The 108,969-nt window shown below is 42.7% G+C and overlaps 8 protein-coding genes across 9 annotated transcripts in view; 5 read left to right on the top strand and 3 right to left on the bottom strand.

Annotated features, from left to right (window-relative positions):
• The first annotated feature begins 889 nt into the window (after positions 1–889).
• ankrd26 (ankyrin repeat domain containing 26) lies at positions 890–27,659 on the top strand. 2 transcript variants are annotated; one of them, XM_076732795.1, is made up of 45 exons: positions 956–1,756; positions 2,060–2,348; positions 3,315–3,429; positions 3,536–3,709; positions 4,096–4,202; positions 4,310–4,447; positions 4,752–4,912; positions 5,039–5,065; positions 5,366–5,402; positions 5,485–5,554; positions 5,634–5,685; positions 6,061–8,396; positions 8,563–8,767; positions 9,951–10,012; positions 10,096–10,195; positions 10,464–10,568; positions 11,041–11,108; positions 11,194–11,263; positions 11,368–11,412; positions 11,955–12,218; positions 12,313–12,414; positions 12,496–12,566; positions 13,024–13,896; positions 15,196–15,371; positions 15,777–15,992; positions 16,628–16,658; positions 16,747–16,888; positions 17,002–17,215; positions 17,379–17,562; positions 17,719–17,865; positions 18,205–18,667; positions 19,009–19,514; positions 19,657–19,809; positions 20,012–20,187; positions 20,389–20,482; positions 20,666–20,692; positions 21,059–21,136; positions 21,735–21,869; positions 22,001–22,113; positions 22,582–22,729; positions 22,906–23,196; positions 23,292–23,527; positions 23,689–23,932; positions 25,910–25,955; positions 26,082–27,659. In XM_076732795.1, exons 2-45 carry the CDS (start codon positions 2,149–2,151, stop codon positions 26,210–26,212), a joined length of 9,333 nt encoding a protein of 3,110 aa, XP_076588910.1. In that variant the 5' UTR covers positions 956–1,756; positions 2,060–2,148; the 3' UTR covers positions 26,213–27,659. The 2 variants fall into 2 exon arrangements, with proteins under 2 accessions (XP_076588911.1, XP_076588910.1); XM_076732796.1 differs by lacking the exons at positions 5,039–5,065; positions 6,061–8,396; positions 13,024–13,896 and adding an exon at positions 5,779–5,975 and having other exon boundaries at positions 890–966.
• A 5,405-nt stretch (positions 27,660–33,064) lies between these two features.
• On the bottom strand, positions 33,065–37,272 carry LOC143322624 (myoD family inhibitor domain-containing protein-like). Its single transcript, XM_076733935.1, has 4 exons — positions 37,108–37,272; positions 36,532–36,617; positions 36,050–36,292; positions 33,065–33,437 (listed from the first exon to the last, which is right to left on the bottom strand). The coding sequence occupies exons 1-4, from the start codon at positions 37,170–37,172 to the stop codon at positions 33,166–33,168; spliced, it is 666 nt and encodes a 221-aa protein (XP_076590050.1). The 5' UTR covers positions 37,173–37,272; the 3' UTR covers positions 33,065–33,165.
• A 3,921-nt stretch (positions 37,273–41,193) lies between these two features.
• LOC143322711 (forkhead box protein P2-like) lies at positions 41,194–51,981 on the bottom strand. Its single transcript, XM_076734085.1, has 15 exons — positions 51,826–51,981; positions 49,208–49,312; positions 48,515–48,601; positions 47,888–47,996; positions 46,974–47,151; positions 46,411–46,515; positions 45,543–45,630; positions 44,733–44,870; positions 43,826–44,012; positions 43,662–43,732; positions 42,925–43,026; positions 42,695–42,816; positions 41,695–41,764; positions 41,472–41,608; positions 41,194–41,375 (listed from the first exon to the last, which is right to left on the bottom strand). Exons 1-15 carry the CDS (start codon positions 51,979–51,981, stop codon positions 41,246–41,248), a joined length of 1,785 nt encoding a protein of 594 aa, XP_076590200.1. The 3' UTR covers positions 41,194–41,245.
• A 4,241-nt stretch (positions 51,982–56,222) lies between these two features.
• Positions 56,223–61,818, top strand: ppp1r3ab (protein phosphatase 1, regulatory subunit 3Ab). Its single transcript, XM_076733861.1, has 4 exons — positions 56,223–57,124; positions 57,775–57,842; positions 57,945–58,042; positions 58,687–61,818. The coding sequence occupies exons 1-4, from the start codon at positions 56,223–56,225 to the stop codon at positions 61,816–61,818; spliced, it is 4,200 nt and encodes a 1,399-aa protein (XP_076589976.1).
• Positions 61,819–65,944: 4,126 nt separating this feature from the next.
• samtor (S-adenosylmethionine sensor upstream of mTORC1) lies at positions 65,945–73,670 on the top strand. Its single transcript, XM_076733293.1, has 5 exons — positions 65,945–66,159; positions 69,165–69,306; positions 69,397–69,525; positions 70,747–70,861; positions 71,159–73,670. The coding sequence occupies exons 1-5, from the start codon at positions 66,000–66,002 to the stop codon at positions 71,789–71,791; spliced, it is 1,179 nt and encodes a 392-aa protein (XP_076589408.1). The 5' UTR covers positions 65,945–65,999; the 3' UTR covers positions 71,792–73,670.
• Positions 73,642–79,254, top strand: tmem168b (transmembrane protein 168b). Its single transcript, XM_076733292.1, has 4 exons — positions 73,642–76,353; positions 76,772–76,914; positions 77,110–77,384; positions 77,855–79,254. Exons 1-4 carry the CDS (start codon positions 75,217–75,219, stop codon positions 78,400–78,402), a joined length of 2,103 nt encoding a protein of 700 aa, XP_076589407.1. The 5' UTR covers positions 73,642–75,216; the 3' UTR covers positions 78,403–79,254.
• A 1,353-nt stretch (positions 79,255–80,607) lies between these two features.
• Positions 80,608–101,194, bottom strand: ptdss2 (phosphatidylserine synthase 2). Its single transcript, XM_076733061.1, has 13 exons — positions 100,951–101,194; positions 100,083–100,429; positions 95,258–95,359; positions 91,897–91,979; positions 90,069–90,136; positions 89,107–89,241; positions 87,700–87,750; positions 87,085–87,198; positions 86,257–86,375; positions 85,966–86,080; positions 85,683–85,828; positions 84,642–84,827; positions 80,608–83,079 (listed from the first exon to the last, which is right to left on the bottom strand). Exons 2-13 carry the CDS (start codon positions 100,313–100,315, stop codon positions 82,926–82,928), a joined length of 1,506 nt encoding a protein of 501 aa, XP_076589176.1. The 5' UTR covers positions 100,316–100,429; positions 100,951–101,194; the 3' UTR covers positions 80,608–82,925.
• A 7,484-nt stretch (positions 101,195–108,678) lies between these two features.
• The window catches only part of LOC143321596 (cyclin-dependent kinase inhibitor 1B-like), a 2,436-nt gene continuing 2,145 nt past the window's right edge, over positions 108,679–108,969 (top strand). Inside the window, exon 1 of the mRNA XM_076732023.1 lies at positions 108,679–108,969. This exon is cut by the window's right edge and continues 671 nt beyond it. The gene's annotated coding sequence lies outside the window, so the exon portion shown is untranslated.

Genomic DNA, 108,969 nt, shown 5'->3' with positions numbered 1-108,969 from the left:
ATTAACCTCCACTTAAGTACAATTAGCACTCTCCTCTGCTTTTCATGTTGTGGTACTTCAGTATGCACAGTGCAACTATACTCCATATAGTCTAAATGAGGAGCACATTATCAGCACTACAACTTCATAGCACTCTCCACTGCTTTTAAAGTTGCTCATGTGTCACTTCAGCATGCACAATGTGACTACTCCAGATGGAGTCTAGATGAGGAGCACATTATCAGCACCACAACTTCAATTAGTGTTACATTCGTATGTTATGTGGTTGAAAACATGGAAAATTATGTGTCTAAATTGCTTTTATCATAGTATATGCGGCAGGTCTAAGTAATCTCCTTTGGATTTAGAAAGAGCTTACTTTGATTGCTTGTTATCACTTTCAAATAATTATTATCCCCTCATACTCCATCTCAAATCATGCTTCACAGATTTAACAATAAATACGTCACAGGTCTAATCTCTGCCACAGTCACTGTTTGTATTTTTTGGAGCTATTTATTTATTTATTTTTACATAAGCGAGCTATTCTACAATAAGGTGGTGCATTGGATTTAATGCCTGAATCAAAAAATCTAATCATCTACTAGTTTTGTTCAGTGTTCTTTTTCTTTCTGAAGTAACTGCTCTGATTTATATTCAGAATGACTTTACTGGGTTGACCATAACAAAATGCATGGAACTAGTGTTTTCTTTGTGACAGGCAAAGATATGATTTCAAGACAGATGTTACCATCAAGTGGTAAAGTTTTGCTATTACACAGCGAGGCTTCATCGCCTCCGAACAACCCTCCGTGTCTTGTAAACCAACCTTTTACACACACTGAAGCCGGCTATTGGCCAATGAAAGCCGTCGTTGCCTCGAACTCGTTTCTGATTGGTTTCTTGAAAAACCAACAACCAGCACGCTTTTCCGAACCTTCCTTACCTTTAGCTCCTTGATTATAGTCTGACTCCGACAATCAACAGGTTAGTCTTTGAGTTAACATATTGTAGTTAGTATTAATTACGCACACGCTCACGTGAATTCGAGTATTCAGATACCCTCTTTGTATCTGTCTTACAGTTATCGTTAGTAACCTCGCTTTAGTTGATACCGATCTCGGCTTTGATTTCTAGCGTTCGCTAATTAGCATTGAGTTAGCATGGTTAAATTTGTTTCATCCAGATTAGCGTTAGCTAACGACAAGTATTTTTGAACCGAAACGACTCTCGCACATTAGCTTCGCCGTTTCAGCGCCGCTGTGACAATCCCCACTGTGCTCAGCTCTGCTACAAATCCAGTTTAAATGTGGCGGTTTGCATCATTTGTAAAGTGACGACGTGGGAGGCGCAGCACGGAGCCAACTGAAGCTAATGTTGCTAGGCAACAAATGCTAATCCTGAATATAAGTATAGGTTTTACACGGTTAATACTTAGCTAAATTCTTAATTCTGAAATAATTCTTTAAACACAGTAATGGTAGCTGTGTTAGTGCGTATCGTATAATAACACAAAATAAAACGGCGACTTCTCGATTATTGTCAAATTGGGTAGCCTCTAGTCGTTACGTTAGCAAACCATTTGTACGGTGAGTTACCATGGTAACAAGCTACACGATATAACGCTTCGTTCATATCAACAGCGCTGAGTGACGTCAGCCAATTAGGATTTCTTCGATTTTGTGCGTCGTCGGTCTAATCGGTGTACTCAGGAAAAGCTAGCATACTTTGACAACCCAGGTGCTGAATAACGTTTTAGAGGACATTCTGGTGTAAGGTATGGTCAAGAAAATTAGCCTGTATGTAGCTTAGCCTTTACTGAAACGCTTGTGACTAACTACTGTGTTTTTACCGTCCACCTAACGCTACGTTAAAGTAGTTAAGTACTAAACGATATACGTATTGCCTCCCTATATGTGCTGTTTATTATCATGCGTGTATGCACCAAAGGTACCTCGCTTGATCTTGCCATGAGGAGCACTACTTGTGTTGCTCTTTAAAATCTTATATCAAGCAACACCGCAGTGTTCCCGGCGCGGTTTTATACGCTTCTAATCCGCTTTGTACGTCTTATTTTTAGGGATGGGGGAGCTGCCCGTGGTGATCCTCCAGCACCAGATGAGTGGCAGGTAGTGACGGTGCAAAAGCAATGTCTTGCTGCCCTGTACAATGAAGAAGATATTCAGCTTTACTAAGAAAAAGAAACACCCGTCCGGTACTCCTGACAATGGGAGTGTGCTTTCTGTTGGCTATGAACTGAAAGACAAGGACCTCGGGAAGGTTCACAAGGCTGCCTCAGTGGGTGATTTGGCAAAGTTGAAGCAGCTTGCTAAAAAGAATGATATCAATCAACTTGACAAGGAGAACAGGTAATTGGGATTGAAGTTATGGCCATGAAAGCCATGTTTGTCTTTGCTGGATTAATTGCTGTCTACATTATACCGTAGTAATACAGTATATTTGATAGTTTAATGTCATGATCTGTTGATGTGATCTCTTACACTCTTGTCTGTTTCGTCAGTGTGTATATTTATGTGTGTTATATATATATGTGTGTTATATATGTGTGTGTGTGTGTGTGTGTATACACACACACATACATATATATAAGTATTCATCAAATGGTAAATGGTAAAATGAGTAATAACAGGATTCATTTGTTTAATGAAATTGTCCCCTGACAGATTAAGGCAGCCATGCAGATGGATATGATCTATGTGCTGACACACACATATATATATGTGGCAGCTTTAGAGATATATTGAGTACAGAATGCAGTTTGGAATACTTTCTGTATAGTAGACCTGGGTTGTGGTAAAACGATGTCCATTATTTGAACAGCAGACTGCCAGCTGTTTAAAGAACCACCTAAAATGTACATGACACCCCATTGTGTCTTTTCTACTTACGTTTCAAAGTAGGATCTAGTTACCATTTACAATTAGTGTGTCAGAAGGAACTGAGTGGTGTCCATGGAGTGTGTGGGGCAATTTAAGAAATTGCTTGTAATAGGGAAAAAATACCAGGAGTGGAACTTGTCAATTATTGTAAGCCACTTAAGTCAAAGGTGTCTGTCAAATTAAGGTAATGTAGTAATGACGATCTTGATTAAAGAAGAAACCTTTCATGAAAGACCTGTGCTCCAGGCATCATTGATACAAAGTATGTCAGGCTCTGCAGTGAAGCAATGTAACTTTGAAACAAGTTGTTTGGAGGGAGGAACTAATGAAGTTCAATAGCTGTAAAAGTCCCTGTAAAGGTCACATGAAAATGGATGTGTTTTAGTAAGAACAAGAATGCTTGCATATGACAAACTATCTCCTTTATTGTTGCAGAACTGCACTTCATATCGCCTGCGCCAATGGACATGTTGAGGTTGTGCAGTTCCTTCTTGAGGGCAAAGCCAAGCTTAACCTATGTGACAATCAAAATAGATCCGCCTTAATGAAGGTAATCCTGAATGAGATCGATTGATTCTTCATTTAATGTTAAATATACTGAGAGGATCATAGTTGGTACAGATCTCCACATTCATGTCCGTTCTCCACTCTGTCAGGCAGTGCAGTGCCAGCATGAGAGATGTGTGAGCATACTGCTGGAGAACCATGCTGACCCTAACCTGGTGGACATCAATGGTAATACAGCCTTACATTTAGCAGCAAACATCCCATCCATTTCAACTGCTGTCTTGCTGCTGGAGCATGAGGCTGACATCAATGCACAAAATAAGGTAAAACTGTCTTTTTTTTCTACCTCAGGTTGATTTCTCAGCCTTAGGCCAAACATCAGGATACTCATCGGTTAATACAGACAAAGTATCATGTTGCCAGATGTATTTGAATTGTGAGTAGATCCAGCCAAGATGCTAGCAGTTGGACAATATTTATCAAACTGCTGTATCTTAATTGTAAATATTAACAGCCACCATTTATCACAATTCATACTATCAGAATAACAGCCAAAAATGGCCATTAAGGGAGGCCTTCTAACGTCTGCTGTTTTGTTTTAATGGTATGGTGCACAGCACGTCAAAGTAGATATTTAATAGTTGGTGTACAAGGGGATGTTGCTGTGCTGATGAGTGAATGAGGTTGTTGATTGTCATCTTACTTCTAGGAAGCATTCACACCCTTGACTGTGGCAGTCCGTGAAGACCACATCGAGATGGCTGAGTTTCTCCTCAAGGAGGGTGCTGATGTGAATTTTATGGACCAAGATCAGAGGTCAGTACTAAGCAATGCCACATTTGTAAGCCACATCTAATATTCTTAATGTTGCTGGATTCATTGTTAACATTTAGTCATGTTGCTGTCATTGATTTTACCTGCAGGTCCCCACTAATGATAGCGGCTGGCAATGGGCAGATTGGTATGTTGCGGCTGCTGTTGCGGTTTAATGCAGATATCAGCCTGAAAGATCGCAACGGATGGTCAGCAGATGACCACGCAGTGATGAACGGGCATCATCCGTAAGATGTGCTTCTTTTCTTAGCACTTATGTTCCCAGGGTGGTAGTTCTTCTGTAATTTATGCATTTGTGGTGTGTAAATCACATAATTGAAATAAACTGAACAACCAAAATCCACAAATGGGTCATTTAATTTGTTTTCGATGTTTATTTCATTCACTATGAATCCATTTTGTTTTTAGTCTTCTTCCTCTGTTTTTTTCCTTTAGTTCCCCCTTACATTCTCAGGGCACATTTGCACACCTGAAAGCGCAGAAGCAAGCCTTTGACAATTTGACATTTTCAGTGTCTTGTCTCTTTTGTAGTTGTTCCCTCCTGATCATTGAGCACAGCACTCAGAGGAATGATGGGCAATCCCTATCACATCAAGGTCCGAGCAAAAAGAAGAAAAGAATGCTTTTGGGCAGTCCTTCCCAAGATGTAGAAGCAAGCTTCTCTTTGGGAGGACCAGCTGCTGACAAAGATGGTAGGGATGTCGGTTTTTATCACGCAACAGTGATTGAAAGTGGTTCGAGTATGTTATTGTGTCAGTTCGTTATTGACTTTGATTATTTCATTTATTCCTCATGCTTTACCTCTTGACTGGATCTAGAGCATGGAGCAAATGAAGCAGGGGGAGGTATTACTTTGCAAAGATGAGCTTTGTCAGCAAAATTATTCAAATGCTGTCCATTTCTTGCCAGTAAAGATTAACAGTTAATAAGGATGGATACTCAACCTACTCCTACTGTTTCCAGGAGATTTGAAGTGCTTTTTGCACCACATTTTCTTCTGCTTTTTATCATTTAGATACTCTTAGGATCTTGCAATTTGACTGTTTTAATAATAAGAAGAGATAAAATGTAACATATCTGTCTGGAACTGATTCAAATGAGGCTAAGTGTTGATCGACTGAAAACAAGTTCCTGCTTTGTTGCAGATTTTGAAGACAATTCACAGTCGGAGTCACTAAGTCGGTGAGCACAATTTTTTCTTGTGATTTGCAACTTACAATAACAGTTGACTTCCAGAGACAAACCATTCATTTTCCCTCTTCAGGGTTTCAAAAAGTGCTGGGGATGAATGGCCTTCGTCAGAAGACGATGATGAATCAGGTTTAATTGAAAAGGTTGGTGTGACTTTATGTTCTTGTGAGGTGTGTTTCTCCTAAATGTGTTCTGGCCTTCATTAGAAATGCTTTCTTTCAGAAACCACAGAAGGTAAACCTGAGGAAAATGATTGCATCTAAAAGGGGAGAAGGTACTGAGATTCTTTTAACCTTATTCACTTGTTACTGTCCCCTCCATAGTTTGTGGTTTTTGGTCGTAATTGTTTATCCTTGCCTGCCTTTAGCTTCTGCACTGCCTGACAGATCCTTGAGTGGTACAGAATCTGAGCCAGAGAGTGAAAATAGAGTCCAGAGAATCCCATCGATCCCAAAGGCTTTACCATCCAGCAGAACTCCACAGCACCCAGTAGATCCCTCTCCCATTTCCTTCCTATCCAAAGCACCCCAGATGACTTCTACCCCTAATCCACTCTACAGAAAGGTAAAATGTTTGTGTTGAGGCTTTGCCACTTGCATTGTGTTGACATCTCTCTCCTATTTTTCTCCCAAATGTTTAAAACAAGCAGACAGTGCAGCTGAGCAGCCTTCAAGTAGTAAAGCAAGATCAGACTCGCAAGAGGGAAGCTCGGAAGCTGAAGACTCTGAGGAGGAAGTTGGAGAAGAAGAAGAAGAGGAGGAGGAGGAGGAAGAGGAAGAAGAAGAAGATGATGACGATGATGATGAGGATGAGGAGGATGACGATGAAGAGGAAGAAGAGGATGACGAGGATGATGAAGATGAAAGTGAAGAGGAGGGTGGGGAAGAAGATGAAGAAGAGAATGAATGTGAGGAGGAGAATGGTGATAACTGTGTGGCTTCTGTCGAGGCCAACGCTACTGAATTTGAAGATCTTCAGAAACCCTCTGTTACTGGTACCCCGACGGTTATCAACAGTGCTCCTGCTGAAAACTTACCTGACACTGACATCTCTCACAAAGGTGAAGCTAGTTCTGGTATTGTAGGTGAGAATGTAGGTACCTCAGAGAAAGATACTCCAAAAAATGACTTTGATTACCCACCTGGAACGACAAGTTATGCAATACCAGTGACATTAGATGTAGAGGATGATTGTGTCGTGTCAGCCGTTAGGGTAGAATCAAAATTTTCTGATGAAGATGACAGCCTTGGGAAGGAAAGCATGTGGTCATCTGACCAAAACAGGATTTCAGACATGGGTTCAGCAGGAGGCCCCACACCATCCAGACATAACGCAGAGACTCATCCACCTGCTGAGATTAAAGAGGAAGAGTTTGAAAAAGAAATGGAAGAGGATGATGATGATTCCTGGAGCAGTAAACAGAACAGTGGTGATACAGTGTGGAATGACAGTGATGATGAAGAAGATAGTCAAACAGGGCGACTTGGTCGCAGCACAGTCCTTGCTAATCGAAGAAATGTGGTGCCTGAGGATGGAGAAGAACATAAAGACTCTGATGCTGAAGATGATGCTGAATCAAACAAAGAAGCTTTGAAAGAAGAGAAACGTAGATCCTCATGGGGCTCCTCATTAGAGGACAGTGATACAGACCTACCCGAAAAAAATGAGGTCAGCAAGGAGAAGCTCGATCAGAAAAGTGATGTTCGGGCATCAGATTCACAACCAGAAGCAGCAACACTGCGTTCAAAAAACACATCACCCCAACCAAATGAAGACCACCAGGATGCCTCATGGGATTCTTCATCACCAGTGGCACCATCTCCAAAATGTGTCTCACCTCAGCCAATGATAGAGGAACCTGTGTCCTCTTTGGGATTAAGAAGCACTCCTCAGTCCAAAAACACACCAGCAAAAGCAACAGTAGATGAATCCGAGTGGGATTCTTCCTCTGAAAATAACGACCAAAATGATAACGGATCCATGACTAAAGGTGAAGCGCTGCCGTCAGTTCCTACAACAAATATTGTAACAGCAAACCAGTATGGAGAGCAGCAGTGTTCTGATGGCTCATGCAAAGAGCAACATGAACAGAGTATTGAGAAAGAGTCAAATGACCCCTCCCCTGTAGTGTCACCAGTACCTGAGGATGAAACAATATCTAGAAAGAAATTATCCGATAACAATGATATTGAATCAGTTGGTCAGTCATCACCAATGGCAGGAAAATTAGGCTCAGAGAATGACAGAAGTGATGATAGTAGTTGGGATGACGAAGATGAGAGTGATGAGTCAGAAAAGCAGAGGACAACAGCAAAAGAAGGTAATGTCTCAAAGACCCATCCTACCCCAACCAAGTCACTGTCACCAAAGTCAAGGACCGGAAGTGCAATAGACAAGGAGTTAGAGGAAGAGCCTCAAGTGGATGATACTGTGGGAGATGGAGAGAAAGACAAACAATCTGCTATTGATGGAAACGATGAGTCTCCAGAGGAGATCAGGCTGGAGGAGGGAAAATTGGTTGGTGGAAAGAAACACAGTCCCAGCAAAGACGAGGATACAAGTGAGGACTCTGACAGCAAGGACCAAAAGCTGCAGTACGATTTTTACAGCGCCACAGTCAAAGTGTCTGATGTGGGCGATGATTCTGATAACATTCCTGATGGATGCCTGTGTGGATCCAACACGATGGACAGTGATCATGAGGCCAGATTAACCGCATATGTTCCACTAGAAAACAGAGCTGCCGTCGTTCCCCAAACAAAAGTGCTATCAGGTGAAGAACCAATAAGGGAAAATCTTTTTTCAAGCCCTCCCACTAAAGACGATGTCGCTGCTGGGCAGCACCATGACTCGGACGGGAGCGTGTCTGATGAAGTGTTACCTCAGACTGACATTGATGATGTTGATCTAGACTCACCTGACGAGGCAGAGAGCATATGCACAAGAAATCAAGAGCTCAGAAACGTTGAAGTGCCTGTTTTTCAGGTAAAAGACGAGTACAACAGGTAGATTTTAGTTGTAGTGTAGCTGTTTCTGAAATACAGAGTTGCTCGCGGTTTGATTAGTGTTTTTCTATTCATTGGAGATGCACTGTGGACACATGCACCAGTTGAAATGGGTTAAAGTACATGATTATGATTTTTTTACACAGAAAGAAGATTCCACCGAGGATGAGGATGATGATGATGATGATGATGACAAAGAGGAGGAGAGAGATGATGATGATGATGAGGAGGAGGAGGAAGAGGAGGAAGGAGACATCTCAGATGAAAATGATCAGCCTGAAGAGAGTGCAGAGTCCCACGATGCCACCTTACCTGCTCCTCAGACCGAAGTCTCCAAAGATAGGAAAAGAGGTAAGGAGCAAATCATTTATAATAGACGTTCTAAACATGTTATCAGTACCTGCATGTGGACCACAGACATGATTATCCACCAAATATTTCAACCTCAACATGTCGTATCTAAGGCCAGTCCTTTCCCGTATTTAGATCAAAGCACAGTCCTGCCCATGCCATTAGTTACTGTGGCCAACTTTAACACCTTACTGACAACAAACATGGTGGCTCCGATTTCGTTCAGTCAAATGCAATGCTATGTCTTTTGACTTGATTCTGGTTTTCTAATCATTTTTACACTTAAAAACAGTACAGTTATGAGCCATGGAGATGTAATTAGTTTGCAGTAACGTCACATTGGACAGATAACGAAGAGAGGAAAATTAACTGTCCAATGACAGAAAAAGTGACAGATGTCAGAAATACATTATCTGGTGATTCAGTAAGGTCGTTGTACATGTCAGGTTTGTCCATTCTGATGGAAGCAGACTGAAAGGACACTCGTCAACCCCTTTGTCTTTATTTTTTTTCTATATAATGACGCAGATCATTTATAGGCAACGCTGTCACATAATTGTTTGCTCTACTGGCCATAGGATTTGTGCCATAGCAAAATAGCAATATATTCTTATTTTATGCTATTTAACTGGCAAAGCCCTCAGAATTTGCATTTACTGCCAATCAAATGAGGGCAGGGGCATGACTCAAGGGCAAAGTACCTGGAGATGCTGCTCGCATCTGTGCCTCTGTCCGTCCAGCTACCTGTACACTTAACACTGATACTAATACTTGTATACTAATACATTCTGCGGGAATAGCGGGCAGTTTAACAAGATAAGGGGGTTTGTGACTCAGCCTTTTTAACAAGATATAAACCAGCAGGCCACTTTGCTCCTTGATGTTGATTTAATAACGTGCTGGTGACATTCTGGCTGAGTGGGGAGATGATACCATAATAACTGTGTTGTTGTTTTGTAAATGTGGTCATACACTAAGGAAAAGCAGGGAAATCAAATTTTAAATACAAACGATACATCATGAATTGTTTTCACTTCAATTGTTGCATCATGAATTGAAAACAAATCACATTGTAAGATTTCTTCTGCATCTTCTGCCCCTGTCCAAGACATCTTGATTCATTAAGAAACTAGCGTTGATTTTCAGTTATATCAGTGTAATTAATCTCCATCTGTTGAAATAGACTTCCTTTCTGAGCTGGGTCTGGAGAAGGGAGAGGAAGAGTCGGATTCTTTGGACTCAGAGGTAGAGTGAAGGCACATTTTGGAATACTTTATAGGATTAGAGGTTTGCCATCCAGGTCTTACAGATTCATTTTTCTCTTTCAGTCCCACTCTGAAAACCCCAATATGCCACATGAAGAGAAACAAAGCTTGCATACTCAGGATCAAGAAGAGGTATCTCCTGTTCAAGAAGAGATTAAAGAAAGTAGGTCTATTCTATGTATTATTTTATGTTATAATTTTTTTTTTTTAAAGCAAATCATTTCAGGCACCATTTCATGCTGCAGGACCAATGTGACCTTATTTAATTACAATCATTGAAAACTGTGCTTTAGTGTATTAATGAATGCAATGATGTTGTGTATGAATAATGCTTCAAACTTCCAGTTTTCAGTCTAAATATGGTGTAGAATGTGTAGTGCAATATAATTTCAAAACAGCCTTTCCAACAGTATGTTGCATTTCTTTTGTAGACTTGTTTTATATTCCCTCTTTTTTAAGAGGGGAAGGAAGCAATAGGATGGCAGCGCTAGAGCCTCGAAGGAGTGTAGGCAGGCCGAGAGGCTGCCAGGGAGAGGGTATGAATGTCTTGACTCTTAGGTCTGAGGAACAGCATGTTACCCATACCAGAGGCCTGATCATCACCTCATGATCACCACAAGAGAATGCATGCAGCATACACCACTCCGTCCTGTTGCTACCTTTGAACCTCTTTTCCCCAAATTTTGGACTTTAAGGGCCACAGGTTCTTCTTAGCTTGCTTGGTGTCAGCAGATTTTAGCTCAGATAATAATTGGTAAGTGAGTGCGGCACTTATCTCGGCTTATGCTGAACTTGTGTCCCAATAAAACCAGAACGGGGAATCTAAATGCTTGTCTGAGGTCTAACCATGCATCTTCATGCTAATTAACCACAAGCTCATTTACATGGGAATGCTTTTTACACTGTTCTGACAAACTCATCCCGCTTCACCGGAATATTGTTTTGTTTTTGACAGAAGAAGTTAATTGTGTTGTCTCAAATATGACAGACGTGTCTTGTCTCTTGCAGCTGGAAACAACAATAATGGTCATAATGGAGGCGAACATGTTGATAAAGATGATACTGTACAAAAGGAGGTATGTTCAGCAACTAAATCCCGTAAAAGGTCAAATACGTTCTGAGCTGTTGGAATCCAGTAACAGTGTCTTTCCTTTCTACTAGACTGAGAGGGCAAAATGGGAACCACTTAGTGTTTTGAGCAAACTTGAAGGAGATAAAGACCAGAAGACAGGTAAATAGAATAATCTGGAGAATCATGGTTTCTGTTGTTCTAGAATTTAAGAATTTAATTAAAGAACTGTTTGTGTTTAACTTGGTGCGTTGTTTCTTTGACAGACTTGATGGAAGAGCTTGGATTGGGTGATGTTGATGATCTCGAAGGTAAGATGAAATAATAAATTCTCCACTTTGTTTTAATATTTTTGAGTCTGTTTTGTTATTCTCCTCCTTAACTTCATGTGATCACCAGACAGTTGTTGGTGATCATCTAGTGTCTCAGTCTGCCCCTAAACTCAATGCACATGCATCCTTTTCAGGTTTGCTGCTGATAAATTGTCTGATATTTACAGAAAAGCACCCAGTAAATTAGTTTTTAAAGCTTTCGATTAAAGTGATGTCTATGCATGCAACACTGACTTTACTACCCTTTGTATATTTCTGTCATCATACTTCATGAAGCTCAAAAACCAGGTCAGTACACATAGCTGTATATTTGAGGTGAACTTTGTAAACTGGTAGCTGTAGTTCCTCGTATGAGACGTCAGTATGAGAGAGTGCAATAGCAGCAGTCTGTCCCTGATCCTTTGCATTGTCTTGCAGGTATAGTGGTGGAGTAGTTATGGCAATGTAAACTGACATCCTACTCTCAGCCATGTCAATGTCATATTTGTTCATTGACCTACAGCTTCTTGTGTTAATAACAGATGCGTCAGACTGGGACTCGGCCAGTACTACCAGTAAGAGAACCCTACCTGGCCGCAGAATGGCCTCCCCTGGCCTTGAAGAGTTTCCAGAATGCTCCAATCCATCTGTTAAAGAGCAGGATGAAGACACTGCTCCAGCAGCACCCCTGACGCCTCAGAGGAGCATCCTATCCAACAAGAGACTCGGCACGTCCCCTCCGTCCGTGCCCCATCCCCAACCTCGAGCAAGGAAGATGGTGCTTCAGAAGCCAGAGAGTGAAGAAGGTAAGGCATTTTCAGCCCTTCGGTAATGTTGTTTAACACATGCATATACCATTGAATCAAAGAGTACAATCACGTTTTGCTTTCTCTCATTCAGAATCAGATTGGGAACCAGACAATTTGATGTCTTCTTCCAGTACAGCCAAAATTGACACTGAGCTGCAGAACATAGCTGAGCCTCAGGCAGTTTGTAGACCAGGTGAGAGTCACGCATCTTTTAAATATTCCATCAAACATTTGTTTGTCCTATGCTCTGAATGAGAACTCTCTGTCTCCTTAGGTTCTCCTGACCTCCCCCTGATGGCGAGTGAGAATAAAAGTAATATAGAATCTGACAATCAGCAACAGAAGGTGAGAAATACTTACATTATACTATGTCTACACATTTCTAATTTCCCTGTGTATTTCATTTCACTGTTTTTGTTTTTTTTTCCCAGACACCTCATCATCACTCATGCTTTAATATGTGCTTATTTCAAAGTACAGTTATATTGAAAAAAGCTATCCAAATTTAATTAAACGATCTACCCCAAGATCAAAGATTTATGTTTGGTTTGTTTTGGCTAGTTGTAAGTGCCAAGGTTGGTCCATCCCAAATAACATTATTGTAAATTCAAATATAATATAATTTCAAATATTTTCTATAATTCAAATGTTGTTTGCTAATATTTTAAGAAGGGATATGGAAATGTCATGTTGAAATGACTCCATGTTTATTTGATTATTGTGTATTTTAAGTCCAAACTTGGTTTTTGCATTTTTGTCTTGTCTGTTTTGTGTTTTTCCTTGTCCACCCATGCCATCAAAGGAGAAAGATTATGCAGTAGATGCATGTGAGTTAGCTCTCAATAGCCCATGCCCATCTGGCCCTGTGGGCTCTGACACTGGAGAACAGGATAATGACTTTAGAGATCCGCACAGTCCTGAAGAAAGAGGTGAAGCAGGTGATGACGTCCCATGGGAGAAACGTTATGAGAAGCTCTGGGTAGAGGTGGAGAAAAGGGAGGTAAAATCCACCTTCAAGAACGTTGCTGGAGAATTAAAAGAGAAATTTGGTGAACTGCTTAGATCAAGGCGCCCTGCAGAAGATGTCACAGAAAAAGAGCATGCCATGGCTGAATATACGTCTGCAGAAGAAGAATCAAGTGATGAAGAAGAAGGGGAAGTCATTGTGCGCCCCACGGCCAGAGCGAGGAGTACGGTCCTTCTCACCATACCTGAGCAGAGGGAGTCTGGACTGGAAGACTCTGTGACAGAATCAACTGACAAGTCAGTTTATGAGGACAGGATGCAGGTCTGTGAGCATCCAGCCAGTGAGAGCAGCATGTGTCGAGAGCCAGAGCTGCTCACTGATGAGGAGTGCAGATCTCCTTCGCCACGACTCACCACAGCTCAGAGAGACCACAGCATGGATCGTGTTACCACAGCTTTTACTAATGGTCATACCGTACCCGTGTCTGATAAGGCCAAACTTGGGCCGTTCCAGAAACCACATCTGGACCTTATCTTGAAGGACAACACCGCTAATCTAGATGAGGCTGAGAAGAACCGTGCGAGTTCAGAAGAGGTTCCTGAGGAATTCACCAAGTCTCGCCCCCCGTCACTAAGCAGATGTTCAGCATCTGTCCCAGGTGTTTCTGACGAGGAGCTGGAAGAGGACATGGAAAGGTTTAAACTTGAGGTAGGGATGCTGAAGGTTGTCTTCCTGGATTTGGAGAAAGAAAAGGCCCAACTCCAGAAAGAGGTAGAGGATGGCCGCCCCTCCCATAGTCGCCTAGATCGCCTCTCTTTCTCTTCATTTCATCCATGTTCTTCATTTCTTTTAATCAGCTGTTTAAGAGGACCCAAACTGACCATCATCGTATTCTTTGTTAGATGTTCGTTTGCCATGTCTTCATGTTTTTTTTCTTTTGGTTTGATTTCAAGTACAAAAGTTAATCTTGCATGTTTCTCCTTACATTTTTGTGTCTTTTTAACTAACCGTTAAGACATGTAGAAGTGAATTTGTTGAAGGTCATTTGCACTGCAACCAAGGAACGTTCGGTGCTGACTAGCAGTTAAAAAATATTGGTCATTTCGTCAGGAGTGCAGTCAAGAATACCAGACAAAGCTTAGTCTTGTGTGTTCTTCAGTAATAACTTGTCCTTCATCGTGCATGGACTTCGCATGTATCTTTGTGTTGAATGGCTTCTGTTGGATAAAGTCTTTCTTTTTAGGTGATGTGGTGTGAAGATTGTTCAAATAATAGCCTTCTTTGCCCGCAAAAGAAGTGCCGTTGTCATGATGTGACGATTGCTGGATGTTTTTTTTTGTTTTTTTTTTCCTTTTGATGCATGGTGTGTGTAAGTTATTCTTTATGCATACATGTGTTTCTCAAGCAGGCATATCTCCATGGAATGAATAGGTTTTGTTTTTTGACCAGCCTTTGGAGCATTTGGAACAAAGCATAGAAGAAAATATTCATTTTGCACATGTCTTTGCAACACAGTTTGGCTGTTTAATTCATGGAGAGAACAACTAATGTCAGTGAGATGGTGATGTAAATAACATTCAGTATATACTACTGTATTGAGCTCACATGGAATTAGTGAAGAGTCCTTTGTATTCTACTGTCTTCAGATTCTAGTTGAATTTTTGGGAAAATCTCTTGCAGACCACTGTCTCTCCTAGTTTTTGGACGTTCACCATTCATATCAGACTGGCCAAAATTGATGAGATTTCTCTCAATTCATGTATTTAGAATACCACAGCAAGCATTGCGATGCATGGAATCGTGCTTGTAATTAACTGAAAATGCAATGTCAAATAGAGTAACCACAGTAAGGTGTTAGGTCTCCAAAGGGAGGGGTGACACTAAATTATGTATGACAAAGTGTACAAGTCCCTGCTCCAAAACGCATCTTAAAAGGCTGGTCCCAACCCGTTTCATTCAAGAATAGTCTCTGAAGTGCAGTTATCATATTTACCCTTGTCTTTTCAGGTTGGTAAAGAGGCGACAAAGACTGCAATGGAGGTGCACAAGTCCAGTACTTCCTGGGATACTGGCGGAACGGCATTGGAAGAAGTGGGTGCTGTGAAACTTGAGAGCAGGTTAGGATGCCTGTCAAGTCAAGTTGGAGCAACTCAGCAGAAACAGCAGCCTCTGGCCACCAAGAGGTATGACTTAATTTGGTTTTGTACATTTTTTAGGCCCTGACACTTAGCATTAGCAAACATTAACTATTGCTTTTATGATTTCATAACATCACATTCACAATTCTCCAAATTGAAAAGTTAGATATGCAAGAAAAGATTTTATTTTTGCTTGTGTGTGTGCATGTGTGTATGCATGGTGTGTGTGTGTAGTTGTCTTGAATTGAATTTATAACAAACTTTTCACTCAGTACTTTTTTGCTAAATTTGTTTTTCAATGACATATTCAACAGAAAGAGTCTGGTCTAGACTTTTGAACTCTCTGTGGTTTCATTTAAAGAGGGCTTTCTTCAGCAGTACCTCTAAGGGCCCCAACATGTACAGTAGATGTCACAACTCATTGACTGTCAGGTTTGTTGCTCTCCATAGCACCAACGAGGTACCAGTGCAATTGCATCTCCCACTCCAGCAGACCTACAATAGCAACAAACACGAGGGGCAAGCTGTAGAGGAGAACTTGCAGCTGGAGCTGGTCAGAGGGGCCCGGCGCAGCAGAGCCCCTCAGACCAACCCCCATGTTAATGGAGATCCTCTGTCAGTGTTTGACGATAGCACTTTAAGTGAAGTGTCGGACGATGAAGGAAGGTATATATGCAGTATGCCGCTTTTTTCACCTCTCTGTTACTAACCCATGAGGCGTGTTCAGTCTGAATGCAAAGTGAATTACAGGCAGCCCAATTGTGTTCAAAGTCAATTTACAGATTCACTCTGAGAGCTAAAGAAGGTGTCTGTGCAAGTGAAAAAAATGAGTCAAATTGGAAAAAAAATCATGCTTTTCTGAAACCTGCAGCATTTTACATCATGAGAATATAGAGAGAAAAGAAATAAAAGAAACAGGAGGAACATAAGAGAACCTACTGGAGTTGTTGGTAAGTTAGAAGATCATGTTTGTGCATTAGTAGTTTGTGATGGATAAACACAGACTTCTAAAACTTTCTAAAAGTCACTACATTTGTCTGAATAAGCCAAGATGGCAATTCACTTTGCATTCAGTCTACACAAACCTTCATAATATTGGTGGTGGGCGGTGATTTGGGTGCAGTTTTTCTTGATTTTAATTCTTCTGCTCCATCCATAGTTGCATGACTGACCACAGATTTTCCAAAAATGAAATAGTATACTGCATTATACCATAACACTTCCAACAAATCTGCAATGTAGCTCATAGTCTGAGAACACACAAATAACCTGTTTTCCTTCCCTTTGTTTGTTGGCCTCAGGTTGTCAACCAATGGACAGCAGAAAAACGAGGTAAAACGCCAATTCTGACAGTAACTAAATGTTAATACAGAACGAGAAACTGAATGATATTAAGACCATATTTTGTGTCCATATTCAGAACCCTGAAGAAATGGAGATGGCAGAAGACTTTGATGAACTCACTCAGTCATCGGACACAGCTACAGATGACATCGACTCTCCCACTTCAGGCTATCGCCACGCATCCCTCCTCATTCAGAAGCTGGACTCGGCCACTTTGGGTAGTTGCTTCATTGAATTTTCAAAATACATGTATATGATCTCACCATTGAAAGCAATATCCTATACAGACTCTGCTATATTATAACTATCCGTCTATCTATCTCTCTCCCAGACTCGAGAAGCATGGTGAAGCTGCAGAACATTTTTCATGAATATGAACGCTCCATTCAGAAGGCAAGAAGCCGCCATGGTTACCTGACAGACAAGGTGAGCCAGCTGGAAATGGAGAGGGCGGAGTTGAAGAGCTCTCTGGAGGAAGTTAAAGATGTTAAATCGGGCTTGGAACGCAACCAGCTGGAATTGCAGACTGAAGTCACAAACCTCAAGTGAGAACTACTTCCTACTACAAGAGTACTCTGTATTTGTTTCTGTACATAGTCTCAGTCTCTCTTCTCTTATTCCTGTGCAACATATCTTATGTGACTGCCTGTTTTGTGGGTATCTTTTTTTATTTTGTAAGTTGAAATTTCTGTCTGATATTTGGCATAGATTTCAGCTCAAACAGGAGCAGGAAAATCGCCGCAACGCCACCATGATGTACAACACCACCAGAGAAAAGCTGAGGAGGACAGAGGAGCAGCAACAGTTAGAGGTTCAGGAGAGACAGAAGGTGGAGCTCACCCTCAGGAATATGGAGCTGGAGATGAGAACACTGGTCAACAACATGAAACAGGTACACCCTCTTAAACATCTGGTGTCCAAAGTGTGCAGTGACTTTGTTAAGCTGTTTTTGTTGCATTGATGTTTTGTTGTATTGATTTTATCAGTCACTCGCTTGTCCAGTCGTCATATGATTGTTACATTAGTGGGTTATATATCAACCCCCCAGCTTGAAGAGGACCACAGTGAGACCCAGAGACTGCTGGCTCAGGAGCGCAGTGCTCGGACACTGCAGGAGAATCTGCTCAACAGAAATCTCCGTAAGCAGCAAGAGATTGAGGATGAGAGCAAGAGAAACATAAGCAGAAGCAATGAGGTAATCCTCAGAGTGATATCCATCAGCCTAGAGTGTATTAGTTTGGTTTTGGTTTAGATATCATTCTCACTGTCGGCACCCATTGATGCTGTGTTTCTTCCTACGTGGCTGCTAATTAACAGAAAAATGTTAAGTTAATGTTAAAATCAGGAATTGTAAAGTAAGAATGGTACAGTGTGGTGTTACTTATAGATTACTGTTAGTATTACCATGCTATACTAGATTACTATTTGTACATACACATTTTTGGGAATAAATAGTACATTTTCAAATCAAATCTGTACAGAAAACCTGTCCTCTTGAGGCAGTCTTAATATTTATTTTTTCTGTTATTCATAGGCCTTGTCTCAGCTCACTGAGGCCAGTGACAGGGAGAGGGAGTTGCTCCAGCAGAGTGCTAACTTACAGGAGCAGGTGACCATCCTGAAAGCAGACCTCGAGCGTTTGCAGGCCAACAGCAGTCTCAAGGAGAGCCACCTTTTGGAAGAGAACGAGGCCCTCAAGGAACAGCTCGAAGATGCTCGGCGAGATCTCAAACTCAACGGTGAAGCCCTGACCCAAACTGTCTTCAACTGCAATAACCAGGTGACCACCCTGAAGTCTGAGTTGTCTATAACAACAACCCGTCTGGAAAATGAGCGGCAGACTCGTGAAACACTGGAGGCAGAGGTCGAGTCCACTCGTACCCGCCTGGCTGGAGCCGTCAAGGAGACAGAGCTTTGCTTGGCAGCTCAAACAGAAACAGAGAAAGCTCTGCTCCGCGAGAAAGAGGAACACCAGCGTCTTAAAGACAGACTCACAGGTTAGTAGTGGTAGGAATGAATGAGCAGCCCCAAGCACAGACTTGGCTTGACTGTAGCAGCTGCCACTGATAGCTAGATTTGATTTGCCATTTCAGTTGATTCAGTTGCCTCTGGTGGCATGAATTTTCCCTAATTCCAGATGTAACTGCTCAGAACCAGTGTCACTGTTTACCCTGAGAGACCCTGATTGGCTGATGTACAGGTTACTCTGTCTGTGCCGCTGCTGTGGTCTACACTGGCTGCCATAGATTGTATTGAATTTTTTAAGCAGCATTTTGTTTTGTGCATCTTTTTTTTACTGCTTTCTGTCTTGCTTAACTCGGAACTTGTTTTGTAACAGGTGAGACCGCGAGTCAGCGTGAGGCGGTCAGCAGCCTGTCCCAGAAGCTGTCCAAGGCAGAGGCTCGCGCAAACAGCATGGAGAACGAGGTTCATCGGGTCACACTGCAGCTGACGGAGAAAGCTTTACTGCTGGAGGTCCTACAGCGGGAGAAGGACCAGGCAGCTGTACGTGTCAAGGAGCTGGAAGCTACTCTGCAGACCGAGAGGGAGCTGGTCAGCCGTGCCGGAGCACGCCAAGAGGCCACACAGGAGCGGTTAGCCCAAGCCCAGAGTGAGGGCATGTTATTACGGCAACAGCTAGAGGAAGCCCAGAACAAAGGTGTTGCAAAGGAGCGTGCTGTGACAGACGCCCAAGAGCGCTTCAGTGACATCTTGTCCAAGCTGCGCTCTGACTGCGAAGAAAGAGTACAACTAGTGGAGGAGAGAAATAAGGAGCTCGCCAGTAAGGCTGCTGATCTCCGAGATCAGATCTACAAGCTAGAGGAAGAGAAGAACGAAAGAGAGGTAAGACAAGGACTCTGCAGGGTAAGAGGATTACCTCTCTGCTTCCTCCAGACCCACTTTGAGCCTTTCTTCCACATGCTGGTTCAGATCTCCCTTTATATCTCTTCAAAGTCTGCTTTCTTCGTCTTCCGTCTGTGCACAGACTAGTGTAAGGCAGCTGCAGCAGGAGCTAGCTGACTCACTCAAGAAGCTGTCAATGAGTGAGGCTTCTCTGGAGGTCAACACACGCTATCGCAATGACCTGGAGGACGAGAAGGGCCGGCTCCTCAAAGACTTGGACAGGCTCAAAGGAAAGGTAACGGCAGGGAACAGTGCCGCCTTGTGGCAGTATATTCTCATCACATCACAGATACCAGCTGTATTAATGAGTATGAAGCAAGCACTGCACTGAAATTAGATGGTTCATTGTCACTGTTTTCAGGTGGTAGAGCAGGACTGACAGGTGAGTTCACTGTTAACATTGCTGATGAGGTGGATGCTTTGTCTCCGTCATGTAGCTGGAGGAAAGCGAGGACCAGTATGTGCAGGCTGAGAGACGTTTTAACAGCCTAAAGAGCGTGCTGGATGAAAGGGAAAAGGAACTCACCACGGCTGCTCAGAAACTCCAGGAGGCGCTGTCCGCCTCAGCAGCATCTGATACCACCATCAAACAGCTGGAGGAAGCTGTGCAGCGGTACGTCCAAACACGCAGACCTGGGACTGAACCATCGATCAGTTTATTTTATTTTATTAGATACCACACACAAAAGCTAACTCTGTAACACAGATGTAATTACAGATTCAACAGCATGTATTAAATGCATTGTCTAGATGTGTTTCAGTATACACAGTGTGAATGTCTGTGATGCAGAGTGTCAATGTGTCGTCACATTAGGCTCGAGATAGAGAATGCCAGGCTGGAAGCTGCTGCAAAGCAACAGTCCAACAAAATTGATGCACTTCAGAAAGGAGCTCAGGAAGCTGCCATGGTGAGTGATGATGTAAACAAAATACAAGTGCCTGCACAAGCACGTTCTCGATGCACTTTAAAATACAAAATACTACAAAATACTATCTATATGTCAGTATTTTGATTCGTCCGTTCTGATATCAAATAGCTGATTTACATTATGAAGCTGTTATTATATTTTAAGTATCCAATCTTTTTCCAGCTATCTGACTGCTCACCTGGAGGAGGGGTTGGTATTGTGGATGTAGGCGTAGTTTCTCTGTGTGGATTTACCTCTATTTCCTCAAAAATGATATTAATTTATAAAATGATAACATCGTACGGTGTATTTACAAAATGATATGCTCTTGGGCTTTGTGGGGTTTTTACATGCAGAGGAAGTAGTAGCTTTCGGTCGGTTTGGGTTTTTCTTGGTGACATCAACATGTGTTTTCCCCTTAAGCCTGATCTTGGTATGTGGGGTCTTTTTACTCCTTTTTTCTCTTAAGCTGCATGATGCATGTCACTTCATTCAGGCTAAGTGTTGTTTCACAGCAGCAACACCAACAAAAAACTGTTTCATTTTAGTTTCACACTGCGTTTCTTATTTCTGTAGGTCAGAGGTCATTTGGAGGACTTGGTTACAAACCTCCAAAGCAGTAAGATGACTTTGGAGGACCAGCTCAGTAGAGAGGTCGGTGGCACATTTTGTTTCCTGGCTATGAAAACCTGCAGCTTGGATTTTCATTTCTTACTCTCATCTTCTTCTCTAGGATTTGTGTATGTAACTCACCTGAGACCAGTGCGAGCAGGGACTTTCTAAATTTTGGGGTAGCCAGCAACATGAGAAAAGCAGCAGAAGTAGCCTAAATTTCCCCTTCTTATTATTACCCAGAGAATCAAAGTTTTAACGATTTTTTTATGAAATCAAGGCAGTTGAAATATCAGATAATTTAGAATTCAACAAACTATTTTAATTGTGTTTCTTGGAGTAGTGCAGTGAACAGGAATATCAGTAAGTAGAGGCTTTAGAAGCAAATAGTTCCTCTTTCTGGAAAATAACAACCTACCACAGGTTTTATTCACCTCAGTCTTTCTCTTTCTGAGACGTTCAGTCATACACACATTTTCTATAAATTAGCCTCTCACAGATAAGATGAACAGCTGGCAGAATGTCTAGTGTGTGATCAGTGTAACAAAGCTGACAGTAGCTTCTTTTTTTTTTTTTTTTAATAAATTATCACTTCTTTATGCAAAATGTTAACTAAATGTCTTGTCTGTGTCTTTCTTAGGTCCAGAAGCAAAGCATGCTGTCTCACACAGCCCAGGACTCTCAGGCCTTGTGGGAGGAGGAGCTGAAGAGCCGCTCTAAGTTAGGACTGCGCCTGGCAGAGCTGGAAAAGGAAAAAGGAGAACTGAACACCCAGGTGATCACAGCGAAGCATTCATGCACTGGCTGGTGTTATGTACAGTACATGATGAATTAAGTAGCCAATCCCTCCCGTAAAGAGACCGTGGTTTGAGTCTGGAGGGTTATTGGCCTGTTTTTGTGTTCCAGATGGAAATAGAAAAGAAGAAAGCCAAGAAAGTAGCGGAGCAGAAGAAGGCTGTAGACACCCGGCTGGATCAAGAGATGAAGAGAAACACAGAGCTTCAAAAAGAAATGTACAGGTGACTCCTTAACCTCCTCCTCGCGTCCTCCTCACCTACGGCAGCACCTCCTCCCACTATTTAGGCACAACTAGGATCCAGTAGAGCGCAGCCTTTCCTGGCTTTCGTGGCTGTGGTGCATCGATGTGTGTATCTGGTGTATTTATTCAGTTTTTTTAACTCGACTCCTCTTCGTGTGTAAAAACTCCCTGCAGGTCTTGTGTTTGTCTCGTGGTTTTGTGTTTGGTATTCTTTGATGTACCTTATTCTGGTGATGATTTACAGTCGTTTTGAGTTTGCCTTTAGTGAGAGGTTGTTTGTGTGTGTTGATGTGGTTTGAATTTGTTACACTTACAAGTTAAGTTAAGTTAAATACAAGTGCACAGGTTACATGTGGTCAAAACTGGTGGTACCTTTGTGCAGGATATGTATAAATAACAGCACTTTCCTTATTTTTTAATATGTGCATTTTGTGCATATGTGTTTAAGGTTGCGCACTTTATTAAAGACTGCAAAGAAGAAATTGCGGGATCAGGACACAGCTGGAGCTGAATTTAGCTCTCCTATGAGCAGTCTGCGGATGGACCAGGGCAGACACAGCCAGGCCGAGGGTGCCTTTGGACGAATGAAAGATAAGGTTTGCCTGATACAGCGCTGCGATTTTGACGTTACCCCCTAAATGATATACTACTACTGCTAGTAAAGTTTGGAACTTTGCCTTTAGCGACCCCTTGACTCCCTTAGATGTGGTGTTACACCTCAGCTGTTAGAACTTGGCCTCAGACGTTTCCTCCGTCTGTCCTGCGTTAACAGTTGGACGATCTGCAGGTGCAGCTGGAGAAGGAAGTGTCCCGTCGCAGCCAGCTAGAAAAGGTGAACGGGGATCTTAAGGATCAGCTGGCCTCCCTGAAGAGCTTGAACCGCAGTAATGACCAGCTGGAGAGGAGTAAGAGGCAGTTGGAGGAGGAGGTGCTGGACCTGAGACGCAGAATGGAGGTTTCTCAGGTGGAGCAGAGCCAAGTGGAGCAATACCGCCGTGACACAGAAGAGAGGGCCCGTCAGGAGATACAACAGAAACTGGAGCAGGTCAACCTCTTCCTGCAGGTAAAACATCTGGCGGGAGAGCTGTTGGTGTACATAGTTGCTGTTAAAACATCACTAAGCCTGATTTCATATGATTGTGTTCGTCTGTCTCTCAGACTCAGGCAGCATCCCAAGAAGCACTGGATCAGATTAAAGCGGCCAACGAGGCCAACCTGCGCTCCCAGCTGGAGCAAAAGATCCGGGAGATGGAGGGGGAACTGGGCCGGGCCCGCACCACCCAGCAGGACAGCCTCAACCAAAGAGAGTCCGTACGCACGGAGCTAGAACGATACCGCCAACTCTACACAGAGGAGCTGCGTCTCCGCAAGTCTCTGGCTGCCAAACTGGAGAGGTGAGACCAGCTCATTCTTCACAGTTTAGAGCTGGGTTTTGTGGAGCAGATCAGTCTTTTAATACCTGGTTTCTAGGGTGGAACCAGACACCACGCAGCGCTGATGGTGACAAACCTCTTATCATATCAACGATTAACCCTTTGCTGTGTTTTCCCCTCAGGGCCAACAGTCGGCTCGCAGAAGCCAATTCCAAGTTGCTCAACGAGCGCAGCAGATCTCTGATCACCAGCAGCATCCCAAACGGAAGCCTTGGAGGGCCCTCGCTGGACGTGGGCTCTTTGGGTTCCCCGGCACACTATGGGGCCACACTGGGGCCCCTGAACAGGAGCCTAGGCCTGGGATTCTCCCTCCTCAGCCCTGTGACTGAGGGACAGAACAGCAGGGTTGAGGACTACCTCGCCAAGGTCTGTACACTCATTCCCTCGCGCTCATTACAGAGGAGTATTCCTCATGTGAGTTTATTTACTTTGGGCCATTTTCATTTCCACGACATCATGGTTGTCAGCGTTGTTATTGTGTAACTGGTGTTTTGGTCAAAGATGTTGCTTTTTATTCACAGGGTAGTGTGTTTTTACATTGTCATTACAGTAAGATTTTTCAGATTGTGGTCAAACATTCTCAAAAGAAAGACTTATAAATATTGATCGTATGGCTTTCTAAATTCACCTGTCTTCCCTCTACAAGAACACCTTCGAAACTGAACTTACTGCTTCTCCCTTTTTATTTATTTTTTTTCTTCCTCCTGCACGCTGTCTCTTTGCCTTTGCTTCTTCTCTGTCTCTATCCTTTACGGTAGTGGGACTTAACTTGTAACCTGTCTTCTATTTCTCACTCTTTTAGCTTCTAGCTCAAAAGTCTGTCTCTCATCTCTCTTCTCTTCAGCCAGACTCATAACCAGGTGTGTAGATGTGCTTAGCTTAGTGTCTGATTGGCTGTTGCTCCCTTCACCCTGCTGGTGGGCCTACATCTTTGGCTCTGTTCACACACAAACTATGATGTTTCGGGGTCCACACAGTGAAAACAAAAACAGACTGCAGATGTTATAGAATGTGAAAGTTTTATACACAGCAAAATATATATATATATATATATATCTACTGAGCGTTCCCAATACTGCAATCAGAAGAATGTAATTGTTTTTCAAACTGTGAAGTATGAGACGAAAATTATAACTCTGTTATCAAGCCAGTTGTCTTGAATTGGAAATTAAAAAAAAAAAAAAAAAAACTGCAAATGTGTTTGTAATTTCTATTACGGCGGTCGACTTCGCTGCAGAGCTTTTTCCTGGTTCATCTTTCAGCAATTACATCCTTAAGGGACTCAAATGGTTGGCATTGTAACTGAAATAACAAATAGTCAAATCAGACGTTACAAATGTGGCAAAACCCACAAAAATAAGACACTCCTGCAAAAAATGTAAATGATAAATTCAAGAGGTTAACAGAATTTCACTGATGTGCAGGAGCCCTGTGTTTTGCACTGTGTTTTTAGTTACCTGACAGACTAAATGAACCCTCGTCCTTGATTCTCTGCTTTGAGTTGATTTTCTTCATGCTCTGATGCTGACTGGTGGAGTCACATGATGTGGCTCTTCTTGAATTTTGATCTATCCTAAAGCTGATGTGGCAGAGAGGTGAAACATCAATACTGTATTGGAGAGGCGTGAGAAGCCTGCAGCCACAGCTTACGTACATATGACCAACACGCCAACCATGCACGACACTTTTACAAAGTGCACCTGAGCCCATGCAGTAACATCCTTTATATAGTCATGTGTTCAAAAAGTGGTGAACCTCGCTCCATCCTTGCTTGGGAATGACTGAGCCTTTCTGGAGCATTCCACTACTTTCCCAGTCTTTAGTTATTCCTCTCCCAATTTGTTTAATTCTGGAGAAATTGCAGAGAAATACAGTTTTCTCCGTTATGTTGTGTGTGTTGCACACAGACGTTAAAGGTTTAAAGGCAAGATTCATTTAGATATTCACCAAAGCAACATCTTATGCAAAGTATTTGCATCATTTGGGCAGAAATCTGACATCCGTCGACCATATTGTGTCAGCTTTTGCTACTGGACTTAAAAGGCAACATCAAACAGCCTGCAGAAACTCTACGCTAAAGCAGAGCTTGCATGCTTGGCATGTCCTGCCGTGTTTCACTAAGTGCTCCGGATTTTCTTGCAGTGTTTCTTTCCATTATTCAAGTATTTGTGACTAACATGCCTTGCCATTCACCATAGTCTTGTGTTTGGTGGTGACGTATCATCCCTGTATCTTTGTAATATATATTTCTAAGGCCGTGTTTTTTCAGTTTATGTTAGCTGATATTTGCCATCAAAACATTAGAACTCAAATCCAACTGAAACTTTCCCTTTTTTTTTGCAGATGCAGAGTGAGCTGGATAGAAACATATCAAAGGAATTAAACAATGGTGAGTGCTCTGACACTGGAAACATGGCATGAATCTTACTGTGCTGTAACGTATTTGCTGAAGGAGATGGTAGCAGTGTCTGACTCTGCTCAGTGATGGTAACTGTGGCGTCTCTCTGGTCCTCAGCCTCAGCAGAGCTGGACGTGTCTTCAGCCCGTATGTCACCCGTAGGCTCTGCCTCGAGGATGGAGCTGGACCCCGTCAGCAGGGCTACGCAGCAGTACTTAGAGGTACTAAAGAAGAACAACATGATCTGAACACACGTCCCAGCTGCTCGCAGTCAAACATATTGCGGCCATTAAAACACTTGAAAGCAAGATTATGCAAGAGTTGGTATTCTTTGCGATTTGCCGTGGTGGAGCTCGCCTCTACACAACTGTCGGAACTATGGACAGCCGTACACGTGCATTTGTTCTGATTTCAATTCTTATGATCAAGAACTAGCAAGTCGACAACTTTAGAGCCAAACATCAAGCAAATGCAACGACACGGCGTAACGTAGCAAGCCAGATAATATTACTTACTTACCAACAGCAAGAGGACAGCTCGGCGTCTGTCGAGCAGCCTTTTATTTTGCATACAAGACAAGATTTCCTCTTGTCTGGCCTCTTGGCTGCTGAGCCCGGTTTGTTGCCCTCTCGGCCAGCACCGCCCCCACCAGCATTCCTGCTGGGTTTAGCAGCAGCTACAGCTAGCAGCAGTTAGCACCTACTTTAGCAGCAAGTGAAGCTATCTGTCCAGCAAGAAACTCCGTACAGAGAATTGAGGCAGAGCCGCCAGGGGACATCTGAGGGAAAACCACCCAACACTTTGATCAGACCTGGCGATAGTCAGGTAGTGCCGTAAAGCACTGCACACTTCTCACAAGAGATGGTACCTGCTCAGGCCCAGTTAGCGCAGAGTGGGGATGACAGAATGGATTTGAAGCTGTTGTTTTAAGGTGAAACAGTTGCATAATGTTGTTTTAAAGACTGACCAACAATAAACCACCGCCCAGTCATACATGTAACACCAAAAATCTAACATTGTATGTATTTACTCTCCCTTCTTTTATGAAAGAAGGTGAATATAATGCACATTGCACTTAACCACTCAGGAGCAAAGGGCATGAGTCATATATATATTGCACCATTGATGGGTACAGTTAGAGAGAACCTCGAAAGTATTTGTTCCTCCTTATTAATTCTGTTCTGTTTTGTTCCTATTAGCACAACATATATATATATATATATACAGGATTGTGGTTTGGATTTTTATTTGTGAATATTGGTGTTGCTAAATTTGAATTTCTAAGTATTTGATGTACAGTATGCATCACTGATCATTTTGCCAAGATGTTACATTTGGTACGTGCCATCAAATGGTGCAATATCTGTCTTGGTCTTACTCTATTCGACTCATTGGAGTATTGTGTTTGTGATTATTTTATTTATTCTTTTTTTTATTATTATTATTAATGAACATGATATACTTGAACAAGACGAGCTGGAATACTCTCTGGCTATTGAAACAGGGTGACCACATTTGTATAACTGTCTTTTCACCTTTTGGTTGGCTCGGTTTTAGAGCCACCAAAAGTGAAACACACTTTTTTTTTTTTTTCCATTATTGGTAAATAACAGAATCCATATAGGAAAACATTTATGACGCCTGTACATTACAGAAGACTCTAAAGTTGTCAATAAAACGCTAGAAAACCCTGAACTGGAGTCAGTTATTGATGTCTGGATACTGAATGGACATGAGAAGCAGACTCGATACGGTGCTCTTGTACCAGCTTTAGGTTAATCCATAATTCGTTTTGTGGCTAAATTCCACTAACCTCTAGCTAGTTTAAAACAGGTGACTGGAAAGACTTCAGCGATGTCCAAATCTCTATCACCGTCCACTCAAAAGCAGTGAACTGTGTAAAAATCCACTGTAGCATCTCAAGCTGTCATATAACTGCTATAAATAATAGTTCTAGGAGACAAAACGATAAATGAAACTTATGTCAGTCATTTTATTGAAGGTATGACTCAAAAAGAAAAAACTAACTAATTAATAAGTATAAGAGGAAATGAAGTCGTAGTCTGACTTCAGTTTTGTTTTTGAGAAATGAATTTAAAGCCTTAAATCTTTTTCCCCTTTCATTCATTTCATGCCATGTTGAGCATATTTCTGATTTTCTCCTTAACTCCTCACTGAAAACAGGTCAGCTCAGGACATCTGTGGTGCAGCCTGTTTTCATGTAGTGATGTGAATTACACCGAGGTGAACTCTGAGCCTATGAACAGCCGGTGAAACTTTCTCGAGATGACTTCTGTGGTCTGGTTGTGAAAATGTTGCTTTAAATGAGTCTGTAAATGTGACTGATATGACTTTAATCTGTCCTTATCTCGACAAAACAAGATGAAGCAGAAAACCAAAAGGAAAAACCTGATGAAATCCCACATGGGACGTGGACTTAATAAAAGAAAAAATCTAAACTAAACTGTAAATAACATGTAAAACAAACATGTATAACACTGAAGCATGACCTGAAATAGGAAGTTAATACACCTTAATGTCACAGTGCACTGCAGATAATTACTGCTTATGTACAAATGTGCATTTATTAAGATATTAAGTACGTTTACTGTAACAAAAGATTTGTCCACCTTCAAATCTCCATCAGAATCTCTGTCAGAAAGCTGGAGCAGGTGACGAACAGCACACAGTTTTCACTTATTAAATCCAGCCGAGCTGCTGACAGCTTCCTGCTTGAGGAGTGTATATTTAGTGCTGACCTCTTCCGCTCGAGTCGCTCCTCGTTCTGCGGTTATTCAGTGCAGAGCTCGCTTTAGATTGCAGGTATCTTACATTCAAAATATAAATGCAGCTCGCCATCAATATTTCATGCACAGCCATTTTTAACGCAGCCCTCATTAGCCGTGTTTTGATGTACCTCACTGTACTCCCCCTCCTCTCGCGCTCCCAAACACATGAAACCTGATGGTATGCGCTGGTTTAGAAACCATTCCCCTCACTTATTAAAATGAGACAATGTGTTTATGATTGCCCCCCTCTGCTGTGTCTCTCTTCCCTTTGATCCGTCCTCCCTGCGTCAGCCTCAAATGTTAGATATTCAAATCTGGTTACATTTATTTTTGTTTCCTTTACAGCAGATGGGCACATCTGACAGACTGACTATTAGGTGTTATTATTTCCCCTTTTTTCAACAGACGGCACATCATACACTACACGTAAACCTTGTTTTGATTGAGGAGGTTACAACCATTGTCATAAAGCTTTGGAGGCGGGCGAGAATACAAATAGACAGATTCTGAATAAAAAAAAAGTGTTGAAAGGGTTGTTTTTGAAAAAGCGAGTGAGGTTTGAAACAACCCGCTCCTCGCTGGGTCATCCTCCATCTGTGATGCCCAGTCTTGTTATCTCGGGCTGCCAGTCCTGCAACTGTTAAGAGAAAACAAGGTGTCGGTTTTCAACCTCGAGCCTCCGACGCGTGACGAGGTTGTCGACTGAGCGGTCCATTTTATTAATAAATCTCATTCAAATGTGCGAATGCGTCCCTCAAACTTTGGCTGTCGCCCAAATGAAAGATGACACAAAATAACAACATGAGTCGAACATTTTTGCAGTGATATCAGTGAGCAAAGTTCTTCTTATGTGTTCATTTGCCTGTTTATACTTCATGTATAGCATGAAGGTGTTTGTCGGGGGTCTCAACCTACAGGTCCATGAAACAAGTCAGATTTCCCCTCACTCTCTTTTACCTGCAAGGCTTTGAAAACCAGAGCATAGAAACTGTCTCTTCAGTTTACAGCGACAAGGCACACATCCAGAAGACGAGAGCCAAGGTCTCCACCAGGAGCAGCCTTCTACGACAACTAACAAACTCAGAGTGGGGGGCTCACCCAAGAACACCGGCCATAGCACCGCTGAATATGCATCCCAGCATGGAGCAGATCATGCCATGCACGTAATCTAGACCCTCTCCTAAATGAGACCTGCAGGATAGTGACCGAGCGCATCAAAACAACCCCTGTACTCTGCCTTTATGCCAACCGGCTCCCACTCCATGAACACTGCTGGCCAGAAACGGCTCAGCTCCAGAAGCAGTTTCCTGGACACCACCGTACAACTGGAGACCTCACCAACCGCTGCCAGGAGCACTGAACAGCAGCCAGACGACCCAATGGATGGACAGAGGCATCACCCCGGACCAACGCCACCACCCTTCGGCCGTCACTGAATCACCTACAGGTCGGCAAAGGACGCTGCAAGGTGTCCATGAAGAAATGGAAAATAAGCTCAGATGTGTGTGTGTTTGGAGAATCCCAAACCATGAACACATCATGAGATGAAACCAAGCTCCGCAGTGTAGCAGAGTTACTTCGTTTTATAGTGACGGAAGTGGACCCCGTAGGTTAGGTTAAAGTTTGTGTAAATGACCTTTTTAGGACTTTTTTTGTTATTTTGTTGGCATAAAATTAGCCAAATGTAAACACATTGAGTCAAAAATTAAAAAACAGTTAATTAAAAAACAAAACAAACAGAAAAAGAGGACGTGATCGTCCTCAACAGCCACAGCCCTGCTGGAGGTGTACGTGAGCGCACAGATGAAATGTTTTTGTGTAAAGTGATAAATAATAAAATAATGAGGCCTATAATTTATCCCAAATAGAGTCCTAATGGAGCCAAAAATGTCTAATTTATTAGAGTGTGAAATAATTGTAATTAGTTTTCAGTTTTCATTACGCCGTCTTTGTGTGTTTGCTTTTCTGTGATTCATGTTTTATTGTATTTTACCACATAAACAAACACAGAGGTTTAGAGTTAATGATGCATTATTGATGATCTGCGAGGTATTTCCTACATTTATCAATTAGATGTCTATAAAATATGAGAGAAATGCCCAAGGCAATTTCCCGAAGCCCGGTGTGATGTCTGGAAATTGCTTGTTTTGTCCCACATTTCATCAAATACAGCTTCAATCCTCACGACTGAGAAGCCGACAACGTGACGATGTTTGGCTTGAAAAGTGCTGAAAAGTTCCAAAAAAGGTGCAGATCAATTGTCTTATGACTTATCGATTCATAGAAAGCGAATCACAAAGCAGAACTTCCCCTTCCCTGCATCTGATGATACCAAAAGCTGTTGGTTGTGTTTGTTTGTGCCTCCATAAAGTGCACGCGATGGCGCCGTCACCCACGTTTATTTAAGTGCTGATTTCAAACCGAAGGTGAACATACACATCTGTCTGAACCCAATTCACCACCGTGCGGCTGCGGCACGTGGCGGTTCTGAATTCCCTCTGACAGCGTCGCCTGCTTGTGATTTGTGGAGGTAGACGTCAGCTGCGGGTAAAGGGTACAACAAATTGAGGGGGACAAGTGGAACAAACCTGAGTGTTTATTTGTCGCCGTCTGCTCGCCATGCTCTAAATTAGACGTCACCGCTGTTTCTTGTCACCGGCAGAATCCAAATGTGTTGTGGGCAAAAGAGATACTTAAATTCAATTTACTCGCTCTAACGTGATTTAAATGAGCCTCTCGGCTCGCGCGGACAGATTGACAGCGTTGTCTTTATCGCCGCTTTGTTTTATTTTTGGCTGTTTACTCTGCCTCTCCGCTGTCATCTCACACGACGCCTCTAAAGGAGCCGGCTTCGATCTTTTGAGATCTGGAGAGAATAAGCTTCCTTTTATGTTCTAAGTGCTTTATGTGACAAATATGAAAAGGGATTCAAGAGAGAGCTGACAAGTTTTTTGTCGCCCTGTTCCTCAGCTGCAAAGAGCTGCGCGGGGAGAAGTCAAACCTGCAATCTTATAACATGAGAGCCGAGCCGAGCCGAGCAAAGAGGTGGACCCCTCTGCTCGGGGTCAAAGTCATGAAATGCAACTTAATGTACAAACAAAAGGCATCCCTCCCTGTGAATGAAGGCAGTGCAGCGACTTTCTCTGCTTGTTTATCACACAAATGACCGTTTGGTTGTGCAGCAGTGTGATCAAGAACAACAACACTGGCATTAATGAGTCCCGCACTGGCTTCAGGTTTATTCGCCCAGGCTATCCACTGAGATTTAACAAGCACAACAAAGGACCTTGACGATTTTCTTTTAATATTTCAAAAGGTCCTTGAATCTGTTTTCCCAAAAAAAAAAAAAAAAAATCAACCAAGAGATAAATAATGTATGTCTTCCTTCCTCTTGTCAGCGCGGTTGCAATGAGCTGCGAACGCACAGCCGCTAAAGGAAGACTTTGACATTTTGGGAAATAAACCTGCTTTGTTGCAGAGAGTGAATCCACACGTCTCTCTTATCTGGGCGTTAGGTAGCCGACGGAGCTGGAGCCAGGAGACAATTAGCTTAGCTTAGCATGAAGGCTAGAAAAGGGGGCCAGCCCGGCGACCTCATGGTGATGACCAGATCCAGGAAGTCAGTATCCACTGAATAACCACAGCCTGTTTTTACTCTTTGACTCTTGTACTGTGAAGTCTTTATGCTAAGCTAAGCTAATTGTCTCTTGACTCTAGCTTCATATTTACTAGTACTACTAATAATAATAACTTTATTTGTATAGCACCTGCACCAAGTGAGTGCTTCACATAGAAAAGACTCAGAATGGACATGAAAACAGGGATAAACAGTGCTATCGACCTTCTCATCTGCCAAAATGTCTATTCCTGCGAGTGTGAAGCTGAGCTCAGCATGAAGAGTGGAAGTGCGAGGAAACAGAGATCCTGGAGCACACGACTCCAGGCTGGGCCGATCGATGGGCTGTTGTTTGTCATATATTTACTGTATGTTAGTCCCTTTGAAAACACATTTCTATTTCTGTTGGTGTATGGGTGAAACAAACAAGGGACGATGTGTTCACTGTGAGCGTTATGTTAAGTTTAACTGATCACCTCCTGCCTCCAGCTCTGTATCACAGTCATGAGAGGGATACCTTTGACTCATGGATAAAAAACAAATATGGAAATCTCTCAAAAATTTCAATTATTTAATTAAAAGTGCTTCAGCTCATAATGAGATCCCCTTTACTGAAGAAGAGCGAGAAGCACTGAAGTCAAACTTTTACTGCCAACTAACTAATTGATTAATCAGTGAATCGTTGCAGCTCTGCTGTTCACAACTCTAACGCTCAAAACAGGAAATGTCACTGTAGCACTCGTCTGTAGCTTCAGTCTCGTCACATGTCCGTTAGGTCTCGTGGTCCAGCTGCCTCCTAGCTGCGATGGCAGATCTCGCAGCACTCCAGGCATAACTCGAGGCACTCGGTTGGCTCGCAGCAAGACTCGAACAGCACCGAGTGGCAGTGGGCGTGGCAGTTGAGCTCCTCCACGGGCGCCTCCTGGATGGCCGAGCAGCAGCGGGCGCAGGCTTGGCAGCAGGAGGAGCAGAGGGCGTGCAGGCAGGAGGAACAGGCCTCCAACAGGCCCAGGAGCAGCACGGAGCCCTGGCACGACAGGCACGCCAGCAGCAGCTGTAAACAGCAGTCTGTGGGTGTCACAGCGAGGAAAAATGAAGTGATTTTAGCAACAAATATCACATCTGAGGTCAAAGAAAAGCTGCCGTGTGTTCTAAAAGCCTGTCAGACACCGTCAGCAACGGGGATTAACAACTCTATTAACCCCAAATTAATCTCTCGCATGTTTGTTTGTTATTCTAAGCGCAACTTAAAAGAGTCTGCTGCGGTGATCAAGTGTGTGATTGTGTTTACTTAATCACACAGCTTCGTTCAGTCCTCGGGGGAAAATAAAAAGGGCCGCAGAGGCTGCCGGTGATGAACAACAACCAGGAAGAAGCTGTCACAACATAATTGCTCTCCTACTCAAATTAGGCGCAGATGAAATTGCATACATTAACCCCGGTGGTGCGTTATGGTGCCTCTCTCACGATCCTAACCGCGGTGCTGCAACTCAGCTACCGTTTTTCATCCTCACAAGGACCAGATAGTGAGTGAGCTCATGCAAATCGAGCTGTTTTATCCTGTTTACTCAAGGAAGTAAATGAAAAGGAGGCGGCAGAATTCCCTGGGGAGTGGGGTTCAGCGTTTTCCTGCTTAGCTGCTCCAATTATACACCCCCTGCACATAACTTATGCTAATGTCTATATATGCGCATGGATGAAAAAGGAGCTTTATGTGTGGCCACTGTATTGATTTAATACTTCATAGAGATAACAACATGAACACAAGGATAAACAAGGAGCGGCCCTCTGCACGCTTTGATACGACTGGAAGCAAGTGCAGCAGTTTGAAAGTCTTCAAGGGAAACTTTTTAGAGCTGGTGACGGATTCTCTTTGGTGGTGGCAGAAAAATCATTTGAATGTGCATGTTTCCGACTTTTTTCAATATAACTAATGTTCCCGTGAGGGTGGACGATGACCAAATGTATTCAGTTACCGAGATTGTGAATCACAGACTCTTACTGACCTGAATTTACTCATTGATCAGTTTAAGTCATTAAGTAAGTAAGTTTTAAGTCATTTGAAGATGAAACCCAACAGTAAAACTGTTTTGATCTTTCTCTGCAGGTTTGCGTAGGGAGCGTTCTGTAACTGTATTTGTAATAAAGTACGACAAAGATGAATATTTTAACCAACTGTTGAGTCTTCGTGAATCCTTTTTTGTGACACTTAAAGAGTTTTAAAAATACTTCAGGAAAAGCATAAATCTCCCTTTTGTGTGACTTGTTGTGGTTTGTTTTCAGGTGCATCAGGAATCGTTGCCCCTTGTGGCTGACGAGCGGAAAACACCCACTGAAACTGGTTCGGTGCCATTTTCACCAGCTATGAGGTTTCTGGCCAAAAGGGGCCGTAAACATATTCATGTTTGATCACCAGAAAGGCAAAGAAGACACTCCACGCAAAAAAAAAAAAAAAAAAATACATGGACAAGCCACACAAATTTGACCTTCGTGTTTTATCCAAAGTGTTTTCAGGCAGTGTGTTTTGGTTTCACAAGAGAAAAGGCTTCAAGGGTGAAAATTACATTTGGAAAATTGGGTTAACTTCCCAACCAAACTGTAGTTGATCCAGACAAACAAACAGACAAAGTAAACCAGTTTGACAATGGAAGAGTTTTTACTTACAGCCCTGTGTCTAAAAAAGTTTGGACGCTGTGCAAAATGTAAACAGAATGTGATGATTTGCAGAACATTTAAACCCCGTATTTAATTCAGAATAGCACAAAGACAACAGATCCAATGCTGAAACTGAGAAATTTCATTTTTTTGAAAATGATATCCTCATTTAGAATTTGATGCCAGCAACATGTTTCAAAAAAAGTTGGGACATTTGCAACAAAAGACCAGAGAAGCTGTGAAATGCTGAAAGAAAACAGCTGGTGGAACATCTCACAGTTAATCAGGTTAAGTGGCAGCAGGTGAGAACATGATTGGGTATAAAAGAGCCTCTCAGAGAGTCTTATTGAAGGAAAGGTGGGGAGGGCTTCACCACTCTGTGACAGACTGCACTGGCAAATAATACAACAATTTAAAAATAATGTTTCACAATGTAAAATTGCAAAGAATTTGCGGATTTCATTCTCTATAGTGCATAAAAAAATCTTGAAAGAGACGAGGCTGAAAACAAATATTGGCTGTCCGCGCTCGTCGGGCCTTCAGACAGCACTGCATTGAAAACAGACCTGATTCTGTAGAGGACATTGCTGCATGAGCTCAGGAACGCCTCCAAAAACCATCGTCTGTGAGCACAGTTCATCGCTGCAGCCACAAATAAAGCTGAAACTACCATGCAAAGAGGAAACTGTATATAAACCAGATCCAGGAACTCTGCAGCCTTCTCTGGTCCCAGACTCATTTAAGATGGATAGAGGATAGAATTTCCAAAAACGACGACATTTTCAGTTTCATCATTTGATGTGTGGCTATTTTCAGTTAAATATGGGGTTTCAGTGTTTTGCCAATCATCACATTCTGTTTCTGTTCACATTTTACACAGAATCTCAACTCATTTAGAAACAGGGCTGTATTATTGTCATCAAAATAAATAAATAAATAAAAATTTATGGTGATGTCAGTTTTAGATTATATTGTTCAGTCCTGTTTGAACAGTGAGAGGACGCGAGCCACATTTCTGAGCCTACCAGCAGCTGTAGCAGTAGGCTGGTCTGATCGTGCTGCACTGGTCCTGGTCTTGGACCTGCTCCTCCTGCTGGTGCTGTGTTCCAACAAGCTGGAGCCCTGCAGGCCCGAGGAGAGAGGGACCAGTCTGTGGTCTGGGACTGTGACGCCACATCGTGGGCAGGTGGGCTTGTGGGGGTCACGCTGAGGCGTCTTAGACTCCTGTGAGGCCTCTGCTGGTGGGGCTGCAGCAGGCAGAGGCTGGGCTGGGAAAAAAAACAGACACACACAGCTGCTTATCATCGCCTGAAATCAGTTAAATGATGTGATAATTCCACAGTGTGTCACTGTAAGGTGATGCATTCACTGTCCTTCTTCAGCTGCACCTTCTCAGCTTCCCTTTAATAAAACTGATTTGTTTTTCAGTCAAACCCCTCATCCAGAGTGTCAACATTTCATCTTGGTCACTATTGTTTTCTGTGCAGGTCTCACAGTTTCCACTTACTGCTAATGAGGCCGGAGGGGCTGGTGTTTCCTCTGCTAACAGGGTCACGCACTGAACGGATTTCCTGTGCTGAGTTTAAAGAGGCACTGCCTTGAGACACATCAAAAGAAAGTCATGTTAGCCGAAGAGCTTTCAGAAGATATGACACACTGACCACAGCTACTGAAAAATGTGGAATTCAAGGATTTTTAAAAATAATTTGCACCTTTTTTTTGTTTGATTGCTTTGAAAATTCATCCTTTTTTTTTACATAAAGATGAAAGTAATTTATCATCGTCACTACTTTTTAATATGTGTGATCCTGCGTTAAGGTGTTTCAGTGGGACCGTTTCATGTTCCATGATGCTTTCATTGCATTTCAGGGTTTTTACCATCCTGCCCTGTTTGATGTTTCTTGGGAAACACAGGCACCTTTAAATATTGAGGTAAAAATGATAAAGTTTGCAGATAATGAACAGCAGCACAACATGTTGGCCCATCGTTCATCAAGCTTAAAAACAAGTGGCCCCAGCAGCATGAATGCATCAAGAGAAATAAAGCGCCTTCACGTCTTATTTCAGGTCAGATCACGAGGACTTGCCTTCAGTCGGCTCGCTCAGTTCCTCCGTCCTGTCCGCGGGTAAAAGGTCTCCTGGTAACATGCCTGATGCTCATGACTGCTCGGGGTCTCCGTTACACTTCGTCCCCCTTCTCCATCCTCCTGCTTCTGTCTGCACAGAGAGGTCAGGAAACCTCCAACAACACCCAACATGCCGGCCTGAGTCACCGCTCAGGAGACTCTGAGCTGGACTGTGTGTGGGTGTGTGTTGTTCAGTGACTTAATAACACTCCCCTTCCCAGCAGATCCCCGGGGGGCCGCTCCAAACGTGCTGATCGCAGACCAGCAGAGACGCCCGAGGACTGGTTGTCTGACTTCAGGTCCCTCGGTCTGTTCTGCTTTTAGTCACCTAACACAATGGAGACACATACCCCACAAGTGTGTCAGCTGAATGCTGTATGCATGTACACTCTCTGGCCCTCTTACACACACACACACACACACACACACACACACTCAAACCAACCTTGTGCACCATCAAGCATTCAGCATGCAATAAATATAATTACTAATTTGCTCAGTGATGGTGGAATTCATGCTTTCAAATGAATAGTTTGTTTGTCAGTCGTTGTGACGGCCGTGGTCGGAGGCATTTTGTTTTCAGGTTGTCCGTCCATCCGTCTTATTGTCGTGAACGTGATATCTCAGGAACTTTGAGGGAAGTTTTACAAATTTGGCACAAACTTCACTTGGACTCAAAAATGAACCGACTGGATTTTGGTTCTTCAAGGTCACAGAGGTCAAAACACATTTTTGGCCATAATTATGACAAAATATCACACGAATGTCTCAGAGGATAAAACGACGAAGAGATGACAGTTTATATCCAAAAAGGTCAAAGGTCAACTTCTCTGGCCTTTATTCTGCACCATAACTCAGGAACAGAGGTGCAGATTGTGACCATATTTCACATTTGGTCAGATACTGACTTGGTGACACTAATCTTTGTCGTCCACCCTGAAACTGTACTGATTGTATAGATTTTCTTTGCTATATTCATTTTCAGCTAACACAACATAACAAAATCAGTTATAACATTACATGTAGCTCTATATATTTTCAAATAACATGTTTATGTGCAAAATCAACAATTCCACTAGTTTTTAACAAATTCTCATGGTCTTCCTCTGTGGATGGAGTTTGCAAACCAATTAACATGCTGTGAAATGTAAAATAAGAGCAGAGCATTAATGTTAAATCCGAAGTCGTAATCAATCAAACTCTACTTCTGAGTTTTTAACTTCAGCGTCCCGCAATGAAACGAGCCGTTAATTAACAGTCAGCCACATTTAAATCCCTGTTTGTAGAAATCTGCCTTTCCCACTTAATGAAGCGGTTGGACACACGACAGCATCGTCATCACATGCTGACGAGAAGACGAGCAGAGAGCAGCGCGTTCAGCGTGGCTGTTGACTAAGTGCCGTCAAAAGTGCCGCGCTGAAAAACATGTCGACTTGCCCGCCTCACGGGGAGCATGTGGCACATCAAAGCGGCACCTAAGTGAAGCTGTTGAAGTTGTCGAGCACCATGCTAACTTTCAGTCAGCGAACGCGTGGAGTGGCAATCAGAGGAAAATGTCATCTAAACAGGCTGACAGCGAATCAAAGGGAGCACTGAGAGGCAACAGCAAACTTAAAGCTAACTCGTTAGCAGCAAAGACAATTACTGACATTAGTCAAAACAGGACGCTGAGAGAGCCTTTGTTCTGCGTTTGGTTGTGAAGTCTACAGTCACAGCTGCACTTCATGGAAGAGCCCATGTTGGGACTGTTTATTCATGCGTTTTATTTTAGCATTTCACATAGTGATGCGCTAAAAAGGGAGAGTGAAGTGAAACCTCTCAGTGACTGTCAAGACGCAAACAGCCATGAATGTTAGCAAAACGTCTTTAAAATTACTGGTTCAGATAAAATTATTTAATGAGAGTCATTATTATTTGCAGAAGGTATTTTAAGGTTCGGCACCTTGAATTCATGCATGACTGTACAAGCATTTTTATTGCCCTCATATATTCTTTTACACCAACTGTATGAAGCACACACTGCTAAATAAATATTCCAAATATTGTGAAGGATCTGGATCATTTGTGTGTACAGATTTTTATTTATCTAATCATATTCAGTTTCACTAAATTGTGATCAGTCGAGCCAAATAGGAAATGATAAATAATCATGTGTTCAGATTATGTTTCTACGTGTTTTTTTCTGCTACTTACACAAGCATAAACATGACGCTACGATGACTGTATTTACCCAAAGCATCTTTTTATTGTCCATGTGAAATTCCCACATTCCCAGCATGCTCTCTCACAGGTGTGACCACATCAGGGTTTGCGGTGGCGTCTGGTATCTAAGAACACTGGTGGGTCAAAAAGCTTCAGCCTTATGTACATCTAAATTAGTTCTGAATGTCGAGACCTCAAAGCACAAATGTTATTTCCAATGCCAGTAATCACAAGTGTGATAAAATACACAGCATGAACAGGTTGACATATATTTATTACATTGTAATCAGACACTTTGGACATACAGTTACAGCCAAACACATTTTTATAAAGACAGACACAATGTTTTAAATAAATGTTAAAAAAGTGGAATGTTTGGAACAATTGTTCATTTCAGTGGAAACACAGCGCTCGATTAAATACATCAGTGACACAGCAGGAAACAGGAAAACACACACGAGACAGAGCGACTCTGCTTACTTTGTAAAAATGAACACTGATAACACACAGCTCAGCAGGCTGAAGTATTTCTAACGTACAAAGACGACGGAGAGAAGCCACAGCACAAACTACACGTTTTCAGATATCTCATCAACAGGGAACCACAGAACACATCCACAGTCGCCCTGTGTCATTTCTTCATCTCGGTCACAATTAACAGACAAAGCATCAAATCTCTGCTTCATATTAAAACGAATATTTCTGTGAATCGCTTGCTTTGGCCTTTGGAACGTATCATTTACATGGAAGGGTGGGACTTGTTCAGGGTGAAAAGGACGTAACTCTGTTTGTGACTGTGTACATATTTTATGCTTGTGTGTCCTTTGAAAAAAAAAATAATTACAGCTTTCTTCTCTGGGTAGATCAAATATGAGCAACTGTACCACTTTAAATACACTGAGTCTCATTTAACTGCAATAAATTTTAGTCATTTTATATATTTATCTTATTAATTTCTTTGAATTTTTTTAAAGTCCCAGCTGATTAAAAAAGCAGAAAATAATCAAATAGTAGGGAAACACATCTTCTTCTTCTTTTGTCATCCACAGGGAACAAAATCAGAATCTGAACCACAGCTCTGAACAGCTGATGTGTGCATGATGATATAATCAGGGGTGCACATAACTGGGCGTGCATGCACGACAAAAACCAGAAATGCATAACGTCAGTTATTCGTAAACGCGCCTTTGTGTAGGCAGGAAGCTGTCACTGGTCATCAACACACATTTCTAATCTTCATTTTTTTTTCAACACATTTGACCCAATGAAGCAACCCACTGTGAGAAATGTCCAAACAGAAATCAAGCTGCCTCTTCGGCTGCTTAAAGAAACGTCAAACTGAAGACTTTTCTCTGAGAAGTGGCTCCATGGTGTGTCGTGGCTCCAAGCCGACGACGAGCGCACCAAAATGTGGTGCAGGAGACGTTTCTCGCATCCACATCTGGATGATAAAACAGGTGTGTTTTATACAAGCAAAGAAAGATCAATCATTATTTCATAAAGACAGGGAGAAGTGGCACAAGATATTGCTAACAGACAAGCTAGTGAAGGTGAAGGGCAGCATGTTAAAATCGCTGAACTCGGCATAATAAAAGACAGATCTCGCCTGTCACTTCCTCGTCTCTCAGTCCTGACGCACATTCACCTGTCAAAGACGACCACAGAGACGTTTGACCCAAAGCCAGCTGTCGGCCTGTGGATGGAAACAGCTGATCGGTCTAACATGCATGCAATGGTGGACAGTGGGGGATGTTATGTTTAAGCCCATGCCTGGTGCTCACCTGAGCAGCTGACTAAAAAGTTATGTGCACCCCTGTTTTTAACATAAACTGTGGTCTACATCCCTGAATGTTCAACACAGTTCTATTTGACTGGAAGTCTGAAGCTCTTCTTTCATTCAAGGTCGAACAAATGCTCTTCATCATTTTCAGTCACGCCGTGCGGCAGAACGGCTGGTTTTACCGCTGGAATCAGGGATTCTTGGTCATTCAGATTCAGCGCTTCGTCTTTAAGGAAAGGGGAGCTGTAAGAGGTGAAAGACAGATGCATTTCGATCATTTATTTCAGGAAATCAGACACTTCATTGATTTGTGGAGTTCAGAATAAATAAAAAACTCACTGCTGGACTTGTGGGGAGAAGGTCTGTTGGCTGTGGTTGTTGCTGTTTGTTGCTTTGTGCTCCTGTATTTGGCTCCTGGAGTTTCTGCTGACGCACCCCTTCTTGAAACCCGGCAGCGACGCCTCAGCCAGTGCCGTCTACAAAGACGATTGATGGAAAATCAGACAATGGTCTTAACCGGTTCAAACTCCTGGAATCAGGAAGCTAGTGCCGCAGTCCTCACCTGTAAGCTGGCATTCAGAACGGTCCCAAAATCAAGGCTGGAGGACACGCTCTTCATCAGCGATGGGCTCCTGTACACAAAGGTAACAGAGCCATGTTTAATTCACGGCAAGCCAATCAATACCTTGTATATAATCCACAGGACACAACATGTTTAACAACAATATTCTGAGGCAAGGTCAGTTATGATAACAAATAATTCAGTTGCATGAATGAACCCTGAACTAGAGCCTTGAAAATGTCACCAGGATCGGTCCAGTTACATTCATCATGAATCCACTGAGGCCTGTAAGCAGGAAACAAATGTGTACAAAACTGCAGATACAATAAGGAAACTGTTTTGGCCAAAAGTGGATGCAGGGGCTGCATACTTTCTCTGTTTTGACTCTTATTACAACACAGTGGTGTCAAAACAGATCGCAGACACTGAAAAGTCCTCATTTTTACTATGAAATTTAAAGCAAGGAAAAGAAAAAGTCATAATATGTATTCAGTTATTTTACGATAAAATGTGAAATTTGATCTGGGGCAGATAAAACTGTACAGTCTTTTCTTCAGTCTTCATGTTTTGCTTTATATCTCAATATAAACCAGCAGATCTCAGACATTTTCTGTCAAACATTCAAGTCTCCTCTCCCTACAATTTTCATCAGTCATTAACAATGAAACCGAAAAGGATCCAAGTTGAATTTTGGTGAAATAAATGTCAGCAGGATAGCATCAGCAAACCCTTGTTTGTTTATTCTCCCTGCATAAATCATATTCCTACACCTTAGTCATTCCACATTTAATAATTTGGACAGATCTGCTCTCCCTCTGTGGTCGTGATCTGTTAAAACCCAGAAAAAAAAGCCAGAAGAAGGGAGGGATAACCCTGAGCATCTTAAAACATATAACTGGTATCATTTACTGCTTCGAACGAGTTACAGAAGTGTCTTAAACATCATTCTGTTTGCACTGAAACACCCTGACAGCAGCAGTGTGGAAGCCATGGACTGTACCCTGTGATCTTCTGGGACCTCCTCCTCTGGTATTCCACCTCATCCACAGTCCACACGGCGCCCTTCACATTCTCCACACGCACAAAGCACTTGTGCAGGCTCAGGTTGTGGCGCACGGCGTTCTGATGCAGGGAAAATCAGAGTGAAGGAGATATTACTGAGCACATGCTGCATAAATCAGCTGTGACACACACTGGGATCACAGAGTTAATTACGCGGAGGTGCGATACCTTCCAAGTGGCAGCGTTGCGTCTGAAATAAGCGAACGTCCGTGTGAACCAGTTGTATATCTCGTTGAGAGTTAGCTGCATGTCTGATGTTTCCATAATAGCCTGTAGATGGAGGGGGAATAAAAGAGTGGAGCACATTACAGGATCAAATTAAAGCTCTGATCCACGGGAGGAGGAGAGAGCTGCACAACTCTGAAGCAACCTTTGTTACCTTTTATTTCTATGAATCAGCTTTTTTGGGATAAAAGACTCATTTTCTTGATGAATCAATTAATCCTTTAATGTCATAAATGTCAACCTGAAGTTTATCTATTTTAATACTTTTTTTTTTTGTCAATCCAAAACCCAAAAGCTTTTCAGTTTCCTATTGCAGGCAACTTAGAGAGCCACCAAATATTCATATTTATGGAACAGGAACAAGGACGACTTTGACACACAAATTAACATAATTGATCTGTTTCAAAATTGCTAATTATCTGTCGATGTTTCAGCTGTAGACACGTGATTCAGTGAATGAGCTCACACGTCATCAGCATCAACATAGAAACAGATTAGTCAGAGAGGTCACTCATTGGCAAGAAAGACCCCCAACCTTAAAACACAGAGTGAAACTGACTGATGACATTTATTGCACTTAATTACAAATGATGCAATTAGTGTACAAAGGGATTTAATTAACAGGTAGATATGTGACATCTAGGTTACCTAAACAGTGATCAAAGGTAAGAAAAGACTACCTGTCTTATCAGCGTTGCATAGGTGAAAGGTGGTCTGATGTCTGTGTTCTTGTAGAGCTCAAACTCATTTTCTGAAACAAGACGAACCACAGTGAGCGGAAACTGGAGTAGAAAATGTGCTTTTTTCTGTATGAACATAATAATACAAGTGACTATCAGCTCACCTGAAGACAACGAGTAGACCAAGGGGTGATAACGACGTCTGATGGCCCCAGCACACGATGCACGAGGGGGGGCCTCTTCCTCGCAGGCCTGGGAGGGAGTGCTGACACGGGCCAGAGGCTGGGGGGACGCCTGGGCCGAGTCCGATGGGCTCAGCGAGGGCAGGCTGTTGGTGACGACTGAGCTGAGCTGAGGGCGACACGAGCAGGCGATGCAAGTTAACAAAGGAACAAGTGGAGTGAGAAGACTGACAGAGAAACAAAACAGAGGGGGAGTGTAACAGAGCGATTTGATTCGCCTCTTCAGAGGTGATTCCACTAAGATCGCAAGAAGAAGGAAGCCAATTATTGTTAATTATAGGGTGAAATTGTTTGGTGAGTGTTGTGATTATGGTGCAATATTTGCAAGATTAACAAATGATTAGCTTCCACATTATCAGAGCATGTCTGGCAGCCATCTGGTACCAACAGCTGGGCAACGAAAGGAAAGGAAGCGCTCACATCTCGCATCGCACTCAGAAAGCACACACTGAAGAAAAGCATGGAAGTAATTTCAGAGTTAGGGCGAAAAAGCCCAAAATGGTCAAACTTTTTCAAGATATGTATTCATGACTGTGCATTTGTGGTTCACATGACCTTCATCACACAGGTGCACCCCTAAGATGGGTTTTTTTGTGTCTAAGAAAACATATTTTTGCAAATCATCCAACTGTAAAAGTTCACCAGGTCTATTACAGGCTGGCGAATCTTCATCAGCGCTGGAGGAGGTGAGGCTGCAGCCAGACGTGTTACCGCCACTCTCAACCACATTTGTAGTTTTGCTCACAGCCCAGAAATGCCGTTCGCTTCACGGCTCATTGGCTTTGTGTCTGCTGTGCACACGCACAACATATTGCTGCGCACTGTCTACCTGTGGAGCGCGGGGGTCAGCGGGCGGATCAGAATGTGGGGAGTGTAGACTCGCGGGTGCACAGATCGACTGAGCCTCTAGAGATGGCAGATGCAGGTGAGCCATCATCGCTCGCAGCCGCTCCCGTTCTTTGCAGAGCTGTTGGAGGAGACGAGGGGAGGGAGAAGAGATCAGGGTGGACGGCGTGGCCTTAAAATCGCTGAGCACAGATTGCTGAAATGGAACGCTGTCAACCGAACACATGCTGTGTCAAACATTAGGAAGGAGGAAGTGCAGCTGAGCGTCACATGAATATCCACTCGGGGTTGGGCAGAGACAGATTACATGTAATCTGAGGTCTGTAACTTGAAAACAATTAGATCATAGTTCCACTGTCAAGGATTTCTTATGATTACGTCTTTAAAACCAGCAAATTTTAAAATTACGAAACTTTTATTAATTATTTTCATCTTATTCTATTGAGTCATGAAAAGCACGTCTGCCACACTGCAATATGAAATATGAAAAAACATGAAAAAAGGAATTTTCTTTGCATTGAAAATGTTTAGAGATTTAATTAAGGAAACAATTATAATATAATAATTCTAAATTATCTGTATTTCTGAGCAATGAGGTGTTTCGACAGACTAATATTGCTACAATAAATATGTAGATTTTAATTTAATAAAAATTAATTACCTCTGGAAAAAGAAAGCCCTAGAAAGCACTAGTTAAAGCTCAGTTGGGTTTTCTGTGTGCAGAATATGAGGATGTTCTTAAACGGCAAACCCAAACAGCAGTTCTGGACATCTGTGCAGGACTCAGGCCTACCTGAAGCTCCAGCTGCTGGACCACCTGCATCTGGACTCTGCACTGCGCGGTGCTCCTGTCGTCCAGAGTGTGTTCGCTGCCTATGTGCCTGAAACACACACAGAGGCGTTAAAGGAATGATCCACTGCAAATCTGCATGCTGAGTGTCAAATACTGACTCCTGAGGGGGGTCTGAGAGGTCTGCTATAGCTGCTGTAGTCAGCTCGGACTCACAGCAGAAACTTCACTCAAACCACTCGTGCAGAAATGAATTTAATAATCTCTGAGTGAAGTAAAGATTGTGCTTAGAGAAGCTTCAATGGATGTTTTGATAAAATACGTTGTGATTGCTGTGAGTCCGGGCTGACAGACATTTTAGCTCCAGTTTGTGCCTCTCATGTCTTACCTTTACTTTTAAGTCACAGAAATACACAGCAGTTTTCTGAAATAAATCCCTGGTGGTCTTTAAAAAAACCCTAAAGGCTGTTTAACAACCAAAAGCGTTTCCAGAATCCCCAAACACTCCTCTGGCCATCTTATCTGCAGCACAATAATAGGATTTTTATCCTATTTCCCAAATATGGCTCTATTATGGTATTGCTTAGTTAACTTAGAAAGTGTTGAATATTACTTTCCATTACTTTATATTTCCAAGAGTTCTTGACGATAGCTTACAAACAGCAGAAGTGTTGTTGGGCTTTTCAATGATCACCAGATATTTACCTCCCTAAAAAATGAACGTATAGCTCTGTAAGTTGAGAAAATTACAACATACAAACATGTCAGAGCCTACAGGGGGTAAATATTTAACACTTTTTCCTTGAAATCAGGAACAGAGCGCTACAAAGAGTCGCTAAGTGAAATGCATCAGGATGGAGTTAAAACCTACTTGATGAACTCGCTGAAGTTTTCACACACCGACTCACATCCGGGCCAATTACACACACCGTGGCTGTAGAGAGTGTGTGTGGCAGCGCGATCAGCCTTAACAGCACTAGACGAAGGGGAAGAGATGGAGAGTGAAAGTATAGACGTGATTAAAAGCCACAGCAGTCAGACAACAGCGACAAAACGAGAGCAAAACAGCGATAAAACAGATATAAGCGGATTTTCTTGTCTTTTCAGGTAGCAGAAAATGACAGAGGGAGGTGGAAGGAGCAGTGAAAAATAAATGGATAAGTGTTTACTTTTGATTCGGGACATGTAGTCATGTAAACTTTTTCTTTGCTGAACCACTTCAGGTGGCGGAACACAAAGCAAACAAACAAAACAAAATATATCGTCCCGAGGGGAATTAAAAGCGAAGTCTCGCCGCTAAAAGCAAACACAGCTCCCCAGCAGCACCTTGAGAGGAAGAAAATGTCTACGGATGACACGTCTTTGATGTTTACAAAAAAGAAGCACCGTCTCGCTTCTCGCAATCTGTTTACAGCAGGAACAGACAGATCGTACCACTCTGCCCTGCGAGGGGAGGACGTCAGCTGGTCAGCGGGCTGCTTCGCTGTGACTTTTGTTGACACGGTGTCGTTAGAAGACGAGTCCTGATTGGCCTTCGATGTGGTTTTATCTTCGGTTACTGCGTTTGTGAGCTCTTTCCATATCTGGTGCATCTCTGCAGGGCTGAGACCTCCTAAAACATAAAACAAACATACATTAAATTGTTAAATTTCTGCATCTGAGTGTTTGGTTTTATGTGTTGATTAAGGAACTTGCAAAAAGATTGGGGGCGTATTATCTATATGTAATACACTGGAGGCAGCTAACTCGTGCAAGTAGCTGAGTGGCACATTTTTACAGAATTATGATGTTTACTTTACAGTTTCTTTCTCTTTTTCGCTGTTCACACCTGCACTTTTTCGTCTGTGCCTCGCATCCACACAGTTTCACTCATTCCCAACTCAAAGCTTGAGGGCAGAAACTGAGAGAACGACTCTCGTGACCTCATGTTACCTTTTCACTGTAATCCAGGAATAATTTTCACAGATGAAAAATGAGTAATGATGAATTTTCTACTTTTAGTTTTCACTTTCATCGTCGCGTCTTTTGAGTTTAGTGCAGTTATGTAACCGAAACTGAAATCAACAAGAAACAAACCTTCCTGTGTGGAGGTTTCTGTGACAAACTCGCATCAGATAAAGGTTCGTGTTTGTCTATTTTTGTGTCCTTGTGATATGATCCAACATAATGTATTAACCCAATGGTCAATTCAATCTCGAATTTGCAAACATGCTCTGAATTACAACACCAAAAGCACCGATACTGCACAGACAACTGAAACACACAGTGCACTGAATGAAACAGCTGGCATCATCATTGCTTTCAAAGAAGAGAGGAAAAAAATGGTAGTAAATGTAAAGAGGAGTGACCTGGAGAGAGGGCAGGAGAGGGCAGGACCGGTCTCTGCGCCCGGAGGAGCTGCTGCTGCTGCTGCTGGAGCTGGAGGAGCTGCTGGAACACGAGCTGCTGTGCGGGGAGCTGGAGGACGGAGAGAGAAAATTCGACATTTCACAGAAAAGTGAGGCAGTATTCATGTGAAACTCTGCTGCTCACGCCCTCTTTTCTCCTGGTAGTTGTCCTGGTATTGATCCTGAGCTAAAATCAGTGGCGTATACTGCATTTGTAATGGCATCCTTCAACAAACACTTCGAAATCTCACATTCCAAAACAGTATCTCACCGCCCACACCACCAGTAACCGCAGCCACCAGGGCTAGAAAACATTGTTCTTTCCCATGTGCAAGTGACAAAGCACATAAACATGTTCTCTCTTAATTGGACATTTCTCTTGGATCTCCACCCTTCCTCCATCTGTCCTGTTAAAATATGTTTTCATTATTTGTGTCACTTACAGGCCACCATAAAAATGTAACACAGTTTCACGGCAGATACTGCAGCAGTTTCTTGCTGCTTCCCACAGAAAAGTAAACATCAGCTATCAATGCCAAGTTGTTATTTCATCCAGAAAGTAAAGACAATTAAAAACAGACCACTTACCTCTTTGACTTTCTTGCTGGGCGGCTGCTGGAGCAGCTGCAGGTGGATCTGTTGTTGTTGCTTCTTGTAAAACTCTTTCAGATGTTGCTAGAAAAAATATAAGGTGTTATTATTATCACTATTATTATTTTGACATTTACCTCACTGAAAAACTTACAATATAACAAATGAAACAGTAGTAATTCTGCTCTTTAGAGAGGTCTGACACACAAGTTTTTTCTTTTGTTGATAATGACCAATGAGCCAGTCTGAAGTCATGCTAAAGCTAAATGGAGCTGACGTTAATTACGTCTGTGTTTTTGTGTAGGTAATGTTAGCGTTTACCAAATACATAAACTGTAACGTTGTCTTGAATTTAACTTCATTTTATATTTGCCCAGCAGACCAAATTTGATCATCTTCATACATGTTCACTGTCAGGAATTTAGTATCCTTGGAAGTTTAATGCTAGCTAGGCTAACTAGCTAACTAGTGTTACAGCAACATTAACCCAAATATCTAGCTAGCTAACCGTGTAACTGAATTGTTTTTCCCCTCAGATGTAAGTTTTTGCTCTAGCAGCTTGTTTGTCTATAAGTTATCTCAGTTGTAAAGTTATTGGTTGGCTAAAATGAACAAGTTTTCCCTTAAGTTTCGTACTTTTCAGTAAGCTAACGCTAGCTAATTTGCTAATTTTTAGTAGTGCATAAATACCTGCTGGAGCATAAGTGCTTGTTGCTTCTGGTGGATCAGAGCCTGCAGCTGGTTGGGGGACAGAAGGTGCTGCATCTGCTGAGGAGCCATCATAGCCAGAAACACCTTCAAGAAGAAGACAAAGAATAAAATGACAGAGGACCACAGTCTGCAGAGTGGAGGCAAGAGTCAGGTGTTAAACAGTAATAACCATTGAATGGAAATCTTTCCAGTCCAATTACAAAACAGTGCTGTCAACCCTTTGTGAACATCCTCATGCTGGATTGTGTCATTGACCCTAAATGAGATGGGGAGATAGGCTGACCAGTTAATTAGCAACACAATTACATGCTTGTTTTGACTCCTAATAGAAGTGTATGGGTATTAATAAAGGCAAACACTCACAGAATAATAACTGATCTGCGCTGTTAATGGTCGAGAGACAAATAACAGAGTGATTGTCTCCTTTTGTATTCAGACAGAGGCAACAGCAATTGCCATGACTGTATTAAGAAACAACAAAAGCCACTTACAAATTCAACACATATTACAAACAATGTTAAAAAAAAATAATAATAATAATAGTGCTCTCAATTGATTGTAGGGGAAAATTTATTACTTGAACAGTTTCTGAAACTTTTTTCAAATGGTGAATATAAAATGTCTGTTTTATAGCTGTGCATACTGACGTGTGTAAAGGCTGTGACCTGATGCTCTTCACAGGTTTCACTGAAGCCTTATGTCTATACTGGAGTAATATCTTAGCAGCTTGCAGGATGTGATGAAAGAAGAGCGCATTAGGGACTTCAAGTTTGTCATTTTTGCTGTCAGTCCTTTGAGATGATGCCTCACGTGTTTCCACCAGACTGATATGACAACTGGAAAGTTAATAGCAGTGGAAATGAGATGAAGAAATCATGCTCTGGCACAGCAGGTTCAACGATCTGCACTGCCTGTAGTCATGGTTGAATTTGTCTTATTTAATGATAAGGACATAAGTTGATTACTTACTCAACAAAAAATTGACAATTTTAAAGACTTAGAAAATTAATTTAGTGTTTAAGATTTCACAGCATCTTAAATGGGAGTATTTGCTGCTTATCTGTGTTTATCTGATTGAAAATCTTTGTTTTTTTGATTGTGTCAGACTCCGGAGGTGGACTAGAGGAAGCAGAACGTGAAAAACAGAGCAACAATTTACAATATTTACATAGACAGAAAGTGTTCTCTAAATGTGGTTTTGCCAAAATGAACAAAAACAAAACTTACTCAAACCAAGCAAACACCTACATTATTAACATTGCAGCAGGCGCACCAGCCAATAAACCTAATGTGTTTAACAAAAGTCATCTATGGGTGTAAATATGCACAGGGTACCCTCACTTACCTAATATCCCTACAACACCTCATGCCTCTTAAATTCTCAAACTATTTTAATTGAACAAAACAAGTTATTCATAATAAAGTAAGTCGCTTTGGGATCAAGGAAATTGTGATGAACATATTTAATGATTTTCCGACAATTTACTGGGTAAACAGAAAATCGGTTAATCATATTAAAAAAAATGAACGGAAGAATTTCTAATGAAAATAAGTGCCAGTCGCAGCATTAGTCTTACACTTTTTGTATCTGTCCTGAATCTCGTGTACGCATGCATTTATGTTTTAAAGAAGGCACTGACATACAGCTGGCGTTATTATCATGCTTTACAAATCACACGGTAACCATTTGTGGTGTGTGGATTAGATGCTTCACTCAGAAAAGAAATGCATTATGGATGGAAGTCCTTCTCTTTCATTCTAAGAGAAAACCAGTCTTCACTATAAATAGTCTTCATTTGTGACGTTTTCTGAGTTTGCAGGTTGAAAAATGTTAATATCACAAGCCATTGTTATGTTTTGAAGACTGGAATCACACTCTGGCAGACAGGCAACGTTTCAACGGTGGCGCTATGACATTGTCACTCGCTATATAGTCCTTATGTTTGCTGGAAATTACTAAAAAATAACATGTTAAAGCTGAGCCCACGCAGACAGTTGCAGACAGTGCTAGCAGACCCTTTACCGTGGCCAGCGCCAGTGTTTTTTGTTATATTGTTCAAATTCTGTAGGTCACAAGCTGAGTGCCTTGTACAGGTATAGAAAGTGAATTAAGAGACAAGAGCAGAGCAAAAGTGACAAGATGAGGGAACAGACTGAAGGAAACGATGGTGACCAGGCGTTCATTATCTTGGTTGTTTCATTGATCCTCTACATTAAGATTCTAATGGATGAATGGAATCGCAATAGACAACCATAAAATTATGTTGGTCCATGCTTATTTGCCTTTCACTTGCATCTGTTTGGCCGAGGTCTGCAGACAATTATTCCTCCCTGGCCCTGACTCACAAGCTAATAATGAAGGACAAACAGAGCTCTGCGCATCAACTCCCAACTCGGATCAGATCTCATATGAAACCCCCGCCACTGTCAACAGAGCTACAGGCTCCAGGTTTGGTGTCCTGTCAGAGGATGTCCAATATGGAGCTGACTTGCTGTATTTCCCTTGACATCTGTTTACCTAAGACTGTTCTATTTCCCACTTATGAAGAGGAGGAGGATGAGGGGGAGGTTGAGGAGTAGGAGGAGGATGAGGATACCTGTTTATGGTGGAGACTCTGCCAGTTTTCACCACTCACTCCACTGCAGGAGTCCCCATTAGCTACTCTCTCTCCTGCACCGTTGTCTGTGTGACTGAGGAGGCTGCTGGCTGGGGTTTGACGGGCTGCCGTGGGACTGAGAGGAGACTCAGGCATCCCAGCTCAGGTCCTAAAAGAAAACAGTCAAACACTGGAGATACAGTCCAACATTGCTGCTGAATTACACCTTTGTGTGGATTTGCGCATGGCAGGAAAGAAAACTAATGTGTGAATTTTAAATGTACCAAAGATGGTGGGCATGCTTATTGAGGTTCTGGCTAATAGGGCATACAAAGAGAAAGAAAACATGCAGTGACATTCCTTTGCACAACTGAAATAAACAATGCAAGGCTTCAAATCCAATGAAATTCTATAGATGCAATTTACAGAAGACTAGATTAAGTTAATGAACTAGTGATTGTAATTTAGAATTAAATTACATGTGAGTGTAAAGAGCAAAAAAGCATAGGTATTTCAGTATAGTTATTAAACACTTAAAAAAATCCAAATTTCTGGATGTTGCCATCATCCAGACCTCATGCACAGGTAACATTAATATCAACAATGACAAGTGATTTTGCAGTAGCTTCTGAAATGAAGCTGTATATTTATTTACTATACATACAAAAGTTTTTTGGCATGTCATCAATACTCGTACATGCATCTGACAGTTAGCATGCAGTATCACTTCTACAATATCAGACCATCCCAATCCAAATCAGTCTTATGTGACACAGAATATAGTCAGTTCATTAATCTGCAGCTTCTTACTGGCAAGGCATGAAGATCCAGGAAGGCTAACACAGAGTTCTTCAAAGCCAACTTTTTATTTCACGTCTCTACTTACTACATGAAATATAAACTAAGAGCTAACAAATATATACACAAAAGAGCTGTAACATACAACCTATTACCTCTAAAATTTAGCACAAAAAGGAGTTTAACTTTGAGCATCAACTTCAGCTCTTTAACGCCTCCGTCTCTGTCTGAATTGAGTTAAAAGCACATACCGTTGAAATGAATCGTCGAATTCAGAGCTGCCAGGCAGAGTTGACGTCTCCAAGTCATGCAGTTTGGAGTGAGGATGGGAGAGAACTGATGGAGATGTGTGTCTACCTGAGGGGGAGGAGTCACAGTGTCACTCACTGATTTAGACAGTGAGACCAGCAGCTGATTACCAGGACGTGAAAAATAGAAATAAAGTGATTACCAAATCAGCTAGAGCTATAAATTATATTTATTTTAGGCTTAAAAGTGATTGTGCTTACCTGTTTTGTTGTGATGTTTTGTCAGCATTTGTTAAAAGGCGCTCCACAGTTTGCATTAACCAGTCAATGTCACTTATAAATTGCATTAATATAAAAATATAACGTCTATTGTAACAGAACATATAGACAAAACACGATGTTGTGCATTTTATTAGTGCATTTTTGCAGGCATTGCTTTTCTTTGTTGATATTCATAGACATACGCAATTTAATAAAAAAGAAACATTACAAAACAAAATGCCTCAAAACAAGCATCATTTATTGTCTTTTATGATTAAAACAAAGTGTTCTCTTTGAGAAAAGACAAGTATAGTTGTCTGTGACTTTATTTAGATATGTGGTATCGACGCGATTTGAACAACAAAAAGAGCTCTGCAGCTACACAACTGTCAAACTGTTATCAAAGAGCTATTTACAGTAGTGTCTGTGCTTTTATTTGAATAGCATATCAGTACATCTGTTAAAAACAAATAAAAGTGTTTTAATTTTGGCTCCCGATAAATGCAGCGTACCCTAAAGTGTAAAAGTTCAACACAGCTACACTGACAAACAATACCTGAAATGACTCTGACAAACTAAACTGTCACCTCTTCATGGTTTATTCCTCATTTTGGTTCAGCGTTTTCATTTGTTTTTCTCTTTTTCCCTCTCTCCTCTCTTTTTATTCCTTTTCACCTCTATCACACTCCTATAGTGGTTTCTTGTATTGTCATCTCTTATGTTTGACATGATATGTTTTTACACATGGCAAGTACATGATGAAGCAAGACGATGAGGGCCAAAGGCCGGGCGGCCATCAGAAGTAATTACACTCTGGTGAGATGAGAGAGATATCAGGGTAAGAACAAATACACTGAACACTACATTTACATTTTTTTCCTTTTTTATTTTTGCATGCACAAAAATGTCACGGAATACAAAAGAAGAAATAACATACAGACACAACAACGATGCCAGTTAATGCATGTTAAAGACGAGGCTGTTATCCCCATGAAAATGTGGATAAGTGCATTTAGATATGATGTTTCTACATGAGACAGTTGAACAGAAATAGCTTCTCTTTACAAAACAGAAGCAGAACAGACCTGAAATTAATTGATGATTGAACTGTAGATATTGTTACCAAGGAACTTTCTGCCACCTACTGGATTAGTATTTACCTGCCCTCCTGTTTTTATTGGTAAGAAAAGTGACACACATTTGTTGTGTATAATCAGAGTGCTCTTCACCTTGTTCTGCTTTTCCTTATAAGACAGTTCAGTTCAGGGGTGAAATTAGAAGTTGGCTTTTTGAGGTACAGGTATTCTCTAACTCTCTGATAACTGGAAACATACACCAGCAGCCAGGAAACCTGAAGGTTTGTTCCGGTGGTGTCATGAACCTGCTGTCGTAAGAGTGTTTCATGGCCGTCAGTGCTGGGTCGTTCATTTCCCAGCAGTGCAGTCTGGAGGTCACAGGTTGACTGTCGTGCCCTCTCCAAGCTGTAGCCCTGCCATATGCGTCTGGTAGCCTCTCTGGTAAACAGTAACATTTCATCCAGCTGGGGGATTGCACCCAGCCCACATTGACGCTCCAAGGCTGGTAGCACGGTAGGGTCCAGTCCAGAGAACTCAGCTGATACCCCCTTGGTTCCTGCAGAGGGCATTGTGGCTCCACACATCCCAAAGATCTGCTCTCATCGAACCTTCCCAGGAGGGAGCAGCTCTCCATCCAAGCCAGACACCCTGCCACTTCATCATACTGCTCCCTCTCCCTCCTCCTTTTGGCCTTCCTGCACTGCCTGAAGTTCCCCTTCTGGAAGTCTCTCAGGTGAGCTCGGTGGACACCCCAGTAATGACCCCGTCCGTCCTCGCAGCGGCTCACCTTCACAAAGCAGTCGTTCACGGACAAGTTGTGCCGGACGCTGTTCCTCCAGCCCGGACCCCGGCTCCTGAGGTAAGGAAACTGCTCCTCCATTGCTCTGTAGATGGACGCCAGGTTGAGCTTCTGGGAGGGGGAGGACAGGATGACTTTGCCAATCAGGGCAATGTAAGAGCATGAGGGCTTAGAGAAGAGCTGAGTGTCCTTAGAGGAGGGATTGTCTGAGGGGCTCGTCATGTTATCCGAGTTGGTGAGGATGCTCTCACAGGTACTGACAGCATCTGCCATTTCTTGCACAATAGCTCTCCTCTGTCTCAGATGTATTTATGAAGTCACATCCTGATTTTTCCTCTTTCATGTATGAAGTGTCCTTGAAATGTTGTCTTGTTTTTCCTTTTCACTGTGACTTCCAAGCTGCAGTGAAATTTAAAGTATCCTTGGTGTCAGATCCCACATCCCCTGAAAGTTTGTTTTTTTCCTGTTGGACAAAACGCTGGACAAAACTGTTGTCTTCCCAGACAGCCTTTACATACTTTTATACTGTTCATATCCAGTTCAGGGTGCAGGGGGGCTGGGTTCACCATTCTTTAGTTAAGACACAACACTCTTACTCACTGTTAAAATATGTATTTTATTTGCTCAGTAAGATTAAGCACTAACTGCTTTGGTCATGGCTTGAACTGGACATGCCACTTTTTCACAGCTGTGAGATAAACACAGGAAATAGCACAATGCATAACTGTTAACTGTTGGTATCTGTGGATAAATCTTGATATGGGAAAAGCAGATAAAAGAATAAGCTTGGGTGGAATGGTTATGATAATGCGTTCTTACATACCATCGGGTTTTCAGAGTTGCTGCACCATCAGACCTAAACATCATGCAAAGGACATTTGTTCTTTTTTAAACCTCATGTGACCCAATGTTGGCCAAAAGCAACAAAACGCAAATAGCTGCTATGATAAATCTCATGCTTGTTACGCAAATAGTGTTATAACTCTCCAGGGAGCAATTAGTTCAGTTATACAAGAATGATGTCCCCCAAACTTTTAGGTGCTGGGGGAGTTTTAAAAAGAAAATTAGATTATTACCAATCGATATTGTAGATGATATCACACGAACGTTCTGTCCCAAGGAGGCAAGAGGGTGATATTTTCTCCTCCCGAGCTTAGACTAGTGTACATAGTTTAAGTCCCTTCTGGCCTATTTATAGTGTTGGCCCTTGCAACAATGTCATCTGTAACTCGACTCCATCTGTTAAGTCAGAGCATGTTGAATGTCAGTTGCCAGAAGCAGAAGCCCTGCAGCTCACTTCCCACTGACTCTCTCATGGAGAGCCCCATGGAGTTTGTGGGACAACTAAAACCTTCTGGGGCCTACAGCCTCTTAGGAGTGCCAGGCCTCAGCACCTTGGACCTGGACGTGGATGAGGATGAGGGCGAGGTGGTGATCGGCATCAGGCCCAAATCTTCTCCTCTTCCACGGAGAAGGAGCTCAGTCTTTGACGAGGACTCCGAGCCTGAGCCCCCCATGTGTGGCTCCAGGAGAGTGTCATTTGCAGACGCCAAAGGTCTCAGCTTGGTGCAAGTGAAGGAGTTTGACACCTGGGATGTACCCAAGCTGCCAGGATATGACTCTTCTCAGAGCGAAGGTAAAGATGCAGAGGAGTACTTCCTATCTCCTCTCACTTTCTCTGCGCCATTATCAACTGAGGAGCTGTTCGTCAAAGTGCAGGAGCAGAAAGTGGCGTTGGAGACCATCGAGTTGCTTCCAGGGACCACAGTACTGAGAGGAGTGATCCGCGTCCTCAACATCTCCTTCTTGAAGGCAGTGTATGTACGAACCACTTTGGACACCTGGTCCAGCCACTTTGACCTGCTGGCAGAGTACATCCCCAGTTCCAGTGACAGTGTGACGGACTGTTTCTCATTTAAACTCACCTTGGTGCCACCATTTGGGGAGCAGGGAGCCAGAGTGGACTTTTGTTTGCGATATGAGACTCCTGTCGGGACATTCTGGGCCAATAATAACAACAGGAACTATGTGCTGCTCTGTCACCAGAGAGTGAGAGAGAGGAAGGACGAACCACAGAGGGAGAATGTGAACAAGAAAAGCTGCCTTAGGACTGTCGGGTGAGTGTTAAGTGTTTCACTGATGGGGTTTTTTAAAAGGTCAATACTAATTATGCTCTCTGATGCAATTCAATGTATTTGAGAATCAAGCACAGTCAGGAGAAATGTCCATTATTCCTTCGGTGGAAGAACGGACTGGCAAATTTCTGCCACACAATTTAAGAAACACTGGCTACTGGTAAACATGATATTGTAGCCTGACCAAAACTGTAACTGTGGCTGTGCTTGTTTATTGTATGAAAGCTGTTAGTTTTCTAATAGCCTTAATATTAGAAAAAGAGGTCAAACCACATTGAATTCTGTCTGTAAAGCAAAGGAAAAACTGACTAATCAGTTTCATTTAAGTGTGACTGTGTCAGTTTGAAGCAAATCACTTCAAATAGCTGGTGGAATGACCCTTTATATTATTGCTGAATGCATAATATGATGGATTGATATAATGGTGGTAAGGTGCAATGGGAAAATAGGCAAAGGTTTTAAAAATAGGCCATCAACTATTGCATCTTGCACTGATTAACACCATCAATGAAATTATTTGAGATATGTTTTAATCAGCAGGATTAATGTATCTCAACATTGTTGTCGTGGTTTGTTGATTGGTGAGTCTCATAGAGGTGTGTGAGACTGATCACAATTTTATTAATTCACAGTCAGAACTTCTCAACCGTGGAAAACATTTCACCAATGGAAGATTCATCTCAGGAAGCCATTTCAACAGGTGAATATTTCTTTAGCGGATTGTCAAGCTAATATAATAATTGTGAAATTTAATGATAACGTAATAGTGAAGCTTCAGTGTAAATGTAAAATGTTTCTTCAGATGTGTCAAAACATGGAGAGAAAGTGGACACTATGAAAACCAAGCAAATCTCTGATGGTCAGACAGGAACATCAGAGGATGATGGACAGAAATTACAAGTGAGTGAAAAAAAAACCCAAAAAACAAACACAAATACACAAAAGGCCACTTTCTTTGCTTGCAACACAAGCTAAAATTAATCTAATATAAAGTACAAATTCTTGCGACTGACAAGTTACTTTAGATTACATAACTGTTCTGAAATCCTGAATCCTCCTCTTCAGACACAGCAAATTATTTTTTTAAATCAGCAAATTATCATTTTAAATCAAATCTCTTGATTTCAAACATGATTTGACAGGTTTAATGCATTAGTGAAAGGGAGTTGAAAGACACCATGTGTGTCTATGAGGTATGGGAGGAACAGAAAACTCAACATGACCCCTGCTGCACTTTCTGAGTGAAGGTCACATGACTGGGACTGGAGTAGCTCCAGAGTAACATAATGTACTGTGCACCTAATGAACACTCAGTGCCTGCGTTGCACTTCCTCAGTGTCTCATATTTTGTCATACACGCTATTTTGATACTAACTTTTATCCTTTTATATTTAATCTAAAATGGAGTCAAGGACGGTATTTAATCCGAGCATGTTACTGTGCGACTGTGCAGCTTTAAATGTCACCCTACTCCCTTTTCCTACACCAGCATAACGATTGTGTGAGCAACCTGAACTGAATCTTTCCCTGTTGTTGATGGACAGGACGAGAGCCGGCAGAACTGCAGCCGAAGACGTCGCAGAAAGGCTGCACGGATGGCTCGGGTGAGGGATCTCTTTGCTCAAAGAGATGGAGGATCTCAAGACACTGAAAGAGATGGATCACCTCCAGAAGCCAAACAGGCAGCTGAAGAAGAAACCCCAGAGGAGCAGCGATCAGATGTGCAATCATTTTCTGAGGGGAGCAGCAAATCAGACGGTTCTCTGTTTCTTACTGAATCTCTGGCAACGTGCAGTGAACCCATCCTTCATGTTCTACATGATTTGTCACCAGCACACGACTGCATATCTAAAAGCGAGCCAGAGACATTTGAGAGCGTCAATTTGGCTGACTTGACCACATTAGCAGGAGCTGAGAGTGCCACAGATATCGCAGACAACCCATTACATTCAGATGATGATCCTGCTCCGGAAGAACATCAAAATATCAACAAGTCCGTCTCCAAAGCTGAGGAAAGCACTCAGAAGGAAGGCACGAGTTCTGAATGTACAAGCAACAGTGCAGCTGAACCAGCTGACAGAGTCATCTCAGCAGTGAGCAGCGAAAGCCTTGTTAGCAAGACGAACAGCTTCACCTTTGGAACAGTGGTGGCTCCCCTGTATCATCAGGTGTTTGGCAGAGTGGGAAGTGAAAGTCAGAACATAGGTGCTTGGGGAAATCCAGCACGGGCTGCACTGAATGTTGGAGACTTAACTCAAAATTACCCTCACAGCGAAAGAAAAGAGACCAGCTGCAGTGTTCAAACAGATGCTAGACGTAATGATGACAAAGTTCAAGGAAATGTGATTAAGACTCAGGAATCAAAGCAAGAATGCTCCGGTGTCGCTCCTCCCATTGAAGAAGATGAAACAAGTTTCAGTGTGACAGCAAACGGCATCCTGGACCATCCAGAAACTGTGCAGGAGACTAAACCTTCAGATCAGAGCTGCACAGTGGTACATCCACACACTCTGAGCACGTTTAATACAGATTTGTCAAATTCACAAATACCCCCTGAGAGTTTACATCTCGGGGAAGGAGCACAGGAAGATGATCTAACCCACGACCTCCAGAGCCAAACCACAGCAGAAACAGCACAGGCTCCACTGCCAGAGTTTGGATGCACACAAATTGAAACTAATCCAGATGAAACGTGTGCACAAAGTGAAACAGAAGAAGTCGCAAACAGTCAAGAAATCGCATTTATGTCACTCAACTCTAAGCGTGCAGCTGAGTCAAACAAAGACGATGCCGTTCTCGAAACAGTGACTATTTCAACAAGTAATGGCATTTCAGAGGAGGATAAACTATTAGAAGCTTTATGTGATTTGAATCCTAACAACATCAATAATTCAGCTTCAACAGAAACTGAGGATAGCGACCTTTCTTGTTTTGAAATTTTGGAGAAAATGGATGTCACAACACTTCAGACAACTCATGAAGAAACTCATGATGGAGAAGAAGAAACTAAAGAGACACTGATGAACAGCTCTCACATGCATGGCGACACGCTCACAGAGCTCAAACATGAACACACTTTAAAATATGAAGAAATTAATGATTCAGAAAAAGTGGAGCATCATGAAATGGAGGCTGCTGTCTCAACACAGGCTGAGTTTTGTTTAGCGGACACTGCTGAGGCAAAAAACTGGGAAATGATGGTTGAAGAAGAAGAGGAAAACATAGTAACAGATGAAGAGCAAAGTGAGGCCATAAGGTCAAAGGTGGAGGGTACTGAAGCAGTGGAGAAAGACCAAGGAGGACAGTTGGCGGACACAGGGATTGAGACAGCATCAGAAAATAGAGACACGCCAGAGGACGAAATAGCGGGAGATATCACAGCTGCAAGGGAGGAGGGCAACAAGGCTGAAGATGCAGATGCTTTAGAGGACAAACAGAGGACTCGAGAGGGACAGATCAGGGAGATTGTGGCCGGAAAAGACAGGGACGAAGTTGAGAAAGAATTAGAATATGTTGAAGCCACAGAGACGGAAAAGACAGCTGGAGTGGAAGAACTAGCCGAGGACACTGAGGTAGAGAAAAGAGAGGAACAAGAGGAGACAAAGTTAGAGAAAAAGAGACACTTTGCAGAGATACAAGAGGTCACAACTGAAAGGATGAATGTTAAAGAAGAAGAGGAGGAAGAGGAGGAGGAAATGGAAATAGACTTGAACGATGGCAGCAAAGCAAGTGTGGAGTGGGAGGATCAGGTAAGACCAAGGGAGGAAAATGTAAAGGAGGAGAATCCAGACTACAAGGAGGAAATTCTGGTTGATCAAACAGGAGAGTCTGAGATCGTCGATGCAGAGTCAGAGAGCATGACAACAGGGGACCGCAAAAATGAAGTGGAGTGTTTTGAAGAGAGGTTAGACTTTACACAAAACAAGGTTGAGGATGGTTTATCTGCTCCAGTGAGCAATGTGCAGGACAAGAGAGGAGCTGATCAAGAAAGTACAGCAGAAGGGCAAAACGCACACATCCCAGCTGAAATGCATCTTTATGAAGAGGGAGGTTTTCAAAGCGGCGAGAACGTTTCTCATGACCCCTCAAAAGCTGCGAGAGACGAGATCGAACCCGCTGCTGCAGAGGGAGGTTCATGCATTTTCACAGATGAACCTGAAAGTGACCAACAAAGTCACGACAGCGCGTCAGCAGAGTCCGACTCGGACGATGAGGTGGAGTTGTACATGCACTGCCTGAGGGCTGTTCACACTGGGACGCAGGCTCAGAGGGACAGGAACACAGATACAGGCTTCAGTGTGGGCAAAAGGTCGTCTATAAGCAGAGGCAAGCTGCTGTCCACACCCATGCCATCCATCAGTGAGTCTCTGGATGAAGAACCAAACCTCAACCACCTTCAGGACAATCACGAAGGCACGGAGACAGCAGACTTCCAACCCATAGCTGCAGCTGTGCCTGGACAGGACAGCAACAACAGAAAGGTTTCATGGTGGATGGAGAATCTCACCAGCAGTAATATCTCAAAAACAGTTTTATACGCCACCTTGTTTGTGGTATTTGTAGTTGTGGCCTCCCATTATGATTTCCTGGCTTGTTTTGGGCTCTACTTGATATCAGTGGTGTGGCTCTGCTGTCAAGGTGAGAGGCAGCCCGTTAAAAACAACAAAATGGATTGAATTAGCTTGTAAAAAGTCTGTTTAAGTTGTTGCATTGTTTAATGTGAACTTCTGAGGTTTATGAGTGAACCAGGTGCTAACAGGACACCCACAATGCTCGGTAGGTGTAGTGAGGTTTAAAACGCTCCCTTTTGGCTGCATGCCAGATATTTGAACAGTACATACTCAGTAATAGAATAAGTAGAAGAAGAAGAAGAGAAAAAACAACATACAACAGTGAATGATAACGGGCATTGATTTAAAGCATATATACGACACATATCAGAATAAATGCTGTGTATTCCCTATGGGAGGATGTTAACTCTGTTGTCGAGAGCATGAACCAATTTCCTTGACGCTGTACTGTACATAAAGCTTCGCATCGACTCAGACAACAGGCTGCGGACCACTGCTCACGCTGATCGTTTCTGCAGAGGGCTAATGCATTTATGAGGTGTAAATGAACTCAACAGTGTGCTGTGTGTATGGATGCCACCTAAGTGTTTGTGTAGGGTACATTTAGTTTGTCTGGAATGAATAAATTATACTGCGGATAAATAATTCAATGCTTTCGATGCCTTTTTTTTTAAAATTATGTTTAGTGTTCATAGCAATAGCAATAGACTAACACTGGTAGCCCACTCACAGTAGGAACAGATTTATTTTAATTTACGCAACTTAATCTCCACCATGTGCACGGAAATTAGACTATAGGCTACAGCCATGCTAGCAGCTCTGAAGTGGCGCTTTGAGCTAAATGCTAACATGCTCATAATGACAGGGCTAACTGGGCTGTTTAGCAGCTATAATGTTTATGTGTTCACTGTCTTAGTTCAGCGTGTTAGCCTTCTGACATAACCTAATTAGCAATAAACACAAATGAGGCTGATGGGAATGTTATACAGACTGAAGGTATATGGTCATTAAGCAAAGTAATGGAAAGGTAAAATGCTAGCTGAAACCTCAGGGGAGCACCAAAGGGATCAAAGTGGTGGACTGTCAGACTGACAACCATTCATAGCTTCAAAACTGGGAAAAACATCAGAAAAACACATTGTCTTCAAATACAAACGCTCTGCTGACAAACAGCCTGGTTAATATGCATACTAGATTGTATTTCATCTAAAAGTCTGCAGGTTGGTAACAGATAATCCAACACACGTTCAGTGTTTTGCAATAGAAACCATGAATGCCATCAGGGCTTTGTTATGTCAGAGATCTGAGGTCATACCCTGAAACTCTGCAAGAACACAGAACACAGAAACCGGATTGTGACCTGACAGTTTGGATTTTTGTTTGTGTTTCTGGTGTGTTGAAATGTCTTTTATCTCGAGCTGCATTCTTATCAAATCAGGTATCTTGTTATCACCACTTATCATTATTAAAATATTTAAGGTGTCCAACTGAAGTGGGTACGTTCATACTGTTTAGATGCCATGTGCGGGGATTTCAAGGTGCAGCCCGGAAATCAATATTAAGCATGAACAAACAGCTCCTGGGATAGAATAGAGGTCAGTAGTTTTTAAGGATTATTCTTCATATTTTAAGGTAATTTCCTCATCCTTCTGAGGGGAAGAATGACACACTTCTTTCCAAGGCAACGTTTGTCCAAACAGAGGACAAACCTTGAGTCATGTGCACAGCCGGCACGCTGCCTTTAGAGTTAGCAATACATCCAGCTAAGCAGGGTACTCCTCTGACAGCTTTCAGGGCCTGTTCATACTGCTTTTGTCTCAGAGTGACTGAACAGGGAGTCAGATCACTTGTAGATATAGCATGTTGTTGCTGCTCCCTGCTTGAACTTTGGCTTTTAGCTGCAGTGTTTTGAGCTGAACACAGCTGCAGTAATTTACTTGCCAGGGGATTTCCGGGCAGTCCGCTGTGAGGATTACGCTCTCTTTTGCCTGATGAACATGAACATTTTTAGCCACCGAAAGAAACACAACACACAGAAGCATATGTGTACGTGTGCAAAGAGAATTAATGACCTTTCCAAAGTTTTCTTGTGGTTCAAATTCCAATTACAGCCTTCAGGGACAAGTGTTTATTTCCAACATTTTTATTTTTTCTGAGCATCCTTTTTTTTTTTTTTTTTTTTACTGGAAATCTTGGCGATGATGTTTTAAAGAGGACCATGACAGACTGTAACAGTCTTCTGTCAGTATGGTTATATAATTTGTTTATTTTTCAAACATGAAGTCACTGTGTTATTTGATCTCAGAAATAAAGTCCATGAGAGCAATAATTAATTTTTATTAGCTGTGCAGGTGGAGCTTATTTTGGCATCGTGTCATCAGAGCAATCTGGCTGAACCCTGCACCTGTTGGACTACATATACTGATAATAATTACAGCGTTTAAAAAACACTGCAGCCAACCAGCTGTCTTCATTCCCACGTTATCTGTTTGACCTCTTTTTAGGATATTTATCACTCGAGTGCAGTGATCAATCAAAAATGCACTATGAGTCTATGCATCAAAGTTTAAAGCCAGGAAGTAATTTATTTTTTAAGAAGCTGTAGCACTGCCCACATAAAGAGGATAAGATATAGTTCCATGTTTATTAATTATGTAGAGAAAAATACAATTTAATAGCCATTTCTCGTTTCCTTGAATACCTATGCTTGTTTTTGGTGGCGTAATTGTATCCCATCGATGACATTATCACAGTGCATCAAGCAGATGTGTCTTCAGCTCCAGCAAAAACTAGCAACTATTTTTAGAAGAGTAATAGTTGGCAATATGTTTGTGAATGAGGAGATATGTCTTTGTAAATGTGAGGTCCACACAAGGAAGATAACAATGCAATGAATGGGTGACACTATCTACACAATAAAAGTCAAAATTGATGCACAAGAATGAAATATAAGATTTTAATCTCATACAAGATTACCTGCATGCCCCTGTAGGAGTACAGGTCATGGAGGCTTGGCACAGTGCAGCCGATCACCTTGTTGGGGGAGGGAATGATTCGCTGCAGTCTGCCCTCATCCTTGGCAGGGGCAGTAGTTATCGTATGGTGATGGAGGAGGTGATGATGGACTGGATGATGGAAGTTGAGAGCTGTTACCACACCAGACTGAAATGTTCTCTGTCAGGTTGACACATTTTCTCCAGTACAGTTTGACTGACTCAAAACTTGTTTAGTTTCCTAACAGGAAATAATTTCTGAATGTTCTCACTCTTGTTCAGGCTTTTAAGTTCTTATCCTTTGAGGATGCTTTTGAAATGATTGTTTAAAATGATGATTAATTTTGAGATGTCTAACACTTTACTGTCTTAGCCAGTGCTCCTGAATAATCTGCACCAACATCCCACTAATTGCAACATTATTTATCAGGCATGGCTCTCCTCACACTATCCCCTCTGAGCAGAACAAAACTTCGTGTTCATGACCAGTCACACTCTCCCAAATCTATTGTCCAGACTACATCCTATTTCTGGGCCTAATCGGATTAGCTCACTTGTTGAGGCAGTTGGCCAAGTGTTTCCGTATCTGTGCCAAGTAATTGCAGGTTGTACTAAAGATTTGTATGAGCATGTTTTTGGATTAAAGTATTTTGCACGTAGACTACCTAACTGATAATTTATGTGGTTTTCAGTATAAGTGACTGAGCTATGAATTTAATATAACTTAAGCAAAGTATACATCACAAGTTAGTTGTTTAAATAAAAAAAAATGATATGAAAATGAATAAAAGTGTTTTGGCATTTGATTTAAAAAGTCATATGATCTTTGTTATCATGTCATTTTTTTTTTTTTTTAAAAATGAACTTGTAGGGGTCGCATACTCTTAAAGGTATTTTTAAAGCAAGGCCTTTAAAGAGTAGTGTGCATGAACAGCAATATTTAGAATCACAGTAAAGATAAGAAAAGCGAAAACAAAAATATAAGGGAGAAATATGCAAACAAAAAAATGTAATTTTATGACAATGTTTTTGTTTAAAGAAAAAGAAAGAATTTAGATCTAAATTTTGAATCATGGGATTAACAAGGTGCACTTAAACGCTCCACGGCACGCACGCAGGCTCGGCTACCCTTCCAGGCCTGTGATTGGACGACGGACTGTCAGTTCTGGAGCATGTCTGTCAAAGTCATCCAATGAGCTTGCGTGTTGTTGGCTCGTGCGCCGGTTCGCCGGTCGGTTTGCAGCTGGGAAAAGGGGAAGCGACTGGCGGAGGCAGCATCGGTGGCACGGTGCTATGGACCTCAGGGACAATGTCGAGACAGGGGAGACGGAAAACCACCAGGAGTTGTTCTACGTACCGATTCCAGATGAAGCACCGTGCAAGAGGGAGCAGGAGAAGCTGTCGGGGGTCGTTAAAAACGTCCACAGAAAACTGCGCAGGAAATACAGAGAGGGTAAGCAGCCGCAGTGGGCCCCTCTGTCTCTCTGTGGCCCTGCAGCCGAGTGGCTAACACTTAACGTTCGCTCAAAAATACCAAATTAAACCATTTTCTGATCTAACCCCGGAAAAGGTAACATATCCTGCTTGCTAACGTTTCCCCTCCGAGCTAGCGGTCTAGTTTTGCGGCTTGTTAGCTAGCTGTTATGGAGCCAGACCGCAGTCAGCAGACGTGAGGGTTGCATTCAGCAAGCAAGGCCTTTAAAGCTGCTTAACAATAACATTACACACACTGCAAGTGATAATACTGTTTTTAAACTAAGTCACTCGTGTCAACATGTAGTGTCTCTCTACTGAAACCAGTCTACTGACACCCGAGACTTTAACAGGTAACTAACGAGACACTAACAGAGCTGTTGACGATGAATGACTTTCTGATCCCTCTTTATTGCCAATAAATGGACTGAACAAACAACTTCAGTGCAACGTTTACTACCAAATTAGCTTTATGTATGAGCATTGGTGTTCATACATCAGATACTGTGAAAACACAGATCCACTGATGCAGATTTTACAGAAAACAGCCTGTTTGAGGACATGAGGCTGAAAGTGGGTCTGAACTCAGGACGATTTTATGTCAAATTGCATGTGAAGGATATGATGGTTTAGGAATGTGAATGGCTAAAATATAATAATGCAACCAGTATATATCAGAATAAATTAAGATTTGTGCTCATATCAGTCCGGCATCGCATCCATAAAGCAGTCTTGCTCTTGTCTTGGTTTGCAACATTGCCCTCAAAGGTCAAATACAACCAGAGGAAAGCAGCCTTGATATCAACACTAAAGAAAAGTCACTTTAGGTTGACCAGTGTCTGGTCTGGCAAGTCATCTTTGACACCACCTGTTAGAGGCTGGTGGAGAAAGTGTCACCTGAGAACAGCAGAGATTGACCTTTGTCCTCTGTCTATCTACATATTAGACAAAGGTGTCCCTTTTGCTTCGTATAAATAAAATTATGGTGTGAAGTGACACTCTGGATACAACTTTAGGCTGGATTTTCTTCTGCTTTTGTGATTTGGGGAAGTACGAAAATGCTCAAAAGTAACCACTCAGTTCACTGATGATCTCTGAGACTGTGATGTCTCAAAAATGATGAAGTTCACCAGAGATGTTGCTCTCGGTCACCTCATCTGTCCTCACCCAGAACTCAGCCAATGCTATTTGCAAATCAAATTGGCAACACCACAATCAACCTTTCTGCGTACAAAATGAAATGTAGCTTCATTCTGTCACGTCCTTGTATTTGAGTGACTAAACAAAACAAGTTAATGGCTCTTTTAAAGATGTGAAGACTGTGTCCGGCTGGATTTCCACAGGAGGTAACGTGTTTTCATCAGCGGCTGTCTGTCTGTCCTGAGAGCAAAAACCTTCTTTCCTATTATGAGTCAATCTGGATAAGAGCGTGATATAAAATGGGAAGTCTGGAAAAACCCTTTCACAATACTTCAGCAGTGACGTATGACATCTGAGAGTCGGTCAGCATCTTCATTGCCCAAAGAAGATATTGACTTTTCACTTTCCAGCACTGCCAGAGGGGTTTTATTCCAGCCACAGGCTTGAAGTTGAATGCCGTAGTTTAAAGCGCCTACCAGCAAGGCTGAAGTGCTCTGGGTTTCAAAACTTGCGACAGAGGTGTTGTGCTGTTGTTGCTGCTGCACTTTATCTCTCGTTTCTCTTTCTGGGGAAACGCATAGTCCTACCTGAGACTGTGTAGGAGGGGAAGACAAAAAGGCAAAGTCAAACCAGGAGGTTTGAAGTTGTTTTGTTCAGCAAAAAAACTTTATTAGTTCATCATTATGTTGTAACTGTAGCAGAACAACAGCCAGCAGTTTGCAGGCTGTAGGATGTAATCCACTGTGCAGGTGTAATGTCACGATTCAGGTCGTCCCCTGCTCGAATGTCGAGCCGGCTCATTTCATGTGACTGCCTCTGAATCAAAAATATGCATTTGACCGTTTCCCTGCTCTCCTGTCTCAAAGTGAACAGCGAAAAGAGAAGACTGTGCAAGACAACTTCTATGAGTTGAAAATGATTCATCAAAAACTGCAAAAAGGAGTTTCAGTCATGTGTGCGGAGTCACTCAAATGTGACCACATTCTTTACTATCAGTTGTGCTGTAAGCGGCGCATGTTTTGCTGTTGTTTGTGTAAGCTCTGTCCTACATTTCCACCCTAAAAACACTGCATAACCGCGATGTCACGTTTCAAAACAGCATCTTATCATGTCGTGTTTTGAATCATCGTGTTAAACCAGAAAATATTTCTGGGTAACAGAGACTAGCTGATTGTTTTGGAGGCTTGAACAGCACAGGGAAGTCATCCTGCTAGCAGACCTCATGATTGGTTAATAAGTAAAGCATGATCTGGTAGGCTTGGCATTGAATCACAGTGGTCATGCTTCCAGAGTGCTGCTGTTTACCACCACTCCTCTTGTTGTCCTTTCATTTCTGCAAATCTGATAGTTTTCCTTGTGGTCATGGGATTTCTCTCTCATCAGCTTGTTTGCCAGCGTTACGGGCTGTAAACTTCTCAGCAACTGTGCAGATGAACTGCAGGGATTTTTTTTTTTGTTTTTTTGTGGACATTATTCTAACTGTGAAATGACTATTTGAGGATGAGCTTCAGAGAAACAGTTCCACTTCTGTGCTGGCAGAGACGAGTGAATATGTTGGCAGTGCAGCAGTAAATGTGGCCTGAGCTTCTCTAGCAGACTTTCACAAAGGAGTTCTGTTATGTTTTGGTGCTAAAGGGGATGACCAAAGTTGGCAAGTATGTTGTGAATGTTTGCTGTTTTGGTGTGGATGGTGAAGATAAGAGAAGACGATAGCAGATGATGACAGCAGAGGCAGTGGCTCAAGCTTTGAAAGTCTCAGTTGGTTCCTCTAAATTGTGAGATCTGTGATTTACTTTTTATTTGTTAGTTCTGACCTCAATTTTATATTTTTTCCTCTTCTCTAAGTGGGCGACTTTGACAAGATCTGGCGCGAGCACTGTGAGGATGAGCAGACGCTGAGTGAGTACGCCCTCGCCATGAAGAACCTCGCTGACAACCACTGGACCAAAAACTGCGAAGGAGAGGGGCGCATCGAATGGTGTCGCAGGTAAAGCTGGCCTCAGGCGTCTTCCAGCGTCTGCAGCGTTTCACGTGTCGTCGTCACTTTCACAGTAAGGTTTTCATTCCGCTTCCGCAGTGTCTGTCAAGAATACTTTTTGGATGGCGGGATGAAAAGAATGTTAGAAAAGGACGAGAAAAGCGCCACGCTCGGCCGAGGTCTGACTGCAGCATCTGTAAGTGCCCAACCGTACAGCACCATCCCCAGGTGAGTTGTAGCGAGAGCTTCTCCTGTCATACATGTAGATGCTGGAATCATCTGTGTCCCACTTCTATACTGCAAACTGCTTGTATGAAGTATGCACTGTGTACTAGTCTCTATAGTATACTGATCTTGCAGTATTTATACAAGATCCTGCTTTATAGTGGGAGAAAATGTGTCTCCCACCTGACGTCAGTCAAACTGCAACTTTCATCACAAATTAAACTTCACAAAAATAAAGCAAACGTCTTCTAAAGATTTACTGCTTATGAGTTTTACTTTTGGAGCCGTTGTAGTAATATTCAGAAATCATTTTAATTTTTACAGCCATAACTAGCACCTTAATGTCTCTGCATTGGAGGACAGCAGTGTGCTGTACATCAACAGTGAACCCCAAACTAATTTCACAGATTTTTGAGGGATTTTTATGGATACTGCAGAGAATAATTTGTATCAAAATCAGTAAGAGCCGGATCAACTCACCTAAAGAAATGATTACAGTAATGTTATTTTTGGATCTGCAATGCTTGAACTCAGAATATTACTGTAAATGTCTTTTTTTTTTTTGAGTGTTCATTTCAGCCTGGTAAGTTTCAGAGTTTTTATTTGTTTAAGCTTTTGCAAAGTATTTCTATTCATTCAAGCTGCCTCCAACTTTGCTTCAGTTCAAATTCTAAAGCCCTGCACTAGTGGCCCCTACAGTCTGCAGTGTGTATTACACACAATATAAAAGTAAGATAAGATAAAACTCTATTAATCTAAACCCAGGGAGATGAAGTAAGGTGTGTGATCCTAAAGTGTACTCATGATTTCTGGCATCATTAGAGCCTTGCTGCTACTGTAAAGTAAACCTCACGATCATGCTGAGCTCTATCAGAAAGTACCATGAAAGTAACTAGTGTATGTAATTTAACGGAAAGAAAACATTCTTTGAGCACTTTTTGGCAGAGCAAGAAGAAAAGTTGTGTTGAAAGCCTCCATTTAGTCAGGCATGACTGTTTAAAATGGCACTTACACACTGCATGCCATATCCACGTAGAGCCTGAAGCCTGAAGTCAGAGATGGAGCTCTCTAAGATCCTCCTGCTCCTCCTCTGACGACCACGAATGTCCATAACAAACTTCACAATAATCAGAAGTCACAAGACAAAGACGCATTGTTGGATGCAAAAGTCGCATGCTGGTTTGACATTAAGCTACTGACACTTCTTCCACATTTGTGTTGCAGTTCCATCTCTCAGCTGGGGAAAATGCGCCTTCTTGACGTGGGAAGCTGCTTCAACCCTTTCTTGAAGTTTGATGAATTCCTCACAGTTGGTATTGACATAGTGCCTGCAGTTGAGGTATGAGTGCTTATTTGTCCTGCGTACACTTTGTCCCCGGCATGTTTTAAATTCTTGTTGACACAAATAAAATGCGTGAGGCTTTCCGTGCTGGCATCACAGAGCAAAAGCAACACCAGAAATGACTCATGCAGGCGTATCGGTGTTGTGGTTTGACTGTGAGAGAATTCAGCAGAAAGCAGAACAAAAAGCGCTTCGCATTCTGCAGCTGCAAGTCGAGAAACTACGTACATAGGTGGAATGAGCAAAAGATCACATCTGAAAGTGCTGAAAGTCTGCCTGTCTTCTGTCCTTCAGAGTGTGTACAAGTGCGACTTCCTCAACCTTCAGCTCCAGCAGCCTCTCCAGCTGGCAGGCGATGCAGTAGACGCCTTCCTCCGCCAGCTCCACAACCCCATCGACACTCTGCCTGCCCAGCTTTTCCACGTGGTGGTCTTCTCCCTACTCCTGTCCTACTTCCCCTCCCCATACCAGCGCTGGATCTGCTGTAAGAAGGCCCACGAGCTGCTGGAGCTGCACGGCCTTCTGCTCATCATCACGCCCGACTCCTCCCACCAAAACCGCCACGCCCTCATGATGCGCAGCTGGCGCGTCGCGGTGGAGTCGCTGGGCTTCAAGCGCTACAAATACGTCAAGTATTCCCACATGCATCTCATCGCCTTCCGTAAGGTGTGTCTGGCCACCACCAGCGACCTGGTGTCACGAAACTACCCTGAGATGCTCTACATCCCTCAGGACTTCCACTCCAATGAGGAGGAAGAGTGTGCCGACGTGCCCGTGCAGGTGCGCTCCGAGTTTGAGGATGACCAGCTGGCTTGGGGCTTCACGGAGCTGCCTGACACGCCCTATGATTCAGATTCCGGGGAGAGCCAGGGCAGCTCGGTGCCTGGCTTCCACGAGCTAGAAGACCCCATCCTGCTTCAGAGCTAGGCTTAACCAGCCCCCCCTCCCTCCCTTTTCTCTACATAACTGTCACCTCCCCTTCAACTGCTGCGCTGCCAAATTTAACCTGCTGCATTCTTCTCCCACTTCTCCTCCCCTCTCCTCGAAATAATGCAGTTTGCACAGTGTGAAAGAGAGAAGTTTACAGATTATTTTCTCATATCCACACTCCTCTGAGAGTACACACGCATACACGCACACATATACACATACCACACACTAAGATGGATATATTTTGATAAATGTCTAGGTTTTTTAAGAGTTGGAAAGCAAATGCCCTTGAGATATCTGAACTCCCTTCTCCTTGATTTCCACCCCATCTTCCAATCAGCTCTCAATAACAAACGTCAGCTTGTCTGCATTCTGTACTCAGTCTCTGTTTGAATAAGCTAGTGAGGCAGGCTGCTTAGTACAAAAGGCAGCAACACGAGCAGTGTGACAGGAGTTTGATTGCACTGGAGAGGCTGAGTTGGAGTGACTGGACCAGTACGCTTGCTTCTGTCACAGTCATGCAGCTAGATTTTCTGAAAATTCTTGATGTGCATTTAGTTTTCCAAGACAAAAGATGAATATCATTGTTTTGAAATATATATTCTCAAACAGTCAAAACATTGGTGTCGTCCAGTGTTACGTGTGGCAATGCCATTTTAATTTGGCATCCTTTGAATGATTTGTGTATCTTTTACAAGAAAGTGGTATTTGTAGCATTTTAAACATTTTCAGAACCATACGGTAGGAGTATTACTAGGTTTACTAATGTGAAACTGTAACTGTGTTGACTCATTGTGTAACAAGGTACGAGTATTTCAAAGTAGGTATTACACTTTTTTCCTCCTCTCGTCGTCACAGATATTAATACTGAATTATCTCCTGTTTGATGTCCAAAACATTTTTGTTCTCAAACAGAGAAATAATACAACACTGCAAGTCAGTGACCCAGAACAGATGGACTTTACAGCAACCTTGATGTGAAAACACACTCAAGTACTCTGCCTCCAAAAAAAAAACCCCAGATCTGAGCTCCTCTCAGTCAGAAAATTCACCTTGACAGAAGAGATTTGCACTAACTTCCTGTTTTGTCGTACAGAACCTCTGAAAAGGTGAGAAACTGTAGATTTTAGCAATAGCAAGCGAGACTAGATCTGAAGATCCTTTGTCCTGCGGCGGGAGGTTTTAGCTGAAGACACTACCAGACGAAACGTTAGCGTGTGTTCCTGCCTGTCCCTGAACAGGCTGCATGTGTGGGTGTGGTTTGCCAGTGTGAATGAAGGAATGAACTTGCGTCGATGTGTTTTTTGTCGGTGGCACTTTATCATTGATCCCAAAGGGTGTCACAAAATGTAGTTATTTTCCTATGATGACAGTTTTACAACCAGTATGACGGGCCCATAAGTAAGTCTAAGGTGCCTTCTCTGTTCACATTTACCGTATGTTTTGCAGCAGACTTTCATGCCCCTGGAGAAAATGAAACTCATACCTTTTAACAAAAAGATATCAAGCTTCTTTGGTCAAACAGTACACATAAAAGTCCAGTTCTTCTTTGTCATATTAATGGATAACAAGAAACATTTCCGGTGTTGATGTAAAGCAGTGTGTCGTTGCCATTCCCATATCATTTTTCCAGTTTCTGCACATCTCTCTGCTGATATCTGCTCTATTTTCACAGAAAAAAAAATCACAGTACCACACATGTTCAGACTTTGAAGAGGCGTGTTTTGTGATTTATTGGTGCATTTGTCTTCCAGTGTTTCTTTTGGTCCATTTGCATGAAATGGTTCATCTTCATTATCAACATTTTCAACAATGCAGAACAACGTGTGCTTCTAGTATGGTTGTATTTCTCTTTTATAAATGAATGTAAATGTAAGGCGTCTGTGTGGATTTTTTTTTTTTTTTTTGGGGGGGGGGTGTATTGTAGCTTTACTTTTGAGCAAGTACTGCTCAGTGTACTGCTTTTGAAGTTATGAAGACATGTTAGTACTCAGAAGATAGAGAAGGTCACTGATAAGGTAAGATATAACTTTACTGATCCCATGCTGGGGAAATTATGTTGTTACAGACAGCAGTAATAGCAAGAATAAAGGAGATGTAGAAAAGATGCAAAAAAATAAATAAATAAAATAAAAACATGTATAAAAATGAAGTTGCCTTTAGGAGGCTGGCTCAGTTTCTCAGTGGAAAATTTTGGATTTCACATGGTAGAACATGGATAATAAAAATACAGTGTTTTGAACTATTGCACAGTACATAATATATAACAGTAGAAACAACAATATAAGCACAGTATATATATATATATAATGCACAGGAAATGTACACGGATATAGTGGATACTAGCAAAATCTTAAACATAACAAATACACATAATTCCTTGCTGATATGTTATAGTGGGTATTATATCTAACCTACTGAGGCCATTTTGAAACTTAGTTGTAAGTATTTTACAGTCTAATTCTAGTACTTTATATCAGTTGTCCACTACTACATTAAGGCCAACAAAAAAGAAGCTTTTCAAGTAAATAATTATACATAAAATGTGAAAAAATACAGACATTGAAAGGCTATTTTCTTTTTTTTGGGAGTGCTGCATTGAGGGACTTGAACTCATGACCTTAGTACTTTTAAAATCTTGGCTATCACCATGCTGCTCTCTTGCATACATTTTGAGCACAGAATGGGCCTTTTAACGCTGCTCGGGGGTTGTTTCCTGAAGTGCTGCAGCAGTAGACAGAGATACCTTTGAATTCCTCCCAAACTGACTCAAACCTGAAACATTTACAGAAATGAAGAGCAGGTGCCATTTTCCTGTGTCCACTTAAAACACACATTTTTGAGCATAAAAGTTAGGTCTTGGTCCATAAAAACAATCTGAATTCCAATTGAGTGTGGTTGAAAGCTCCGGAAAAGTATGTCAGCTCATGAGTTAAAACATGTTCGGTCAAATGCCTTTTAACTCTAGAAGCCGCAGTGAATAGTATGAACATACCTGTGGATTGGGCTTTTTTATTTGGTTCAGTAGTTTTGACCCTTCGCACTTGCCGTCGTCAGAGCCATTGTCATGGCGCCTGTCATCTGACTCAAAACTTTTGACGTGACAAACTTTTTGAAACGATATGTTTGTCACTCTACGGACAACTGGTTTAAAACCGTGTCGGACATCAGGTGAAAAGAATACAAACGACCGTCGCGAAGATGTAAATGTTTCTGCGTGCCAACGTTGACCGGTGCAAAGATGCACCGCTAGCAGCTAACGATAATTAAGCTAGCTACTTTCAACAAGTTAGCTAGCTTAGCTAAACTTTTAGCTGAAGTTTTGGTGTCGAAGGGATTTCAGATGCCGTGACGGACGGTAAACCAACTACAAGTCATTAAAGTGCCTTTTTGGCTTCGGATAGTTTATACTTCTTATCAAAATGTGTCGTTTTCTACGCTACTGTGTCAGCCACTGCCTTCATGCCGCGATGACCCGGCTGGAGGAGGTCAACGGGGATGTGAGCGTGTGGTCGTCTGTGCGGTGGCTGGGCTACCTGTCCGGCATCAACCTGCTGGTCGCCCTGTGTTTGGGGTTGTATGCCCGGTGGGAGAGGACCGCGGAGACCATTCTTCTGGTCATCTTCATTTTGGCTCTGATTGTCATCGGACTAGCGAGTATAATGTACTACTACTTCAGCATGGAGAGGGTCAGCTTCAGTCTCCTCCACCCGTGGCTCGGCTTTTTGCTGGGGCTGCTGTGTTTCCTGAACAGCCCCGACTTGGAGAACGACCTGAAGGAGAAGGCGGCGAATTACATGCTGCTGGCCAGTGTGGCTCTCAGGACGCTGTGGTCGCTGCTGGACCGACTCTTTGGATGTACCAGGTACCGTCCTGCCTTCCTCACCTCGGCGGAGCGGCTGGAGCTGGCGGGCTTCGCCACCGCCAGCACGGCGCTGCTCATCCAGAAGTCCTTGAGCGTGATGGTGCTGGTGGTGGCGCTGGCCACGGTCATGGTTGCCCTCCGGATGAAGGCCCTCCTGGCTCTGCCCAACTTAGTTTGCTTCGCCGTCATCACCGCCGTGCTGTTCTTCAAGTCTCTGGACATCACCACCAACCCGTTCGCCCTCGCCTGCTTCTTCAGCCAGCTCATCTGCGACCCTCTGCTGGATGTCTACTTCAGCGGCCTCTCTGTGACCGAGCGCTGGCAGCCTTTCCTGGTGTGGCGGGGTCTGTGGCGCCGGCTGTCCCTCCTGCCTCTGCTGGTGGTGGAGGTGACCTTCATCCTTCTGGCGTCCCGGAAGCTGACAGACCTGGACCAGTGGTACCTGATGATCCCAGGCTTCGTGGTCTGCGTGCTGTTCTGGGCAATCTGCCACATGGTGTTTGTCATCACAGTGTGGGGCTTTCACACCAAACTCAGTGACTGCCAGAGGGTGTGCCTGTCCCAGGGCTCCGATGGCAACGGCCTGGACAAGATTATGGCCTCAAAGGGCATGAGACATTTCTGCCTCATCTCTGAACGCCTGGTGCTCTTCACGCTGGTGTCAAGCGTCGCCGTTGCTGCTCTTTGTTGGCAGGTAGGGACAGCCAGACAACATGTGTCTTATCCTTTCACAGAGAAATGCCTTACAAGATCAAGTACATATCACAGAGCTCCAACGTGCTGGAAATGGGGAAATACTATGAGCACAAAAAGAAAAATATTTGGGATGTAATAGCAGTTAATTACCTAGAGGCACATCATCACACATGTGTAAATTCTTTATTTGCAATCAAGCTCCCACTTTTATACTACATGAACATGACAGTGTTTCATCCACAGTGTCCTCTGAGGACATGCACATTTGTATTCCCTGCTAAATTACTGTATTATATTCCGCTAAAATGTTGCAGATTCATGTTACAGTTTCATCCTCAGCATTTTGCCTCATGTGCCACCCTCCTGTCAGTTTAGCATAAACTAGTTATTAACTGAGCCATGATTGTGCTCTGCAGGGCTCCAGCAGTATCTTTGTGAGCATGTGTCTGCTTGTTCTACCTCTGGAGTCTCTCTTCCACGGGCTTTTCCACGAGCTCGGGAGCAGCCTGGGAGGAACCTGTGTGGGCTACGCTGTGGTCATCCCCACCAACTACTGCAGGTAGTGTGTAATCCATAACTGCTGGCAGACAATTACCAGCCAAATGTTGGTAGACTGTATGACCTTATAAGGGCAATATTTTCTGTTATTCCTGATATGTGAAGTGCATCTGACTCAGTAGACGTCCCCTGACCTGCGCTGAATGACTGACCGTAAACAGACACGAGTCTCTCACTCTCCCTCTTCCCCTCCCAGTCCTGACGGTCAGCCCATGCTGCTGCCTCCGGACCAGGTGCAGGACCTGAACAGGCGCTCGACGGGCATGTTGAACAGTGTGCAGCGCTTCTTCGCCCACCACCTCATTGAGACTTTTGGCTGCGATTACTCCACCAGCGGGGTGACCCTGGAAGCCCTGCAGGCCAAGATCAAGTCCTTCTTGGAGCTTCGCACGGCAGACGGTCCTCGCCACGACACCTACGTGATCTTCTACAGCGGTCACACTCACCGCTCTGGGGAGTGGGCGCTGGCAGGTGAGAGGGGCTTTGAGTCGAAGCTGGTACGATTAGTAAGGGTTGATTCATGGATCATTTGAATGGTAATATAATTACAAGAAGTTAGGCTGCATAATTGATTGTATAATGATTGTAATCATGATTTTGCCTTCAGAGTTAATGACGCTTGATCAGGTGCAGTGTTGTAGTGTTGTAGGAGTGCATCAAATGAATTTTGGCTGCAATTAATCTTGTTTTTTGTGCTGTGATGCATCATTATATTATTACTCCAAATTAAGAAAAAAGTTTCAGTATAGGTGAGGTGAGAAAAGTCACTCATGAGTTGAGAAACATCTGCAATCTTAATGATGATTCTGTGGTCACTCTTGCGGCTTGTGCACTTCTTACTGTTAAATTTTTATGAATCAGAGAATCTTGATGTCGCTCTCCTCGTGCACGCTTTGTTTCTGTGTGGTCTGTAATCGGCTGGTGTCTGTGTTCGACGTCAGGGGGAGACACTCTCCGTCTGGATCAGATCTTGGAGTGGTGGAGGGAGAAGAACGGCAGCTTCTGCTCGCGCCTCATCTTTGTGCTCGACTGTGACAACTCGATGCCGTGGGTGAGGGAGGTCAGGAGGGTGGAGGGCCTGTACGTGGCCGTGCAGGGAGCGGCGCTCGCTCGGGTCGCGGACGTCGAGCTGCAGGACCTCCCGCAGCTCGGAGACTTCACCTCTCAGTGGGTGGAGTACAACTGCAACTCAAACAGCAGCATCCAGTGGTGCGAGAGGGGCAGGGCGGTTTCCGCCGCTTACGGCATCTCCAAGCACTGGAGCGACTACACGCTGCACCTGCCGACAGGAAGCGATGTCACCAACCACTGGAGCGCGTACTTCCCGCGGATGACGTACCCGGTGGTGCAGTTGGCGCTGTGGTGCGGCAGCCTGAACCTGCTGTGGTTCTGCGGCGTCTGCCTGCGATGTCTCAAGAGAGTCAAACTCAACTGGTTTCCACCGGGGATACTGGACACCGGCCAAGGCTTCAAACTGGTCAGATCTTAGAAATATGAACAAGGGCTATTTTTATTTTCAGAATATATTTGGACAGAATATCGTCTAAAAGTCAATGAGTTTGATTTGACCTGAAAATAGGCAGCTATTGGATTGTAAAGTCGTCGCGATCCAGTATCCTGATACTTACTCCAAAACTAATCACTTAGTTACTGGTCCATTTTCAAGTTTGTCCTTTTAGTACCGGTTTTTAATAGTCTTTGCAAAGTCCTCTATTGATGTTTTTAGCTTTGACTGAAAGATCTTAACGTCCCGTCACAGACAGGTCAATGTGGGGGATTAGACTGAGCACACTGACACTATTTTGCACATTTTTGCATCGTATTTACTGTTCGATCTGATTCCAGCTTGATTTTAAGAACGTCCGTGTTGTGCCTATTGACCCTAAACCCACCAAATGACCACCAGCTCCCGACGCTGGTCTTTTTAACCTTAAACCAAAGTGGCCATGGTACAGTGCAGAGGAAGATCTCAGGCATAAGTCATATTTGATGTGTCCCTGCTTTGTGTCTGTTGCAACAGCATTTTCTAAATCTTTTAGGGGTTATTTTAAAATACACTCCAGCTGCTTCAGGGAGTACAGACAGGGTTTTTTTTTTTTTTTTTTAAGAAACCTGTACTGATGAATGCACTATGAACGGAGACGTGTGAGAACTACCAGGAGTGAAATGCATCACGTGAGGAGATTCATCTCCTTCCTGGGCTTTATTGCAGTTTACTGGGCTATGCAAGTTTATTCTTATCAGTTTTATGTTTGCAGAAGGGATTTGTTGGAAGAAAATCAGGTGAAAGATGGATGAAACTATGCAATAAAGGAGAAGTGAACCTTTGCTTCTTAAACTGTGCATTTAATGGGCTCCTCATTGGTTACGTTCCAGCATCAACTAAATTAAATGGGTTATTTCATGTCTAACAAACACAAATGGAAACACACTTGGGTGAATGTCCTTGAATGTTTCCTGGAAAGAATCATGTGATCAAGTACTGATTGAAGAGAAAATACACTCAAGCAACTATTTATTCTTCAGTTATTCCATTTTCATCGTCATATTGTGTGCTTGCCAGACAATTTTAACATATTTGCATGTTCAACTTACCAAACCTCCAAGGAAGCCAGGAGGTATTTACAGAACAGAACAAAGCACCTCTAATCCTATCAGTGGGCAACCTGCTCCATCACCTGAGCCGGTGTCGCCTGAGGTCAGGCAGTCAGCGAAAGCCTGAGTAAACTGTACTGTTGTGGTGTGCTTCATGTTCTCGTCTATCCTGTTGGTCTTATCAGTGGAATATTTGAGTGCGTGGTGACAGAAAATGTTCACCACCCAGCCTGGATACAGCTTCTGTCAGTAAAAACAGGATGTGATTCGTTAAAAATCAGACTTACGTCGGGTTTTCAGCAGATTTTATTGAAAACATTATAAAAGTATGTGGTGCAGCAGCATATTTCAGTTTGTATGATCTTTAACATGTTCACATTTACACAAACCCAGTTGAAAATGGCTTTTACAGCAAGTCGCGAATGATCGAGCAGACGGAAAACACACAGGGGCAGAGAGTCAAGGAACATCTGCTGCCCCCGTGTGGCTGCAAGTGATACTACACTGACCCCTCAAACACGCTGAAGGAAAAGGTCCTTTATTTTATTTTATTTATTTATTTATTTATAGGGGTACCACTTCCTGTTTCGTTCCGCAGCACATTTATGAGTTCAGTTTCCGAATTCACTGTTTTGTGTGATTTCAGAGCTGAAGTGCAAATTCATGACTTGGGTTGGTTTAAGTCTTCAGTGATTTCAAGCAAAACCATTTCGACCAATCCAAGGCATAGACACAGTGAATCCCCCCAGCCCACGTCTAAAAAGCATTCATTTAAGAAAGGAGGAGAAAAAAAATGACAAACTTTGTGAACTTCTAACAAGTTCACGAGTGACTGAAGTAGCACAGCACAGGATAACGAGTACAAAGTGACGGATCGGCTAAACATCGACTTTAGGGTTTTAAATTTGCACAGCAGTCTGCGTTCAAAGAAGAGGGTGGCCGATGCAAACGGTCGCAGCCTGGATGAGCACGAGGAGCCTGTTAGAGGTGAAAAGCTTTTGTGTTTGTGGCAAAATCAAATGACGGATGACGGCCAGACCCTCCCTTTGAACGGCACATTCTGCTGGATTACATTCACAAGAAAGTCACGGTAGCGTCATTAGACATCTTTGTTTACACCAAGAAGTTTTTTTTTTTTTTTTGGAGTTAGATTCACACATGTCGTCTACGCTGTAGCCTGTAGCCGCTGGGACACGATGAGTAACAGACAGAAATTTACAACTGATCCTCTGACAGCCACGAGACCTGAACAGAACAGAGACTAAAGCTTTCTGAGGGACGTTTTGGGTCCCCAGACTGGGCACTGGACACTGACTGTGTTCTTTTCAGTTTGACCAAGCTGCATTTTTTTTCAATGTAAAGCTTATTTTTTTTGTATCATTATGAAAACTTCAAAACATTTAACTAAAGCTGCAACTAACAATTATTTTAATTACCTACCATTAACTTGACCAATGAATCATTTTGTCTGTGGAAGGTCAGAAAAAGGTGAAAGAATGGCCTTTGTGAGTTTCATCATTTATATTTTGTCACAGTCCATCAAATTAAGACAAAGAAAAGCTGCAAACTGTCACACTGGAGAAGCTGCTGCCAGAGAACATTTAGCATTTTTGCTTGGAACTATTGAGCGATCATCAAATTAGTTGATTGATCTACTAACTGTTTAACAACGGTGTAACTGACAAGGAAATCAAAAGCTTCTGAGGTGATTCCACATGTCTGTGGACTGAGCGACATTCAGTGTTAGAGAAATAAGGGAGTTTTTTGACCTTCACTGCTTTAAATGGGCAGACCTCTGGGCGTCAGTCTCTTTTTGTGACATACAAAAACGTACGCTGGCCTGACTGCTCCCGATGGCTTTGGGACTCGGCTTTGGTTGAAATGAAAAGGAATCTGAAATGAGGTTTAACAGCTGTTCGTGTGACTCAAGTGGGTCAGGGGTGGCATTTATGGCTTTAGCAAGAATGAGATCTAAGCTTTGGCTTGTTGCATGTGCAATATGGCAAACCCCACAGAGCCGGAAAGGTTGGTCCTCTTCCCAAACCGCAACACAACTAAAACCTTCATTTCCTCCTCTTAAGACAAGGCTGGCTTCAGACGCAGCAGAGCGTGACATTTTCATTTTAAAAAATGGCATGAAAGGAGTCGGACATTAAACTGACGTTCTGCTGCGGCTGAATGAGCTCGGCCTCTTTGACAGCGGAGGAACATCCACGTCTCTGCCGTTGGTTGGTGCTGCATGTGAGCCGCCGTGTCAGCGTCGGAAGGGAGCGCAGCGTCCCGTCAGGGTGATTGTCATGTGATGCGTTTGTTTGAGTGCTGCGGATTCCTCAGTGCCTCATTTTACAAAAAGGAACGTGAGTACAATCTAGTGTTCGTAATCCATTTACCATAAAGAAACAACAACAGCGATAACAAAACGTCTCCAAAAAAACACCCAAACTACGTCCCATATACATTATCATGGAGAATATCAGCAGTTAAATACCTAGAATATGGTACATCTTTTTTTTTCTTTACAAACTCGTCGTTCTTTTCAAGAACAAAGCCTGAGAGGAGCTTCTCCTCCCTGTGTGAGACTGAGGGAGGATCCCCGGCAGTTACGAGGACCTCCAGGCTCAGCGTCCAGGACTGAGAACCCTGAACCGTAAGTGAAAAGCTGATAACGTCTCCCGCATGTAAACGATGCATCAGGAGCCTGGGACCAAACAAAAGAGGACTCTAAACTGTCAAAGATGCACAGGAGTCAGTGGACAAAACAAGTGGTCTTCCCTGAACCTAACAGAGTCGTGTCCTTACTAACCAAGCTCTGTTTAACTGCTGCTTGGCGACCTTGTACCCATCGCTCCAAACACCCTCCTTTTCCTCATCTGCACTGACGCTACTGCACAACACAGAGCAAAGCTTATTTACAGTGGCGGACATGTTCCTGATGCTCATCACCTCTTTAACAAGACAAAGTGCAGCTGAGAAAAATGGAAACTGCTGTCGACCGTTGATCCAACCGCAGTGCCTCCCTGTTCACCTGCTGTCTGTCCCTCCTTCCACTATCTACCTCTTATCCCCCCTCGTCACCCGACAGCCAAAATAAAGTATATAAATAATACAAAAAAAATGCATCCTGTCCTGTGTATAGTTTCCCAAATGTTCCTAGAAAATAGAATGAGGTAAATCCCTGTAGTAAGACAATAACTAGACAATGCACCGAATGAAAGTCGCCCCCTCCACCCCTCGCCTCGGCTGAATGACTACTTGGTTCATGTAGGCACAAAACAAGTCTACACGGCACATACGTGTGTCCATCTGTTTGCCTCTACGTGTGTCGTCTTTGTTTCAGTCTTCGCACTTTTCTCCCCATCAAACCTCGTCCTCTCTCCGGCTGCTGCTGACCTCCCGGTTTGGACTCGCACCCCCCCCTCAGGACTTCCTCTGCCGCACCGTCTCAGAGCTGCCGTTCAGCTTGCTCCGCCCGGACGGGGTGCCCGTGCTGCCGTTGCCGAGGGGACGGTCCCGGTCCGCGGGCACTTCCTGTTTGCGTCGACGGGTCTCTTTGTAGCGGAGTGTGATGTCACTGTGAGGAGGAGGAGAGCGGACATGTTAACAGGAAAACAGCCTCGGGAACAGTTCCTCTCAGCTGGTTCGAGTTTGAGGAAGGATTTGTGTACGTTTGGATGGAAAAGTTTATATCGTCCCTTTAAATGGCAGGTTGTGACGTTGATGGGGTAAAACATTAAATATATTGTCTTTGTGCTGTTTTCAATTGAGTATATGTCAAATAGGACTATCAAATCGTCACATTCGGTTTTCTCTATGTTTTACACAGCAGCTCATCTGTTGTGGAAGCAGCACTGTAAGATCAGGACACTTTGTCTCTCTGTGCTCTAACCATGAATTGCAGGACGGTTTCTATTTCCACCACGACATGCATCATCATGAAGAAAAGCAACATGTTCACGCAGGTCGGCGCTCCCCTCTACAGACGGAGATCCTAAATCAAATGTTACGTCCTGTGAGGATGAGTCTGACCCCGTTATCATTAGTGCTCCTGATGTGAATCTGCAACACATTTAATGATGGAACCAAACTTTCATGTCTGCAGAGGTGCAGTGAAACACCCCCGCAGCGCTCACCTTGGTCTGCTGAAGCTGATGCAGTGTATTAGATGAGGGGCAGGGATTTGACACACCTGACTAACTGGGTCGAAGTATTCACAGATAAGTTTTCTTCTCTTTTTTTCTGCTTGGAGTGACAAACAGGTTCTGCTAATACAGTTTCTGAGTGACTGTCACATGGCATGCTGTAGTGTTTGGTGTCCTTGATGCACACATGAGAGTGTAACTGGGCGAGGTGCATGAGAGGTGGTGGAGCTGATCTGATTGGCTCATCTGGTGACGGACAGTTGAGTCGGAGGAGCCGGCATGCTGACTGACACATGATGTGTGTGAGGTGTGCAAACAGTTCCTCCTGTTTTCATTCAATGAGTCCTCGTGTCTCCTGTCTATCACCTTGACAGCGTCGGTACGAGCTGGCTGTTTCACCACAGCGAGAAACTATGAAGTGCCATGCAGGAGAAGGACCCATGTGGACTGATGTCAGTGTTGTCTAAAGGATCCCAAAGATATTCTAACATGACTATTAAACAGTGATGCGTTAAAGTGGAAAAATACAACACTGCTGACAGGAGGGAGTGGACGGGACGAAGCATGTCTCTGCTATACCTACCTCACTGGACATGGACATTACTGCTGAGCATGAGCAGGAAGGAGTTGAGAAGGAGAAAGGAAGGGAGGATGGAGGAGGCCGGGAGGGGGAGAAAATAGACCGGAGGCTTAACATAATGAGGCATGGCTCTGCTGAACAGGAACACTGCTCAACGGAAGGTGAATCAAACCAAAAACAACCTGCATGCATACTTTTTACAATGAAAGGCTGACGGTTTAACATTTATTCATTCTGCAAACACTTGTGTTACTGGTATTTGAATATCAAGTGTTATGAGTTCCTTTAAAGAATAGCCATTTTTAGCTCGGCCACCTCTTCTCTCCTGCTTCTTCCCCCAATTTGATGTTGTTTGATCATCTCTTCGTGTGAACACGTCCTAAGTCTTTAAAGTAGTGAGTAAACTCTTCTTACCGGATGAAGAACCGCCACACGGTCCAGGTGAAGATCAGGACGAGTCCTAAAAACCAGCACTGCATGATGAAGAAGGGGATGGGCAGCATGATGGTGTTGGGGTCATACTTGACCACGATGAGGAACTCGGTCACTGTGATTGCTGCCACCAGCCACGCCTGCTGGCCAAGCTTCTTGTGGAACTTCCTGATGGGAAAATGACAAACAGCGTCGTTATGGAACAGTAACACAAGGGGGAGGAAGTTTGTACTGTTTTTTGGTGTGCTTGTGAAGTGGGCAATCAAGTCAATCCCCATAAACCATCAAATTCGAAAGCCCAATTTTATAGCCTGGTACAAAAGATATGCTACAGTAAGTTACACTGGAACGTTTTTGTTGGAGTGTGACAGCATGCAACTTAATCTTTTCCTCAAAGATGATCTTTGGCTGCTCGTTTGGCCCTCTCAAAAAAAGTGTTGCCAATTGTTCGAGGCAGTGCAGTGTTTCAATATTTGTCAGACAAGCAGAAATGCTTTGCATATGCAGACGTGATAAGCTTACACTATCAGGTGATTCTCTCAAAGCTGCTCTGAGGGTTTGTTAGCGTCAGCCTCACATTCAGAGCATACTGGTTCATGTAGGCTACACGGTGCTGGTCTTTGGAGACCTCTCTGAACTGGGAATATGACTATACTGTAAACAACGGCAATACAGAGATACTGAACACACATATACAGTCATTTTTGCTTTAGAGGAATGCTGATGACACTTTATAGGAATCCCGAATTTGACCGAGTTTTACAGATGAATTCACCTCCTCTCGACTGGTGCTTGTGAACGTAGCACCACTTTCTTCTCTAGAAAAGTCTGCAGCCAACAGTTCAGTCAAACTTTGTTTATAGTGTCACACAAAAGACATGAATGACAGCCGGTGTACATCACAGCTATGTGCTGCCCTCTCGGTGATAAATCAGCGGTCCAGACGCTGTATGGTGTTACTGTAGTGCACATGTGATCAGCCTGTGAACTCACGCATGCTCACTTCATGCTGCTGTTACTCACGGGTCATCCATGAAGTCGTAGATTTCCCTCATGGCTACGCCTCCCACGTTGACAAAAAAGACCAGGCGGAGCAGCACCAGGTAGTGCTCAGGAGGCATCCACAACACAAACTTCAGGTAGAAGGTGTTCAGCTCCGCCAGGAGGAACTGGAAAGGGAGGAGTAAATTTAGCCTTAACTCATGTTTGGGTGTGGCTGATATGGTACGATGAGGACATGTGTTCTCATTCTTTGTTGCCATTATGACCCGCTTTTCCATATCATTAAAAACAGGATGCTTCTTACCATAAAGATGATGCCTAACACAGCGAGCCAGCGACGAACCGTTGAAGCAGGCTTCCACTCAAACTTCACCCAACTGTACGGTGTGAACTGGAACGCGATTCGCTTTATCTTCCCCCTGAGAGCGACACGGTCGAGACACAGTAAGAACATGGAAACATTTCTATCGCAGCAATGTTGGCGCTCCTGTTATTAACAAGGAAATATAACCCCACTAAGTCAAGTGATGATGGAAGAAGTGAATTCAGGAAGAGAGGCGGCTGTTTTCAGTGTTTGGCGAGCACTAAGTCGTACTTGTATGTAGGAATGTTCCACAGGCCCTGCCACTGGTAGGGCTTCATTGACAACCAGGCCAGGGTCTTCATACCACAGTAGATCCCCAGACCGTTACACACCAGCACATCCATGATCCACTAGAGAGAGAAAAACATACATTCATCAAAACGTGAAAAAAAAGGGGGATAGTGACACTCCTTCACAACCATAAGCACAATATGAGAACCAGGCCTCATCTGTAATGTAGTGCACATTCTTCTATTTTTAAAGAATAATAGATATTTACATTCTATGATGTCTAAATTCAAATGTAATCCATATTTACTGTAAATAAGCAGCTGCTCTTAATCCATACTGACAGTCTACTGAAAGTGTTTTTACAGTCAACAGTTTATCTTTATATAATACTATATTACTACTGTTTACATCCTATTATGTTGCTCTAATGCTTTCTAATGATGTTAACATGATTATTGTGTTGCTGCCTGGTTTACTAAAGAGGATCTTCTCATACAAACAAATGACCACTTAACTGCTATCATAACTCTCAATAGCAGCAATCAAACAGCTGAAATACTGTGGCCGCAGGCAGCAGGTACCAGGACATTACAAGATCACAGAGCTTCCTCAAATCGTTACGTCTGGTCCACACCAGCCACTGCGCTGCAGAGCAACTCCTCAGAAGTACAGTGACCTTTGCACACGGTTCAGGTTTGCAGCTTTTCCTCAGATAAAGTCAGGATAGCTGAAAACGGCTGGTGTGCTGGAGGAAAGTCGTGCAGCATGAGGACACACCTGTCGATTCTTAGGTAAGCAAGGGAAAAGAGCAGTCGTGTTTGTACGTACATGATCCCACCAGCACTCTGAGAAGTTAGGTAACTGGTGCTCGAGGCTGTATTCCAGGAACTCGAACATCACGCTGATTATCATACACATCCACCAATCCCGGATCATCAGCGTCTGAGGAAGAGAGCAGAGCGAAAGGGGAGGGGGAGTAGGAGGAGAAGAATGGTGTGAAGTGGGAGGAGGTCAGCAAGATACCATAGAAAGAAACAGTTTTCAGTGCAGCACAGCATACTGGTGCTGTCTGTCTGTCTGTCTGTCTGTCTGTCTGTCTGTCTGTCAGCTGCCTGAAGACCCTGGCTGTCAGTCTATTACAGGAAAGACTGATCAAGTCTTGAGGGATATGATTTGTTTTTTACAGGCATCATTTAAAATTACAACTTTCAATTATCTGGCCTGAAACCCATAATTAATTTCTCAGTAAATGACAGGCTTCATCCCAGGATTTTAACATGAGCTGGATGAGTTGCATGTATGAACATCTGTCGCTCCTCAATGTACTGACACTGGACAGTTGAAATACTGACAGGCTGTTCTTTAATTGATAATTGGACGGTATGAGTCCGGTCGAGTCCAGTCGATTAGTGCCCACAGGTGTTCAGCCTACTCCATTCCTACCTTGATGTACCATCCCAAGAAGTGAGCTGGAACAAAGCCGTCCATCTTGTCCTGCAGAGACAAACAGACGTGTTGATCTGAAAACAAATTCTCTTCACAGTTAACGTTAAGTTTAGATACATCATGTCGAATTCAGTCCGAGCACACAATCGCCTTTTAACACAGTATGTAAATCCTGTTACGTCATCAAGGCAAACTTTAAAAGGAGCTTAGTTTGGTCGTATGTCACTCTGTCAAATGCTGGAGGACATAAACTTGCCTCTGATGTAACTAAGTGGTAGAAAACTGGAACTTATCGATGATATGCTCTTAACTAGGGCTGCAACAGTTAGTCAACTAATCAATTAGTTGATAGGCATAAAACTAATCGGCCACAATTTTATAAATTCATCGGCAATTCATTGTTTTAGTCATTTTTTTTCACCAATTCTCTGGTTCCAGCTTCTCAAATGTGAGGATTTTCTGCGTTTTTGTCACATATGATAGTTTGGGACATTTGGTCATAATAAATAAGTTTTATGCATCTTTTCTGACATTTAACTGACCATAGGATTAATCGATAATGAAGATAATCATTAGTTGCAGCGCTGCTTTTAACCACAGCTCTCTATGTTCTAATAAAGTACCACATCTAGTTCAGATTGGCACTAACCAGAAACGAGCACAGTGAGTTCTGGGTCACTGAACAGGACTTGGCTTTGCATCACAAAGCACAGAAATGAAATCCATCCAAACCAGTTGTCTGCCTGTTTTTCTTTAGCCGGCATTGTTCAAATACTCAACATTTATTTTCAGCTCTATCTGCTTTGTAATTTAGGACGTTTTTGACGTTCTGTCGCCGAAAAATCCAAAATCCTCCAACTATAAATGTGTTTTATTTCAAATACAATGTCTGATCATACTTTGACATTTTAAAAAGGTTGTTCACGCAGACTGGCTGTATTTCAGAGGAGGATGTGGTGGTTTGACCCACTCTGAGACTGAAATCAGGCCAACAGTAGAGATGGGCTCTGGGTCATGGCAGCAGCAGACTGTCTCCCCAGGGGGGGAGGAAGGCCTGGTTCCACTGACGGGCTACAATCTGCACCAGACACGAGTCTCTGGAGCCAGCCAGCACACAGCCACACAGAGAGGATTCTAGCTATTTCACAGTAATGGAGAAGGCTGTGTTCAGACTTGTTTAAGCTGCCACATTATTTAAGATCTAGGTCATTCCCTTATTAGCAATAATTGAGAGTGAAGAGTACATAATATAAATAACAGGGCCGAGTCACAGATTTCACTTCTTGGAAGGCGTACTCTTGAGCATGAACAGTATTGCACATTCAAAATATGTTTTACACAGAATGACCTCGCTGTTGCCCCAGTGAGACATTTCATATCTGGGGAAAACATAAATAGTCTCACCCAGATGTTGTGGAAGGGGTCAGTGGTGTTGCCTGGGTCGTACATGAGGCAGTTTCCTCCATAGTCGCGCTCAGGGAGGGGCACCCCGAGCTTGGGGTCGATGTACTTCATGAACTGTCGTCCATCATGCACCGTCTGGATGATGGGGGTTTAGAGAAGAACAGAAACAGTCAGAGCTTTTCCTCCCTGAAACAGAGCTTTCATGCAGACACAGAGACACACTGGAACTGAAACTGCGTACGCGAAAATTCGACTTTCCACCACTGATTATTGCTGCTGTAATTTATCATATTGCCAAAAGTTCAGGACAACCATGACCACAATTTCTACAAAAATCACAGATATAGATCAACATTTTAAATTGAATTTGTCAAACTGGGAGCTCTGCATAATGAAAGTTTCTGTTTTTGCTTCAATGAATTGTGCACATCTTTGCAGCACAACATTAAAGTTCACCGAGCGCCAATTTCAATTTTCTTTGCGTGACTAAAAAAGGTGGATGGCTTCAGTATTTAAACTTTTTTTAACAGTGCCCCAGCCTGATTAAGATACAGTTTGCCAGCAGTAAAGCATTGCTATGTTAAAAGGTCTGGCTCAGCAATAAGACATTTTAATTAAAGTGGGAGAGAGCAAAGAGGCTTCCAGGGCTCAAGTTTTAGGAGGATCACGGCAGAAAAAGTAGAAGAGATTGGAGCAGAACAAGAACAAGAGACAAGAAAATCCTTTATTTTGGCCAGTGTTTTAAGATGCCTTTAGGTACTCCACCACATGGCTTTTCTGGATGCAGCTACTTTGCTTTGGTTTGTACACGATCCAGGAGTTAAACCAAAAGTCAACGTCAACCTCCACAAACTTTACGGTTTCATCAGAGAAGGAGCTCTGCCAGTTCGAGTGAAACACCAACACAATAAACAGTCCAATGTGAGTGTTTCAGGCCATCAAGGCATCATCAGCACACCAACCTGGAAGAGGATGAAGATGAGGAACAGCTCGTAGACGACAGTGACACAAAGCCAGAATCGCCAGTAAGCTACAGAGACAGAAGGGGATGGTGAGAGTTGAAGCAACAATTTGCAGTACAAGTTTTATAAAGTCTTATAACTGCACTCTAACGTCGTATGAATGTGCTCATCATGCATTAAAGACATCACAGAAACTGAACTGAAGAAATGTATTGCTTGGTGATGTCATGTAAACTTCTATGTTCCCATCCTGATTTTGACATTTAGTCTTTTGACTCGAGCTTTATTCAGAAATCAACAGCTGATGAGGTCAAACATCAAACACATCGTCTTTGTGCTGTTTTCAAAAGGATTAGCAAATCATCACATTCTGATTTATTTATCTTTTACGAAGGGTCAAAACTTTTTCCTGGTTTTAAGATGTGGTGATTTTAATATTGCAGAATCTCCCCTAACTAATACCTGAATTAATTTGCTCAGACATTGAAATTAGGCAGAGATTAAGTGTTCCAGTCAGAGGGATTGCGACAGACAATCTGGTTTCCATGAGCTCAGCTTCATGTTTCTTTGAAAACGTTGCATGGAAGGACTAAAAGTAGCTGTGGTAAAAGCAGACAGCGAGCATGAACTGAACGACTGAATTCAACTGTTACTGTTACTGTAATTTCTTGTGAATAGATGTGTATAAGCTTAGTTTGCTGTGGCACGCCCAGCCAGTGATGCACTTGGGAGCTGCAGCTTGTAAATCCCTCTGGAGTCTTTCCCTAAGACATAAACTCAACTGCAGCAAGGTGCACAATGACTGAACCTACTCGGCCGGCTCGACAGGTCACTCCATGCACGCACACACAGACACACACACGCACAAACAAAACCCCCTTGTCTTTGGATCCACAAAAGGAGGGGGCAAGTAACGCAACAACAGCAGCCTAAATTCTTGCCCAGCCACTTCACGCCCCCAACGACCAGCAACACTCAGTGTGTGTTTCCATGTGACCTCCACACCCTGTTATCTTCCTTCCTTCCTCTTGTCCCTCTGGAGTTAGTGAGGAAACATGTTGTGTGAGAGATGAGATGAGTCTTCTGTATGAACGACCTCAATAAAACTACTTTTAAGAACTGTGCTGTTGAAACAGAAGCACTGCATTTATAGAGTGTAGCAGATTGTTGGTGTTTATTTGTTCTCTGAGGGATCTGATTGGACCTCACCCCTGCCAGGAAAACACCCCACCTGCTTTCAACACAGTGCTTCGTTCACTCAGATGCCTCTTTTATTTTGACAACTGCATTTAGCTATCCATTGAGTGTATTGATTCCCAGCACTCAGAGGATATTTACTTCATACCAGAGGCAAACATGAGAATCTCAAATGCTGCTATTGATCGAATTAGTGCTAACTGCTCCCAGGTACTCTTACCTCTCTGCACAGGAAAAGGGTGGAGACACAATCAAAGTGCCATTAAAAAGTCAGACTCAACACCTGGGCTTGAGCAGTGTAAGGTTCATGTCAATTACTGCACTGGAGTATATATTTTCAATTCTCAGTTTGTGAACAATAATAACTTAATGCTAAAGAGACTGTTCATGGGTAACAGTTGTAACAGGGCAAACAAATGTCACTTTGACATATTCTGGACATGATTGATGATTCAGAGAGGAACAAACAGATGACCTGCTCAGATTGCACAGATGATGTCCATATTCTATAGCTTTTAAAAACTGAAAAAGATAGTGTTGCTTTGGCTGAGATACATGGCATGAAGGTGAAGAAAATGTTGCCTTCAAACTGGGAAAAGCAGGTTTAGAGAACATTAGATGTGCAGATTACCTGGATGTGGCCTGGTGAAGGGTCCATCTTTGGCTTGTGTCACCCCAAAACAGAGGAACACCAGGATGCTTGCCACGATCCCCCTACAGGACCATGATCACAAGCACAGAAAAATGCAATTTAAGTGCACATATTGAACATATTTAAGGTAGCAGTGAAAACATGGATTATTGGGACATTATTCTAAAGGGAATTCAGTGACCATATTTTCATACACCACTTTTCCAACAGGATCTGCTGGACATATTTCTTGGCAAAAGCACCGTAAAAGTGGTTCACAGGGGAGGTGCAACCGCAGTAATGACCGCTTGTCTGCTTCTACAACTCGGATTCGTCTATATGTAGAAATAACTCAATTATTTCTGTGGACTGAAAACACAGCCAAACGGTTCAAATAACCTGTGATGTTAGTGATCTAAACACAGGTGCAAAGAGCAGGAAGGGGAAAGTAACGGAGTATAATTCAATATAACATAAATCTGGAGGCCTGTCTGAGCAGCTGACTGTGGACAATCACTCCCTTTTATAATTCCCTCTGTGTTTACTGAGAGATGAGGCTAACCTTTTCCTATCACGCCTCTTTCCTCTGGAATAATGTCCCTGTTGATATCAGACAGTCTGGCTCCGTCGAGGCCTTCATGTCTGAGTTAAAAACTCATCTTTTAACTTTGAACTAGTGCTCATCCTTCGATACCTGAGGCCTTGTCCCTGTTATCATTATCTTTACGGCGGGGCAATCTATCTGTTTTGGTACTTATGGTTTACTTATTTTTATCCTGTCGCCAAGGAATCAACAAACGGAAACTTCTGACCACAGCATTTCTCTAACTTCTGCTGTTTTTGTTTCCCACAAGCTGCCAAACTGTGTCTCTCTCTCCTTGCTCTCTCCCATTTTCTCCCTCTTCTCCTCTTTGCTGGACCACAGGCTGTCCTGGGACCTCCCTCTCCTGGCTGTCGGTGCCTCATCCAGAGGTCTGGAAATAGATCATCGTCCCCAGGAGATTCAGCCTCTCTTCTTCTCTCCTGTCTCCCTTGTTTGCATGTTATCATGTCGCTCCCTCTGTATGTCTGTCTGTCGGTCTCTCCTCTCCGAGTGAACGCTGTACTTCCTCTCCTTCTACACATCTGGTGACACCTGAAGCTGCTCTAGGTCCTCCTGGATCCATACTCTTCAGTTATGATTTACAATCTACATATATCTATTTTTGTCACTGAAATTTGGATATATTGTAATTTTATTCATCTATTCTGTACACATGTATTGCAGGTCTCTCCGTCCTCGGAGAGGAATCCCAAGCCAGATTTACACTGTAAAGCCCCTTGAGGCAAATTGTCATTTGTGATTCAGGACTATATAAATAAAACTGGCTTGACTTGCTCTGAACTTTGAAATGAACCGGGGAGGCTTAGCAACTGGACACAATGAGATTTCAGCTTGTGCTTTACAGCAAGTGTGGGAGCATGAGTGTCTGTGATTGAGTGACTGACTGTCAGTGTGTGTAGGTGGGTAAGTGATTCAGAGAGCGGTATGTGTCAAAGTGGGTGTACATGTGTGTGAACCAGTGAGAGTGACAGATTAGAAACATGAGTGTATCCACCAGTGTGTGAATGAGTACATGAGTGAGATTCGGACTGCGTATGAGTGCACTCCGCTGCCAGGAAGAAGCTCTAGAGTCTTTATCCCGACGAGCCGGACTGTGCTGACGGCAGCAAATCCTGTTAAGACCTGTTCCACAATCCCTCACAAACACCAACATACACACAAACACAACCTCAAATCACATCACATCTTTTATTCAGCTTGCTTGTGCTTGACCTGCATTGTGCTTTTCCAAACTGCAGCACAGAGTTAATGAATAAAAATAAAAATAAAGTGGTTCATTATCATAGGACTTAAACTAAGGAACCTTTTTCCACATTTTCAGTTCACATTAAACAAAAGAGGCCCTTTTCTGTGTCGAATAAACCTCCAAACTCTTGTCAGAGCTGAGTCGTGAGTTGGTAGAACAGAGAGGAGCTCTGAGCTCAGATGACTATTATCAGATTTATGTAAATCAGATGTCAACTCCTGACCAACAGGATGAAGTCAAATCCACCCAGAGTGAGCAAATCCATGTCAGTTCAATAATTAATACATAAAAAAGTTCTGTATGTTCAAATGCATGTCAAATGTCAAACTGCAAAATTTCTGACTGAAATCAATCAGTTTCGATGTAATTGCTGAAATTGGTGGGTTGCTCCTCAGTTTCCTCTGCTGAACTTTGACACATCTATCTGAGCCTTTATCCCGTCGCAAATCCACTTCAGAGTTGAGGGAGCAGGGAGAACAAGCGAGTTCATAACAGAAGAAGCTGTGTCTAATTTCACACAGCCCTTCTCTGCCAAAGCAGAAGCATCGCCAGTAGCTTTCCTCTTTATTTTGCCACAAACAACACTAACAGCAAACAACCAACAGCAGCGAATGCATCACCCACAAGTAGCCAGACAGCCCATTTGTCAGCATATTGATATATATTAATAAAATCCACTTAGGAGACAAACACATAAGGTGTTTCTTCTACTGTTTTTGACTTCTGGACTGCTGTCTTTTTTTCCTTATGTTGTTTTCGTGAAGCACAGGCCAAGCTTCTGGTCCTTTCTGGTACAACCGGGCACCAATAAGAGAAATCATACCTCAGTCATTTTGCATTTTAACAAGTCTCTGAGGTCTAGTACATGTAATGTTGTAGGTTGTCCACTTGGCAAATCTTAATCAAAGCAAATGGTGATCTGGTATTTCCGCACTTCCTTTTCATTGTCATGGGGATTTTATTTTGCTGTAAAAAAATCCATCTGGCTCCACGTGGCCTTGAAAGAGGGCCAGCTGGGCTCAAGGTGAATGCTACTGAAGAGGGAAGTGATCCAATTTGAAACAATGACTTCTGCACCTCACCCACACTGCTGAGGCTGTGTGGCTTCATGCCAAACAGCGAGGTAAAAACTGCGGTGCTTATTGACTAGTTTTGCTATGTGACCGACTCATCGAATGCCGATGTGACGTGACCCACAAAAGACTGACAACCAAACATGTCATGAGACTAACAGGACATGAAGACAAAGCTGTGGTCAGTGACTAATTGTAAGAGGCAGAGATGCATCAAAATGTGAACTCAGCACGACTCATCATTCAAAGCTGGAATTAGAACAAACCTTGAACGTATTAGTGATGCTGGGTACTCCTAAAACAAGTTTTCTCTCAAGATAAACTGCTGCCAAAGTGATTACTTCAAACTTCAAGTGGAATTTTCTCAGCTGCCCACTGGGTCCCTGTAGGTTTTTGGCTTTGAGGACACTGAAGGAGTGACGAGCGCAGCCTACTGACCTCTTAGTGTTGTAGGCCGTGTCCTGCGGGGTCTCTTCCAACAGCGTGACGTAGACCAGGGCACAGGTCAGGATGAACAGCACAGTCACAGTATGGGCTCGCCTGCAGAAAGAGGGAAATTAAAAACATTTGCAAAGACGAAACCTTCATAAAAGTCACTGGAGGATTGACAAAAACAATCCACTGAAGCTACCTGACACCACCACAGGAGAATGTTTAACAATATTAATGCACTGTAGTTTGAGCAGAGAGCACACTGGTGATTATTAAAGAAACTGTGTGTTCTTGAGACTGAAAAGTCTCTAATAATCAGAAGAAAATATAATGAAGGGAGAGGTGATAAAACAGAAGAGTTGAAACAGATTTATGTTGGGAAACTGGGTTACTTCGGCTGAAAATAGTCACAAAAAGGGTTTGCAACAAACAAAATAAAAAAAGACACACTGAGGAAAGGGTTTTATGAGTCAGTTCAACATTTTCTTTCACTTAAATCGAGGAAGAATTTACCAAAAATAGCTTCCTGCTGACCTGCCTGACTGTGGGCTGACTGTGGAGGTTATATCTAAGATTTCGTATACTTTGGTACAGCAGCTGAAGTCCAGTTTGAAGGCCATGGTGTTGGCCATAGGTTCAATATCACCCGACAGCAGGTAACAAACCTTGGCCTTTGTTGTGTGACAGTTACACACTATGGCGGCTCAGATATACATCCATGCTATCTGTGGGATTTATCTCAGCTCAAGGGGCAAAGTTTTATTTATCACTTACTGATATGAGTCACAAGGACATACAGCATGCAGTGGATAACTGCAGGAATTCTCAATTAGAAAGAAGTAAAAGGATTAACCACTTGAATGGTATTTGGAAAGCTGACAAGGACATCACCGCAAGATAACTGACAGGGATATAAATAGTGCATGATGCAATGGCAGAATCAACTCAAGGTTTAATACTATACTTGTGATGCTCAGATTGATCAGATGGCCATTAGAATCGGATGATATTTAATATCAGTCAGGAAGTCCAGAAGGCCATCCACAGGCCGATCGAAGCACTTTTAAATGCTCGGCCTATTGTCAGTCCTGTGTTTGTCTGCTCAGGGTACCCCAGCTGTCAAAAACAGTCCATTGAGCTCAGCTAAAACACTGACACCAAACAGCATTGTGTGCAAGTGACCTGCAAGTGAACTGTGGAGCTCACTGTGGAGTAAATAAACAGCAGTCAGCAGTATCAATTAACGTAATGACATGACAGTGTGTGTGCACCGATGAGTACTGTGAGCAGTGCTGCTTCAGGTGAGGAAACTGCTTGCTTGAATTTTAGCGACATGCCGCAGGTGCACACCCCCCTAAACTGTTGCTGAACTTCAGGGTCTTGTTCAGCAACACCTGCCGAGCACCAACCAAGTTCCAGAGTGGCTGCTAACCAAAGAAAAATGTTATTCTGAGGTCGATTAAGTTCTGATATTTAAGAGCAGAAATGGCAAACGCAGTATGGGCCAATGGTCATTTTCTAGCCTACAACATCAAGCCTCCCTTAAATATGGTTATTTTGAAGAGATGTGACCATGAGCTAGACATTTTACAGCTGCAGAATAAACTTTGTCAGTGCTTTCTCATGGACACACAAGACAGCACTAAACACAGCAGGTGCAGCTTGTTCCCCTCAGCTCATCAAACTAGCAAAGCAATGCATAAACATGAAACCACGTCCCCGAGCATGCTCAGTGACATTTGCCTGACACAGCTACTATCCACAGACAGACAATGCAGTCATGGAGCTGTTTCAGAACAAATAAACTGTCCATGTTTATTGTCATTACGGAAAATGTCACCCGGTGTGCTCTTTTATGTGTTTTTTATAGTTTTGGGACAGCAATTGAGGTCAATGGTGCAGAGGCTTCATCTTTATCACTCCACATCTACATAGACAATGGTTTCTTCAGGGGACTAGGCTCTAAAAAAATCAAACACTCTTATTATTTAAGGGCATAAGGGTAAATACTGGAATAAAGAAATGGTTTATTTTGCATTGAGGCCACTTCTGACATAGACCAGCCTGTCCACAAGCCCTTTGGCTCACTGTCTGAGTCATGGAGACAGTACGCCAGGTGTCATTAACATTTCCTCCGTGTTCCACCTCCTTATCCAACCTGTTTGGCTGGAGACACAGGGGAGGGCCTGGCTCCGTCTCTTGCCTGACAACCACACAACACCACACAACACCACAAAACACCACCGGGAATGAAAAGACACACCGCCACTACCAGCCTGGTGTAACTGAGAGGCAAGCTCAGAACAAAATCTAGCACTGAGAATGAGTTTGAGCACCCACATAAAACAAGCACCTGGTCGAAGACAGTCATATGACCAATCAGAGCATGTGCAGAAATACACCCCCGATTCCAAAAACACTGGGACGCTGTGTCAAACATAAACAAAACTGAATGTGATCATTTGCTACAACAGGTTTATTGGTAACAGGTGATAGGATCGTGATCGGGTATGAAAGGGGAATCCTGGAAAAGCTCAGTCATTCACAAGCGAGGATGGAGGTTCACCACTTTGTGAACACATGACTGTAAAAAGGATATTACTACACGGGCTCCGGAATACTTTTTAAAACTGTTGTCGGTAAACTCAGCTCATTTGCAAATGATTGCATTCTGTTTTTATCTACATTTCACACAGCTGGACTCAGGGTTGCAGTCTAAAGTCCTGAGGCTGACTGTGGGATTGAAATAGGCTAGACGAGAGGCTCTCAAGGTCCAGAACTCGGTCTGCATCTGGACCGAAAAGCAAGTCAATCTGAACGTTTGGTAAACCCTGGGCTAGACAGATACAGTTTGTAGCCTCCGCTTAATTCATTGTAGATCACAAGTTCACTGGCCTTGTGACACAAGACAACATTAAATCCTGTTACGAGCTCGAGTTTGTCTCTTAAAAAACATTAACCAAAAATAAACCTTTTCCCAAGATATCACCAGCAGTCAAAATGCACAAAGCATTCTCAGAAGTCTCATGGAACAGAAATGTGTGGGCAGAAATGCTATTTAGGGAAAAATCAAATGTGGTGTGCCAGCACAAATTTTGCTTCATCAGGCTGAGTTCTATATAAGGTCTATCCAAGCTATTCCTCTTTCCTCAAGAAGAGAAAAACTTCCCCAACTGCAGTCTGTGCTAACCTGCTGCATACCACACAGTTACCCTCATTAACAACCAGAGTGAGACAGAGAGACCTTTCTTTGGTATATCTCTGTAACCACTGGGATTCTCTCAAACACAGTCAATGTGCTTCTGCACAGACTCCATGATACAAAATCCATCACAAGCGACAAACTTTCTCACTGCCACTTCCTCTATTTCAGTGCTAATGTGTGGTTTACTTGTCACAAGTCTGTAACAACTGTCAATCACTGCTGAATCTGAGGTAATGACAGCACATTTTTCACAAATATTAACTGCTGAATATACATTTCTGATCTGAGTTATGACGAGAAAGCAAAGATACTATACATTTTCAGTGATGTGTATTTTTTCTACTTGTTTTCAATGCATTGCTTTGCATACATGCAATATTAATAAATATCCAGGAAGAATAAATAATACAATAAATATCCACAATGCCATAAGATTTCCGATGGCCACAGCCTACAAAGCCATTCGTCATTATCAGTTGCATTTCTGAACAGTAAACAGCTGATCGATTAATCGCTGCAGCTCTAATAACATTCACTACATGATGAAACTGCATTATAGGTGTACTGATTCAACTGTATTGTAATTCTGGAGGCTGTAGTTTGTAGCAGTGTTGAATTACACTGCCTATACTAAGCTGAGTTTCTAGCATTTAGTCTACCCTAATTGATATAATAGGATGACCATACTGTATATTAGAAATCCCTGTATACACTGCAGGATGATGGTCTACTTCAATAATTTGAATAGACAAAGGTATCTCAGTATCTTAGTCTTAAGCATCTTAGTCTCTGTTAATGCCTCCAGTACTGGAATAACAGGAAACCTTTGTGTCAAGGTTGTAACACAGTAATGAGAAATCCTCATTAAGGTTTCTCCTTGGGACGAGCAGCCTCCTCTGCTGCCAAAGATATTGGATAGCTTGGCAGATTCTTCCTGCCCCTTGCTTGACACACAAAGCACAGATGAGACACACATATACTTACTCAAGCTTAATTATTCCTGGCACGACAGGTTGAAGGGCCATGGTGGTGATGTATTAAAGGCGGCTGCAGAAGAGAATGTCACTTTTCCAGATTAGCCTCATGCTCCTCCACTGAAACACCTGCATCCTGCACATGCCACCACGCTGTCTCTGTGTGCGTACAGAACTGACTCCTCCAGTTTACCGCATGGACAGACTATCTGTCTTGACCTCAAGTCTGCCGCGGATCCCTTTCTGCTGAAGGTGCAGGCTGGGATATTAGCTACTGGCTTGTTATCAACCAGCTCTGAGCATGGTGTGCTATGTAAGCATCCATGGTAAACATTAGCAGAACACCTTTAAAGCGGACACCTCGTGGAATAAGCCTTGGAGCTTCCTCACATCGTTTTGCGGTTGGTTTCAGACTATTTTAAATCTCTCTATATTTAAAGATATGGAACAAGGTCACAGCATTTGTTGTGATTAATAGAGGTCACTTGGGCCTGTCTTTCAGTTCACCTTGAAACCTACAACACACCCTATTGTCACCCAGCACATGCCTTTTTCCGTGAATTTGAAGCGGATTAAACGCACCATCACTTCAGATGCTGCAGCGTTCAGTATTTGACATTCGTATGAGTTGACATTGCCGGAAAGCACTTACCAGAAAAAGGTGTTGGTTCCGTCGTCGTAGACTTCGCACTCCGTGTTTCTCCGGTGCAGGCTCTCCCTGGAGGTCTGCCTCATCACACTGGCTTTGATATGTGTGCCCTGGTTCGGACAGCCCGGCTCCACCGAGCCGTTGTAGACCTGCTCGGCGGCGGATGCGGCTGTGGCGCACTTGCCGGTGGCGTTGGTCGCGGCCACGCTGCTTCTCTTCGACTCGGGCTTGGTCATGGTTTTCACAAACCACCCACCCGCGGCGCTTTTCTGTACGTTTTGGTTTAACCCTGGGCTCTGCTCCCGTCTACTGTCATCCGCGTCAGCCCCACCCAAGTGACTGTCAGCATCCTGAGGTGGTCGGAGGAAATGAACGTTACTAAAGTGATACCAAACCTGAAAATCACGTCCTGCAGTTAGCGGTTGGCTCCTGAACGCCACCCAGCACCGCACAACAACGTACAGACATGCATAACGCTTTAGGATGCGTAGCAAGACTTCTTCTCTGACACCGCCTTCTTATATCAACGCATTTCGATTCATTTTCAGCCAACGGGACCACTTTCTGTCATTAGCACTGTTTGGGTATTTAGCTGACGGCTACCAGGCTGTAAACAAATCACAGGAGCTGCAATGCTATGGGTTCGAAGCCTTGATGTCAGTTAGGCTAGCCGCTTTAGCTATTTGTAGCAGGCTATTTTTTATTTGACCTTGCTAACAACGCTAGCGTTGACTGACAAGCTTGTTAACAATTAACCGACGTTAAGCCATCGTTGTTGGAGACAGTGTTTTACCGTTTGTGGGTTAGAATTTGTCTTTAGGTTCGCTGCTTGGAATGAGGTTTTCGTTTAATTTAAGCTAACGTTACTTACCAGTTGAATTTACGGGATTACAGACTGAAGTCCGGATGAGTTCAGGAGCTGCTAACGCTACATCAGTACAAATGTTTGAAATCCGTTTTGTTGGCAGAAAGGAAAACAATTTAGCGGTAAACTCTGTCACACTCCGCCTGGAAACTGCGTCCACTGGAGTAACAAACAGACAAACTGCTCTCGACACAGACTTTGTGGGCTATACTCCAGACACGCATCACATGGGCATGGAGTCTGTTTAGTTAAAGTTAGCAGCAGCAACAATACCGTATCCGTATAATGCCCTTCACTATAAAACACGCCTCTGCAGTTACAGAGTGAAATGCTTTTATTTTGAAATCACAGTCTTGAAGTTGGAAGTCTTACCAATGCTACTTTCCGCATTATTTTGACGTGATAACCTCGCCAATCTGGCGGGTTTAGCTGAGGATCATCCCTTTATGCACTTTGTTTGTAGCAGTTGATGAATTAATGTTAAGGTTTTCATATTCGACAGTAACAATAGGTTTCATACACGTATTCCAGCACAATGCATTTTCTTCAATGGATAAACTGCAAAAACATGCTATCAAAAGCCGTCTCCCTATGCTGTGTTTTGGGTAAACTGAATGTCGTCACTTCCGTTCAGTTTACACCTCAGACGTCATTAGCCATAACAAATAATGCAATGAACAAAAAGAAACTGCTATAATTTAATTTAAAGTATAAGTAATTAACTAGAGCCACGATTTCTGCAGTCAGTTTTTACTATAGCAAACAATTACAAAAAAAAAAAAAAAAAAAGTAAACAAATCCGTTAAAGACTATTTGTAATAAGAGTCGCAGCTTCTGGTTTTCTCACTTACAGCTTTGCTGAAAGAGTCACAGTGTAGGATGGGCATGAAAATTCAAGGAGTTACTCAATAATAAGAACAAGTTTTACAAAAGGTTTTTAAGTTAGTTTTAAGTAAATCATTTACTGAACACACTATATAGATTGTTTGATAAAAGTAACTTTTATTACCAGGTTTTAAGTAAACAGTTTTTTTTTTTTTTTATCCATGGGAATAAATGTTGGGAATGCACTGGAAAATCCCCTCAAAAGTTGATGAATGGTTTATAGCTTGCAGAAATTAAAGTTTCCCTTGAAGTTGGCTTCCTGATTAATTAAAAAGCTAGAAAAAAAAAAAGGTGTTGTGCTTGTGGAGCATAAACATCAATCAAATTTTCACAGCTTAGCAACCCAAGTGTTATTCTTATTAAGGCCTTATTGCGGAACTATAAAACATGAAATTATTTATTGAGCATTCATAAAGATATTAGTTGCATGTAACCTTTTTTTCTTTCTTGAAACGTCATGTTCATAGCACCACAGTTACATCATTTACTCACTTCTCTTGAAGAAATCTTGAATGTTGTAGTTTTTGTTTTTTTTTAGCATAAACTGCGGAAGATCGTATCTTGGTCAGCCAGTGTGGTGCAAACTTATCCACGGTCTTCAACAGCTTGATTTCCCCACAAATAGAGCAATACGAAAGCCTCAAGGTTCAGCCGCTTCCTGTTCTTCAGCAACTGTAATTTTGACTTGTCAAAGATCCATTCAGAAGATTCTCCTCGAGACCTAATTTTCCAGCTGGGAAAATCCCTCAGCTGACAACACATGGCAAAACCACCTTTATCTCTCTCTTGTGTAACCAGAGTTAAAGATTCCAGGTCAGAGGTGAAGAGAAAAAGCTCTTTGGTACTTAAGAATTTCCCATTTCACTTAATACTTTTATTGAAATGCATATCAGAGGAAACTGTTACACTTTTTGCTCCATCACAGTTGTTTGTGGCCTGTTGGTAGTTAGCAAAATTAGGTTTTACATTCAATGATTATGACCTATGAGCAGCATAGCAGTAGTTATATCTTTCATTTAATTTTCTTAATATATCTATACATTTACTCTCAAAAGAAATCCTTCTTTAAAATACACATCTATACAATAAGTACAGCTTTGTAGCTGCTTTTATAGGATTCAAGCGCTTTTTAAGCCACTGCCCAAAGTATCCATCATATTAGTACGGTGACTTGGCTAAAATATATATATTCTTTTCTCTCTCTCTCTCCTCTCATGGGGACAAAACACGAGTCCCCATAAATCATTAAATGGTAGGGTGAAGACTTGGGTTAATGTGATGGTAAGGCTAGGTTGAGGTTATGGTTAGGGTAAGTCTTCAGGAAATGAATGTAGGTCTATGTAATGTCCGTAAAAGTGATGGAAACACGACTGTGTGTGTGTTTATGAAATGATTGGCACTGTAGCACTTAGAGCCAAAGGCAACATTCTCTGCAGGGCGGATGAGGCACACTGAGGCCTGAGAGCCATAACAGCCACTGCAGGTCATAAACTGCAAGGGCAGAGGTTTTGTTATTGGAAAGGTAAATGAATGGCGGAGTAGCCCAAGGCTTTAAGTATTCATCCAAACCGAGGTTCTAATGTTTGACTGCATGGCATATAAAACAATTAGCATTCAGAAACAAAAGAAAACCCGATTGATGTCGCTCCTTTGAAGACATTTACTGTTTCTAAGCAAAGAATATTCTTTTCAGATACTGACAATCTCTGATTCCGAGCATAACATGTAGCTATTTAAATCCTGTGATTCACAAGAATATTTAAAGTAACAAAGCTACCAGCACTACAAATCAGCCCTTTACACTCAGCTAATGTACTGGAGAGGTGGAGTTCAAATCCAGTTGAAGTCTTATCTTCAAAGGAACAGCACATATGAGGTGCAAGCAGCTCCCTTTTCATCATTTATTTTAATTTAGGCCTTTTCTTCTGCAAAAGTGTTACACAAACATTCCAAGGCCTATTTTTAACTACTGGGTGAGCAGCTCTCTGAAAATGTTTTTACAGCACTGAGACACAGGTCAGTGCCTCTCTGAATACTTTTTGCCTGAAACGTCTCTCTGCTGTAAGACTGATTTCTAACTGTTGCAAAACGGACTAGTTTGGTGAACATTCTTCAGTGTTTTTACCAACAGAAGAACATCATTTGTGGTTATTTCATTTTGAGTGTTCTTTCGTGATATAACAGCAGCCTCTGGAATAGGGGATTTCTGTTATGTTTTCATTAAGAAAGAAAATATAGTACATGAAGGCAATGTGGATAACATCTGCCATCCATCAGCAAAACTTGAGGTTTAAAAAATAAAACCACAGACGTCCACAAATATGATATGTCACTATGAATAGATCCAGACTAGAGCGTGAATTATTCAAATCAAAGAGGATACACAGAAATAGCTGCAGGGCCTTAGAAGATAAAATCTATTAAAACTTGCTGAAGACACTCTCAGCAGATGCTGATAGTTCTGCACACTTAATTAAATGACATGCACTGAAATAACGGCTTCGGTTAGATACTGCATTAAATCAATAGACATGTTCCAATGGATGATAATAATCCCCAGTTTGTTTGGCTCATTTCTGTATGAAGACAGGTTTCTGAGCGGTCTGATGAGCTCACGGATAAACATACACAACTTGGTGGAGGGGATCATTAGGTAGGAAACGAGTGGCTAATTCACCCAGGAAATCAACCCAGGCGGGTGTGTCAAACGGCTGCAAACTCCAGGCTGAGAGGCAGCATGCAGAGAAACAGTTCTATAGTATGGTTGTGGGATCAAATGACCATTTCTCCTCCTTCTAAAGGGCCCTGTGGTGACGCCTGCAGCCCGTCTTTAACATCAAAAGGATGAGTTTGTTCAGGTGAGTGGTCCAGGTGGGGGTGTAAGTAGAGTAACGCCCTCGAAATTGCCTTTTACCTGTTTTTTTGACTTTACAGGTTAAAAAAAAAAAAAAAAAAAAAAGCCTCTGACCATGGCTGCAACAGTAAAAAGGCCAAAAATACTTCGCTTTAAGTTGTGTAAGCCGTTATGTAAGTTAAATGACTTCATAAATACTTCAATTAAAGATCTCTTCTCTTTTCATAGAGTCTAATAAAACAATGTGCATATGTTTTATTAGTCGTTTTCATTTTTAGTCTCATATAAAGTATACATGCAAGATGACTGCAAGTGAAACATTCAGTCCAAAAAGCTGCGCCATTGAGACAGAGCTTCACCAGAAGGTTTCATTTGAATGAAGCTTAACTTTACATACAACCTGATTATTTGGATCTTTGACAGTATATTCAGAACATCAAACCTGTTTTTGGTCTTTGTCTGCTGTCGACATAAGACTCTGCAGAGCCTCTGTCTTTTTTAAGCATGCGTTCAGCCCTCGGGGTCCTTACATTCCTGTCAAAGAGCCAGTTAAGCCATCGGAGGCATGTGTGTGTGTGTTTAAAGATTTAAGAATCATACTGCTTCGTTTGTCAGAGAGAAACAGGTCGAGGGACGTCACACCAGTCGGATGACTGTACCTGCTGCTCTGATGAGAGCAGTCAGATAATCCTCCCTTTGAAAAATAATGAATGCGGACTTTCTCTTTGCATTTTCAGAGCCTTTCAGTTAATAGCTGATAGCATCTGTTTAAGAGGACGCTGGAGGAGCAGAGGTCTGTCTCCAGCTTCTCAAAGTAAATCTGTGACCAATCTGAAATTGAGTAATGAGATGTGATGGGTGAGATAACTTTCGGTTCACAGGTAGTTTACATCAGATCAGAGTCACACTGACGATCAGACCGAGGTTCTGTTAATCATTGTGGTGTGTGATCCACTCAATAACATAATGTTTATGCACGTGATTGATTACAAGGAGTATCAATAAGATAAGAGTGGGTACTTTATTGGATCGTTTGTCAGATTGGCTTCCTCTGCACATCCATACTGTTTTAACCCTGTAAAACCCTTTTTTTTCACCTTTCAGATGTTGTTTTAGGTAACTGGGAAGAAGAATTTTTGTATTTGTGCTCATATAGTCTGAACAAGTATACAGAAGGGTTCATTTGCAGGGTTCTTATTCAGCTCCATAACAGTGTATGTCATGAATAATAATAATCACACTAAGAGTCATTTTTTGTTAATAGATTTTATTAATAAAAAATGTTCATCTGCAACGGTATTTCCAAAGTTATTTTTCTTTAAAAAGCAGAGATGAACATGCCGCCTAGCGTGTTGGTGTATCCTTCATTTCAGCGTCTGTGTCCTTCTCTTTGTCTTCACTGGGAAATGTGCAATGAAATCCTTGTGTAGATCCAGTCTGGGTGTAGAGATGGCTGCTTTGCCTGGACCCTGTCTGGTGGACTCCCATCACTTGAGGATGGTCTCTTCTGAGCATTCAAAGGACTCCTTGATGTCACCGTCTGTGTTACTGGGCTCCTACTGCCTGAAGATGATCACTGGAACACTTATATCCAACAATTCCTCATACCTGAACAGCTGAAGAGGTCAATTGCTAATGACTCCCAAAATGACATACACGACGGTTGAGCAGTACTAGCGATGGGCGTACTAGACCTTCAGAATCATGTGGTTAACACTGTGAAACTGTTTCAGTTTGCTTAGGTTTAGGTAACAAAACGACCTGATGACCTTTATGGGTTTTGTGTTGAAGACAGGCTGCTTATATCCACACATTCCAGACCACTGTCACCTAAACATTTATAATAATCAGTCTAATAAAACAAAGAGACGAGCTTGAAGAAAGGTTTGTGTGAGTTCACAGACAGATGGCTGGCCCTGCATATGCACTTACTGTCCCTTAGCATTGAGAGGATAAACAATAGGACCCATTGATAATGTAAATGTGGTTTATATGTTGTCTTTTTTGTTTCTTTTTTAGGATAGCTAAACGTGATGTACGTAATTTTGCAGCTGCCAGCCTCACAGAGTTAAAGCAGGATGTTTAGAGGGCCACATTTTTGCAAGTAGTAAGGTAGCAGTGGTAATCTAGTACCACTAGAGGGAGCCACCAAATATCACATAGTAATTCCTGTCCCTTTGAAGGAGAGAGAGGGAATGTTTGCTGTCTGTTTTAGGTCAGAGCCAAGATGATGACACTGTGCATCAGGTAGGCCTGGTCACATCAGATGACATATACGCATGATCACCCAATAATCCATTATTGATCATTTATAAGATTAGTAATTTATTGTGTCTCCAGGTGATGCTCACCACCTGATGATGATATATATGTGAATTTAGATTCATTTGTAGCATCGCTATAGCTGAATAACATCAGATCGCCACCTGCTGTGAGGGGACATCACTTTCAGAGAGCACCTGACCTTTGGTGGAACAGACCGAGTCAGGCTGACAGCCCCCTTACCTCAGGTGCTCTCAGACTCTAATTTAAGTGACTCAAGCAGCTCTCAGGGCTCGAATGTGCCTCATCAAGCTGGGTGACTCTCGTGTGATGTCATGGTGCCACGCAAAGGTTTTCACAGGACAGACTGTCCTGTTACTAATAATCACAAATTCAAACCCCACAAAAGCCACAGTGTGTTACTGAGCTGTTACCTGCAGCGAGGACTGAGGTCAGATGTGCAGAAAGGTGATAGGTATTCAATATGAGTTTATGTGCTACTGTCCACTTGTGTTCTGTTTTGTGTGATTTATGGTATTATCATTTTGCTGTAGTTTGCCCGTTTAACAAGCTCTTGCTGCAGTGCCAGCTTTGGACCACTCGGGGTCGCTGTGCATCCATCATCCCCTACAAAGGCGTTGTCTGTCTAAACCCAAACGCAGACTCTGCAGCCACTTCAGCTCTCACAGTTACTAACAATACTTAAGTTATAATGTGTTACCCCGCAATGAACCGAATGGACACACTGAATAATGATGCATGACCAAAACTGAATAATCTCTCTCCTCTAACCTATAATTACCCTCCAAACCACCTCGCGCACACACTCACGTAAGTGGCGACAGCCTGATTGTGTCATGGCCGCAGTGATTTATAACCTTACTCCTCCATACGGAAACTGAACACCTTTGTTAACCGAGTGTGATGCTTATTTTTCTACTATGAATTAAATAGAATTTCAACCGCAGTTCTTTCGGTTTTTTGTCAGTGTTGAAAAGTAGGTGTTGTAATTCACTACTTAACTGGATTACGGTAATCTCTTTACAACATAAAAGGGTGTAATCAGTGGGAAAAAGGGAAAAAGGCTATTCATCTAACATTTCTCCTGAAAAAGTGTCTTGCTTTCTTTGTGGAGGTGAAAACTGCTCAGCTGCGCTTAAAGCAGTTTTTTATTCAACGCCCTGCCTTCTCTTAATGCTGTTTACTTTGCTCTCAGCAGCTCCCTCAGTGCAAAATCCCTGCAGACGGCTGAGTGAAGATACAAGATGAGCAGAGCTGGTAGAGAGGTGTTGTTGTAGTGAGACAGAAATGAAGGGTGTGTGCGTGTGTGTGTGTGTGTGTGCGTGTGTGTGTGTGTGTGTGTGTGTGTGTGCGTGCGTGTGTGCGTGTGTGTGTGTGTGCGTGTGTTTGGACGGGCGACCGCATCTACTGTATGTGTGTGGAGTAACATCAAGGGCTCAAACATTGGGCAGAAAATTTAACCAACTAGATTCATTTATAAAAATATATTATGACTATTTTTTAATCACGACTCTGTAGTTCTTTCACGTAACATACTGTAACATCTTTCACGTAAGCGACCAATCCCTTAATACTCCAATATCGGACGCGCAACACAATTTATAAAGGGAAGGAGGGAAATAAAGTCGTGTCCGATAATAGACGCACAGCCATCAGCTGCTTGTGTAAGTTCCATGAGACCACCTAAAAAGGCAGCTCCAGAGCTCGACGCTGACACCGGGAAAGTCCGCTCAGTGTTATCAGAGGGCTGACACTGATTGTAAAAACCAAAACGCTGCGCTTTGCTCGGCGCACAGCCAAATGGGCACCAGGGGCCGATGGGAAATCAGGGTGGGGGTTGTGCGTGTTTTTGGAGAGGGTCGGACTTAAGGCAACCAATGAGAAAGTCGCCCGAGGTGGCTGCTCTGACTGGCTACTTGTCGGGAGGTTATATTGTGCACGTCTCACTACGACTGTGCATTTAAACAGATCTGTGTGGAGGAGAGAGGCGTGCGTGCGAGGAG

The sequence above is a fragment of the Chaetodon auriga genome, chromosome 6 (genome assembly GCF_051107435.1).
Source record: "Chaetodon auriga isolate fChaAug3 chromosome 6, fChaAug3.hap1, whole genome shotgun sequence".
Lineage (NCBI taxonomy): Eukaryota > Metazoa > Chordata > Actinopteri > Chaetodontiformes > Chaetodontidae > Chaetodon > Chaetodon auriga.
This window is presented reverse-complemented; position numbering and strand designations above follow the sequence as displayed.

Bases quoted from the DNA above. Each gene is read 5' to 3' on its own strand.
- ppp1r3ab (XM_076733861.1), top strand. From the start codon at position 56,223: ATGTCATCTGTAACTCGACTCCATCTGTTAAGTCAGAGCATGTTGAAT. The intron at 57,843-57,944 runs GTGAATATTTCT...ATGTTTCTTCAG, and splicing joins TCAGGAAGCCATTTCAACAG to ATGTGTCAAAACATGGAGAG. The intron at 58,043-58,686 runs GTGAGTGAAAAA...GTTGATGGACAG, and splicing joins ATGATGGACAGAAATTACAA to GACGAGAGCCGGCAGAACTG.
- ptdss2 (XM_076733061.1), bottom strand. From the start codon at position 100,315: ATGACCAAGCCCGAGTCGAAGAGAAGCAGCGTGGCCGCGACCAACGCC. The intron at 89,242-90,068 runs GTTGGTGTGCTG...CCCATCATCCAG, and splicing joins TCATCTTCATCCTCTTCCAG to ACGGTGCATGATGGACGACA. The intron at 87,751-89,106 runs GTGAGACTATTT...TTGTCTCTGCAG, and splicing joins ACCCCTTCCACAACATCTGG to GACAAGATGGACGGCTTTGT.
- ankrd26 (XM_076732795.1), top strand. From the start codon at position 2,149: ATGAAGAAGATATTCAGCTTTACTAAGAAAAAGAAACACCCGTCCGGT. The intron at 5,555-5,633 runs GTTGGTGTGACT...GCTTTCTTTCAG, and splicing joins AATCAGGTTTAATTGAAAAG to AAACCACAGAAGGTAAACCT. The intron at 17,866-18,204 runs GTAATCCTCAGA...TGTTATTCATAG, and splicing joins ACATAAGCAGAAGCAATGAG to GCCTTGTCTCAGCTCACTGA.
- samtor (XM_076733293.1), top strand. From the start codon at position 66,000: ATGGACCTCAGGGACAATGTCGAGACAGGGGAGACGGAAAACCACCAG. The intron at 66,160-69,164 runs GTAAGCAGCCGC...CTCTTCTCTAAG, and splicing joins GCGCAGGAAATACAGAGAGG to TGGGCGACTTTGACAAGATC. The intron at 70,862-71,158 runs GTATGAGTGCTT...TCTGTCCTTCAG, and splicing joins ACATAGTGCCTGCAGTTGAG to AGTGTGTACAAGTGCGACTT.
- LOC143322624 (XM_076733935.1), bottom strand. From the start codon at position 37,172: ATGTTACCAGGAGACCTTTTACCCGCGGACAGGACGGAGGAACTGAGC. The intron at 36,618-37,107 runs GTCCTCGTGATC...GTCTCAAGGCAG, and splicing joins AGCGAGCCGACTGAAGGCAA to TGCCTCTTTAAACTCAGCAC. The intron at 36,293-36,531 runs GTAAGTGGAAAC...TTTTTTTCCCAG, and splicing joins CCCCTCCGGCCTCATTAGCA to CCCAGCCTCTGCCTGCTGCA.
- LOC143322711 (XM_076734085.1), bottom strand. From the start codon at position 51,981: ATGCCTGAGTCTCCTCTCAGTCCCACGGCAGCCCGTCAAACCCCAGCC. The intron at 48,602-49,207 runs GTATTTATGCAC...TATTTTTTCTAG, and splicing joins AAGCACTTATGCTCCAGCAG to CAACATCTGAAAGAGTTTTA. The intron at 45,631-46,410 runs GTAGGTTTTAAC...TGTGTGTTTCAG, and splicing joins AACTTCAGCGAGTTCATCAA to GCACATAGGCAGCGAACACA.
- tmem168b (XM_076733292.1), top strand. From the start codon at position 75,217: ATGTGTCGTTTTCTACGCTACTGTGTCAGCCACTGCCTTCATGCCGCG. The intron at 76,354-76,771 runs GTAGGGACAGCC...TGTGCTCTGCAG, and splicing joins TTGCTGCTCTTTGTTGGCAG to GGCTCCAGCAGTATCTTTGT. The intron at 77,385-77,854 runs GTGAGAGGGGCT...GTTCGACGTCAG, and splicing joins TGGGGAGTGGGCGCTGGCAG to GGGGAGACACTCTCCGTCTG.